Source organism: Scyliorhinus canicula, chromosome 11 (genome assembly GCF_902713615.1).
Source record: "Scyliorhinus canicula chromosome 11, sScyCan1.1, whole genome shotgun sequence".
In the NCBI taxonomy this organism is placed as follows: Eukaryota; Metazoa; Chordata; class Chondrichthyes; order Carcharhiniformes; family Scyliorhinidae; genus Scyliorhinus; species Scyliorhinus canicula.
In genome coordinates, this window is record NC_052156.1 from 98,433,360 (window position 1) to 98,577,538 (window position 144,179).

Genomic DNA, 144,179 nt, shown 5'->3' on the forward strand with positions numbered 1-144,179 from the left:
GGGGGCTAACACCCTTGCTTTAGCTTCCCTAATCGCACGCCGGAGAATCCTGCTCGGCTGGCGATCGGCAGCACCAGCCACGGCTGCAGACTGGCTCGCTGACCTCTCGGAATTTCTCCACCTGGAGAAAATTAAGTACACCACCCGAGGGTCAGAGGAAGGCTTCCTGGATACTTGGGGGCAGTTTGTCGGCCTGTTCCAAAACCTGTTTGAGGCCAACAACAAGGTGCAAGGTAAAAATTAAAAAACAAGACGGATGAGGAAACAAAGGACTGCGCAACCGGGGAGGGGGGTGGGGGGGAGCAAAACACAGCTGAAGACAAGGTGGGGGGGGGGGGGGGGGGGGGGGGGGGAGGGGACTATAGACCAATCCAGAGGGCGGCAAAATGTATATAAAGTCAATTAAATAAAAGACAGAACATACCTCTCTGTACGATAAAGTAAATTAATGCGGGTAAGAAGTTAGAAATAGGAAAGGAGTGGTCACATTGTTAGGAGTTTGCTGTAGGCCCCCAAATAGTAATCGAGATGTGGAGGAAGAAATTGCAAATCAGATTATGGATAGGTGTGGAGGTCTCAGGGTAGTTGTCATGGGTGACTTTCACTTTCCAAATATTGATTGGAACCTCTATAGGTCGAATAGTTCGGATGGGGCATTTTTTGTACAGTGTGTGCAGGAGGGTTTCCTGACACAATATGTGGATAGGCCGACGAGGTGGGGCCACATTGGATTTGGTACTGGGTAATGAACCGGGCCAAGTGTTAGATTTGTTTGTGGGAGAGCACTTTGGAGATAGTGACCATAATTCGGTGTCTTTCACTATTGCAATGGAGAGGGATAGGGCCATATGGCAGGGCAAGGTTTATAATTGGGGGAGGGGTAATTATGATGCGATTAGGCAAGAATTAGGGAGCATAAGATGGGAACAGAAACTGTCAGGGAAAGGCACAAATGAAAAATGGAGCTTGTTCAAGGAACAAATACTGCGTGTCCTTGATAGGTATGTCCCTGTCAGGCAGGGAGGAAATGAGCGTGTGAGGGAACCATGGTTCACAAAAGAGGTTGAATGTCTTGTCAAGAGGAAAAAGGAAGAGTATGTAAGGATGAGAAAACAAGGTTCAGTTGGGTCGCTTGAGGGTCACAAGGTAGCAAGCCTTCAACTCATCATCAATGAAGATGAACATCTTGCCAAGGTCATCCCCACACCCCCACTACTGGCCTTCAAACAACCGCGCAATCTCAAACAAACCATTGTTTGCAGCAAATTACCCAGCCTTCAGAACAGCGACCACGACACCACACAACCCTACCAGGGCAATCTCTGCAAGACATGCCAGATCATCGACTTGGATACCACCATTACACGTGGTAACACCACCCACCAGGTACGCGGCACATATTCGTGCGACTCGACCAATGTAGTCTACCTCTTACGCTGCAGGCAAGGATGTCCTGAAGCGTGGTATAGGAGAGGCGTTGAATGAATACTTTTCTTCAGTGTTCACCAAGGAGAGGGGTCATGTTTTTGAGGATGAGAGTGTGATACAGGCGGCTAGGCTGGAGGAGGTAGATGTTCTGAGGAAGGATGTATTAGCAATTTTGAAAAACCTGAGGGTCGAAACCAAGGATTCTTTGGGAGGCAGAGGGATTGCAGAGCCTTTGGCTTTGATCATTGGGTCCTCACTGTCCACGGGGATAGTGCCAGAGGACTGGAGAGTGGCAAATGTTGTTCCACTGTTCAAGAAAGGGAATAGGAATGACCCTGGTAATTATAGGCCAGTTAGTCTTACTTCGGTGGTCGGTAAGTTAATGGAAAAGGTCCTGAAGGATAGGATTTATGACCATTTGGAAAGATGCAGCTCAATCTGGGATAGTCAACACGGATTTGTGAAGGGTAAGTCTTGCCTCACAAATTTGATTGAATTCTTTGAGGAGGTAACTAAGTGTGTAGATGAAGGTAGAGCAGTTTATGTCGTATACATGAATTTTAGGAAGGCGTTTGATAAGGTTCCCCATGGTCGGCTCATGAAGAAAGTAAGGAGGTGTGGGATAGAGGGAAATTTTAGCCAATTGGATAAGTAACTGGCTATCACATAGAAGACAGAGGGTGGTGGTGTATGGAAAATTTTCAGGTTGGAGACCAGTTGCCAGCGGTGTACCACAGGGATCAGTGCTGGGTCCTCTGCTATTTGTGATTTTTATCAATGACTTGGAGGAGAGGGCTGAAGGGTGGGTCAGTAAATTTGCTGATGACACCAGATTGGTGGAGTAGTGGATGAGGGTGGAGGGCTGTTGTAGGCTGCCAAGGAGACATTGATGGGATGCAGACCTTGGCCGAAAAATGGCAGATGGAGTTTAACCCTGATAAGTTGCGAGGTGATTCATTTTGGTAGAAAAAATTTGAATGCGGATTACAGGGTCAATGGCAGGGTTCTGAGGAATGTGGAGGATCTGGGGTTCATGTCCACAGGTTGCCACTCAAGTGGATAGAGCCGTGAAGAAGGCTTATAGTGTGGTAACGTTTATTAACAGGGGGCTTGAGTTTGGAGAGCCGCAGGTTATGCTGCACCTATACATGACCATTGGTGAGACCAGATTTGGAATATTGTGTGCAGTTCTGGTCACCTCACTATAGGAAGGATGTGGAAGCATTGGAAAGGGTGCAAAGGAGATTTACCAGGATGCTGCCTGGTTTGCAGGATAGGTCTTATGAGGAAAGGTTGAGGAAGCTAGGGCTTTTCTCTTTGGAGCAGAGGAGGATGAGAGGCGACTTAGAACATAAGAACATAAGAACTAGGAGCAGGAGTAGGCCATCTGGCCCCTCGAGCCTGCTCCGCCATTCAATTAGATCATGGCTGATCTTTTGTGGACTCAGCTCCACTTTCCGGCCCGAACACCATAATCCTTAATCCCTTTATTCTTCAAAAAACTATTTATCTTTACCTTAAAAACATGTAATGATGGAGCCTCAACTGCTTCACTGGGCAAGGAATTCCATAGATTCACAACCCTTTGGGTGAAGAAGTTCCTCCTAAACTCAGTCCTAAATCTACTTCCCCTTATTTTGAGGCTATGTCCCCTAGTTCTGCTTGCACCCGCCAGTGGAAACAACCTGCCCGCATCTATCCTATCTATTCCCTTCACAATTTTAAATGTTTCTATAAGATCCCCCCTCATCCTTCTAAATTCCAACGAGTACAGTCCCAGTCTACTCAACCTCTCCTCATAATCCAACCCCTTCAGCTCTGGAATTAACCTAGTGAATCTCCTCTGCACACCCTCCAGAGCCAGTACGTCCTTTCTCAAGTAAGGAGACCAAAACTGAACACAATACTCCAGGTGTGGCCGCACTAACACCTTATACAATTGCAACATAACCTCCCTAGTCTTAAACTCCATCCCTCTAGCAATGAAGGACAAAATTCCATTTGCCTTCTTAATCACCTGTTGCACTTGTAAACCAACCTTCTGTGACTCATGCACTAGCACACCCAAGTCTCTCTTAATAGAGGTTTATAAGATGATGAGGGGGATAGATAGAGTGGACGTTCAGAGACTATTTCCTCAGGTGGATGTAGCTGTTACAAGGGGGCATAACTATAAGATTCAGGGTGGGAGATATAGGAGGGATATCCAAGGTAGGTTCTTTACTCAGAGAGTGGTTAGGGTGTGGAATGGACTGCCTGCTGTCAGAGTGGAGTCGGACACTTTAGGAACTTTCAAGCAGTTATTGGATAGGAACATTGGATTGGATTGGATGGAGGGGATGGAGAAGGATGATTATTGTGACCACTCCCAAGTAAAATGGGAGAAGAAAAAGTTTAGATAAAGGATCTGGATCGGCGCAGACTGGGAGGGCCGAAGGGTCTGTTCCTGTGCTGTAATTTTCTTTGTTCTTTGTTGAACATGGAGCCCACCAGAATGACAGGGAGTGTGATAGCTTGATCTTGGTTTCGGACAATGCTCGGCACAACATCGAGGGCCGAAGGGACTGTTCAGTGCTGTACTGCTCTATGTTTTAAAGAAAAATGCGATGTATATACACAATTGTTTATAAATGAGAAATGCCAATAAAAAGATTTTTTTTAAAGTGTGCGTTTGATTGGGGAGAAACTCATCAGGGCCCAAAAAAGTGACAGTGTGGTTAGATAGCCCTGGAGAACTTACCTTCGGAGCTGCCGGGAAACTCCCAGCAAATCCCGCCACAAATGACAATTAGAAACCTTTCCGTTCGATCGTGCTCTCTGTTTCTCTCTCTCTGCCAGACTGAACAAAGAAAAGTACAGGACAGAAACAGGCCCTTCGGCCCTCCAAGCCTGCGCCGACCATACTGCCCGTCTAAACTAAAATCTTCTACACTTCCGGGGTCCGCATCCCTCTATTCCCACCCTATACATGTATTTGTCAAGATGCCCCTTAAACGTCGCTATTGTCCCTGATTCCACCACGTCCTTCGGCAGCAAGTTCCAGACACCCACTACCCTCTGTGTAAAAAAAACTTACCTCATACATCTCTGAACCTTGCCCCTCGCACCTTAAACCTTTGCCCCCTTGTAATTGACCCCTCTACCCTGGGGAAAAGCCTCTGACCATCCACTCTGTCTATGCCCCTCATAATTTTGTAGATCTCTATCAGGTCGCCCCTCAACCTCCGTAGTTCCAGTGAGAACAAACCAAGTTTATTCTACCTCTCATAGCTAATGCCCTCCATACCAGGCAACATCCTGGTAAATTTCTTCTGCACCCTCTCTAAAGCCCTCTCTAAAGCCTCCACTATACTCCAAGTGTGGTCTAACTTAGTGTGGCAATAGGGAAGAACAGCTTCTTCCCTACTGCCATCAGACTTTTGAATGGGCCTATCTTTTCTCTACGCCTTGCTGTAACTGTAACATTATATTCTGCAGTCTCTCCATCCTTCCCTATGTACGGTAGGCATTGTTTGTACAGCATGCAAGAAACAATACTTTTCACTGTATACTAATAGATGTGACAATAATAAATCAAATCAAATCAAACTAAGGTACTTTACAGCTGCAACATGACTTGCCAATTTTTATACTCAATTCCCCGGCCAGTGAAGGCAAGCATGCCTTATGCCTTCTGTGTTGCCCCTTTCAGTGACCTGTGGACATGTACATCAAGATCTCTCTGACTGTCAATATTCTTGAGGGTTCTACCATTCACTGTATATTCCCGACCTGCATTAGACCTTCCAAAATGCATTACCTCACATTTGTCCTGATTAAACTCCATCTGCCATCTCGCTGCCCAAGTCTCCAAATGATCTAACTCCTGCCGTATCCTCTGACAGTCCTCATTGCTATCTGCAATTCCATCAACCTTTGTGTCGTCCGCAAACTTACTAATCAGACCAGTTACATTTTCCTCCAAATTATTTATATATACTACGAACAGCAAAGGTCCCAGCACTGATCCCTGTGGAACATCACCAGCCATTAGCCAATCAGAAAAGCACCTTTCCATTGCTACTCAATGCCTTCTATGACCTAGCCAGTTCTGTATCCATCTTGCCAGCTCACCTCTGATCCCGTGTGACTGGCTGCGTATTTCCAGCACTTGCTGTTTTTAGTTTGTATTTCCAACATCGGCATCTTGCTGTTGTTTGTCGAGTTTAATGATGATTGGACTGGGGATCATTGATTGGTGCGTTGATTATAGAGTGCTGATGTTCATTGTTCATTTACTGTCCTATCAACATTCAGATGAAGGAACGGACACTTGTGGCTCTTGTTTTTCTGTTTGTTTTTGAGATGTGGGTGACGTTGGCTAGAGCCATGGTTGTTCATCCCTTGGGATGTGCCACCTTGAACTACTGCTGCCTAGAAAGGGAACACTCGGTACAATTGAACCTTCAAATCTCTGAAAGTGGCATGAGATGCACATTAAAGGAATGAGGTGTAGTCTATTTCTGAGCCATCCATGGGCTCAGATGAGGAATAAGTTCTAGTCTGCACAAGGGCAGCACGGTAGCATTGTGGATAGCACAACTGCTTCACAGCTCCAGGGTCCCAGGTTCGATTCCGGCTTGGGTCACTGTCTGTGCGGAGTCTGCATATCCTCCCCGTGTGTGCGTGGGTTTCCTCCGGGTGCTCCGGTTTCCTCCCACAGTCCAAAGATGTGCAGGTTAGGTGGATTGGCCATGATAAATTGCCCTTAGTGTCCAAAATTGCCCTTAGTGTTGGGTGGGGTTACTGGGTTATGGGGATAGAGTGGAGGTGTTGACCTTGGGTAGGGTGCTCTTTCTAAGAGCCGGTGCAGACTCGATGGGCCGAATGAATGAAATGAAATGAAAATCGCTTATTGTCACGAGTAGGCTTCAATGAAGTTACTGTGAAAAGCCCCTAGTCGCCACATTCCGGCGCCTGTCCGGGGAGGCTGGTACGGGAATCGAACCGTGCTGCTGGCCTGCTTGGTCTGCTTTAAAAACCAGCGATTCTGCACTGTAAATTCTATTATAAAATTCTATGAAGTCCATGAAAGCGACCAGATTTTTATAAATATGCAACTGGGTCAGTAAAGTACTCCAGGAAAAGGAAGCTGCGATCCTTTGTCTATCCAAATCTAAACGTGACTCAAGTCTCACCATCAGAGCAATAAGCACTGCCTTGCTTGTCATTTACATCCAGACAGCAAGTTTAAACAAGTGACCAGTTAATGTGTTTTTAAGAGGGGTTGATTGAGGGTTAAATGCAATGCAGTGGCAAGGATGTTTGGAATTTCTGACTGGCATATTATGGGTATGATTGTATCATGCTTTGTGTTGATGGATTTGGAGGGCCAATTCAAGATAGATCTCAGAGTTGGGGGTTGTCCCAGCAAGTGACCAGACATTCAGGGATTAATAGGAGCTGAGGCAGAGGGTGAGAACCAAACTCATGCTCCTTCTCCCGGCTGGGAGATGGCGATTCAGGACGTCTCAAAGGCCAAAATCTTCAAGCCAGCCCTCGGTAACAGCTCCTCAGAATGGATTGGTTCAGATTGCGATCTGCCCAGTGAACATAACCAACCATATTCGAGATGCACATTTGCTTTTGGCTCACAAGAATTATACTAAATTCATTATCACTCCCAATTTGGTAAAACACAGCGAATGGTCACATGATGAACTGACATGATTTATTTTGCAAAGGAAACAGACATTGCCTTTCATTGATAACTAGTTTCATGCATTGAAATTGGTAGTGACAGTTCTGGTGTTATTAATTTTCCTTGGTCAATGATAACGTAGAGAATGAGTGTTTTCCCAGTGACACCCTGTACCGAAACAGCCAAAACTAAAGAGACCAGTCATTGTGAGCTCTGAATTATGATTAAAGCGTTGGCATAGTTTTATAATTTTACACAATATATTACATCTCACAAATGGCTGAGATACCAATAAATAAAAAACACACAAACATATATCACATTCAACAGAAATATTATCCAGTCAAGTTTCATAGGAATAATGAGGTATTGATGAGATTCTCTACATGCTGATTCCAGGCTGACAGTCAGTTTATGAAAATACAAATGAAGTGCCTTGTTCATTCTCTCATCAATTAAAATATTTTTACTCAGCTACCAGGAGTTTCACCCGTTTCAAACCTTATTACGGGAGATACAGTTACATGGTTTTCCAATCTATTGGGGTTTCAGCTCCTCTCAAGACAAGAGCTTTTGTTGCAATAAGATGTTTGTGCTAACCATATCCCAATAGCCAGCATTACCCAGGAATTGGTTTTAAAAGCATAATTCTGTCAGTTCAGTCTTGTCCAGATCTTGGGGTTCCCCCAGTTCGTTATGATTACTTACATTGACAAATCCATTTGGTTTTCACTTCCTGTTATTGATCTTGCAATGTCCTCCCTCCTCACTCGCAGAGTGCATTCTAAGTGCTGCTGCAGGGATTTTCTACTAACATTGAGCGACCAGTCCATTTCCTAGGTCAGATGGTTAACCCCTGCACTTAACTGTCACTCACACATTCTTCTCAGTCCAACTTAGTGCTTATTTCTAGAGCTTTCTTGTAGACCTGAGTGAAATTGTCCATGTCTGTGAGCAATGAGGAGCTGCTGTCCATAAGCTGTTGGTGGAAACACTTCATGTTGTGAATTTCTGGGCTATTCTTCAGATGCTCAAAGTCCTCGAGATGCTGCAGGTTTTCTGCAGACACACAACTGCGAATCAGCCTGTCCTCCGGTAAATAATGCAGGCGAAACAATTCTTTGGAAAGGAGTCTGCACTCGTTTCTTGTCATGGGTGTGTGGGCAAAACCTTCAGCCCCCATCATCTGCTCTGCTGATTCAGTATGCCCTGGTGATGAAGTGGTGAATTGACTGTTAACGTCACCACCAGGAAATCTGCCAGTGTGCTTCAGAATTCCTTTCCTTTGAAAAGCGATGGTGCCAGGGCTCAGCAATTCTGCAGCATGCTGAGTGGAGGAGTTGCTGCTCGTGGCACAGTCTCTGTGCAGGAGTTCAGAGGATTCACTGTGTTCTGGTGAGGAGTAATAGCCAGACTCTCTCTCTTGTGTTTTTTTCAGGATTCCCCTCTTTGGTGTCACCACTGAGTGTTCCGCAGCTTGTGTGGGCTGGGGAGACGCGTCAATCTTCCCACTGGCTCCAGCAGAGGGACCATCCCTGCTAACTTCATGATCCAACACTCCTGCCACAGCCCCTGTACTGTGAGAGCGATAATCATTGTTAATCTTCTTTAAAATTCCTCTGGGTCTTTTCAAAAAGTACTTGGCTGGAATGTTAGTGGACACTCCGTCATACAGACTGGATGGAATGTCATTCCCTTTCTTGGATTTCCTCACAGATGTCTGGACTGCTGGCATCCCCTCATGTTTACAATGCTTGACTGGGCATTTTACCTTCAAGGTGCCCTCTGACTTTAAACAGCGTGAGCGATGTTGCCAATCAATAAATCGAGCGAGGAGTGGCGAGTCGGAGCTTCCAGGTGAATTACAGTCACAAACACTTGCTGGGTAACCCCAGTTCACCCACCAGTGATTAGCAATGTCCTCGATTGTGGCTCGCCGTTCTGGATTCACCATCAACATCCACCTGATGAGGCCACGGGCATCTGTCATAGACAAGGAGCAGATAGTTATTTAGAACATTGCCCTACAGTCTCAGTGTTTACAGGGCTGCTCTTGGCTCTGTCAAATAGGTCACTGTGCTTGTCACTTCTGCATTCTGACATTCAGACAGTATTCGGTCACTCTGCGTTGTCAAAAATTCCTATTCTTTTGGGAATGAGCCAAGGGAGAATAGCCACAGGAAGCATTTAAAATATATAGCCATATTATACAATGGTTAAACAGACCTGGAGCGCAGGTGGCGGCTATGAAGGAGGAATGCTTGGACCCGATTAAGGAATCAATTGCGCGGCTGGAACATAGTCTGGATGCTCAAGACCGGGCGATCCAGAAAGTAGAGAAGGCGCTGACTGAGCAGGAGGAACATCAAACAGCAGTGGAGTTGGAGGTGGGGATGCTGAGAGACCAGCAGAAAAAGCTCCTGGAGAAGGTGGAGGACCGAGAGAATAGGTCTCGCCGGCAGAACTTGAGAATCGTTGGTCTCCCAGAGGGGTCCGAAGGAACGGACACTGGGGCATACATAGCGGGCATGTTCGAGAAGCTGCTGGGGGATGAGGCATTCTCCCGACCCTTGGAAGTGGACAGGGCTCACAGAGCGCTCGCAAGGAAGCCACGAGGGCAATGGTGGTGAGATTCCACAGGTACCTGGACAAGGAGCGTATTTTACGATGGGCCAGGCAGACATGGAGCTGTAAATGGGAGAATAACATCCTGCGTATCTGCCAGGATATGAGTGCGGAGGTGGCCAGGAGAAGAGCAGGGCTCAACCAAATAAAGTTGACCCTTTTCAAGAAAAAGGTTAAGTTTGGGCTGCTGTATCCAGCCCATCTTTGGGTCACGTATGAGGAGCAACATTTTTATTTTGAGTCGCCCGAGAAAGCGATGGACTTCGCTGGAAGTAAATTTGGATTGACGAGAGGGAATGAGTTTAGGTACCTGCAGATGCGGGACCTCCTACGCAGGCAGGTCTCAACCTTCCCGCTCCTACCACCAAGGAGGACACAGGACAGGGTAGTTTCCAGAGGGTGGGTGGGAGAAGGGAGGATTTCTGACATTTACCAGGAACTCATGGGGTCAGAGGAGACGCAGACGAGGAGTTGAAACGCAAGTCGGAAGAGGAGTTAGGAGGAGAGATAGAGGATGGTCTCTGGGCGGACGCGTTGAGTAGAGTCAACGCATCCACAACATGTGCCAGGCTCAGCCTGATACAGTTTAAGGTTGTTCACTGGGCCCACATGACAGTGGCCCGGATGAGCAGATTCTTTGGGGTGGAAGATAGGTGCGCAAGGTGTGCGGGAGGGCCAGCGAACTATGTCCATAAGGTCTGGGCATGCCCGAAGCTTTGGGACTTATGGCAGGGGTTTGCGGATATCATGTCCAAGATGTTAAAAACAAGGGTGGCACCGAGCCCAGAGGTGGCAATTTTCGGAGTGTCAGAGGATCCGGGAGTCCAGGAGGAGAGAGAGGCAGACTTTCTGGCCTTTGCTTCCCTGGTAGTCCGGAAACTGATGCTATTAGCTTGTAGGGACTCAAAGCCCCCCGAAGTCGTAGACCTGGGCTAACTGACATGGCTAGTTTTCTGTCTGGAGATAATCAAGTTCGCCCTGAGCGGGTCAATGTTAGGATTCGCCCGGAGGTAGCAGCCGTTCATCGACTTCTTTGGGGAAAATGAACCGTCAGCAGAAAGGGGGCAGGGGTAGGGGTTTAGTTTAGTTTAGTTTAGAGTAGGAGGTTAGTAAACGTGGGACCTGTAAGGGAGGAAGACAGCTTTTGCATTATGTTTATATATTCATGTACATTGCTTATTCTGTTGTTGTTATAAAACCATAAATACCTCAATAAAATGTTTATTAAAAAAAACAGACCTGGAGCATGGAAAGTAATACCATCTTGGAGATGCGGTAAGAAATATTAAAATTCAATCATGAGTTACGGGTGTCATTGGATGGGCCAGTATTTATTACCCATCCTTAATTGCCCTTGAACTGAGTGGTTTACCCAACTATTTCTGAGGCAGTTAAAAGTCAACCAGATTGCTGTGGATCTGGACCAGGTAAGGATGACAGACCAGGTAAGGATGACAGATTTCCTTCCCTCAAGGACATTAGTGAACCAGATTGGGTTTTTATGACAATCGACAATGGTCTCATGGTCATCATTAGGCTTTTAATTCTAGATTTATGTTTATTGAATTCAAATTTCACCATCTGCCAAGTGGGATTCGAACCTGGCTCCCCCAGAACATTACACATCTCTGAATTACTGGTCCAGTGTGCTGATCGTGGGGGTGTGGATCATTAGTTGAACAATTGTAGGGCGGCGGCTGCATTTGTGTTCTGATTGTACTGAGAGAGGTAAAAATGAACCTGGTTCCACCAGAGCCACTCTGCTCTCCAGAGGTTCCCCCACACAGGCTGAACATGATTTGTCCTCTTAAACTATATGTTTGTGTGCCCTTGTTAAAAAAACCAAAATAGCCTAGCCACTGAAATGAACAGGCAAACATCAAAAAATAAATTTGATGGGATGTTAATCTCAGTTCTGGGACAGGAAGGGCAGCACAGTGGCCCAGTGGTTAGCACTGCTGCCTCATGGCACTGAGGTCCCAAATTCGATCCATGCTCTAGGTCACTGTCGTGTGGAGTTTGCACATTCTCCCCGTGTTTGAGTGGGTTTTGCCCCCACAACCTAAAGATGTGCAGGGTAGGTGGATTGAACATGCTAAATTGCCCCTTAATTGGAAAAAATGAATTGGGTACTCTAAATTTTTTTTTTTTAAAAGCTCTGGGACAGGAGTTCCTCAGGGTAGTGTTCTAGGCCCAACCATCTTCAGCTGCTTCATCAATGACCTTCCAGCATAAAGGCAGAAAAGGGGATGTTCGCTGATGATTGCACAATGTTCAGCAGCATTCCCAACTCCTCAGATGCTAATGTAGTCCATATCCAAATGCGGCAAGGTCTGGACAACATTCAGATTTGGCCTGATAAGTGGAAGTAACATTCATGTCGCAGGTGCTGGGCAATGAAAATCTTCAACAAGATAGAATCTAACCTTCACCCCGAGGCAGCACGATCAAATCTCTCCTGAGAAATATGGAGCGTGATTCAACCAAAGCATTTCTATGGGCGCGACTCTCCGGAAAGATTTCTAAGTGTTGTAGTGAGTGGGAATTGCCGCGAGCTTCCCGGTGATCTGCCCAGTGAGACCAGCAACACTATTCAACATTAATTGGTCCACTTAACGAGGCCTCACAGGCTTCTTATTGCAAATGAAGATTTGCTAGCTGATTCTCCAGGACCACGCTTGTCAGCCCACTGTTAACAAGGTTGAGCAGCACTTAAGCTGCACTTGCTCAGCCAACCCCAAGATTCAGGGGCGCTGACCTGTGTAGTGATCTTTACATGGGTATGTACATAAGGGGTTAATGGGGAATTGAAAGATCACTAGGGTGCAGCACTTGCGGGTATAAAAGCCAGACGCAAGCGGCTCTCTGCCTCTCTTGGTGATTAGACTGTGACGAGAGCAGGAGCATAGATCTAGCTCAGGGCTAGACATAGCTACTGTATATAAACATTGTAACCTTTCTACTGGTATTGATCTTAAAGTAAGGACTCACGCAGCTGTTAAATTCTGTTACTCAATAAACCTTTCAAAACCTCTGGACAACTTTGAGCCTTCTTCATCAAGGTACTGAAAGCCTCTGCCGCAACTGGATTGAGTAACGCATGTTACCTACAGTTAGTGCTGCCAACCAAACTACAGTAAGCTAACAAAAGATGGTACCAGTCTGGCTTTAAACAAACAATACTAGCTAGATTAGGTTAGAGACAAGAAAGAAAAAAGAACAGAAACTAAAGTACCGACCGCTCGACTGTGGAAGACTTCGCAGCATTTAGATTCTCGACAACCAACCGACGCGATGGAACACGTGCAAGCTCCACGGCAGCTGAAAACTACCAGTAACTTAAATAGTAACGGGAAAATGTTTAAACAACAGTTCCAAATATACATGGCCGCTACTGTCTTAAACACAGCCTCCGACGAGAGAAAGATTGCTCTGCTACTAGCAAGGGCAGGCCGGCAAGCTGTAGACATTTACAACTCTTTCACTTACGTTGAAAATGAAGACAAAACTAAATTTCAAGGGATACTTGCAAAATTTGAAGAACACTGTAAAACACAGTCTAATGAAATCATGGAAAGATTTAACCTACGCAACAGGTTCCAAAAAAACGGCGAGACAATCTCCAATTTTGTCACAGAACTCCGATTAATAGCACAAAGCTGTAACTATGCTGATGTAACAGATTCCATCGTCAGAGATCAATTAATCTATGGACTCTCCGATGAACACTTAAGGCAATCACTAATGCAACAAAATGATCTAACTCTAAAAACCACCATAGCAAATGGCACAGCACAAAACAAAAGAAACAGCAGTACCTTGAATTTCTTCAGAAAAAAAACGGGGATAAATTCCTCCATGAGGCGGAAGAAATTAAAATAGTGTCCTTTCCTCGCAGGCATCGTCCTCCGGCTGTCAGTTCCAATTCAAATATGTACGCGCATGCACACGGTCAAGAGAAACGCGACCCTGCGAGATCCCGTTATGCACATGCGCAAGAAGCTGCTCATGCGCACCACACAAAATACCAAACTCAGCCAGAGAGCGATTCGCGCATGCGCAATCGCTTCCTACGCACGTGCTGCTGCTGTGGCAATGCCCACTTAAAAGTGAAATGTCCTGCACAAGGGAAAATATGTTTAAAGTGCTCCAAACTGAATCATTTTGCCTCTCAGTCTAAGTCAACAGCAGAATATCACTCTCCAACACAGAGACATGGAAATTTCAAGGTACGCACAGTGGATACAATGGAAAACCAAACACCAAAAGAAAATATTTCCGACCGCGAAGAGTTCCACTCCTGGGAGAACACATACCTCGTCGGAATAATAGATTCGGCAGAGGAACTTCAAGCGCCGACCACAAATCCTTAATACATTAATGCCATTGACTCCAACAGTGAATGGGACGCCACGGTGCAAGTGAACAACTTCCCAATTACGTTCAAGCTTGAGACGGGTGCGTCCGCAAACTTGATGACAAGCAAAGATCTTGCATCCATCCCAGGGACACACGAGATGGTAGCTGCTGCCTGCAAGTTAAAAGACTACAATGGCAACCAGATGCCACCCACAAGTAGTCAATAAGAGGGTCACGAAAGGACTACACTTCGAGATCATGGATGACAAAAAGACGTCGTGGTTAGGTGCTCAAGCCTGCAAGGACTTGCGGCGGTTCCAGAGAATATTCATGCAGACAAATGACTCATCACGACTAGACGATAACATCCAGCTGCTGCTCAGCAAGTATCCTGACATCTTTCATGGCATGGGTACGTTACCTTACAAATACAAAATCCTGCTCAAGGAAGATTCAAAACCTGTCATTCATCCACCTAGGAGGGTACCAGGCTCCCTTGCGGGACAGGCTATAATCAGAGTTCCTACACCTACAATCTCAAGGCATAATATCAAAGGTCACACAGTCGACTGACTGGGTCAGCTCGCTGGTATGTGTCAAGAATCATAGAATCAACAGTGTAGAAGGAGGCCATTCGGCCCATTGAGTCTGCACCGGCTCTTGGAAAGAGCACCCTACCCAAGGTCAACACCTCCACCCTATCCCCATAACCTAGCAACCCAGTAACCCCACCCAATACTAAGGGCAATTTTGGACACTAAGGGCAATTTATCATGGCCAATCCACCTAACCTGCACATCTTTGTGACTGTGGGAGTAAACCGGAGCACCCGGAGAAAACTCACGCACACACGGGGAGGATGTGCAGACTCCGCACAGAGAGTGACCCAAGCCGGAATCGAACCTGGGACCCTGGAGCTGTGAAGCGATTGTGCTATCCACAATGCTACTGTGCTGCACGGTAGTGTAGTCATCAGGTGACCTCAGAATCTGTTTAGATCCCAAAGATCTGAACAAAAACATTCGCAGGGAACACTACCCCATCCCCAAGCGGGAGGAGATAACATGTGAAATGGCAAACGCTCACATCTTCACCAAACTTGATGCTTCCCAAGGCTTCTGGCAGATGCAGCTCGACGATTCCAGCAGACTGTTGTGTATGTTCAACACGCTGTTTGGACGATACTGCTATAATTGCATGCATTTCGGGATCATCCCCACATCCAAAATCTTTCAGAGTCATGGAGCAGATGGGCATTGAAGGTGTCAGAGTATATGTCGATGGCATCATCATATGGTCAACGACAGAAGACCACATTGCTCGATTAAGACAAGTCTTCAAAATAATTCACCAATTTGGGTTGAAACTCAACCAATCCAAGTGCACTTTCACACGCTCATCTCTGACCTTCCTGGGTGACACGATATCAACGTAAGGGTTGAGGCCGGATAATGAAAAGATTGCAGCAATCCAGAACATGCAGCAACGAAGAGACAAGAAAGCTTTTCTCAGGTTTCCTGGATTCTTCAACTTCCTAGGCAAGTTCATACCGAACTTATCAACAAGGACATCAGCATTATGAAACGTGATAAGGAAGGACACAGAGTTTGACTGGACTCCACACCACCAAGAGTGGGTGGGTCTAAAGCACCAACTCTGACATTCTTCAACCCAACGAAACCCACAAAGATCTCCACCGACGCCATTGGAGCTGGAATTGGCGTGGTACTTCTCCAACAGGCTGACCAATCGGACTGGGTCCCAGTTGCATATGCGTCTATAGTGATGACCGCCACAGAGTGCAGGTATGCACAGATAGAGAAGGAGTGCCTGGGGCTGATCACAGGTATAACAAAATTTCACCACTATGTGTACGGCCTTCCCAAATTCCTTGTTGAGACTGATCATAGACCGCTGGTCAACATAATTGAAAAAAATCTCAATGATATGACGCCGTGCCTACAACGCACGATGATGAAGCCGAGGACTTCACACTGGTCTACACTCCTGGGAAGGACCTCATCATAGCTGACACGCTGTCCCGAGCCACTGATACTAACAGCGCAGCTCCTGTGCCCATTGATGATGTAGAAGCTCAAGCACAATGAAGCAGAGAGACGCTCCCAACATCTGACGAGAAGCTGCAGCAAATTCGTCTGGCGACACAAGAAGATGCGACCTTGCTCCAGGTCATGCACAACCTTCAGCATGGCTGGCCAAAAGAACGGTGCCCGCAGTTCCAAAACATCAAAACTGAACTGTCAGTAGTGGACAGATTAATACTGAGAAATTACAGAATCGTCATTCCATTAACGCTCAGGTCAGACATGCTCCGCAGGATTCACGGGGGACATCTCAGAATCGATAAATGCCAAAGATGAGCAAGGCAATCCATGTACTGGCCTGGGATAAATGAGGACATTACAAACATGATACTCACATGTGACACGTGTCAAAAACATCAACCAGCACAATGCAAGGAGCCACTCCAGCATCATGAGATGGCTACGTCACTGTGGAACGAAGTTGGCATAGACTTGTTTCACTCCATGGGTCGAAACTATGTTCTTATCATTGATTATTACTCCAACTTTCTGGAAGTAATGAAACTCCCAGATTTCACGTCCGCATCAGTTATCAAAGCCCGCAAGGAAACATTCTCGAGGCATGGTATTCCACAAATAGTCATGTATGATAATGGTCCGTCCTTTGTAAGCTTGGAGTGGACGGAAGAAATACAATTTTAAACACGTGACATTGAGTCCACACTTTCCCCAATCCAACGGCAAAGTAGAGAAAGGTGTACACATTATCAAACAACTCATAAGCAAGGCCACTGACTCGAATTCTGACATACACTTGGCTCTATTATCATACTGATCATCAACGTTGAGCTCAGGGCTATCACCAACTCAAATGCTCTTCAATCGAAATGTGAGAACAACGCTACTAGCGTTACACTTCAGCAATCCGGATCACTCACAAGTGCTTGACAAGATACAACACCAACGTCACAAATAAAAGCAGCACTATTGCCGGCATGCAAAATTACTGTAACCATTAGCGGTCAATGATGACATGGTTTGACTGCGACACCCAGGTGGAGGATCGGTGACCCACGTGAGGTGAGGAACCTGTCAAACGTGAGTTGTTATTGCCTTGCTGACTGACTGATCTATCCCTCCCATTGACCACATGTCCATTCTCCCGCAGGTCCTACAGCCGATGGCGCCGGCCCATCCCGGGCGGCCCCCTCTCCAGCCTCCCAGGAGACCACTCGGAGGAGAGCTCCGAGGATGCCACCTGTCATCCTGTCAAGGTACAGCTGTCATCTCCACCCTCCTCCAGCGAAGATACACACACCTCGATTGGAAATATTAGTGGTCAGGCTTCTGGGGCACAATCTGGTGAGCACCGCACAGCTACTGATGCACATCTGGTGGAGGCAGGAACCACCAGGTGGGACAGCAGTCAGTCTGCTGGATCCCACTGGGAGAGTGTGGTTTTACACATTAAAACAACCTTGTGCACAACCAGTATGATGACTCACTTTCTTCTGCAATACGGGCTGCCTCTGAACCCTTGGTCCGTCACTCCAGGCATCCCCCCCCCCCCCCTCCCGGCACACTGTGGCAGGTGATGGGTGTGAGCGAGCAGTCAGCAGACAGGCAGGGGTCAGACTGCGGTATAGATCGAGGAGCATCAGCGTTCAGCTCTCTGTGGATTATCATCAACCCCCTGCCCTCGACAGTGACCCGCAGACGGTGCCGGCACAGTCCCAGCACCCTGGAGTGATGTGACACATACCCTTGGGCGGATCGGAAATGGGAGTGGGAGGGTGACAGACCAGGCCACGTCCTAATAAATTGGGTCCGTATGAGAGCCTCCCTGGCCCTCCAGGCTTGCCGAACCCACGCTGCTGCCACCTGTCCTGCAGCATCAAGTTCCTCCCCAACCTCGTCCTCCAACCCCTGCTGGTCCGGCGCCTCCTCATTGTGGTGATTGTATATCAATGTAGATGCAATACAACTGAGCAAGCATGAGAGGGAACACAGGAGAGATATAAATACACACGAACAGGAAGTCAGGATACTTCACAGAAACGGGAGCTGGTAGCAAGACATAGACTAGCAGCACAGATGTAACATTAAATTAAGCACTGAAGAGAGAACGAACTCACAATAAAGCATCTACTTCAACTTTAAGACTACGAGCATTATTAAGACACAAGGAACAACACACTCATCATCCTCCTCCACCTCGGAGGTGGCTACGCGATCCAGGGTTTGGCATGGTGGTGCCATGAGCAGTTGCCTCCCCCTCCCCCTGCTCCTTCCCATGGCAGCCCACCCCTGCGGAGGGTTCCCCACCCGCAGTGAGCACTGGGGTGGCAAGCCCTGGGCCCCCGGCCTCTTTGCCTGTGAGCAAAGATGGTTACTCACTTCCTTGGCTCCCCTCAGAAGCCCTTCCGCCAGATTCACATTTTTAAAAAGGAGTACTAATCAGTGCCAGCGTGACCACTTACTAGGGAGGCCTATGAATGACAGGAGACCATTTGATATGGAGTGGCTCTCGTTAATTGTATGGAAATAGGGCTTAAGTAGTGATAATTGGCTTCTCGCCACGCTACAGCAGGATCCCAATTTCACTTACCAATTGCATCGCAAACTCTTTGGCAACTGGCACGGTTCTCGGTTTTGGCCTCTCCCGCTATTCACCGGCCTCGATTTGCGTGAGCGAGAGCGTAACGAAGCCGGAGAATCCGCGCCCCATGTCTGGTTTCAGCCACAGTGCCAAGAAACACCCCACTACTCAATGGCACGTGGCCCTTTTTCTTTGGTCTCGGTGAGGAACTCCCCAATGAGGCTGCCCTTTAGTAATTTCCTGCCCTGGTGAGCTCAGCTCGTCAGTGCAGGAAGACTCCTTGAGCTTGGGACACCATTTTTAAGGGCAACTATGATCTTTCGATCCTCCTCAGTGACCCCACCATGGCCTCTGGACCCCCAACATCACCTAAATTATCCCTTCCTGGGACCTCAAACCCCTCAATTGGTTTGGGAGACCCCAGCCCCCCGTACCCCACCCGAGGTGCCATTACCTCTGGTCCACATTTGTGAACCAGGACTAGACAGCTCCCTGGTGTAGCCATTGAATTCCGTGCCGAGGACAATCCAACAAATGCATATTAAATTAGCCGAATGGCACAGTGAGACGAGCTCCAGATCGGCAGGTCTCACGAGATTCCGTTGAATCTCGCGAGGCGTTGAATGTCCATGAAGCCACTGAATCGTGCCCATTGTTTTCCATTCCTAGCACTTCGAGACATAATGGGCGGGATTCTCCGGTGTCCGATGCTGAAATCCCGTTCAGTGATCCACCGGAAAATCTACATTGGTGCCGAAATCAGGGGCGGCGCTGATTTTCGATGCACCACCCCCTCCAAAAACGGCGTACGCCATATGGACAGTCTCAGAACGTCAGCTGAGGCCCTCCCCAATGCTCTGGGTTGCCGATGGCATGGGTCACACATGCTATTTTTTTTCGGGAACCCGGCATGCAGCTCTGGACTGAGTCCAGCACCGCCACAGTCGGGGGGAGCCGATCCGTGGGCAGGGGGGGGCTTTGGCAGGGCCTTGGGGCTACGATGAGGGGTGGTCTGGGGGTGGCGAGCCTGGTCAAAGGGCCTGTTTGGCAGGCCAGGTCAGAACACAGCTGACGCCATGTTGCACGGCGGGCCACTGCAGGCCAGCGCCGTGCACGGCCATGGACCTGGCAATTCTCTGGCCATATCCCCATGTTACTGGGACTCGGGTTACCGGGACCCGTGTTACCGGGACCCGTGTTACCGCGGCTTGGGGTACCGGGGCTCGGGTTACCGGGACCCGGGTTACCGGGGCTTGGTTTACCGGGGCTCGGGATACCGGGGCTCGGGATGCCGGGACACGGGTTACCGGGGCTCGGGGTGCCGGGGCTCGGGGTGCCGGGGCTCGGGTTGCCGGGGCTCGGGTTGCCGGGGCTCGGGTTGCCGGGGCTCGGGTTGCCGGGGCTCGGGTTGCCGGGGCTCGGGATGCCGGGGCTCGGGTCACCGGGACTCTGGTCACCGGGACTCTGGTCACCGGGACTCTGGTTACCGGGACTCTGGTTACCGGGACTCTGGTTACCGGGACTCTGGTTACCGGGACTCTGGTTACCGGGACTCTGGTTACCGGGACTCGGGTTACCGGGGCACGGGTTACCGGGGCTCAGGAGACGGGGTCTAGGGATACCGGGGCTTGGGTTATCGGGACTCTGGTCACCGGGACTCGGGTTACCGGGGCTCGGGGTACTGGGTCTCGGGGTAACGGGACTTGGGTTACCGGGGCTCAGGATACCGGGACACGGGTTACCGGGGCTCAAGATACCGGGACTGGGGTTACCGGGACTCGGGTTACCGGGACTCGGGTTACCGGGGCTCGGGTTACCGGGGCTCGGGTTACCGGGGCTCGGGTTACCGGGGCTCGGGTTACCGGGGCTCGGGTTACCGGGACTCGGGTTACCGGGACTCGGGTTACCGGGACTCGGGTTACCGGGACTCGGGTTACCGGGACTCGGAGTGCAGCCATCTGGGATGGCCACTTACGACAAGAAAAATGGTCGTTTGTAAAGCCTGAAGGGAAATGTGGGCAATGTAAGAATCAGGCAGGCTCAGAGCCTGAATGTATATTTGGAGCAAAGAATCCAGACAGCATCGAAACCCCCAACCGATTAGCATTTTGATGGCCCGTCTCCATAAGACAAAGGGTTGATACTCAGGGAACCGATACAATCCCAGACATTTCGGTGCCACTCCTTGTACTCAGGAAGCATAAACAACAGGGTCAATGACCGCTTAGGACACGCTCAGCCATCAGGGTACCCGCCCCTTTATTGGCTCAGATTGAATACAGTGATCGAGGACTGCCCAATTAATGGGGTCCAAACCGAAGGACCCCCCAAAAGAGTGCTAAACTCCCCAAGATAAAGAGAGAGACCACCATGTGTTCGGCCTCTCTTGGACCTGGCGCTCTGGCAACGTCCACCTCCAATTACAGCACCAGCAGAAGCAAGTTCAAGTTCAACGCCAACTACCAGACGGATGAGCCCAGCTGAGCAGCAGTTACTTCTCCAGACCCCATAGATCCAGATTCCAACAAAGGCTACTGTTCCTCTGACCGAAGCCGGGTCCCTGAAGTTAAGTACAGGTTGCCTTAGTTGTTAGGTGTAATGTAACTAGTAGTGTTTATGTTGCATGTTAATTGTGTGTGTAAATAAAGTATTATTGAACTTGGAACTAACTAACTGGTGTTTGGCTCTTTAATCGATACCCGGTTGAATCTTGTGGTGGTATCATTTGATACCTGGTGACTCTGAGCAATATAATATCGATATCTAAAGAAAGAAGGGCAACCTTATTTATTGCCATATTTATAGAAGGTAAAAAAAGGCAACAGGGGTACCGGGGCTCGGGTTACCGGAACCCGTGTTACCGGGACTCGGGTCACCGGGACTCGGGTCACCGGGGCTCTGGTTACCGGGGCTCGGGTTACCGGGGCTCGGGGTACCGGGGCTCGTGTTACCGGGGCTCGGGGTACCGGGGCTCGGGTCACCGGGACTCGGGTCACCGGGACTCGGGTCACCGGAACCCGTGTTACCGGGACTCGGGTTACTGGGGCTCAGGTTACCGGGACTCAGGTTTACGGGGCTCAGGATACGGGGACTCGGGTTACCGGGGCTTGAGGTACCGGGGCTCAGGTTACCGGGACTCGGGTTACCGGGACTCGGGGTACCGGGGCTCGGGGTACCGGGGGCTCAGGGTACCGGGGCCTCAGGGTACCGGGGCTCGGGTTACCGTGGCTCGGGTTACCGGGACTCGGGTTACCGGGACTCGGGTTACCGGGACTCGGGTTACCGGGACTCGGGTTACCGGGATTCGGGTTACCGGGACTCGGGTTACCGGGGCACCGGGGGCTCAGGATACCGGGGCTCGGGTTACCGGGACTCGGGTTACCGGGATTCGGGTTACCGGGACTCGGGTTACCGGTGTTTACACCTTTCAATCACTCTCGGAAAACCCATAGTCACCAATACCGCATCCTGATTATCCAATCACCACCTCAGGAACAGTACTAAATCTTTACATTTGCTGTCTGGATTTCTAAATGTTCACTAACTTTAACTCAAATTATGGATTCTAAATCATTCCACAATTGACATTAGAGCTAGCAATATAACTTTAAGAGCATCTTCTTACCAAGTCCCCCGTACCTGATGGTGGAGTGGGTTCACGGTAATCCCCACTGCTAATCTGCCGGACCAAGTTTCTGTGGTCACTCCCATCAAATGGCATTGTCCCATAAACCAGGGTGTAGAGTAGCACGCCAAGGGCCCAGCTGTCTACCTGTGAATGGAGGGAAGAGGGACACAAATCACATACATCTTGCAGCAATGTATAGCAGATAGTGACAGCTTCCACACATTCACAAACTATCTAGATTGCAAATCTCTCAGTATGGATGATTTGTCACCTGTAATTATGCACACATATGACCAGCAGAGCTCCTGGTTCGGTGTCAAGATTGTAATGGTGCTTTGGTGAGCTGGTATTGTTCAATTGATACGAACCTGTCTCCCACAAACATTGCAATGTGGTTCCCCTAGCATCACACAACCCGCGTCTGATGTCAGATTTGGTAGTTTTGCAATCTAGAACTTGGGGGACATAGCTCAGGCACATTTATTATAAAAACTGACAAAGGGAAATATTTCTTCCATAACTGCCCACAATAAAGGTGCTTTCTGAAATCAAATTGCAAGGATAACTCCGCAATGGAGCTGTGATTGTGACAACTCCAAATGGTGCTTCCCTGCTGAAAGTTCCAGGATTCCATTCACGCTGCTTGTTCAGTTTCTCACTCAGTCAGCAGAGAAGTAGAAATCCTCATTGCCTCGTCTACACAATCCATTTCTTCATCGTGTTGTTTGGAATGACTCACAGTAAACTATTAACTGTCCCATTCACATGGTCAGTGTTGTACTGACTAGACAGGTCTTCCAGAAATACTTCAAATTAACAATTCCAAAATTATTAAATGACCCTCAAATCAATGACTGAGAACTTTAAAAAGACCTGAAGCATCATCATATTGGACTCAACAGGTTAACCCTGTTTCTCCCAGATCGGCATTTTCCAGAATTGTCTGTTTTTATTTAAATTTTTAAAAAGTGACTGCTGGTAAATTAAAATGTCAAATGCTTCACCAGTGAATATCTATTCGGTCAGGATAGTCAAACATAAGGAGGGAAACGGTTGATTCCTTTGCCAGTCTCTAGCTCAACCCAGTAATTTACTGGTTAATTCTCCAGCCTCCGGCACTAACTTGGTAATTCACTAGTTAACTTACAACCTGTGACCAACCTGGTAATACACTGGTTAACTCTGCAGTACTAACCCGGTAATTCACTAGTTAACGCTGCAGCCTGTAGCACTAACCCAGTAATACACTGGTTAACTCACCATAGAATCATAAAATTTACAGTACAGAAGGAGGCTATTTGGCCATCGAGTCTGCACCGGCCCTTGGAAAGAGCACCCTACCTAAACCCATAACTCCACCCTATCCCAATAACCCAGTGTACCCACCTAACCTTTTGGATACTAAGGGCAATTTAGCATGGCCAATCCACCTAACCCACACATCTTTGAACTGTGGGAGGAAAATGGAGCACCCGGAGGAAACCCATGCAGACACGGGGAGAACGTGCGACTCCACACAGACAGTGACCCAAGCCAGGAATTGAATCCGGGTCCATGGCGCTCTGAAGCAACTGTGCTAACCACTGTGCTACCGTACCGCCCCAGTCTGCAGCACTGACCCAGTAATGCACTGGTTAACTCTCCAGCATGCGGCACTAACTCAGTGAAACACTGGTTAACTCACCAGTCTGCGACACTAACCCAGTGATACACTGATTTACTCTCCTCCTGTGGCACTAACCCAGTGATACACTGGTTAACTAACCAGTCTTTGGCACTAACCCAGCAATACACTGGTTAACTCTCCAGCCTGTGGCACTAACCCAGTGATACAATGGTTAACTCACTATTCTGCGACGCTAACCCAGTGATAACTGGTTAACTCTCCAGCCTGTGGCACTAACCCAGTGATACACTGGTTAACTAACCAGTCTTTGGCACTAACCCAGCAATACACTGGTTAACTCTCCAGCCTGTGGCACTAACCAAGTGATACAATGGTTAACTCACCATTCTGCGACGCTAACCCAGTGATAACTGGTTAACTCTCCAGCCTGTGGCACTAACCCAGTGATACACTGGTTAACTAACCAGTCTTTGGCACTAACCCAGCAATACACTGGTTAACTCTCCAGCCTGTGGCACTAACCAAGTGATACAATGGTTAACTCACCATTCTGCGACGCTAACCCAGTGATAACTGGTTAACTCTCCAGCCTGTGGCACTAACCCAGTCATACACTGGTTAACTCATCAGTCTGCGGCACTAACCTCTGGACCATGATAGGGACGGCCATTGACGATTTCTGGTGAAGCGTATAGAGGGCTTCCGCAGAATGTTTGCAAAAAAGTGTCCTTCTTGTACAGACTGGAGAGTCCAAAGTCTGCAATCTGTAAAGGAATTACATAACATCAACATTTTAATAATTGCAAATAATATGTCAAATCTCAGCTGTAATTTCACATTATGGAGACCCCCTCCATATCATCAAAGCCACCTGGTGGTATTACAACGGGCACTGGAATGGGGAGGGGGTGAGACAGAGAATGCTGGAGTGGGGGGAAGGGGGATAGAAGGTGTTGAATGGTTGTTGTAGGATATAATGGAGAGGTCATTACAAAGTCTCTTCACGAGGGGGTCGTACCTACAGTCAGAGTAGGTATTGAGGTCCAACAGTCGGAGAGCGTGATATTTAGGACCTATAGTCAGAGAGAGAGACACAGATAGCCGGCATTGAGGACCTACAGTCACACACGCAGCTGATACTGAAGACATACAACCACAGAGAGCTGATATAGAGGACCTACAGTCGGAAGGAGAGTGGGTATTGAGGACCTACAGTAAAAAAGAATAACGAACATTACAGCACAGGAACAGGCCCTTTGGGCCACCAAGCCTGTGCTGATCCAGATTCTTTATTTAGACCTACTACTTATTGTCCAAACAATCTGTATCCCTCCAATCCCTGCCTGCTCTTGGGTCTATCACGATACATCTTAAATGTTGCTAACGTGTCTGCATCCACCACCTCCATTGGCAACACATTCTAGGCACCCACCACCCTTTGTGTGAAAAACTTCTCCAGCACATCTCCCCCTAAACTTTCCACTCTCACCTTGAACCTGTGCTCCCTTGTAATTGAGTCTTCCACCCTGGGAAAAAGCTTCTGACTATTCACCCTGTCTATACCTCTCGTAATTTTGTATACCTCAATCAGGTCTCTTCCTCAGCGTCCGTCTTTCCAACAAAAACTATAAATTTATTCAACCCCTCCTCATAACTACAGTCAGAGATCCTACAGTCAGTGAGAGTGGGGATTGAGGACCTACAGTCAGTGAGAGAGGGGATTGAGGCCTACAGTCAGAGAGTGGGGATTGAGGCCTACAGTCAGTGAGAGAGGGGTTTGAGGCCTACAGTCAGTGAGAGTGGGGATTGAGGCCCTAGTCAGTGAGAGTGGGGATTGAGGACCTACCGTCAGTGAGAGTGGGGATTGAGGACCTACAGTCAGTGAGAGTGGGGATTGAGGACCTACAGTCAGTGAGAGAGGGGTTTGAGGCCTACAGTCAGTGAGAGTGGGGATTGAGGCCCTACAGTCAGTGAGAGTGGGGATTGAGGACCTACCATCAGTGAGAGTGGGGATTGAGGACCTACCGTCAGTGAGAGTGGGGATTGAGGCCCTACAGTCAGTGAGAGTGGGGATTGAGGACCTACAGTCAGTGAGAGAGGGGGTATTGAGGACCTACAGTCAGTGAGAGTGAGGATTGAGGCCCTACAGTCAGTGAGAGAGGGGGTATTGAGGACCTACAGTCAGTGAGAGTGGGTATTGAGGACCTACAGTCAGTGAGAGTGGGGATTGAGGCCTAAAGTCAGTGAGAGTGGGGATTGAGGACCTACAGTCAGTGAGAGTGGGGATTGAGGACCTACAGTCAGTGAGAGAGGGGGTATTGAGGACGTACAGTCAGTGAGATGGGGATTGAGGACCTACAGTCAGTGAGAGAGGGGATTGAGGACCTACAGTCAGTGAGAGAGGGGATTGAGGCCTACAGTCAGTGATGATGTGGAGATGCCGGCATTGGACTGGGGTGAGCACAGTAAGAAGTCTTACAACACCAGGTTAAAGTCCAACAGGTTTGTTTCAAACACGAGCTTTCGGAGCACGGCTCCTTCTTCAGGTGAAGAAGGAGCCGTGCTCCGAAAGCTCGTGTTTGAAACAAACCTGTTGGACTTTAACCTGGTGTTGTAAGACTTCTTACTGTACAGTCAGTGAGAGTGGGGATTGAGGACCTACAGTCAGTGAGAGAGGGGATTGAGGACCTACAGTCAGTGAGAGAGGGGATTGAGGCCTACAGTCAGTGAGAGTGGGGATTGAGGCCTACAGTCAGTGAGAGTGGGGATTGAGGCCTACAGTCAGTGAGAGTGGTGATTGAAGACCTACCGTCAGTGAGAGTGGTGATTGAGGACCTACAGTCAGTGAGAGGGGTTATTGAGGACCTACAGTCAGTGAGAGAGCGGATTGAGGACCTACAGTCAGTGAGAGTGGGTATTGAGGACCTACAGTCAGTGAGAGAGGGGATTGAGGCCTACAGTCAGTGAGAGTAGGGATTGAGGCCTACAGTCAGTGAGAGTGGGGATTGAGGACCTACAGTCAGTGAGAGAGGGGATTGAGGCCTACAGTCAGTGAGAGTGGGGATTGAGGCCTACAGTCAGTGAGAGTGGGGATTGAGGCCTACAGTCAGCGAGAGTGGGAATTGAGGCCTACAGTCAGTGAGACTGGGGATTGAGGACCTACAGTCAGTGAGAGAGGGGATTGAGGCCTACAGTAGTGAGAGTGGGGATTGAGGCCCTACAGTCAGTGAGAGTGGGGATTGAGGACCTACCGTCAGTGAGAGTGGGGATTCAGGACCTACAGTCAGTGAGAGTGGGTATTGAGGACCTACAGTCAGTGAGAGAGGGGATTGAGGCCTACAGTCAGTGAGAGTGGGGATTGAGGACCTACAGTCAGTGAGATGGGGATTGAGGACCTACAGTCAGTGAGAGAGCGGATTGAGGACCTACAGTCAGTGAGAGTGGGTATTGAGGACCTACAGTCAGTGAGAGAGGGGATTGAGGCCTACAGTCAGTGAGAGTAGGAATTGAGGCCTACAGCCAGTGAGAGTGGTGATTGAGGACCTACAGTCAGTGAGAGAGGGGATTGAGGCCTACAGTCAGTGAGAGTGGGGATTGAGGCCTACAGTCAGTGAGAGTGGGGATTGAGGCCTACAGTCAGTGAGAGTGGGGATTGAGGCCTACAGTCAGTGAGACTGGGGATTGAGGACCTACAGTCAGTGAGAGAGGGGATTGAGGCCTACAGTAGTGAGAGTGGGGATTGAGGCCCTACAGTCAGTGAGAGTGGGGATTGAGGACCTACCGTCAGTGAGAGTGGGGATTGAGGATGGGGATTGAGGACCTACAGTCAATGAGAGTGGGGATTGAGGACCTACAGTCAGTGAGAGAGGGGATTGAGGCCTACAGTCAGTGAGAGTGGGGATTGAGGCCTACAGTCAGTGAGAGTGGGGATTGAGGCCTACAGTCAGTGAGAGTGGGGATTGAGGCCTACAGTCAGTGAGACTGGGGATTGAGGCCTACAGTCAGTGAGAGTGGGGATTGAGGACCTACCGTCAGTGAGAGTGGGGATTGAGGACCTACAGTCAGTGAGAGTGGGGATTGAGGACCTACAGTCAGTGAGAGAGGGGTTTGAGGCCTACAGTCAGTGAGAGTGGGGATTGAGGCCCTACAGTCAGTGAGAGTGGGGATTGAGGACCTACCATCAGTGAGAGTGGGGATTGAGGACCTACCGTCAGTGAGAGTGGGGATTGAGGCCCTACAGTCAGTGAGAGTGGGGATTGAGGACCTACAGTCAGTGAGAGAGGGGGTATTGAGGACCTACAGTCAGTGAGAGTGAGGATTGAGGCCCTACAGTCAGTGAGAGAGGGGGTATTGAGGACCTACAGTCAGTGAGAGTGGGTATTGAGGACCTACAGTCAGTGAGAGTGGGGATTGAGGCCTAAAGTCAGTGAGAGTGGGGATTGAGGACCTACAGTCAGTGAGAGTGGGGATTGAGGACCTACAGTCAGTGAGAGAGGGGGTATTGAGGACGTACAGTCAGTGAGATGGGGATTGAGGACCTACAGTCAGTGAGAGAGGGGATTGAGGACCTACAGTCAGTGAGAGAGGGGATTGAGGCCTACAGTCAGTGATGATGTGGAGATGCCGGCATTGGACTGGGGTGAGCACAGTAAGAAGTCTTACAACACCAGGTTAAAGTCCAACAGGTTTGTTTCAAACACGAGCTTTCGGAGCACGGCTCCTTCTTCAGGTGAAGAAGGAGCCGTGCTCCGAAAGCTCGTGTTTGAAACAAACCTGTTGGACTTTAACCTGGTGTTGTAAGACTTCTTACTGTACAGTCAGTGAGAGTGGGGATTGAGGACCTACAGTCAGTGAGAGAGGGGATTGAGGACCTACAGTCAGTGAGAGAGGGGATTGAGGCCTACAGTCAGTGAGAGTGGGGATTGAGGCCTACAGTCAGTGAGAGTGGGGATTGAGGCCTACAGTCAGTGAGAGTGGTGATTGAAGACCTACCGTCAGTGAGAGTGGTGATTGAGGACCTACAGTCAGTGAGAGGGGTTATTGAGGACCTACAGTCAGTGAGAGAGCGGATTGAGGACCTACAGTCAGTGAGAGTGGGTATTGAGGACCTACAGTCAGTGAGAGAGGGGATTGAGGCCTACAGTCAGTGAGAGTAGGGATTGAGGCCTACAGTCAGTGAGAGTGGGGATTGAGGACCTACAGTCAGTGAGAGAGGGGATTGAGGCCTACAGTCAGTGAGAGTGGGGATTGAGGCCTACAGTCAGTGAGAGTGGGGATTGAGGCCTACAGTCAGCGAGAGTGGGAATTGAGGCCTACAGTCAGTGAGACTGGGGATTGAGGACCTACAGTCAGTGAGAGAGGGGATTGAGGCCTACAGTAGTGAGAGTGGGGATTGAGGCCCTACAGTCAGTGAGAGTGGGGATTGAGGACCTACCGTCAGTGAGAGTGGGGATTCAGGACCTACAGTCAGTGAGAGTGGGTATTGAGGACCTACAGTCAGTGAGAGAGGGGATTGAGGCCTACAGTCAGTGAGAGTGGGGATTGAGGACCTACAGTCAGTGAGATGGGGATTGAGGACCTACAGTCAGTGAGAGAGCGGATTGAGGACCTACAGTCAGTGAGAGTGGGTATTGAGGACCTACAGTCAGTGAGAGAGGGGATTGAGGCCTACAGTCAGTGAGAGTAGGAATTGAGGCCTACAGCCAGTGAGAGTGGTGATTGAGGACCTACAGTCAGTGAGAGAGGGGATTGAGGCCTACAGTCAGTGAGAGTGGGGATTGAGGCCTACAGTCAGTGAGAGTGGGGATTGAGGCCTACAGTCAGTGAGAGTGGGGATTGAGGCCTACAGTCAGTGAGACTGGGGATTGAGGACCTACAGTCAGTGAGAGAGGGGATTGAGGCCTACAGTAGTGAGAGTGGGGATTGAGGCCCTACAGTCAGTGAGAGTGGGGATTGAGGACCTACCGTCAGTGAGAGTGGGGATTGAGGATGGGGATTGAGGACCTACAGTCAATGAGAGTGGGGATTGAGGACCTACAGTCAGTGAGAGAGGGGATTGAGGCCTACAGTCAGTGAGAGTGGGGATTGAGGCCTACAGTCAGTGAGAGTGGGGATTGAGGCCTACAGTCAGTGAGAGTGGGGATTGAGGCCTACAGTCAGTGAGACTGGGGATTGAGGCCTACAGTCAGTGAGAGTGGGGATTGAGGCCTACAGTCAGTGAGACTGTGGATTGAGGACCTAACGTCAGTCAGAGTGGGGATTGAGGACCTACAGTCAGTGAGAGTGGGGATTGAGGACCTACAGTCAGTGAGAGAGGGGGTATTGAGGACCTACAGTCAGTGAGATGGGGATTGAGACCCTATAGTCAGTAAGAGTGGGGATTGAGGACCTACAGTCTGAGAGTGGGGATTGAGGCCTACAGTCAGTGAGAGTGAGGAATTGAGGCCCTACAGTCAGTGAGAGTGGGGATTGAGAACCTACAGTCAGTGAGAGAGGGGGTATTGAGGACCTACAGTCAGTGAGAGTGAGGATTGAGGCCCTACAGTCAGTGAGAGTGGGGATTGAGGACCTACAGTCAGTGAGAGTGGGGATTGAGGCCCTACAGTCAGTGAGAGTGGGGATTGAGGACCTACAGTCAGTGAGAGTGGGGATTGAGGCCTACAGTCAGTGAGACTGGGGATTGAGGACCTACCGTCAGTGAGAGTGGGGATTGGGGACCTACAGTCAGTGAGAGTGGGGATTGAGGACCTACAGTCAGTGAGAGTGGGGATTGAGGCCCTAGTCAGTGAGAGTGGGGATTGAGGACCTACCGTCAGTGAGAGTGGGGATTGAGGACCTACAGTCAGTGAGAGTGGGGATTGAGGACCTACAGTCAATGAGAGAGGGTGTATTGAGGACCTACAGTCAGTGAGATGGGGATTGAGACCCTATAGTCAGTGAGAGTGGGGATTGAGAACCTACAGTCTGAGAGTGGGGATTGAGGCCTACAGTCAGTGAGAGTGGGGATTGAGGCCCTACAGTCAGTGAGAGTAGGAATTGAGAACCTAGTCAGTGAGAGAGGGGGTATTGAGGACCTACAGTCAGTGAGAGTGGGTATTGATGACCTACAGTCAGTGAGAGAGGGGATTGAGGCCTACAGTCAGTGAGAGTGGGGATTGAGGACCTACAGTCAGTGAGAGAGGGGATTGAGGCCTACAGTCAGTGAGAGTGGGGATTGAAACCTACAGTCAGTGAGAGTGGGGATTGAGGACTTCCAGTCAGTGAGAGAGGGAGTATTGAGGACCTTCATGTACATAGATCCCTGAAAGTTGCCACCCAGGTTGATAGGGTTGTGAAGAAGGCCTATGGTGTGATGGCCGTTATTGGTAGAGGGATTGAGTTCTGGAGCCATGAGGTCATGTTGCAGTTGTACAAAACTCTAGTACGGCCGCATTTGGAGTATTGCGTACAGTTCTGGTCGCCTCATTATAGGAAGGACGTGGAAGCTTTGGAACGGGTGCAGAGGAGATTTACCAGGATGTTGCCTGGTATGGAGGGAAAATCTTATGAGGAAAGGCTGATGGACTTGAGGTTGTTTTCGTTAGAGAGAAGAAGGTTAAGAGGTGACCTAATAGAGGCATACAAAATGATCAGAGGGTTAGATAGGGTGGACAGCGAGAGCCTTCTCCCGCGGATGGAGGTGGCTAGCACGATGGGACATAGCCTTAAATTGAGGGGTAATAGATATAGGACAGAGGTCAGAGGTGGGTTTTTTACGCAAAGAGTGGTGAGGCCGTGGAATGCCCTACCTGCAACAGTAGTGAACTTGCCAACATTGAGGGCATTTAAAAGTTTATTGGATAAGCATATGGATGATAAGGGCATAGTGTAGGTTAGATGGCCTTTAGTTTTTTTCCATGTCGGTGCAACATCGAGGGCCGAAGGGCCTGTACTGTGCTGTATCGTTCTATGTTCTATGTTCAGTCAGTGAGAGTGGGGATTGAGTTCCTACAGTCAGAGAACATGTGGATATTGAGATCGTAGTCAAAGAAAGAGTAGGTATTGAAACCCTACAATCAAAGAGAGTGTGTTTTTTATTTGCCCTTGGGGGAAGTTAAGAGTCAACCAAATTGCTGACAGCTGATTTCCTTCCCTAATTGACATTCGTGAACCAGATGGGTTTTTACGACCAACAACAATGGACTTTTAATTCCAGATTTTTACTGAATTTAAAAATTGGTGGGATTTGAACCTTGATCCCCAGACCATTACTGGGTCTCTGGTTTACTAGTCCAGTGACAATACCACTATGCCACCGCCTCCCCGTTGAGATCCTAGAGAGATAGAGCAGGTTTTGGGGTTCTACAGTGAGAGAGAATGTGGGTATTGAGATCCTACAGTCAGAGAGATAGTGGGAATTGAGGACCTACAGTCAGAGAGACAGCAGGTATTGAGGACTAACATTCAGAGAGAGAATGGGACCTGTTATGTTTTGTAATTTGGAATAACACAAGCTGCCACTTGATGAGGTTTTGAGTAAAAGATGCTCCAGACTTTGAAGTGAGTTCAATGTGTTTTATTGAACTATTAGCACAGTTCTCAATGAGTTCGACTCTCTGCTAATCTAAATGTAGTAACTCAGTCTAACTGAACCAGCCTTGCTCTAAGCCACGTGCTGGGGTGTGATGCTGAGGATACACCCTGTCTCACTCTGTAGATGTTGGTCTGTGGAAAGAGGCGGGGTGTGAGTGCCTCATCCCTTTTATACTGAGATACCACCCCTGAGTGTCCTGACTGCTCATTGGACGTGTCCTATTCTATGTGTTCATTAGCTGCATGTTTGCATATCATGACAGGACCTACAGTGCTCAATGAAGTCAAGCTGCAACATAAAGGGACTTGGGGGGACTGGTACACGAAACACAGAAAGCTAGCACACTGGTGCAGCAGGTAATCAGGAAGGCTAATGGGATGTTGGCCGTTATTTCAAGGGGGTTGGAGTATAAGAGTAGGAAAGTCTTTCTGCAACTGTACAAGGTACCGATGAGACCACATCTGGAGTAATGAGAGCAGTTTTGGTCCCCTTATTTATGGAAAGATATTGGGCGGGATTCTCGATCCAGATTCTCGCCGGATCGCGCGGAGAATTGCACATCAGCTGAAAATTGCTGGGGGTCCAACGGAATGCCGTGCTTCAACACCTTGGTAGCGGTGTGAATGGTTTCCACGCCATGCACTGGCATGGCATGCAAGTTGTATAGTAACATCCATTAACATACCCAACCCTGTGTTCTCTGGCCTCCCACGATTCTCCACCTACACCAAGCGGAAGTGATGACGCCGTGGTTCACTTGTCAGCAAAATCGGGAAACAGGTGGTGTGGCGGATGAGGGAGAGAGAGGAGGTAAGCCAAGTTGCCAGGATTTGGTTCCAGTGACATTGGGCCATATGGGAGGGCCTGCACAGCTGCGGCTCCTGGACAGAGAATGGCACTGATATGTGGAACAAGTAACACACTGGACAGATCATTTCTTTCTTTTTAAAACATTTTGTTCCAATTAAGGGGCAATTTAGCGGGCCCAATCCACCTAGACTGCACATCATTGGGTTGTCGGGGTGAGACCCAACAGACACGGGGCAAATGTGCAAACTCCACATGCACAGTGACTGGGACCGGCATCGAATCTGGGTCCATGGTGCCATGAGGCAGCAGTACTAACCACTGCGCCACCTTGTTTCTGTTCAGGAACCTACGCAGGGTAATACAGTGTGTTTGTCGTTTTTTGTGAAAATGAACTGATATAGATTTGTATTGGTATCAATATGGAACGGGGAATTTTCCTTGTTGTTTAATGGTTAGTGTGATACGTGGAATGTTTTGTAGTTGATTTTCAAATCTTTATTACTGTTGACCCTTGAATAAACAAAGTATTCTCAACTCTCAAGTGCCTCCTTGAGGGCACACATGCCATGTCTCAGAAGATGATTAGTGCACTGTAGGTCAAACAAACATTGATGCCTGAACAGTGTGCCTGAACTCTAGGAGCATCAGCACCATAGAGACAGCTGCCAAAAATCAAACATTAAAGAGCAGGACTTCACCACTGTGGATCTTCTCGTGACCAAAGGCAAGTGTGGAGTGGAGGGCAGCTGAGCACAGCCTCCCTAATGTTCCCGGCTGGGGTCTAGGGCAGTGTTTTTCAAACTTTTTGCCCGGAACTCATTTTTACCAACCGCCCATCTTTTGGGCCCCTCATCAGCCGACCTTCACGATTCACGCCACCAAAACTTCCTGGCTCACCTTTAACGTAAAAGGTGAGCCTGCTTCGTCCCCACAATCCCCATATTCTGCTCCTGGGTCAGCGCATTGACGTCAGGCGGAAGCGTTCTACACCGCTGCGCTCGGGCATGCGTACTGCTGAAGGGGCACGTGACCCTCCTGACGCTTGCCCGCGACCCACCCACAAGTCACAAACCTAACTTTGAAAATTATTGGTCTAGGGGCACCTGATGTGACCGGGAGTGAGTGTGCAGAGCCAGCACAACTGGCTCGGTGGAAGCACTAACTGATCGTCGATCTCTCTCCTCCAATTCCGTACAGATATAACAATGCCTGCTGGTGTAGATCCCATCAATGCTGGGTCCTATGGAGTCTGCCCTCGCTGTGCCTATGGTAGCCAAGGCAGGTAGACACTACAGAAGGCAGCAACGGCAACACAGGCTGGAGGCGGCACCCATGTGCAGCGGGCAACCACACACCTTGAATGCCGGCTCACCTATCAGGCTGAGGGATCCAGAAGGGAGGCCAGCGATGGCCCAAGATGTCCTCGTAGACCTGGCACCCCGTGGAGGAGGAGAGCACCTGCTCCCAATGGCCTGAAGGTCACTGCAGCCCTGAGTTTTTATGCCACCAGGTCATTCCAGGGACCTGGGCCTACAACCCACGGGTGCATCTGAGAGGTTAGGGATGCTCTGTATGCCCGGGCATCAGATGATATCAACTTCCAGTTGGATCAGCCCCACCAAGATGCCCAGGCTGCAGGATTTGCTGCCATCGCCTGGATGCTCCAAGTCCAGGGGATGATCAATGGCATGCATGTTGCCCTGCAAGCACCAAAGCCACTGAGGTCATGGCTAATGACGCCAGTGCGGAGGCCAGAGACAGAGACGGCGGTTTGTTATGATGAGGCCCAGATTGCCACCCGTGCTGGCATTGAGCGGTGCATCGGACTGCTGAAAATCCGGTTCCGATACCTGAACGCTCTGGTGGAACCTTGCAGGACCACCCCCCCCCCCCCCCCCCCCCCACCCCCCCTGCTTTGTGGTGGTCTGCTGTGGCCTCCACAGTCTGGCACAGTAGACTCCCTATTGTCTGCACCATGGTATCGATGGCCTCAGCGATGCTCCACAGTGACTAGGCCACACTCTAAAGTGCCTCGGCAATGTCCACCTGTGTCTGGGACACGTCCTTTAGTTACTGGGACGTCGAGACCCTCAGCCATGGTTATCACAGACTGAGCCATGTCTTGGACACTATCACTCAAGACGTGGACGTCATGCTCCCGGTTTTCCACTGCGGTCACCACCCTAGCAGTGTTGGCCTGGGTGCCATGCATTGTCTGCACCATCTCCTGCACGTGAAGGCTTTGGGACTCCTCCATTCGGCCTTGCAGTCACTGGAGTGTCGCTGACGCCCCCTCCTGAATGTCATGTCTGTGTCCTATTACCTGCATTAGCTCTGGGAAAACCTTGTCCAGAGGCTCGGCATCTGGCTGGACCCGGCTGAGTCCAGCAGACCTCCGAGTGCTGTCCCCCTTGGATGTTACTGCCTCCACCTGATGTGCATCAGCAATTATGGGGTACTCATCTGATTGTGCCCCAGAAGCCTGTCCACTTATGTCACCCACCGAGGTGTGTGTCTCTTTGCTGGCAGAGGGTGGGGGTGTGTAGTAATCCATGGGAGGCAGGAGTTCCGTCACCACATCAATATTTATTTACAATAATGATATTACAGGAGCAGCTACAAACAGTGCTGCTAGCAGTCCAGTCAACTTAAGACTGGCTGACAAAGCCTACACAGGTGCTTATATGGGCCCCCTCAATGAGCTATCATTGGGGGAGCTCATACTCCAATTGGCCAACCAATAAAGCCAATTGGAGTTCATTACAGGGTGTTTGCTGTGACACCTCAATGGCGGAACGACCCATCAGGTGGAGATTCTGCGAGACAATGGACATGTGCTCAGTGAGAGGGAGTGAGAGGGAAGGGTCATTTTGTCTGACATAAAGTACTCACTTGTAACAGGCATCTTGGTGAAGGGGCAGTGGATCCTCACCTCTTTGGCGCAGGTCAACCTCGCTGCCAGTGACTGCTTTCTCCTCAGGGAACCCCGCGATTCCCTGGGTCCATTCCCATAGGGGGTCAGGACTCAAATTTCTGGAATTCTACCCCCCCCCCCAAATCTTGACCCTTTCCCATTTATTTCTGCGGGGACAAAGAGAGGGCATATCAGCCACATGCTAGATGGGTCGGGGTCGATAGCAGATGGCATGTGTGTGCACCACAACCAGAGGGGGGTGGGAATCTGGAACTCACTGCCTGACAGAGCGGTAGAGGCAGGGACCACATAACATTTAATAAGTATCAAGATGATTATGGTGATGTGCATGTACATAAGGGGTTAATGTGTAATCAGTAGCGGCGTTTTCAGAACCCCAAAATGTATCATGGAGTTCAACCTACCTCTCCCTTTAATGTATTGTTGCTTTTGAAGCACACGGCTTGGTCTCCAGGTGTGGTATTACACGTGGGTTTTTAAACACAAAACAATGTTTATTCCATTCAACTTAACCTTTTTAAATAAACATTGGATTCCTTAACACCCCTTACTTCAAAGATAACCCCGAAAATAATACAACACTAAATAATCCCTCAAAATGTTCCTTCAATCCTCCAAAAGACTTCACCTTTGACAACAGACATGAGGTTACATTCAATATACTTATAGTCTTTGGATTTTCAGACATCAACAGACCAGTTCTGTGTTTTCTTCTTGCAGCTTTTTGCAAAACACAAACACACCCAGCTTTCTCCTCAAATTGGCTTTCTCCTTTCAAACAGCTCACAGCAAACCAGCCAGGCACTTTTCAGCTGCTCTCTCTCAAACCTGAAACCTAAACACTGCAAAATGGCTGAACTAAAAAACCCAGCTCCTCCCACACTATGACATCACTTCAGTAATATGAGCTGCTACATTTCTTAAAGGTACATTGCTTAAACATCCATTTCTTAAAGGTACTCTCACACGACAATAGCACCAAATGATCACTGGAGGGCCACACCAACAGGGTTATAAAAGAAACTACATTAGGTATCTCTCTCCTTTTGGGTGTACTATGACCAGGGCAGTATCAGATTAGTTCAGATGGTTCATGGAGTTACGTATAGTTACTGTACTTAGATCTTGTTAACCTTATCACTGTGAAAGTAAATGTTAATGTATCAATGTTTAAGTAAAGAACCCACATTATTGTTATTGTTATAGTTTATAGTTACTCAATAAGCCTTTTGTTACCACTGGACAAGTTCGAGTCTTCTTCATCGAGATTCAGAAGACCTCATCAAGGATTGAGTGACACATGTTACACTCTGTAGTATATCAAGATAAAACAGGAGTGTAATAAAAGATGGTAGCAGGCGCGTTGGCTTTAAATTAACTAGTTAGATTAGGTAAGACAAAAAAGAGACGAAAATTCAGACCGATATTCGACTGTGGAAGACTTCGCAACAGATGGATCCTTGACGACTAAATGATTCGATGGACCACGTTTTTTTTAGAATTAGAATAGTACAGCACAGAACAGGCCCTTCGGCCCTCGATGTTGTGCCGAGCAATGATCACCCTACTCAAGCCCACGTATACATAGAACATAGAACAGTACAGCACAGAACAGGCCCTTCGGCCCTCGATGTTGTGCCGAGCAATGATCACCCTACTTAAACCCACGTAACCCGTATACCCGTAACCCAACAATCCCCCCATTAACCTTACACTACGGGCAATTTAGCATGGCCAATCCACCTAACCCGCACATCTTTGGACTGTGGGAGGAAACCGGAGCACCCGGAGGAAACCCACGCACACACACGGAGGACGTGCAGACTCCACACAGACAGTGACCCAGCCGGGAACCGAACCTGGGACCCTGGAGCTGTGAAGCATTGATGCTAACCACCATGCTACCGTGAGGCCCTTGAACCTATACCTATACCAGTAACCCAACAACCCCCATTAACCTTATTTTTTAGGACACTAAGGGCAATTTAGCCTGGCCAATCCACCTAACCCGCACATCTTTGGACTGTGGGAGGAAACCGGAGCACCCAGAGGAAACCCACGCACACATGGGGAGGATGTGCAGACTCCGCACAGACAGTGACCCAGCCGGGAATCGAACCTGGGACCCTGGAGCTGTGAAGCATTTATGCTAACCACCATGCTACCGTGCTGCCCTTTGATTGTTGAGTGCTTCTGTACAGACGAGGGGAGATCTGTCAGTCTTGCTGTAATCTTGCACCATGCTACCGTGCTGCCCAAGTATCAAGTATCAACGTTCAAGTATCAATGCAGCTGAAAACTGACGGTAACTTAAGTAATAACTTAAGATGGCAGCTAATGATTTAAACAGGCTCTCTGAAAAAAGGAAAATAGCACTACTTGGAATAGCAGGACATGAAGCTATCGAGATCTATAACTCCTTTAAATTCTTGGAAGGTGATGACAAAAGTAATTTAAAGTGATTATTGCAAAATTTGAAGAACACTGTAAAAATCAGTCACTCTCTGTGTGGAGTCTTTCATTGCTCTCTAGAACATAGAACAGTACAGCACAGAACAGGCCCTTCGGCCCTCGATGTTGTGCCGAGCAATGATCACCCTACTTAAACCCACGTAACCCGTATAGGGGAGGGAGGGGGGGAGGGAGGGGGGGAGGGAGGGGGGGAGGGAGGGGGAGGGGGAGGGGAGGGGAGGGGAGGGGGGGGAGGGGAGGGGAGGGGGGGAGGGGAGGGGGGGGAGGGGAGGGGAGGGGAGGGGAGGGGGGGAGGGGGGGGAGGGGGGGGAGGGGGGAAGGGGGGGGGAGGGGGGAAGGGGGGGAGGGGGAGGGGGGAGGGGGGAGGGGGGAGGGGGGAGGGGGGGAGGGGGGGGGGGGAGGGGGGGGGAGGGAGGGGGGGAGGGGAGGGGAGGGGGAGGGGAGGGGGAGGGGAGGGGGAGGGGAGGGGAGGGGGGAGGGGGGGAGGGGAGGGGGGGGGGAGGGGGGGGGGAGGGGGGGGGTTGTTGGGTTACAGGTATAGGGTGGATACGTGGGTTTGAGTAGGGTGATCATGGCTCGGCACAACATCGAGGGCCGAAGGGCCTGTTCTATGTTCTACTCTCGAGTCCAGTGAGGTCCTAACCCCAACTGCCCAGCACAGCCCTGACCCAACTACCCAGGACAGCCCTGACCCCAACTGTCCAGCACAGCCCTGACCCTAACTGCCCAGCACAGCCCTGACCCTAACTGCCCAGCACAGCCCTGACCCAACTACCCAGCACAGCCCTGACCCCAACTGTCCAGCACAGCCCTGACCCCAACTGCCCATCACAGCCCTGACCCCAACTGCCCATCACAGCCCTGACCCCAACTGCCCATCACAGCCCTGACCCCAACTGCCCATCACAGCCCTGACTCCAACTGCCCATCACAGTCCTGACCCCAACTACCCAGCACAGCCCAGACCCCAACTGCCCAGCACAGCCCTGAACCAACTGTCCAGCACAGCCCTGACCCCAACTGTCCAGCACAGCCCTGACCCCAACTGCCCGGCACAGCCCTGACCCCAACTACCCAGCACAGCCCTGAACCAACTGTCCAGCACAGCCCTGACCCCAACTGTCCAGCACAGCCCTGACCCCAACTGCCCGGCACAGCCCTGACCCCAACTGCCCAGCACAGCCCTGACCCCAACTGCCCAGCTCAGCCCTGACCCCAACTGCCCATCACAGTCCTGACCCCAACTGCCCGGCACAGCCCTGACCCAACTGCCCAGCACAGCCCTGACCCCAACTGCCCAGCACAGCCCTGTCCCCAACTATCCAGCACAGTCCTGACCCCAACTGCCCATCACAGCCCTGACCCCAACTGCCCAGCACAGCCCTGTCCCCAACTATCCAGCACAGTCCTGACCCCAACTGCCCAGCACAGCCCTGACCCCAACTGCCCAGCACAGCCCTGACCCCAACTGCCCAGCACAGCTCTGATCCAACTGCCCAGCAAAGCCCTGACCCTAACTGCCCAGCACAATCCTGACCCCAACTGCCCAGCGCAGCCCTGACCCCAACTGCCCAGCACAGCCCTGACCCCAACTGCCCAGCACAGCCCTGACCCAACTGTCCAGCACAGCCCTGACCCCAATTGTCCAGCACAGCCCTGACCCCAATTGTCCAGCACAGCCCTGACCCCAATTGTCCAGCACAGCCCTGACAGCAACTGTCCAGCACAGCCCTGACCCTAACTGCCCAGCACAGCCCTGACAGCAACTGTCCAGCACAGTCCTGACCCCAACTGTCCAGCACAGCCCTGACAGCAACTGTCCAGCACAGCCCTGACCCTAACTGCCCAGCACAGCCCTGACCCCAACTACCCAGCACAGCCCTGACCCCAACTACCCAGCACAGCCCTGACCCAACTACCCAGCACAGCCCTGACCCCAACTGTCCAGCACAGCCCTGACCCAGGTTGATGCTGCAATCAAACCAGCCTCAGTCTTCCCACAGATCTCAGATTTTATTTGTTCTAAAAGTGGTGACCCTGTGTCACTGGAGTGTCCCTTTAAGATTTTGTTTTGTCTTATCATTTGGCTTCAGTGATGTCATGTGTGGGTTGAGCTGGGCTGTGGCTCTGAGAGTTTTCACTTTCGCTTTGAGTTTGGACTGGTTTGAACTGCACAGGTTGAAAAAATGTGTCTCACTATCTTCATTTTAAAAGCTATTTCCAGACTGCTAGATAACTTAAAAGAGGTAATTGCGTTTTGGAAAGATTTCAAACCTGCTGTTTGAAAAGGGGAACAGAGTATCAATAATAAGTCTTATACCAGTAAGAATGCAGTGTGCTGGGCCACGTCTTTGAAAAAGGTTTTCTGGTTTTACTTAGATTTTGTTATTGAATTGGATCAGTTAAGGGGGAATTCATTTCGGGTTATACATAGATTACTGTAGCTGTCTGGGGTCTTTATGTTTGTAGTTGATAAAAATGCTTACTGTGTGTGTCTATACAAATGTTATCTAAATTTGTAGAATAAATAAAGCATGTTTTTTGATTAAAAGCGCCTAAGAACTCTGTCGAATAATAACTGAAAGGCAGTCTCTTGTGCTCATCCTAGCCAAATTCAATAAACAGTTAGAGGTCAGGTGAACACCATAATATACTTTGGAGTTTTCAAAACCCTGGCCCATAACACCTGAACGAATGAATGTTTCTTAATGCAACAATATATATTTCCTTCATTCTATATTATGAACTGAAGATTCTGGAGGTTAGAAGAGGAACGAAAATCAACAATTTGTAACATTATGTCCAACAATTCAGTAAATATAACTTACGTATATTAATAATATAAGCTGTATTCAAAGTCACTACAGAGAATAACAATGCCAGTGAAATAATCACAATTTTGCTGTTTATAGGGTGAATCATACCTTGATGTTATAATTTTCATCTAGCAAGATGTTTTCCAATTTTAGATCTCTGTGGATGACTCCATTCTGTAACACAAAGGTAGAAAGAGCAGTTGTCAATCCTCGTGTACCATTCACTGGCTCCTTCCACTCAGCAGCTCACTGTTCCCCATCCTTACTGTGCCCGGTGAGTTCCAGCCCCACATGCCCCGGAGTCCCAACACAGTTTAGTGCAGTGGATGTTGTGTTGATGGATTTTAGCAAGGTTTTTGACAAGGTTAGGGTTATGGTTAGGGTTAATCTCCCATATGGCAGATTGGTCAAAGAAGTGAAAGCTATGGGATACAGGGCAATCTGTCAAACTGGATAAAAAGCTGGCTCAAGAAGGGCTTCCGGCGGGGGAAGGGAGCTGTCGCGGGTGGAGGAGCTCCTGGGGGGAAACAAAGTTACATCCCGCTCCCTGCCAAGAACTTGCAGCCAAGCGCGCAAATTCACCCGTTTGGGCACCCCACAACAAGAACATAGAACATAGAACATTACAGCGCAGTACGGGCCCTTCGGCCCTCGATGTTGCGCCGACCTGTGAAACCATCTGAAGCCTATCTGACCTACACTATTCCATTTTCATCCATATGTCTATCCAGTGACCACTTAAATGCCCTTAAAGTTGGCGAGTCTACTACTGTTGCAGGCAGAGCGTTCCACACCCCTACTACTCTCTGAGTAAAGAAACTGCCTCTGACATCTGTCCTATATCTACCACCCCTCAATTTAAAGCTATGTCCCCTCATGTTGGTCATCATCATCTGAGGAAAAAGACTCTCACTGTCCACCCTATCTAACCCTCTGACTATCTTATATGTCTCTATTAAGTCACCTCTCAGCCTTCTCCTCTCTAACGAAAACAACCTCAAGTCCCTGCGCCTTTCCTCGTAAGACCTTCCCTCCATACCAGGCAACATCCTAGTAAATCTCCTCTGAACCCTTTCCAAAACTTCCACATCCTTCCTATAATGTGGTGACCAGAAATGCACGCAGTACTCCAGGAGCGGCCGCACCAGAGTTATGTACAGCTGCAGCATGATCTTGTGGCTCCAAAACTCAATCCCCCTACTGATAAAGGCTAGCACACCATATGCCTTCTTAACAGCCCTATTAACCTGGGTGGCAACTTTCAGGGATTTATGTACCTGGATGCCGAGATCTCTCTGTTCATCTACACTACCAAGAATCTTGCCATTAGCCCAGTACTCTGCATTCCTGTTACTCCTTCCAAAGTGAACCACCTCACACTTTCCCGCATTAAACTCCATCTGCCACCTCTCAGCCCAGCTCTGCAGTTTATCTATGTCCCTCTGTATCCCATAACATCCTTCAGCACTATCCACAACTCCACCGACCTTCGTGTCATCTGCAAATTTACTAACCCATCCTTCTACACCCTCTTCCAGGTCATTTATAAAAATGACAAACAGCAGTGGCCCCAAAACAGATCCTTGCGGTGCACCACTAGTAACTGAACTCCAGGATGAACATTTGCCATCAACCACCACCCTCTGTCTTCTTTCAGCTAGCCAATTACTGATCCAAACCGCTAAATCACCTTCAATCCCATACTTCCATATTTTCTGCAATAGCCTACCGTGGGAAACCTTACCAAACGCCTTACTGAAATCCATATACACCACATCAACAGCTTTACCCTGATCCACCTGTTTGGTCACCTTCTCAAAAAACTCAATAAGGTTTGTGAGGCATGACCTACCCTTCACAAAACCGTGTTGACTATCGCTAATCAACTTGTTCTTTTCAAGATGATTATAAAACCTATCTCGTATAACCTTTTCCAACATTTTACCCACAACCGAAGTAAGGCTCACAGGTCTATAATTACCAGTGGTGACGAAGAAAACCCGGGCTCCAAAGCGAATTAAGCCGGAGACCTGGGTGCTCGGGAGCAGAGTGATCCCCCCCCCCCCCCCCCCCACCCGGGGGCAGACGGGGAAGGCGCCGGGACCGGAGGGATTCCCGGCGGACGTCTACAAAACATTTGTGACAGCACCTGCGGGAGATGTTCACAGACACACTAGCTAGGGGCACATTGCTACCCACGCTAGCACAGGCCTCAATCAGGCTGATACCTAAGAAAGATAAAGACCCAATGGAATGTGGGTCATACAGATCCATCTCACTGCTGAACGCAGATGTCAAAATCCTCGCCAAAAGGCTGGAAGACTGCGTACCAAAGGTGGTCGCAGAGGACCAGACGGGCTTTGCCAAAGGTAGACAGCTTACCTCGAACATCAGGCGCCTGCTGAACGTGATAATGACCCCCTCCGGGGAGAGAGTACCAGAGGTTATCGTCTCCCTGGACGCAGAAAAGGCCTTCGACAGAGTCGAATGGAAATACCTCAGAGGTACTGGAGCATTTTGGGCTTGGAACAGGGTTCACATTCTGGTTAAAGCTCCTATACAACGCTCACATGGCAAGCGTACGGACCAACAACATCAACTCCCGATACTTCCAGCTGCACAGGGGCACCAGACAAGGATGCCCACTGTCCCTGCTGCTGTTCGCTCTAGCGATCGAGCCACTGGCAATTGCACTTGGAGCAGCAAAAGGTTGGAGGGGGATCCAAAGGGGCGGCAGAAAGCACAGAGTCTCACTCTATGCAGATAGATAGATAGATAGAGAAATACAGCACAGAACAGGCCCTTCGGCCCACGATGTTGTGCCGAACTTTTGTCCTAGGTTAATCATAGAATTTTGGACACTAGGGGCAATTTATCATGACCAATCAACCCAACCTGCACATCTTTGGACTTTGAATGACCTGCTCCTCTACATTTCGGACCCACGAAATCATCGCGCTCCTGAAAGAGTTTAGCGCCTTCTCTGGCTACAAACTCAACATGGGCAAAAGCGAGATATTCCCGGTACACCCACAAGTAGGGGTGGCAGCACTAACGGGACTGTCGTTCAAACAAGCCCAACACAAATTCTGCTACCTAGGGATCCAAATAGCCCACGACTGGAAAGGGATCCACAAATGGAACCTCACCCGTCTGACAGGGGAAGTAAAAAGGACCTGCAATGCTGGAACACACTCCCACTCTCCCTCGTGGGGAGAGTCCAGACGTTCAAAATGAACGTATTGCCCAGGTTCCTCTTCCTACTTAGATCCATTCCGATCTACATCCCCAAGGCCTTTTTCAAAGCACTAGACAAACTAATCGTGCTGTTAGTATGGGGGGGCGAGGGAAGAATGCTAGGATCCGAAAGAAGGTCCTACAAAAAACTAAATCCAGGGGTGGGGGGGGGGGGGGGGCTATCCCTCTCAAACCTACAATTCTACCACTGGTCAGTGACAGACGAGCAAATAAGGGGATGGATCAAGGAGCCAGAAGCCGAGTGGGTGCGCGAGGAAGAGGCCTTCTGCATGGGGACCTCCCTCCGGGCCATCACCATGGCAGCACTCCCATCCCCACCCAAAAAACACTCTAGCAGCCCAGTGGTGATAAACATAAGAACATGAGAACATAAGAACTAGGAGTAGGAGTAGGCCATTTGGCCCCTCGAGCCTGCTCCGCTATTCAATGAGATCATGGCTGATCTTCTGTGGACTCAGCTCCACTTTTCGGCCCGATTACCATAACCCTTAATCCCTTTATTCTTCAAAAAACTATCTATCTTTATCTTAAAAACATTCAATGAAGGAGCCTCAACTGCTTCACTGGGCAAGGAATTCCATTGCTTCACAACCCTTTGGGTGAAGAAGTTCCTCCTAAACTCAGTCCTAAATCTACTTCCCCTTATTTTGAGGCTATGTCCCTAGTTCTGCTTTCACCCGCCAGTGGAAACAACCTGCCCGCATCTATCCTATCTATTCTCTTCATAATTTTATATGTTTCTATAAGATCCCCCCTCATCCTTCTAAATTCGAACGAGTACAGTCCGAGTCTACTCAACCTCTCCTCATAATCCAACCCCTTCAGTTCTGGGATTAACCTAGTGAATCTCCTCTGCACACCCTCCAGTGCCAGTACGTCCTTTCTCAAGTAAGGAGACCAAAACTGAACACAATACTCCAGGTGTGGCCTTATTAATATGTTATTCTCTAAGTCTGAATAAAGATTCCACACTTCCAGTTAACACAAATACTTTATTCAATGGGTTTGTTCTGTTTCCAGAGCTTAACTAGATATAATACAGTCAAGAGTTATGACCAGTGAAGCTAAGGTAATCTGCCCATGCTGAGCTGTCTCTGTCTGCTGCTGCTCACTAGCCCTGTGCTTCTGAAAGAGGCGGCTGCTCCCTTGGGCTGGACCATCTCTGATGCTGCCTTCTAGTGATGCTGTGGCTGTTACGTCTGTCCCTGGTGTATGTGCCGATGTATGTACAGATATACAGATCACTACAACACCTTATACAATTGGAGCATAACCTCCCTAGTCTTCAACTCCATCCCTCTAGCAATTAAAACAAAACTCCATTTGCCTTCTTAATCACCTGTTGCACCTGTAAACCAATTTTTTGGGACTCATGCACGAGCACACCCGGGTCTCTCTGCACAGCAGCATGCTTTAATATTTTATCATTTAAATAATAATCCCGTTTGCTGTTGTTCCTACCAAAATGGATAACCTCACATTTGTCAACATTGTATTCCATCTGCCAGACACGAGACACTTAACCTGTCCAAATCCCTCTGCAGACTTCCGGTATCCTCTGCACATTTTTGCTTCACTACTCATCTTAGTGTCGTCTGCAAACTTGGACACATCAACTTTGGTCCCCAACTCCAAATCATCTATGTAAATTGTGAACAATTGTGGACCCAACACTGAACCCTGAGGGACATCACTAGCTACTGATTGGCAACCAGAGAAACACCCATTAATCCCACTCTTTGCTTTCTATTAATTAACCAGTCCTCTATCCATGCTTTACCCTAATTGCATCTTTATCTTATGCAGTAACCTTTCATGTGGCACCTTCTCAAAAGCTTTCTGGAAATCCAGATTTACCACATCCATTGGCTCCCCATTATCTACCGCACTGGTAATGTCCTCAAAAAATTCCACTAAATTAGTTACGATCTGCCCTTTATGAACCCATGCTGCGTCTGCCCAATGGGACAATTTCTATCCAGATGCCTTCCTATTTCTTCCTTGATTATAGATTCCAGCATCTTCCCTACTACCGAAGTTAAGCTAACTGGCCAATAATTACCCACTTTCTGCCTACCTCCTTTTTTAAACAGTGGTGTCACGTTTGCTAATTTCCAATCCGCCGGGACCACCCCAGAGTCTAGTGAATTTTGGTAAATTATCACTAGTGCAATTTCCCGAGACATCTCTTTTACCAGTCTGGGATGCATTCCATCAGGGCCAGGAGACTTGTCTACCTTTAGCCCCATTAGCTTGCCCATCACTACTTCCTTAGTGATAACAATCCTCTCCAGGTCCTCACCTGTCATTTCTATCAGACACTGGCATGTTATTTGTGTCTTCCACTGTGAAGACCGACCCAAAAAACCTGTTCAGTTCCTCAGCCATTTCCTCATCTCCCATTATTAAATCTCCCTTCTCATCCTCTAAAGGACCAATATTTACCTTAGCTACTCTTTTTTTGTTTTATATATTTGGAGAAACTTTTACTGTCTATTTTTATATTCTGAGCAAGTTTGCTCTCAGTTTAATCTATCATACTCTTCTTTATAGCTCTTTTGGCAGCTTTCTGTTGCCTCTTAAAGATTTCCCAGTCCTCTTGTCTCCCACTAATCTTTTCCACTTTGTATGTTTTTTCCTTCAATTTGATACTCTCCCTTATTTCCTCAGATATCCACGGTCGATTTTCCCTCTTTCTATCGTCCTTCCTTTTTGTTGGTATAAACCTTTGCTGAGCACTGTGAAAAATCGCTTGGAAGGTTCTCCACTGTTCCTCAACAGTTTCACCATAAAGTCTTTGCTCCCAGTCTACCTTAGCTAGCTCTTCTCTCATCCCATTGCAATTTCCTTTGTTTAAGCACAAAACACTAGTGTTTGATTTTACCTTCTCACCCTCCATCGTATTTTAAATTCCACCATATTGTGATCACTCCTTCCGAGAGGATCCCTAACTATGAGATCATTAATCAATCCTGTCTCATTACACAGGACCAGACCTAGGACTGCTTGTTCCCTCATAGGTTCAATTACATACTGTTCTAGGAAATTAATCCAGATACATTCTATAAACTCCTCCTCAAGGCTGCCTTGACCGACCTCGTTAAACCAATCAACATGTAGATTAAAATCCCCCATGATAACTGCTGTACCATTTCTACATGCATCCGTTATTTCTTTGTTTGTTGCCTGCCCCACCATAATGTTACTATTTGGTGGCCTATAGACTACTCCTATCAGTTACTTTTTCGCCTTACTATTCCTGATTTCCACCCAAATCGATTCAACCTTATCCTCCAGAGCACCGATGTCATCATTTACTATTGCTCGGATGTCATCCTTAAATAACAGAGCTACACCACCTCCTTTACCATCCACTCTGTCCTTCCGTATAGTTCGATACCCTTGGATATTTAACTCCCAGTCGTGACCATCCTTTAACCATGTTTCAATAATGGCCACTAAATCATAGTCATTCACGATGATTTGTGCCTTATTCCTTATTCCGAATACTACGAGCATTCAGGTAAAGTATACTTATAGAACATAGCAAATACAGCACAGAACAGGCCCTTTGGCCCACGATGTTGTGCCGAACTTTTGTCCTAGATTAAGAACAAATCAGTCTACAGCCCAGCATTCCACCGCAATCCATGTACCTTTCCAATAGCCACTTAATGTTTCCGATTCAACTACTTCCATGCCCCCACTACTCTCCGGGTAAAGAACCTACCTCTGGTTCGGCCACATTTGGAATACTGCGTGCAGTTCTGGTCGCCACATTATCAGAAGGATGTGGATGCTTTGGAGAGGGTGCAGAGGAGGTTCACCAGGATATTGCCTGGTATGGAGGGTGCTAGCTATGAAGAAAGGTTGAGTAGATTAGGATTGTTTTTGTTGGAAAGACGGATGTTGAGGGGGGACCTGATTGAGGTCTACAAAATTATGAGAGGTATGGACAGGATGGATAGCAACAAGCTTTTCCCAAGAGTGGGGGTGTCAGTTACAAGGGGTCACGATGTCAAGGTGAGAGGGGGAAAGTTTAAGGGAGATGTGCGTGGAAAGTTTTTTACGCAGAGGGTGGTGGGTGCCTGGAACGCTTTACCAGCGGAGGTGGTAGAGGCGGGCACGATAGCATCATTTAAGAGGCATATAGACAGGTATATGAATGGGCGGGAACAGAGGGAAGTAGGCCTTGGAAAATAGGAGACAGGTTTAGATAAAGGATCTGGATCGGCGCTATAACCCCACTATAACTTCCACCTTTCACCTTAAATTTATGTCCCCTTGTAATGGTTTGTTCCACTCGAGGAAAAAGTCTCTGACTGTCTTCTCTATCTATTCCCCTGATCATCTTATAAACCTCTATCAGGGTCACCCCTCATCCTTCTCCGTTCTAATGAGAAAAGGCCAAACACCCTCAACCTTTCCTCGAAAGACCTACTCTCCATTCCAGGCAACATCCTGGTAAATCTCCTTTACACCTTTACCAAAGCTCCCACATCCTTCCTAAAATGAGACGACCAGAACTGCAGACAGGACTCCAAATGTGGCCTTACATCATCTGCATCATCACCTCACAGCTCTTAAATTCAATCCCTCTGCTAATGAACGTTAGCACACCATAGGCCTTCTTCACAGCTCTATCCACTTGAGTGGCAACTTTCAAAGATCTATGAACATAGACCTCAAAATCACAAACAGCAGAGGACCCAGAACTGATTCCTGCGGTACGCCACTGGTAACTGGGCTCCAGGCTGAATATTTGCCATCCACTACCACTCTCTGACTTCTAGCGGTTAGCCAGTTCGTTATCCAACCGGCCAAATTCCCCACTATCCCATGCCTCCTTACTTTCTGCATAAGCCTACCATGGGAAATCTTATCAAATGCCTTACTAAAATCCATGTATGCTACATCCACTACTTCACCTTCATCCACGTTGGTCACCTCCTCAAAGAATTCAATAAGACTTGTGAGGCAAGACCTGCCCCTCACAAATCCGTGCTGACTATCCCTAATCAAGCAGTGTCTTTCCAGATGCTCAGAAATCCTATCCCTCAGTACCCTTTCCATTACTTTGCCGACCACCGAAGTAAGACTAACTGGCCTGTAATTCCCAGGGTTATCCCTATTCCCTTTTTTGAACAGGGGCACGACATTCACCACTGTCCAATCCCCTTGTAATTAGGGATGCACCTAATGAGTCAACCAAATTCAGTCCTTTTGAACTAATTTTTGGTCATGAGGTAAGAGGACCACTTAAATGATTAAGGAAAAATTGGTGAGTGACAAATCGGAACTTACATTATTGGATTACGTGTCAAATTTTAGGGAACAATTAAATAGAGCAGGTGAATTGGCTAGACAATATTTAAAAATTGCACAACACGTGATGAAACGAGTAGCGGACAAGAAATCCAAAGTTCGTAGCTTTGCCAGTGGAGATAAAGTTTTGTATTGTTACCAGTTGTAGGTGAACCTTTAAAAGCAAGGTTTTGTGGACCTTATCAGATTGAAAGGAAAGGAAAAGTGAGGTGAATTATGTGGTAAGAATGCCGGATAGAAAGAAAACTCACCGTGTGTGTCATGTGAATATGTTTAAAAGGTATTTTGAAAGGGAAGAGGAGGTTTTAATGATTCTAACTCAAAGTGACGAACCAACTTCAGATGAATTTGGATTTGACAAACCTCAAAATAAATTGGAAAATGAGGATGTTCTTAAAAATTGGGATAAATTGTTCACTTACCTTCCAGAGAAAAAACAGACTGACCTGAAAGAGTTATTGATATCACATGGGCAGGTTTGTGGAGATAAATTGGGAAATACTAAAATGGCTATACATGATGTAGATGTGGGAAATGCTGTTCCAATTAAACAACATCCATTTGTTGTTAAACAAGGGTTAAACTTAACCCTTTAAAATTAGCACAGGTTAACAAAGAGATTGAAAGTATGCTTAAAAATGGCATAATTGAAGTGGGTTGCAGCCAATGGAGCTCACCCATAGTGATGGTACCAAAACCAGATGGAATCAGCTTTTATTTCCAAACTGGATTTACTTAAAGGTTACGGGCAGGTAGCTTTATCTGAAAAAGCGAAGGAGATTTCAGCTTTTGTGACTCCAGGTGGTATATACCAATTCAGAGTTATGTAATTTTGCATGAAAAACACCCCAGCTACATTTCAACGGTTAACTAACAAAGTTGTTTCAGGATTACCCAATTGTGCGGTATACATTGACGATCTGGTAATTTTCAGTCAGACATGGAAGGAACATTTAAAGCATCTGATGGAGTTTTTCGCTCGACTTCAGGAGGCGGGCTTGGTGGTAAACCTCGCCAAAGGTGAATTTGGAAAAGCCCAAATCACTTTCCTGGGCCATATAATCGGACAGAGTCGAATGGTCCCACGGGACGTGAAAACAAAAGTTATTGGGGAGTTTCCGATACCCTCGACACAAAGGGAAATTATGCAATTTCTTGGCATGAGTGGATTCTACTGGGAATTTGTGCCACATTTTAGCAGTGCGGTTGCTCCACTGACGGACTTGCTAAAGAAGCGTAGCAAATTTAAGTGGGCAGCGGAGTGTCAACACGCATTTGACTGCCTGTAGGCTGTGTTAACCACTGCTCCTGTGTTAGCCGTCCCAAATTATACCAAACCATTCAAAGTGGCTGTTGATGCGAGTGATGTGGGCGTAGGCGCGGTGCTTCTACAAGACAATGATGAAGGGCTAGAGCGGCATGTTGGTTATTTTTCAAATAAATTGAATTCTCACCAGAAGAAGTGTTCAACGATTGAGAAGGAGACTTGAGTTTGATGCTGGCTTTGTAACATTTTCACATTGATGTGACCAGCAATCCGTCTGACACAATTATATATACTGATCATAATCCATTGATGTTTTTGGAGCAATTCCGGAATAACAGTGCAAGACTGTTTCAATGGAGTTTATTATCACAGCCATTTCATTTAAATATAATACATGTGGCAGGACGAGAAAACGTGATAGCCAATGCTTTGTCTCAAATGTGATGAAGAAAAGCAGGTTCGGTGGAGGAAGAAGAACTAAAATGGACTATGTTACTATAAATGTTTGCGTGTTTTGTTTTGTTAAAAAATAGTATATTAACTGTCAATATTTCTTAAAGGAAAGTGAAAAAAATAAAAAATGAAACCATCTTGAAGTTGATGATTTTTTATTTTTTTCTTGGGGGGAGGTGTCATGTAAGAGTACCTTTAAGAAATGGGTGTTTATCAAATAATTGTAGTGGATGTACCTTTAAGAAATTGGGTTTATCAAATAGCTGCAGTCATGTCAGAGTGTGGGTGGAGCTGGGCTGTCTGCTTTACTTTCGCTTTGGGCTGGCAGCTACAGGGTGTGTTTGGTTTCGTTCTGCAGATTGGGAGCTGCATCCAGAGAAACAAGGTGGTAATTCTAATCTCTCTCTGCATGAAAAGAGTGCCTTCAGATCATTTGCTAATTTAACAGTGATAACTGCTCTCAGTAGAGAATTTAAACCTGCTGTCTTTCTGTAAAAAGTGTCTTGTGTCTTATGGATGTTGCAAAGAAAGATTAAGGGTTACTTATAGAGTACTGTATTCTTTGGGGGGAGTATTTGAGTTGATAGTTGCAACGATGTTTACTGTATGTGTTTAAAATGATGATTTACCAAAATTCACGAGACTCTGGGGTGGTCCCGGTGGATTGGAAATTGGCAAACATGACACCACTGTTTAAAAAAGGAGGTAGGCAGAGAGCAGGAAATTATAGGCCAGTGAGCTTAACTTCGGTAGTAGGGAAGATGCTGGAATCTATCATCAAGGAAGAAATAGCGAGGCATCTGGATATTTGTCCCATTGGGCAGACACAACATGGGTTCATAAAGGGCAGGTCATGCCTAACTAATTTTGTGGAATTTTGTGAGGACATTACCAGTGCAGTAGATAACGGGGAGCCAAAATGTGGTATATCTGGATTTCCAGAAAGCCTTTGACAAGGTGCCACACAAAAGGTTGCTGCATAAGATAAAGATGCATGGTATTAAGGGTAAAGTAGTAGCATGGATAGAGGATTGGTTAATTAATAGAAAGCAAAGAGTGGGGATTAATGGATGTTTCATGTTGCAGTTGTACAAAACTCTAGTACGGCCGCATTTGGAGTATTGCGTACAGTTCTGGTCGCCTCATTATAGGAAGGATGTGGAAGCTTTGGAACGGGTGCAGAGGAGATTTACCAGGATGTTGCCTGGTATGAAGGGAAAATCTTATGAGGAAAGGCTGATGGACTTGAGGTTGTTTTCGTTAGAGAGAAGAAGGTTAAGAGGTGACTTAATAGAGGCATACAAAATGATCAGAGGGTTATATAGGGTGGACAGAGAGAGCCTTCTCCCGCGGATAGAGGTGGCTAGCACGAGGGGACATAGCCTTAAATTGAGGGGTAATAGATATAGGACAGAGGTCAGAGGTGGGTTTTTTACGCAAAGAGTGGTGAGGCCGTGGAATGCCCTACCTGCAACAGTAGTGAACTCGCCAACATTGAGGGCATTTAAAAATTTATTGGATAAGCATATGGATGATAAGGGCATAGTGTAGGTTAGATGGCCTTTAGTTTTTTTTTTCCATGTCGGTGCAACATCGAGGGCCGAAGGGCCTGTACTGCGCTGTATCGTTCTATGTTCTATGTTCTCTGGTTGGCAATCAGTAGCTAGTGGTGTCCCTCAGGGATCCGTGTTGGGCCCACAATTGTTCACAATTTACATAGATGATTTGGAGTTGGGGACCAAGGGCAATGTGTCGAGGTTTGCAGATGACACTAAGATGAGTGGTAAAGCGAAAAGTGCAGAGGATACTGGAAGTCTGCAGAGGGATTTGGATAGGTTAAGTGAATGGGCTAGGGTCTGGCAGATGGAATACAGTGTTGACAAATGTGAGGTTATCCATTTTGGTAGAAATAACAGCAAACGGGATTATTATTTAAACAATAAAATATTAAAGCATGCTGCTGTTCAGAGAGACTTGGGTGTGCTAGTGCATGAGTCACAGAAAGTTGGTTTACAGGTGCAACAGGTGATTAAGAAGGCAAATGGAATTTTGTCCTTCATTGCTAGAGGAATGGAGTTTAAGACTAGGGAGGTTATGCTACAATTGTATAAGGTGTTAGTGAGGCCACACCTGGAGTATTGTGTTCAGTTTTGGTCTCCTTACTTGAGAAAGGACGTACTGGCACTGGAGGGTGTGCAGAGGAGATTCAGTAGGTTAATCCCAGAGCTGAAGGGGTTGGATTACGAGTAGAGGTTGAGTAGACTGGGACTGTACTCGTTGGAATTTAGAAGGATGAGGGTGGTCTTATAGAAACATTTAAAATTATGAAGGGAATAGATAGGATAGATGGGGGCAGGTTGTTTCCACTGGCGGGTGAAAGCAGAACTAGGGGACATAGCTTCAAAATAAGGGGAAGTAGATTTAGGACTGAGTTTAGGAGGAACTTCTTCACCCAAAGGGTTGTGAATCTATAGAATTCCTTGCCCAGTGAAGCAGTTGAGGCTCCTTTATTACATGTTTTTAAGGTAAAGATAGATAGTTTTTTGAAGAATAAAGGGATTAAGGGTTATGGTGTTTGGGCCGGAAAGTTGAGCTGAGTCCACAAAAGATCAGCCATGATCTAATTGAATGGCGGAGCAGGCTCGAGGGGCCAGATGGCCTACTCCTGCTCCTAGTTCTTATGTTCTAAAAATGTTAACTGGATTCATAGAATAAACATTGTTTTTGTTTAAACATATTTTAGTTCTCTGTTGCACCACACCTGTAAAGTGGCCCCTTATGCTCCCCATCACCAAAATCTAATTAAACGTTGTGGGTCATGTGAACTTCATGATACACTTTGGGGTTCTCTAAACCCTGGTCCATAACAACATATATATAAAATTGAATATACAGCGGTGTGTTTTATATGTGAGTATTTTATTTGTATGTGAGTATATATAAATATATAGAACCATAGAGGAAGGTACAGCACAGAAAGAGGGCATTCAGCCCATTGTGTCTGTGCCGGCTGAATATAAACTAATCACCCATTCTAATCCCAATTTCCAGCACAATTTCGTAGCCTTGCAGGTTTCAGCACTTCAGTTGTGTTGTGTTTGGTCTTCTATACCTTACGAAGGAATCAACCAAACACCAAGACTTCTCCAAACCAGGATCTTTATTGAGTCTTGTGTGGTAAGGTGACAGAGCACCATATCATGGTTATTACCTCTGCTTATTACTTCTCTGGAACTGCCCCTAGCACCGACCATTCACTTGTATGTCTTACTATCCTCTGCAATCTTCTGATCATGGCCCTTATATGGGAGCCACTGGTCACATGGCCTTGGTCTTCAGGCCGCATGGTGTGCCTGCACCTCCACCTCCTAGTTGGAGGTTGCATACCATCCATCTATGATTTTGCCATAGGCATATCACCACAAGTTGTTAATCCAGGTACCTTTTAAATGAGTTCAGTGATTCTGCCTCAACCACCAATCCAGGCTACGAATTCCAGCTATCCACCACCCTCTGGGTGAAAAGGATCTTGATAATTTCACCCTGCAAATCCCTCTACGACCTTCAATCTGTGTCTCCTGGCAACTGCCCTCTCCTCTCGGGAAACAAGTCCTCCCGATCTATTCTATCTGGGCCCCTCATAATTATGTCCATCTCAATTAAATCACAGCTCAGCTTCAGTGTTTTACAATATATAATATATATTCAGTCAGCTCGCAATGTAGAACAAAGAACAAAGAAAATTACAGCAGAGGAACAGGCCCTTCGGCCCTCCCAGCCTGCGCCAATCCAGATCCTTTATCTAAACCTGTCTCCTATTTTTGTTATTGTAGCATTATTGTACAACATTGTTCAGTGATTTCTAGGATACTTTTAAAATCAGTAAAGAAATCAAGGGTTATGGGGATAAGGCAGGAAAGTGGAGCTGAGAATTATCATTTCAAATGATAATTTCATGATGTCACTGAATGGCAGAGCAGACTCAATGGGCTGAATGGCCTATTTCTGCTCCTAAGTCTTATGGTCTTACTATATATTTTCATAATATAAAGATACTTTTACATGTCATACATTCAAATGTCTTAAATCAAACAGTAGCGTATGATTTTCACATAGATTTTGTTTGAAGATTTAATTTCTGCACACCGTGATGGTTAAATCAGATCCAAGGATTGGTCCAACAAACATGCTCGTTTTTGAGAAACTATCTAGATTTCAAGGTTCAAGCACTACAGGAAATGTGGCAGATCCATCCCAGATGGAAAAGATATGTAGAAGAACAAACAATCCGGTAAATGTTCTCAAATCATGGCATTGCTTCCTCCAAACGGCAAAGAATACAGGCAGCAAAGGACATAAAGCAAACTCAAAAGATAGGCTAGTCCCAACAAAATCAGACAATTCATCCTTGTCCCCAATTTGGAACGTCACGTAAACTCTTCACTGACTCATGCACACAAGAAATGACATCTCCAGTAGTGAAGCAAAATCAATGTCAAAAACCTATAATTTCAATATCTGCTTGCAATTCCTGTCAGCAAGTGTCAACTTTCCCATCGTAATCAATATGTCGACATTTCTAATGCAAACTGCCAATAAGATTGTCACACTCCTGGTGGTGCACATGCACTGCATCATCTGCTGAGAATCTCTGACACTGTAACCAGCTCCACTGCTTTGGTTCCCTAATTATTAGTTAACTACAAATAATAATATAAAATCAAACTATTATATTGGAATAAGGACAGAATATGTGACTTTAAAATGAAGACTGCATTACTCGCTCTGATCCCCCCGGTGACCACACTTGGTTTTGGATTCCCCCTGTTTGTGTTACAGGAGATGATGATGGTTGTGTCTGCATGGGGAGATGTTCCCAGGGCGATGCCACTTCTGGGTTGAGCATCGTCTGTCGTGAGTGTAGATGCTGATTTGAGAGCGCCTCCCTTCCACAATTGGCACAGATGAATATCGTTAGCCAGAGGTTGACCAATGATTTTCTCCGACCAGCCGGCCTCTCTTTTACACCACCTGGGTCATTTCTGTGTTTTTTTTTGCTTTTCCCACACCGTTCCGGCACCCCATCAGCAGCAAGGTCTTAGAATCATAGAATCCCAACAGTGCAGAAGGAGGCCATTCGGCCCTTCGAGTCTGCACCCACGCTCTAAAAGAGCACGTCACCTATTCCTAAAACCCCCAGATAACTTTCCCCTGCATTGATGCCAATCCCAGTCAACTTGATGGATTAGAATTTAAATATATTAATGGGGCAGCACGGTGGTGCAGTGGTTAGTGCTGCTGCCTCACGGCGCCGAGGTCCCAGGTTCGATCCAGGCTCTGGGTGACTGTCCGTGTGTAGTTTGCACATTCTCCCCGTGGTTGCGTGGGTTTCACCCCCCACAACCCAAAGATGTGCAGGGTAGGTGAATTGGCCACACTAAATTGCCACATAATTGGAAAAAATGAATTGGGTACACTAAATTTATATAAAAAAAGAAAATATCATATTAACAATACTGTCTTGTAATTGCAAATTCCAACAATTTGATATTCCCTGATCCCCTTTTAATGATCTTTATTGTCACAAGTAGGCTTACATTGACACTGCAATGATGTTACTGTGAAAGCCCCTAGTCGCCACATTCTGGCGCCTGTGCGGGTACACAGAGAATTCAGAATGTCAAATTTACCAAACAGCATGTCTTTCAGGACTTGTGGGAGGAAACCAGAGCACCCAGAGGAAACCCACACTGACAATGGGAGAACATGCAGACTCCGCACAGACAGTGACCAAAGCCGGGAATCGAACCTGGGACCCTGGGGCTGTGAAGCAACAGTGCTAACCACGTTGCTACTGTGCCGTCCCTCGTACACTGTCGACGGTCTCGTCTTCATTTGCTTTCTCATGTGGGGAGTTCAAGGTTCAAAGCAGTCAGCAATATGTCTGAACTATTTGTTCAACAGGAAATATGTTGTGGTCACTTTGACATTGGGATGTTAGTGTAAAACAGATGATATTGATTCAGTCGACTGTTATTCTATGGATTATTCTTTCATTGATTTAATGATAACTGGAGGAGACGTCTACGAGATATTGAATCATTATCACGGTTTTAGATGAATGTCCAAAGTCCAGAGTGCTGATTAACCCTTTCCAGGAATACATGTTGCTCTTTGTAGGAACCTGGTCAAAAACAAACACGCAACCTAAACACTTTTCTAAACTGCTTTCTTATCCCCATCCCAAACATCAATCACTTTGAGGTGTATCTAACTTCCCTCTGTCACTCTCCAGGCAATCTCCAAAGGGTTCATAGAACCATTACAGTGGATAAGACCATTCGGCCCGTCAAATCCATGCCAGCTCTCTGAAGGAGCAATTGCCTCGCCCAGCTTTCCCCTATAACCATATGCATTCTTAATTTTCAGATGATAATCCAATTCCCTCTTCAAAGCCTTAATTGAACCTGCCCCCACCACACTCTCAGGCAGCACATTCCTGATCCCAACCACTTCCGGCGTGAAAAATGTTTCTCCTGACCAATTTGAGTTTTGGTGACCAGGTGTGTGGATGAGTGAAATGCAAGTGACGTAGTCTACTTGGACTTTTGATAAGGCTCACATGGGAGACATAGCGAAGGTCCAGGGAAATGTTTGCAAATTGGATCCATAATTGGCTGAGTGGCAGGAAGAAGGGGGTGGTGATCGAGGAGTGCTTTACTGACTGGAAGCCTTTGTCCAGTGGAGTCCCACAGGGATCGGTGTTGGGACCCTTGCTGTTTGTGGTTTATATAAACGATTTAGATATGAATGTAGGAGTTGATCAGTAAGTTTGTGGATGATACAAAAATTGGTTGTGTGGTAAATAGTGAGTTTAGCCTGAGATTACAAGAGGATGTAGAAAGGCTGGTCAGATGCACAAAATTAATGGCAAATTGAATTCAATCCAGATAGGTGTAAGGTGATGCACTTAGAAAGGACAAACAAGGCAAGGGAATACATGATGAACGGCAGGACCCTGGGAAACACCGAGGATCAGAGGGATCTTGGTGTGCATGTACACCAATTCTTTAAGGTAAACAAGCAGGTGATATCGTGATTCAGAAGGTTGATGGTATACTTGTCTTTATTAGCCGAGGCATAGAGTTTAAGAGCAGGGAGGCGATGCTGGAACTGTATAAAATGTTGGTTAGGCCACAGCTAGAGCACTATGTGCAGTTCTGGAATACACATTATGGGAAGGATGTGATAGCACTGGAAAGGGTGCAGTGGAGATTTACCAGGCTGTTGATGATAGTTATGAAGAGAGATTAGATAGACTTGAATTGTTTTCCTTGGAGCAGAGGAGACTGAGGGGTGATGTGTTGGGTGCTCTGGATCCGTGGAACACATACAGGCCACCAACACTTAAAATAGTACAACACTATTTTATTAAACTACAAACTGTTGAACATACTCTTACTGTGGGTTAACACGATGTTAGATTAAACTAAAGACCTGTGCCTATCCTAACCAGTCTAATCACTCAGCACATGGTGAGGATCTGTGCTGTAAGCTGTAAGCTCTGTCCTTCTGAAAGGCTGCATCCCGAGTGAGCGGGAAAACTGATGCCCTCTGTCTTTATAGTGAGTGTGCTCGAACTGGTGATTGGCTGCGGTGTTGTGTGTGCTGATTGGTCCTAGTGTATGTCCATCAGTGTGTGTGTCTGCACCACGATATACTGGTGTATATTATGACATCCCTCCTTTTTAAAAAATAATGTATGTTTGTAGCAATAAATAATGTGTGGTGATAATGTTCCGAACTACGTGTGGGGTGCGAAGACATATTTACAGGACTATGTAAATGAAAACTAAGCTATTTACAAGGGAAGGTACCTGGTGCAGAGAAACAGTAAGCAACAAGAGGAACGAGAACAATATTATATACAAACCAGGAAAACGATCAAACAAAGCAACAAAACAATTCAGAGAGTCCATACATTTGTAAAGTTCATACGTTTAGTCTCTGAGGTGGGCGACGAATTCTGGTTGACCGTAAGGGTGGCACACAACTCATCATCCAGATCGATGCTGTGTATTGGTAGAGGCTTGATTCCGTGCTTCGGGGACACCCTGTGTTTTGTTATGATGCCGACTTGAAAAGGCACCTTCGGGTCTTCGGTGTCAAACTCAGGTGACAGGTCTGAATCAGGCTCGGTGACTGTGGGTTGAATGGCCTGGACATCCCTGCGAGGCTGGCTGGAGCGACGAAAGCTGGCAGGTTGAGTTGATCTGCATAAGGCAGCATAGTGGCCACGTTTGCCACATTGCAGGCATCGTCGGGATTTGGCAGGACACTGCCACTTTAAATGGGCGGAGCCACAGTTGCCGCACGCTGTTGCGTCAGTGCGTTCGTTGCGCCACCGCGCATGCGCGGTGCAATCATGCATGGTGCACGCCTGCGCAGTACGTTCGTCGACATCGTCTTCCCCTCGTTCGGTGTGCCCAAGCGCGCGAGTCCGCGAAAAGTGCATGAAATGGCCGCCCTCATCCAGGCTGAGGCCCTGGAGTTGTTTGATTGCTTGGACCCGTTCTGCCTCGTGGGGAGCTTGCCGCGCCATTTCAGCCGCTTGGATGTGGGAATATTGACTAGTGGCGTGTTCATGGAGCACGCAGGTCTCAACCCTGTGATAGTAATGAATCGCAGCTATGATCAGTTGTAGCTACGATATCTTACCTTGTGACAGTAGCGAATCGCAGCTACGATCTCTCCCGTGACACTAGCGAATCTCTGCTACAATCTCACCGTGACACTAGTGAATCGCATCTCTTACTTTGTGACATTGGAGAATTGTAGATACGATCTCTTGTCTTGTGGCAATAGCGAATCGCAGCTACGATCTCTTACCTTGTGACAGTAGTGAATTGCAGCTATGATCTCTTACCCTGTGACAGTATCAAATTGCAGCTACAATCTCTTACCTTATGACAGTAGTGAATTGCAGCTACGATCTGCCTGAAGAACATTCTGGTCTCCCTCTCGCTTAACTTGCGCCTCTCGCTGATGTAATCGTATAACTCGCCTTTGTTTGCGCACTCCATAACTATCACCATGTTATCCTTGTTCTCGAAAACTGCTGAGACAAACAGAACAATGTTTACTGGGACCAATGACACTGGTCCACTGTGGACAAAACAGATTATTTTTTAAAAAGGTATAAAGTCAGTTTCAGTACTGAATCTAACTTGAAAGGTCTGATACAAGGAGGGTGGGATAAGTTAGCATAAACATGTGTTGGTTAGGTTAAGGTTACAGATAAGATTATCGTTGGGGCCATAGAACCAAAGAATTGTACAGGCACAGGAGGCCATTCAGTCCATCACATTTTGCCAGCCAACAAGCAGCATACAGCCTATTCCTATTTTCCAGCTCTGGGTCCACAGGCCTGTGGGTTAGAACACTTCAAGAGCATATCCAAGTACTTTTTAAATGTGATGAGGGTTTCACCTTTTCAGGCAATGAGTTCCAGACCCCCATCCAACCTCTGGGTTTCAAAAAAATCCCTGCAAACCTCCTCCCTCTTCCTCTGGTCATGGATTCTTCAATCAAAGGAATTCGGCCCTTCCGGTCTACTTTATCCCTTCTGGTGTAGTAGGTAGTGTCCCTCCCTCTGAGGCAGAAGCTCTGGGTTCGAGTCCCACTCCAGGACTTGTAAATCCTTCCATGCACTCCAGTGGCTGGCGGTAAGAGTGAGAGAGATTCCTGCCTCACATGATGTGGAGTGGTGTCCTTCAATCTATAAGCCCCTGGCGACAATCTAGCAACCTGTTCCAGAAATTACTAGCTGTGGAAACAGATGAAAGTCTGCGCCTTAGTGCAAACACTAGGGGCGGGATTCTCTGGCTCCCCCGCTGGGACGGAGAATCACCCGGGTTTGGCGTGAATCCCGCCCCCACCGTCCTCCTAATTCTCCGGCCCCCCAAAAATCGGCCCGGCGTGAGTCGCGCCGCCCGCCTCGGAGAATGGTGGGGTCCGGCGCGAATCAATGGCCGCTGGGGCTGCCCGAATTCTCCGGCCCGCCTGTCTTTAGCCAGTCCCGCCGGTGTAAATTGGAGTAGGTCCCTTACCGGCGGGACCTGGCGGTGCGGGCGGTATCCGGGGTTCTTGGGGGGGGGGGGGGGGGGGGGGGAATCTTCCCCGGGAGGTTCCCCCACAGTGGCCTGGCCCGCGATTGGGGCCCACTGATCCGCGGGCGGGCCTGTCCATGGGGGCACTCTATCCTTCCGCACCGGAGGCTGTACCGGTCCGCCATCCCCAGTGTGGCGGGGATGACGCCAGCACACGCTGGAGCTCCTGCACATGTGGCAACTCGCGCCGACCGGCGGAGGTCCTTTGGTGCCGGTTGCCGTTGCGCCAAGCCCCTTCTCCGCTGGCCGGCGGGGCGCACACCACTCCACGGCGGGCCTAGCCCCTGAAGGTGCGGAGGATTCCGCATCTTTGGAGTGGCCCGACGCCGGAGTGGTTCACGTCACCCCATCCCGCCGGGACCCACCGCTCCGCTGGGTAGGGGAGAATCCCGCCCTAGGTGTGGGAAGAGAATTAGAATTGGGATTCTACTCTATCTACATGCTCATTGTTTTATCCACTTCAACTAATTCTCCTCTCAACTTCCTCTATTCCAAAGAAAACAACCCCAGCCCGTCCAATCTTTTCCCATAACTAAAGTTGTCCACTCCTGGGAACATCCTGATAAATTTCTCTAGTACAGTCATATCATTCCTACAGCATGGTCAGCAGAACTGCAGGCTGTATTCCAGCGGTGGCCTAGCCAGGGCTTCATATATTTCTAGCAGAACCTCTCTGCTCTTATACAGGGCTTTGATGAACCCACACTTGGAGTATTGTGTGCAGTTTTGATCTCCTTTTCTGAGGAAGGATGTTCTTGCTCTCGTGGGAATGCAGCGGAGGTTCACCAGACTGATTCCCGGGATGGCGGGACTGTCATATGAGGAGAGATTGACTAGGTTGGGATTGTTCTCGCTGGGGGCAGCACGGTGGCGCAGTGGCTAGCACTGCTGCATCATGGCACCGAGGTCCCAGGTTTGATCCCAGCCCTGAGTCACTGTCCGTGTGGAGTTTGCACATTCTCCCTGTGTTTGCGTGGGTTTCACCCCCACAATCCAAAGATGTTAGATGGATTTGCCACGCTAAATTGCTACTTAATTGGAAAAAATTAATTGGGTACTCTAAATTTACATTAAAAAATGGATTGTTCTCACTGGAGTTCAGATGAATGAGGGGGGATCTCATAGAGATTATAAAATTCTAACAGGACTGGACAGGGTAGATGCAGGGAAGATGTTACCAATGATGGGTGTGTCCAGAGCCAGGACTCGCAGTCTGAGGATTCAGGTAAACCATTACGGACAGAGTGAAGGAGACATTTCTTCACACAAAGAGTGGTGAGCCTGTGGAATTCATTACCACATGAAGTAGTTAAATCATTGAATATATTCAAGAGGCGGCTGGATATAACACTTGGGGAGAATGGGATCAAAGGCTATGGGGAGAAAGCAGGATTAGGCTAGTGAGTTGGATGATCAGCCATGATCATGATGAATGGCGGAACAGGCTCGAAGGGCCAAAAGGCCTTCTCCTGCTCCTATCTTCTATGTATGTTCCATTCCTGGACTAATAAAGGCAAGTATGCCACATACACCTATCTCACTATGCTATCTACCTGTCCTGCCATCTTCAGGGATCAGTGGACCTACAATCCAATCTCCCTCTGTTCCTCTACATTTTTCAACATCCTACCATTTATTTTATTTTTTAAGGGACTATTTAGCGTGCCCAATTCTCCTATCCTGCACATCTTTAGGTTGTGGGTGAGACCCACACAGACACAGAGAGAATATGCAAACTCCACACGGACAATGACCCCGGGTTGGGATCGAACCCGGGTCCTCGGCGTTGTGAGGCAACAGTACGAACCATCGTGGCACTCATTTATTTTGTTATTAGCCTTCCCCAAATGTATTAACCCACACTTCTCCAGATGATATTCCATTAGCCATATATATGCACCCCCACAACCAGTCCATTGATATCTTCCTGGAGTCGATAGCATTCTTCTTTAATTTGTGATAACACAATTATGGTATCATCTGCAAATTTCTTAATCACCATGCGGAGCCCACCTGGCTACGGGGGGGCGAAAATCACCCTTTGTGATGAGGAAACATTATGATGATCAGAATCCTCACCCCCCCCCCTCCATTCCCCAAACCCATTCACTGTGGATCGAGAGCTAGTCTGAAGCTTCCTGGGAAGAAGGCAGCAGAATATGTATTGGAGCCAGACCTGTTCTCGATCATCAAAAGCAGTGGCCCAAAAGGTACAACACTTCCCTTCCCATCTTGCGCCAAATCCCACTGTTCCCAGCGCAGTCTTGCACCTTGTCCTGCCTTGTAACAGCTCCCCAATCCTGTCTGACTTCCCCATCCACACCTGTCCCAGAACAACTCCTGACTAATGTGCACCACCATTTGTTCTGCGTTCCCACTCATCTGAACCCATGTTGATTTCCCCCCTCAATCCAGCCTATATCCCTTGCTGCTCTCCAAATGCACCCTGGGGAGTACAGCAGGGTAAGGTCCACACGTGGCTCAATTGCGCTCAATTGCATGGGGACTGGAGGAGGAAGATTGAAATAAGCATCAGTTAGGGAGAGAGACAGACATTTCAGCTCTCCCAATTCTAGCACAAGCCAGCAGATAAGGAATTTATCGGGTCAACAGGGCTGTTGTCATTTCCAGTGTCTAAATAATGCCATGTGACCAGTCCGGTTCTATTCCTTTTAGATTTTGTAGCTGTTTGATACAACTGGGTGGCTAACTCGGCCATTTATAGAATTTACAGTGCAGAAGGAGGCCATTCGGCCCATCGAATGCACCGGCTCTTGGAAAGAGCACCCTACCCAAGGTCAACACCTCCACTCTATCCCCATAACCCAGTAACCCCACCCAACACTAAGGACAATTTTGGACACTAAGGGCAATTTAGCACGGCCAATCCACCTAACCTGCACATCTTTGGACTGTGGGAGGAAACCGGAGCACCCGGAGGCAACCCACGCACACACGGGGAGGATGTGCAGACTCCGCACAGACAGTGACCCAAGCCGGAATCGAACCTGGGACCCTGGAGCTGTGAAGCCATTGTGCTATCCACAATGCTACCGTGCTGCCCCGAGTCAACTACATTGCTGTGGGCTTGGAGTCCTATGTAGGTCAGACAAGGGTGGCAGATTTCCTTCTCTAAAGGACATTAGCGAAGCAGGTGAGTTTGAAAAAGGGGTGGCACAGTGGAACAGTAGTTAGCACTGCTGTCTCATAGTGCCAGGGACCCAGGTTCAATTCCGGCCTTGGGTTACTGATTGTGTGTAGTTTGCACGTTCTCCCTGTATCTGTGTGGGTTTCCTCCAGGCACTCCAGTTTACTCCCACAGACTAAAGATGTGTAGGTTTGTTGGATTGGATATGGTAAAATTGCCCCTTTAGTGTCCAAAAGATGTGTGGGTAGGGTGGGGGAGTGGGCCTAGGTAGAGTGCTCTTTCAAAGGGTTAGTGCAAACCCAATAAGCCGAATGGTCTCCTGCATTGTAGGGATTCTATGATTCTATATGGTGGCACAGTGGTTAGCACTGCTGCCTCACATTCAGTTCTCGGGTGACTGTGTGGAGTTTGCACATTCTTCCCGTGTCCATGTGAGTTTCATCCGGGTGCTCCAGTTTCCACACACAGTCCAAAGATGTGCAAGTTATGTGGATTGTCCATGCTAAATTGCCCCTAGGTGGGGTTAAGGGGATAGGGTGGAGGATTGGGCCTAGGTGAGGTACTTGCTCAGAGAGTCAGTGCAGATTCGATGGGCTGAATGGCCTCCTCCTGCACTGTAGGGAATCCATGATTCTATGAAAATGGTTCCAAGGTTACCATTAGTGAGACAACCTCTTAGTTCCAGGTGGCGGAGTCATCGCAGTCGTAAATATGTAATGGTGCAGATTGGAAAATGCCAATTAGCCAATTGAGGAACAGCTCCATGGGGTGAATTTTGATTCAGCTATAACTGATGGGGTTGGTGGAGGGGAAAGAGAGCGGGGAGCAGGAAGGGTGTTAGAAATTTAACACTGTGCCAGTTAACCCCAATCTTTTGCATACATTACCTGTTGACATTTTTACAGTAGCAGATTGCGAGGTGAGTCTGTGTCACATTCTTGAAAGGAGGGTTACCTCATTATAGTATTTGACTCCAACTCCCAGAGTGTATTTGGATTTAAGTTCACTGCTGGCTGGGATTCATTGGGTTCGGCCACTGACATGGAGATGGAGGATTTTACATTCCAGCAATGCTCGTGTTTTTGGAGAAATCGTGCACCTTGCTCCAGCCCCCCAAATAATTATGTTGCTGTGATTGGCCAAACCCTCCAAAATGCATGATCCAAAGCTTTCTGCGCCCAATCACTCCCCATGCCCTACATCAATCCAATTTCCCTTACCGCTCCCTCTATCACAATCAATCTGTCCCACTCCTTTAATTGTCCCACATTCTCTCCCACACCCCTCTTGGTTGCCATTCCAATCAGCCTTCACTCCCACCCCTGAGCCCTCGATCTTTCCTAGTTTCTGAGGGAACCATCCCCAAGGGGTTTGTAAGGTTCCCCAACAGCCAGGCCCCCCACTTCCTTTCCATAATCATCATACCCTGGTTTCCCTAATGAAGGCAAACCAATTCTAGTGAAACTGCATCAACTGTTTAGATAAAGCAGCAATTTGTAGAAAGACACAAACCTTCATAGATGCTGATGATATGAGGATGATTTAGAGATGACAGGATCTCAATCTCTCGTCTGATATGTACCATGTCCTGCTCATTCTTAATTCGATCTTTCCGAATTGATTTTATTGCAACCTGTGAAACAAAAAAACAGCAGATTAATATAAAGTACCACTGGATGTGAAAGCAATAAATTACTATCACTAAGTGACCACTCCATGATGGTTCTTTTCAACTTCTACCGGAATACAGAAGGGGATCATTGGACCTAACGCTAACAAAGATCAAAGTGAAAGGATCAGATTTGATTTTTTTAAAAAACATTTTTATTCTCCTTTTTCACATTTTCTTCAAAATTTACATCCCACCAACAAACAGTAAACGGTAACTAATACAATGTCAATCCCCTTATTAACAACAATGATCCCATCCTCCCACCAACCCCCAAACAACGGCCCGCCTGACAATATAAGTATCAAATAAAAAGAAACCTCCCAAGAAAAAAAAAGAAAAAACAAAAAGGAATCAGGAATCGCCCATGGTCACCATTAACATATATAGTCCACCCCCCCCTACAATATTTAAAGCAATGCAATCCCCAAAAGTGTACTGTGAATGACACCCATGACTTGTAGACCCCGCCCCCACACAGATTCCTCCCCTCCACTTCCTCTTGTAAACTCCTCCCCCCAGCATCAATTCCTTCCCCCAACTTTTCACCCCAGCTAGACTCACCGAAACCTGTTCTGCCAGGCTCCGATGGTCGCACCCCTCCCCCGACCTCACTCCCGTTCACTGGCCAGCTTAAACCAGCCAGCGTGGAGGCCCCCGCCCGGGTCTCCTTTAACCCTGCCCAGTCCCAAGGAAACAATGAAATCCCCTTTAACACACAACCCCGCATACACACCCAGGTCCCAAAGAACCATCATTGCAAATGAAAGTCCCAACTCTTCCCTTGTCCAAATATACACTGTGGTAAACACCACTAGTGATATATTGTATGTATTACGGCACTGCCCGTGTATTACAAGTACTACGGTAAATCCCTGCCTGCTGGCTCCTCCCAGCAAGCGGCATATAAAATTGTAAGCTCTCCTGTGCTGCTCCCATTCTGGTTCCAGCTGCAGGAGGCACAACATCTTGTGTAATTAACCCTCGATTGTTTCACCATTCTCGTCTCGTGGTAATTGACGGTATATCAATTTATTGCACAAGATTTTAAAAGATGGACTTCTGAATCAAGCCTGATATCCTGCAGCTAAGCCCTCACGCAGGCAATGCCACATCCGCCTTCGACCACTGGCTAGCCTGCTTTGAAGGCTACCTCAGAGCAGCCACTGAAGAACTCTCAGACCCACAGAAGCTCCAAGTCCTCTACTCACGGGTGAGCCCTGAAATGTTTCCCCTCATCCAGAATGCCCCAACCTATGCAGAAGCGATGACGCTACTGAAAGGACATTACATTAAGTCGGTGAATCAAGTGTATGCCAGGCACCTCTTGGCCACCAGATGGCAACTCCCGGGGAGACTGGACGATTTATTACGGGTCCTACAGATTCTCGGTAGGAACTGTGACTGCCAGGCAGTTTCGGCAGTCCAACACACCGAACTATTAATCAGAGACGCTTATGTCACGGGCACGAAGTCTACGTACGTTCGCCAGCGACTGTTGGAAGGGGGTGCGCTCGATCTTGCAGAGACTAGACAGCTTGCTAACTCACTAGAAGTGGCCTCCTGTAATCTGGAAACCTATACCCTCGACCGCGCGGCACCCTCGTGAGCATCGTGGGCCCCACCAGCTGCCGACTCGAGCTCAGCGCAAGCCTGCGCCGCGCGGCAGCCAGCCAACTCCGGGGGTCCCAAGTGTTATTTTTGCAGCCAGAATAAATACCCCAGGCAGTGCTGCCCGGCGCGGAGCGCGACATGCAAGGGGTGCGGGAAGAAAGGCCACCGGTCGGTCGCCGCTGTTTCCAGGCTTGGCATTGCTACACCCCCCACGTGTGATCCAGGGGTGCCGCCATCTTCTCCACCACAGGCCACGTGAAGCCCGTGGGCGCCGCCATCTTTGATGCCGCCCGCCATGTGTGCCCCATGGGCACCGCCATCTTCAGCGCCATTTTGGACCCGCCTCAGGGCCCCTGCTCGTCTGGCCGTCCGCTGTTCGCTGATACCTCCGCCACCACTGATCAGACCAGGACCTCCCAACATCATCCGCAGCTCGCCTCCATCACCCTGGATCAGTCTCGGACCCACAACCTCGCGACAGCTACAACGATAGTGAAGATCAACGGGCACGAGGCGATCTGCCTCTTTGACTCCGGGAGCGCCCTGCTACGGTAAGGCGCTGCTCCCTCTCGGTACACCCCGTCACCCAGAAAATCTTCCTGGCCTCCAGATCCCATTCTGTGGAAATCGGGGGGTACTGTGTCGCGACCCTCACCATTCAGGGAGTAGAGTTCAGCAACTTCAGGCTCTACATCCTCCCCCACCTCTGCGCCACCCTGTTACTAGGCCTTGATTTCCAATGCCACCTCCAAGCCTTACTTTGAAATTTGGTGGACCCCTGACCCCCCCCCCCCCCCCCCCCCCCCCTCACCGTCTGCGGCCTCATGACCCTTAAGGTCGACCCACCTTCACTGTTTGCAAACCTCACCCAGACTGCAAGCCAGTCGCCACTAGGAGCAGACGGTACAGTGCGCAGGACAGGATCTTTAGCCGGTCGGAGGTCCAACGGCTTCTATGGGAGGGGATCATTGAGGCCAGCAACAGCCCCTGGAGAGCTCAAGTGGTGGTAGTGAAGACTGGGGAGAAGCACAGGATGGTCATTGACTACAGCCAGACCATCAACCGGTACACGCAGCTCGACGCATACCCGCATATCTGACATGGTCATCAGATTGCGCAGTATCGAGTCTTCTCCGAGTAGACTTGAAGTCCCGCCTACCACGAGCTCCCCATCCGCCCGGAGGACCGCCAATACACTGCGTTCGAAGCAGATGGCCACCTCTATCATGTCCTCAGAGTTTCCTTCGGCGTCACCAATGGGGTCTCGGTCTTCCAACGAGAGATGGACCGAATGATTGACCAGTACGGGCTGCGGGCCACCTTCCCGTACTTGGATAACATCACCACGATCAGCAGGATCACGGCGCAAACCTCCAAAAATTCCTCCATACCGCCAAACTCCTTAACCTCACCTACAATAAGGAGAAATGCATGTTCCGCACCAACCGCTAAGCCACCCTTGGCTACGTAGTGGAAAATGGAGTCCTGGGGCCCGACCCCGACCGTATGCGCCCCCTCCTCGAACTCCCTTTCCCCAACTGCCCCAAGGCCCTGGAATGATGCCTGGGGCTTTTCGCGTATTACGTCCAGTGGGTCCCGCATTATGTGGACAAGGCCCACTTATTAAGTCCACAGTTTTTCCCCTGACGGCTGAGGCCCGCCAGGCCGTCAACCACATCAAGGCTGACATCGCCAAGGCCGCGATGCATGCTGTTGGTGAGACCCTCCCCTTTCAGGTGGAGAGCGATGCATCAGATGTAGCTCTGGCCGCCACCCTCAACCAGGCGGGCAGACCCGTGACTTTCTTTTCCCGCACCCTCCATACCTCCGACATTCGGCACTCCTCTGTCGAAAAGAAGGTCCAAGCCATTCTGGAAGCTGTGCGACATTGGAGGCATTACCTGGCCGGCAGGAGATTCACTCTCCTCACTGACCATCAGTCAGTTCCTTCATGTTTGATAATACCCAGAGCAAGATCAAAAATGACAAGATCTTGAGGTGGAGGATCGTGCTCTCCACCTATAACTATGAGATCTTGTATCGCCCAGAGAAGCTCAATGAGCCTCCAGATGCCCTATCCCGCGGTACATGTGCCAGCGCACAAGTGGACCGACTCCGGGCTCTCCACAATGACCTCTGCCACCTGGTGGTCACCCGGTTCTTCCACTTTGTCAAGGCCCGCAACCTGCCCTACTCTACTGACGAGGTCAGGACCGTAACCAGAGACTGCCAAGTCTGCGCAGAGTGCAAGCCGCACTTCTACCGGCCAGATAGAGCGCGCCTGGTGAAGGCCTCTCGCCCCTTTGAGCGTCTCAGCATGGACTTCAAAGAGCCCCTCCCCTCCACCGGCCGCAACATGTACTTCCTCAACGTAATTGACGAGTACCCCCTGTTCCCCTTCGCCATCCCTTGCCCCAACATGACTTCTGCCACAGTAATTAAAGCCCTGCACAGCATCTTCACTCTGTTCAGTTTCCCCACCTACATCCACAGCGATCGGGGATCCTCTTTCATGAGTGATGAGCTGCGTCAGTTCCTGCTCAGCAAGGGCATCACCTCGAGCAGGACGACCAGCTACAACCCCTGGTGAAATGGGCAGATGGAGAGGGAGAACGGGACGGTCTGGAAGGCCGTCCTGCTGGCCCTTCAGTCTAAATATCTCCCGGTCACCCGCTGGCAGGAGGTTCTCCCCGACGCTCTCCATTCCTCTGCACAGCCATGAATGAGACCCCTCACGAACATGTGTTTGCCTTCCCTTGGAAGTCCACCTCCGGGGTCTCGCTCCCAACATGGCTGACAGTTCCTGGACCCGTCCTCCTCCAGAAGCATGTGCTGAGCCATAAATTGGACCCCTTGGTTAAGAAAGTCCACCTCCTCCATGCAAACCTGCAGTACGCCTACGTGACACACCACGTTGGGCGCCAGGACACAGTTTCCCTCCGGGACCTGGCACCCGCTGGGTCCCCACCCACGACCTCCGACCTGACACTGCTTCTCCCCCACCCGGTTGCCGCATTCACCCCTGCGCTGAGGAATTGAACAAACGAATGTGATATAAAATAGGATTATTAGTTAGAATAATGTAGATGTGAGCCAGTCTGATAGTAGTCAGTTCACAAACAAAGAACAAAGGGATTCAGAAAGCATGGCCAGGAAGGGGGGAGGGAACCTCGTGGAGGATGGGGAAAAGGATGCTGGGTAACAAGAGGCCCAGGGTTGAGGAACGCGAGGTGAGCCAATCAGGATATGTGGCCAGGTCAGGAGGTGTATAGGATGACCTACGGGAATCTTGTATGTGAAACCTGATGCCATTTGAATGATATTTGCAGAGATTTCTTTGTCTCCGATTTCAATCGGTTCTGGGGCTTCAGAAGACCGCCTGTGTGTTCTGAATCTCTGGGGAGCGAGTCAGCCTTGCAAGTTGGTTAAAAATAAATAATACTATACCTACAAATCCATCTCGAGTTTTATTGAGGCCAGACTGACGGGTAAAGAACTCAATATTGTTAGCGCCACCCACCCTCCCTCCAACGAACCTCACCGCAGCTCCCACCCCAGCAGGATCCGTCCTCCCACTGGATCCACTCAGGGGTGACGAAGACGAGGACAACACGCTCCCGGAGTCGCAGGTGACCACGTCGGCGCCCACATCACCACCAGGACTGAGGTGAGCGCAGCAGAGTGTCAAAGCCCCCGTCAGACTTAATCTGTAATGTTTTCGTCACCCCCGCCGGACTTTTTTTTGAACAGGGGGTGAATGTGGTAAACACCACTAGTGATATATTGTACTTATTACGGCACTGCCTGTGTATTAAAGGTACTACGATAAATCCCTGCCTGCTGGCTCCTCCTAACAGGGGGTGTATAAAAGTGCGTTCTCTCCTGCGCTGCCCCCATTCTGGTTCCAGCTGCAGGAGGCACAACATCTTGTGCAATGAATCCTCGATTGTTTCACCATTCTCGTCTCGTGGTAATTGACGGTACATCATATACCGTCGACTCCTTTAGTACATACACCAACACGCAGTGAAAAAATAAAGTTACAAGAGGCTACATCAGTACAAGATCACCTCTCAGCACGTCTGCATGTCCTCCCCGTGTGTGCGTGGGTTTCCTCCGGGTGCTCCGGTTTCCTCCCACAGTCCAAAGATGTGCGGGTTAGGTGGATTGGCCATGCTAAATTGCCCGTAGTGTCCTAAAAAGTAAGGTTAAAGGGGGGGGGTGTTTGTTGGGTTACGGGTATAGGGTGGATATGTGGGTTTGAGTAGGGTGATCATGGCTCGGCACGACATCGAGGGCCGAAGGGCCTGTTCTGTGCTGTACTGTTCTATGTTCAGTCCCATTTCTCAATTCTGCCACCGTCCTTCTGCCTTCGCAAACCCATTCGCCGCTTCTGCCGTCCCAAAATAAAAGTCCTTGGATTTGTAGGTCACCTTCAGCTTAGCTGGATACACTATGCCGCACTGCATCTTGTTGTTATACAGTGCCTTCTTCACCCGGCCAAAGTCCGCCCGCCTCCTCGCCAACTCCACCGTAAAGTCCTGGTATATATACGTATATACCGCATATATGCGTATACCAGCTCCAGCCCACTGCACCACCCGCTTCTGCTTTGCCCAGCACAGGACATTCTCCTTCACACTGTACCTACAGAAACAAACAGTTACTACTCTTGGCAGCTCACTTGCCTTTGGTATAGGCCTCCATGACCTATGAGCCCGATCCAGTTCGGATCGAGAGGGATCGTCCCCCTCCCCCAATAGCTCCGCCAACATCGTGGCAAAATATTCCGTCGGCCTCGGGCCTTCCACCACTTCGGGCAGCCCCACAATTCTCAGATTCTGTCGCCTGGATCTGTTTTCCAGGTCTTCCATTTTGGCTCAAAGACCCTTGTTGGTCTCTATCACCCTCCGCAGCTCCTTCCCCATCGAGGTGAGTTGATCACTGTGCTGCGATAATGCCACTGCTTTCAGTGGCACCTTGCTTCTCACCTCCGCCGCTGCGCTCGATAACGCCACCCTCACCGGGGCAATCGCCTGCTCCACCAGCACTTTCAATACCGCCCCCATCTCCTTCTTCATTAGTTCCCTGTGCTTTGTGAACTGTTTTTCAAGTTCGAGCAGATTTTAAATGTGCTCCGTTACTTTCAGCAATACAGATTTCCAGGCAATTTCAGGGAAGGTGATTCCTGCAACCTTTCAAGGAAGGACTACCCGTTTGGAGGATGTTAATGCGTTATCACTGAACCTGAAACATACTGACTGACCTTCCGCCGGTCTGTCTCCTCGAGAGATCCCAGATAGCGGTTAAGCCAGTTCGCACCACACACTGTAGAAGTGCAGTCACTGTCCAAAACTGCACAATTGAAGGAATCAACCATTAATATGCTCATTACTGGATTAAAACTCTCGGTGACCAGTACAATGCCATCATGGCAGGCATTATTTTCAGTCTCAGATAAATCCGTGTGATGGGTTACATCAAAAATACAGGGCGTGATTCTCCATCCAGCTCCATCTCCGGAATCGCGAAACGTGGTCGGGTGGAGAATCGCACGTCAACCGAAAATCGATGCCAGCACTGGGTGCCCACGGAATGCCATGCTCCGGCGCCTCAACAGCAGCATGAATGCGTTCTGGCATGGGCATGTGAATTGTACAGTAACAGCCATTAGCATATCATTATAGATAGAATTTACAGTGCAGGAGGAGGCCATTCGGCCCATCGAGTCTGCACCGGCTCTTGGAAAGAGCACCCTACCCAAGGTCAGCACCTCCACCCTATCCCCATAACCCAGTAACCACACCCAACACTAAGGGCAATTTTGGACACAAAGGGCAATTATCATGGCCAATCCACCGATCCTGCACATCTTTGGACTGTGGGAGGAAACCGGAGCACCCGGAGGAAACCCATGCACGCAAGGGCAGACTCCGCACAGACAGTGACCCAAGCCGGGAATCAAACCTGGGACTCTGGAGCTGTGAAGCAACAGTGCTATCCACTTGTGCTACCGTGCTGCCCTAAAGAGGCCTGACCCGGAATTATCTGGTCTCCCGTGATGCTCCGTCTCCACCAGGAGGAGATGATGCCAGCGTACTTCACTTGTGGCATTTAAAATCGGGTCTGAGAAAAGGTAAGCCGCAGGAAACCGGAAGTCGGCCGTGGTAGACCTGGGAAGGTTTGTATTACCCAATAAATTTGAATGGTGAGGAAATCCAAGACACTACACGTGTAGTGTCTCCCACCCTCTCTCCTCCTCTAACCTAAAAAAAAGACTCAGTGCTGTGAGCAGGTAAGCTATTTACTTTCTTTTTACTGGGAGACTAAGTGGAGGTGATGGCAGCTAGGGCAGTGGAATGTTCCTCCTGTAGAATATTCGAGGTAAGGGAGACCACCGGTGTCCTTGCTGACTTCACCTGCAGGAAGTGCAGCCATCTCCAGCTCCTCACAGACCGTGTTAGGGAACTGGAGCTGGAGCTGGATGGACTGAGGATCATTCGGGAAGCTGAGGGGGTGACAGATAGAAGCTACAGGGACATAGTTACAGCTGAGAACTGTCATAATATACACCAGTATATCATGGTGCAGACACACACACCAATGGACATACACTAGGACCAATCAACATGCACAAACACCGCAGCCAATCATCAGTTAGAACACACGCACTATAAAGGCAGAGGGCATCACTTTTCCTGCTCATTCTGGATGCAGCCTCTCAGAAGCACAATAGCTTATCAAGTACAGTACAGACTCTCACCACGTGCTGAGAGATTCAACTGGTTCGGACAAGCACAGGTCTCTAGTTAATCTAGCATCGTGTAAACCCACAATTATGGTATGTCTAGCATTTTATAAGACTTAATAAAATAGTGTTGAACCATCTTCAGTGTTGGTGGCATATGTCTACTTCACGAATCCACAGTGCCCAACACTTCATGGTACCAGTAGTTGAGGGATGTTAGAACTTCTGAGACCTACCTTCCAGCGATCAGCCTTCCACCAGTCTTCAGCCATCCTGCAACATGGACAGCGTTCGCCAGTCGCCGCCCCTCCGCATTACCGGCAACCTGGCCTCCAACTGGAAGATATTCAAACAGCGCTTCCAGCTATACCTTGAGGCCATGGACCTGGAAGCTGCCTCGGACACACGGAAGATTTCTCTCTTCCTCTCCACAGCCGGGGACCATGCCCTCGACATCTTTAACTCGCTCACCTTCGCTGACAGGGAAGATAAATCAAAGTTCAAGATGGTCCTCCTAAAGTTTGACAGTCACTGCGAGGTCGAAGTGTGCGAGAGCTTCGAGCGCTACATCTTTCAGCAGCGCTTACAGGGTAAGGACGAACCTTTCCAGTCCTTTATCACCACCTCCGTGTCCTTGTGCAGTCCTGCAACTACGGGTCCACGTCCGACTCCATGATACGTGACCAGATAGTCTTTGGTGTACAGGTCGACTCAGCCAGCTAGTCTCCGTCGATCCAGCCAGCCTCGCAGGGATGTCCGGGCCATTCAGCCCACAATCAACGAGCCTGTCCCAGACCTGTCCCCCGACATTGACAGCGATGACCTACAAGCCATTTTTCATGTCGGCATCATAACAAAGCACAGGATGTCTCCAAAGTGCAGCACCAAGCCCATTCCGATACACAGCATTGATCCGGATGATGAGTGGTGTGCCACCCTTACGGTCAACCGGTCCCCAGTAAGGTTCCGCCTGGACACTGGTGCCTCCGCCAATCTCATTGCGTGGTCTGACCTTCGCAGCCTTCGTGTCCAGCCTGCCATCCTGCCATCTACATGCCAACTGCTTGATTACAACTGTAATGCCATTGCTGCCAGTGGCTCCTGCCAACTCGAGTTGACGCATCGCGCGCACACATCTATGCTACCCTTCGAGATCATTGCCTCCTCAAAAGCCTCCTTGCTTGGTGTGCAGGCATGTAAGCTGCTGAACTTGGTGCAGAGGGTTCACGCTCTCTCTCCCATCGACATGCCTGCCTCTCCTGACACCGACTTCAGGGCGCAAGTCGACTACATCATCCAACAGTACCACAATGTCTTCAAGGGCATGGGCACGCTCCCATATACATACAAGATTCTACTCAAGCCAAACACCATGCCTGTGGTGCAAGCACCTCATAGAGTCCCAGCGCCCCTTAAGGACCGCCTCAAGCAACAGCTCCAAGACCTCCAGGACCAAGGGGTTATCTCCAGGGTCACGGAATCGACCGACTGGGTGAGTTCCATGGTCTGTGTGAAGAAACTGTCCGGTGAGCTAAGGATTTGCATAGATCCTAAGGATCTTAATCGAAATATCATGAGGGAGCACTACCCGATTCCCAAGCGTGACGAACTCACGTGTGAAATGGCCCACGCCAAACTCTTCACAAAACTTGACATCTCAAAAGGCTTCTGGCAAATCCAGCTGGATGAATCTAGCAGAAATGCACATTCAATACGCCCTTTGGCAGATACTGCTACAACTGCATGCCATTTGGGATGATCTCAGCATCCAAGGTATTTCACAGAATAATGGAACAGATGATGGAGGGAATCGAAGGCGTCCGTTTCTATGTCGATGACATAATAATCTGGTCCACCACCCTGCAGGAGCACATCAGTCACCTCAAGCGTGTCTTCAAACGCATACACGAGCATGGCCTCCACCTCAATAGAGCCAAATGCTCTTTCGGGCAGTCAGACATCAAATTCCTGGGTGACCACATTTCCCATTTGGGTGCGCGACCGGATGAGGACAAAATTGCTGCTATCACATCCATGAAAACGCCTGAGGACAAGAAAGCGGTCCTCTGGTTTTTGGGAATGGTAAATTTCCTAGGAAAGTTCATTCCCAACCTCGCCTCGCATACCACGGCTCTCAGGAACCTGGCCTGGAAGACAACGGACTTCCAGTGGCTCCCTGCCCACGAGCTCGAGTGGAGGGAACTGAAGGCCAAGCCATCCACGGCCCCAGTTCTGGCTTTTTTTGATCCGGCAAAGGAAACAAAAATCTCTACGGACGCCAGTCAGTCTGGCATTGGAGCTGTGCTTCTGCAGCGTGATCAGGCCTCGTCATGGGCCCCTGTTGCGTATGCGTCACGGGCAATGACCCCCACGGAACAGCACTACGCATAAATAGAGGAGTGCCTCGGCCTTCTGACTGGTGTTGTGAAGTTCCACGACTATGTGTATGGACTTCCCCAGTTTACTGTCGAGACCGACCATCGTCCGCTCGTCAACATAATACAAAAGGACTTGAATGAAATGACGCCTCACCTCCAGCGCATCCTGCTCAAGCTCCGGAGGTATGATTTCTGACTCGTTTATACCCCTGTCAAGGACCTCATCGTTGCGGACGCCCACTCCAGCTCAGTCACCACTCCATGTGACCCTGAGGGGTTCCTTTGGCAGGTCGACGCCCAGGTTGAGTTCGCAGCCTCCCATTTACCTGCATCAGATGCACGCCTGGTACAAATTCTCCGCGAATCAGCAGCTGACCCCCTACTACAACGTGTCATGCGCCTCATGACGGACGGGTGGCTCAAGGGCCAATGCCCGCAGTTTTACAACGTTTGAGATGATCTAGCAGTCGTTGATGGGGTTCTCCTGAAGCTAGACCGCATCGTGATCCCACACAGCATGCGCCAGCTGGTCCTGGAACAGCTGCACGAGGGCCATCTAGGTGTTGAAAAATGTCGCCGAAGGGCCAGGGAAGCTGTATATTGGTCGGGAATCAATGACGACATTGCCAATGCGGTACTCAACTGCCCCACCTGTCAGCGTTTTCAGCCGGCCCAACCACAGGAGATTCTGATGTCCCATGAGTTGGTCACATCGCGGTGACTGGGGTAGCTCCCGCAGAACTCCTAATGGGCCGGAGACTTCGCACCCGCCTTAGCATGGTTTTCCCGGACATTGGCGCAAAAGTATGCCGCCGCAAGAACGGCACGGACATGGTTTTTCTCGGCATCGGCCGATTCGGCAGTTTACGCCCCGTGACCCAGTGTTCGTTCGTAATTATGCTGGTGGTGCCCAGTGGGTCCCTGGTGTAATCTTTCGCCAAACGGGCCCTATCTCTTACCAGGTGCAAGCCCAGGGTCGTCTCCAGCGCAAACATGTAGACCATGTTCGGTCCAGAAGACTATCACTTCCATAGATTCCCCGCCCCAGGAGCTCATTTCTGCAGCCACAGAGACCAGACACAATGGAAAGTATTCCTCACAATCTTCCTCTGGTGCCTCACTCAAAGCCTGCGCAGGTCGCGACAGAACCGCCTGGAGATAAAGACGCCGAGATGACGGAGGCAGCAGGCTCTGACTCCGAGATGGAGACACAAGACACCTCCGAGGGGGAATCCTCGGGCCCACGGGTCGTGGATGGACAACCGTTGCGCCGTTCATCACGGAAGCGCCGGTCTCCATCTCGTTACACGCTGCTCGATCCAGCGCCTCGTGCAAATGGGGTCCGGCCTGCGGCAAAACGAGTCCGACACCCTCCTTCGCCAGGGTCTTCGGTGGATTCCTTGAACTTTGGGGGGGGGATGTTATAACCTGCCTGCTTACTATTGGCGGGGACTAATGACAATCCCACAATCCTGTGGGAGTATGAGCTTCCCCAATGAGGGGGCGGAGAAATCATTAGCAGACTCCCTGCATAAATAAAGCTGGCCAGTTTGGAACCAGCAGAGAGAGAGGAGTTAGCTGCAGGGGAAGTTGTTGCTGTTGTATAGTATATATATATATGTTATTGTAAATAAATGTTATTTCTTTGTATCCTGAAGACTCGTGCTGGATTCTTCATGGCCCTCACAAAAGTAATGAACCAAGGCAAGTGATAGATTTGTTAGTGGGGGAGCATTTTGGAGATAGTGACCACAATTCTGTGACTTTCACTTTAGTAATGAAGAGGGATAGGTGCATGCAACAGGGCAAGGTTTACAATTGGGGGAAGGGTACATACAATGCTGTCAGACAAGAACTGAAGTGCATAAGTTGGGAACATAGGCTGTCAGGGAAGGACACAATTGGTCAATGGTCGAATGAGAGAACCATGGTTGACAAGAGAGGTTGAATGTCTTGTCAAGAGGAAGGAGACTTATGTAATGCTGGAGAAAACTTAGGGGCAGCACGGTAGCATGGTGGTTAGCAGAAATGCTTCACAGCTCCAGGGTCCCAGGTTCGATTCCCGGCTGGGTCACTGTCTGTGTGGAGTCTGCACGTCCTCCCCGTGTGTGCGTGGGTTTCCTCCGGGTGCTCCGGTTTCCTCCCACAGTCCAAAGATGTGCGGGTTAGGTGGATTGGCCATGCTAAATTGCCCGTAGTGTCCTAATAGTAAGGTTAAGGGGGTGAGTTGTTGGGTTACGGGTATAGGGTGGATATGTGGGTTTGAGTAGGCTGATCATTGCTCGGCACAACATCGAGGGCCGAAGGGCCTGTTCTGTGCTGTACTGTTCTATGTTCTATGAAACAAGGTTCAGACAGGGCGCTGGAGGGATACAAGATAGCCAGGAGGGAACTGAAGAAAGGGATCAGGAGAGCTAAGAGAGGGCATGAAAAATCTTTGGCAGGTAGGATCAAGGACCAAGGCCTTTTACTATATGTGAGAAATATGAGAATGACCCGATCAAAGACAGTAGCGGGAGATTGTGTATTGCGTCTGAAGAGATAGGAGAGGTCTTGAAAGAGTACTTTTCTTCCCCCAGGAGAGATGCACCACGGCCATCCTAGCCCACAGGAATATTGGCTACCACCACGACCTGCATGGCCTGACGGGATATATCCAAGGATTCTATGGGAACCAAGAGATGAAATTGCAGAGCCGTTGGCAATGATCTTTTCGTCCTCACTTTCAACAGGGGTGGCACCAGGGGATTGGAGAGTGGCGAATTTAGCGCCCCTGTTCAAAAAGTATGAATGGGGATAACCCTGGGAATTACAGGCCAGTTAGTCTTCCTTCAGTGGTAGGCAAAGTAATGGAAAGGGTACTGAGGGATAAGATTTCTGAACATCTGGAAAGGCACTGCTTGATTAGGAATCGTCAGCACGGATTTGTGAGGGGTAGGTCTTGCCTCACAAGTCTTATTGAATTCTTTGAGGAGGTGACCAAGCACGTGGATGAAGGTAAAGCAGTGGATGTAGTGTACATGGATTTTAGTAAGGCATTTGATAAAGTTCCCCATGGAAGGCTTATGCAGAAAGTAAGGAGGCATGGGATAGTGGGGAATTTGACCAGTTGGATAACGATCTTATCGATAGAAGCTTATCGATAGAAGTCAGAGAGTGGTGGTGCATGGAAAATATTCAGCCTGGAGCCCAGTTACCAGTGGCAGGGATCAGTTCTGGGTCCTCTGCTGTTTGATTTTCATTAATGACTTGGATGAGGGAGTTGAAGGGTGGGTCAATACATTTTCAGATAATACGAAGATTGGTGGAATTGTGGATAGTGAGGAGGGCTGTTGTCAGCTGCAAAGAGACATAGATAGGATGCAGAGCTGGGCTGAGAAGTGGCAGATGGAGTTTAACCCTGAAAAGTGTGAGGTTGTACATTTTGGAAGGACAAATATGAATGTGGAATACAGGGTTAACGGTAGGGTTCTTGGCAATGTGGAGGAGCAGAGAGATCTTGGGGTCTATGTTCAAAGATCTTTGAAAGTTGCCACTCAAGTGGATAGAGCTGTGAAGAAGGTCTATGGTGTGCTAGCGTTCATTCGCATAGGGATTGAATTTAAGAGCCGTGAGGTGATGATGCAGCTGTACAAAGCCTTGGTAAGGCCACATTTGGAGTATTGTATGCAGTTCTGGTCGCCGCAGTTTTGGAAGGATTAGAAGCTTTGGAAAAGGTGCAAAGGAGATTTAGCAGGATATTGCTTAGAATGGAGAGTAGGTCTTATGAGGAAAGGGTGAGGGTGCTACGCCTTTTCTCATTAGAATGGAGAAGGATGAGGGGAGACTTGATAGAGGCTTATAAGATGATCAGAGGAATAGATAGAGTAGACAGTCAGAGACTTTTTCTCCGGGTTGAACAAACCATTACAAGGGGACATAAATTTAAGGTAAATGGTGGAAGATATAGGGGGGATGTCAGAGGTAGGTTCTTTACCCAGAGAGTAGTGGGGGCATGGAATGCACTGCCTGTGGAAGTAGTTGAGTCGGAAACATTAGGGACCTTCAAGTGGCTATTGGATAGGTACATGGATTACGGTAGAATAATGGGGTGCAGATTAATTTGTTCTTAATCGAGGACAAAAGTTCGGCACAACATCGTGGGCCGAAGGGCTGTGCTGTATTTTCTATGTTCTTTGTTCTATGTCCCCAAAGGCGCAACCGTGGGCTGCCAGCTGTGCTGCAGGGGGCATCTGCCAGGGCCAGGGGAACTTCAGGTGGTGACTAGGTGATGGGCTGTGGGTTTGGGGTGTCCTCCCTGGACCGGGGTGGCTGGACATGAGCCACCATTACTGCCCACTGTGTCCCACAAATATGCAGAACATCACTGGCCGCATGGACGCCCCCCAGGACAGATGCCACACCTGTGGCACCACCGGCCATCCTACCCCGCAGGATCATTGGTTACCACCAAGACCTGCATGGCCACTGCGCCCTTGCTCCCACCCACCCTGTCCCAGGGCAAGATGGCACAACCAGTGCACCGCACGCAGGACCTATGGCACAACAGAGCCACCACCGAACCCCCTCGAACGAGGCGTCAGGCCGCATCTCCAATTGTTTCATTTGTAATTGGATTTTAGCTAATTCTAATGCTTGTTGCCATGACCCAGGATTTTAAACATATCTTTCAAATTTAAATGTTAAGCAACCAATCCGTCATCTCCACATTACTAACTTTAGCGGTACCTCCATTTTTAATTCACCTGCCAATTTGACTAGTTTGTCTTTTCAAAACCCTTTTAAATAAACCAAAAACAAGTTGCCCACCTGAAAAAAAATCTCAGCAGCTCCCAGAGCCATCCTGTTATATTGCTACAACGTGGGGCGGGATTCTCTGACCCCCCCGCCGGGATGGAGAATCGCCGGGGGGTGGCATGACTCCTGCCCCGCCACCCCGACACCGGCAGAGGGGGTGGGAATCGCATTGCGCCGGTCGGGGGCCGTGGCCCCCCCGGCGATCCTCCTCTCCGCGATGGGCCGAGTGGCCATCCGTTTTCGGCCAGTCCTACTGGCGTAAATCAAACAAGGTCCTTATCGGCAGGACCTGGCTCTGTAGGCAGCCTGCAGACTCCTCAGGGTGGTCCGGGGGGATCTGGCCCCAGGGGGTGCCCCCACGGTGGCCTGACCCGCAATTGGGGCTCACCGATCCACGGGCGGTCCTGTGCCGTGGAAGCACTCTTTCCCTCCACGCCGGCCACTGTAACCGTCCGCCGTGGCCAGTGCGGAGAAGAACCCCCCTGTGCATGCGCTGGGAATCATGCCAGCATATGCTGCCGGTCCCGCGTATGCGCCAACTCACACCAGCCGGAGGCCCTTTGGCGCCCGTCGGCACAGCGCCTATCCCGCCAGCGCCGGCCTAGCCCCTGAAGGTGCCGAGGATTCTGCACCTTCCGGGGGCCCGATGCCGGAGTCGTTCACACCACTCCTCCGCACCTGTATGGCCCACCCGAGAATCCTGGCCCTGGTGTCTCTTTCTGATATATACCGTAACCCAAAATTCACTGTCTACTGTTCCAAAGATCCCGGGCCCGAGCCCCCAAATTATGTAACCACCCAGTGGTCTGGAGCGCAGTCAAATCCAGCCCTCCTTTACCCGGAGTCACAACACAATTGAAATCACAGAGTAATACAGCACAGAAGAGGCCCTTCAGCCCATCGAGTCTGCACTGACGCATGGAAAACACCTGACCTGCCTAAATAATCGCATTGCCAGCACTTGGCCATAGCCTTAAATGTTATGATGTGCCAAGTACTCAATTAACCAAAAATCTTAGAAAAATACCCCAAGTGTGGCCCTTGGCTTCCCAATAATTATAGTTGCCAGGTTTGTAAATTTAAACAGAACTACTATTTATTTATAACAGGAACTGGAATGGAATCTGCAGCAAATATAACTGGTTACCTATTACAGTATCTAATCCCTAATCCCCTACTTAAACTTTCTCCCACCCTCTATACATACACACAGAAGACAGACAAACACAGATGGGAGGAGAGGGGTGAACATTTTCTTTTTATAAATTTAGAATACCCAATTATTTTTTTCCAATTAAGGGGCAATTTAGCATGGCCAATCCAACTACCCTGCACATCTTTGGGTTGTGGGGGCGAAACCCACGCAAACACGGGGACAATGTGCAAACTCCACATGGACAGTGACCCAGAGCCAGGATTGAACCTGGGGAACTCGGCACCATGAGGCAGCAGTGCTAACCCACTGCGTCGGTGGGTGAACATAACAAGTGAAAGGGAAAAGAGACTTTGTTTCAGATGGTTGTCTTTAAGCAGACCTTCCTTCAAAGTGATCTTTCAGATCCAGGTCTCTATTTGCAGCCGACAATGGTTTTCACTGTAGATTCATTCACTGAAGATTCATTCACTCAGGTTCTCTGAAGGGTCAGAAGTTCATCAACTCACAGCATCTCTGGAGAAAACACGAGGAGAGAGAGCAGGTCCGTTTCCGTGTGTGTCCAAGACCCTTACATTATACAAAACCACCTCAATGAATTATACAAAAAAACCCTCACCGAAGTGTGCAAACCCCCTAACTGATATACACAACCCTCCTCACTGAAATTAACCAACTCCCTACGGAAATATACAAACCCCCCTCACTGAAATATACAAACCCCCTCAATGAAATATACAAACCCCTCTCAATGAAATATACAACCCCCCTCACTGAAATATACAAACCCCCCTCACTGAAATATACAACACCACTCACTGAAATAGGCAAACTCCCCTCACGGAAATATACAAACCCCTCTCACTGAAATATACAAACCCCCCTCACTGAAATATACAACCCCCCTCACTGAAATATACAACCCCCCTCACTGAAATATACAAACCCCCCTCACTGAAATATACAAACCCCCCTCACTGAAATATACAACCACCCCTCACTGAAATAAATAACCCCCTCACTGAAATATACAAACCTACCCTCACTGAAATAAATAACCCCCTCACTAAAATATACAATGTTCAGCATGTCGAATAATGATTTCTCATCAATTCAATACTTTAAGTGTAGTAACTGTTGTAATCTGGCAAATGTGGCAACCATTCTGTGCACATCAAGCTCCCACACAAACCTCATCATCACCTTTCCATCTACATGGGATGATGGACAGGCAGCCATGTCAGAGAAACAGCAACTGAATAAATAACCAGGAAATCTGCTAACCTTTGAAAACCCTCCCCAAACCTTTTCATCTCTCTCTCCATTTTATGATGCTTCTTGAAATTCTGTCTTTAGCGTCGCTCACTGTCCGGATGTCTGGGTCAAATTGTATTTGTTAACGCTGTTGATCGGCCTTCGGATGTTTTTCTACATTAAAGGTCCTATATAAATGCAGGTGTTTGTTGGTTGATGGATAAATATCGGCTCGGACTCCCTGCACTTCAACATGTGTTGTGGGATTCATTGCATCCAACCAAGTGGGAAACTGGGGTCTGAAAGGGGAAATACAAAGAGCTGGATTGAACAAATCACTTCTAACAGAGCAGGAACTTTCAATCTAGCTTGGAAGATTACAATTAATGTTACAGATGGAATGAAGTCCTCACACGGACACCCGACTCAATTGTCACAATGCTTGTAAATTGTTTCTATATTTGATTGAGGATTTGCCAGCTAAATGCTGCCTTGTGGTGTTTGTTGGGTTTAATCCAATGAGTATACACGTCTGCACTGACTGGGTTGGATTATCTATGTTATCAGTGAGAGGCAGCATCACAGACTGAAATTGTTCCTATTCAAAGCACATCCGCTGCCCCTTCACCATGGCAACACTGCTGCCCAGGAGACAATGGTGCGTTACAAAGTAATCAGATGACAAGAAAACATCCAATTCAATGGGATCAGCACCAGTATCGGTAACTGTTTCAATCACTGGCACCACTGCAGTGTCAGTGACGATAGGAGCACAGATTCAGCAGTGTCCAATACGTTGGGCAGATAAAGGCCACACTGTTCAAGAACCAGTCATGGACACTCGGTGTAATATGATCTTGTTTGCTGAGCAGCATGCAGTTGCTCTTCGTAAGGATACTTTGTGTCTCTTTGACCCTGCCCCCTGCACTGGGATCCACCTGAAAATACGATTTAAATCACAAACTTCAAATGATTCTGACTTCTGACAACAATAGTTACCAAGTTATAAAGTTGATGTGGTGTATATGGATTTCAGTAAAGCGTTCGATAAGGTTCCCCACGGTAGGCTATTGCAGAAAATACGGAGGCATGGGACTCAGGGTGATTTAGCAGTTTGAATCAGAAATTGGCTAGCTGGAAGAAGACAGGGTGGTGGTTGATGGGAAATGTTCAGCCTGGAGTTCAGTTACCAGTGGTGTACCACAAGGATCTGTTTTGGGGCCACTGCTGTTTGTTATTTTTATAAATGACCTGGAGGAGGGCGTAGAAGGATGGGTGAGTAAATTTGTGGATGACACTAAAGTCGGTGGAGTTGTGGACAGTGCGGAAGGATGTTGCAGGTTACAGAGGGACATAGATAAGCTGCAGAGCTGGGCTGAGAGGTGGCAAATGGAGTTTAATGCAGAAAAGTGTGAGCTGATTCATTTTGGAAGGAGTAACAGGAATACAGAGTACTGGGCTAATGGTAAGATTCTTGGTAGTGTGGATGAGCAGAGAGATCTTGGTGTCCATGTACATAGGTCCCTGAAAGTTGCCACCCAGGTTGATAGGGATATTAAGAAGGCGTACGGTGTGTTAGCTTTTATCGGTAGAGGGATTGAGTTTCGGAGCCATGAGGTCATGCTGCAGCTGTACAAAATTCTGGTGCGGCTGGATTTGGAGTCTTGCGTGCAATTCTGGCCGCCTCATAATAGGAAGGATGTGGAAGCATTGGAAAGGGTGCAGAGGAGATTTACCAGGATGTTGCCTGGATTGGATGGAAGATCTTATGAGGGAAGGCTGAGGGACTTGAGGCTGCTTTCGTTAGAGAGAAGAAGGTTAAGAGGTGACTTATTTGAGGCATACAAGATGATCAGAGGATCAAATAGGGTGGACAGTGAAAGCCTTTTTCCTTGGATGGTGATGGCTAGCATGAGGGGACATAGCTTTAAATTGAGGGGAGATAGATATAGGACAGATGTCAGAGGTAGGTTCTTTACTCAGAGAGTAGTAAGGGCGAGTAATGCCCTGTCTGCAACAGTACATAGAACATAGAACGATACAGCACAGTACAGGCCCTTCGGCCCTCGATGTTGCACCGACATGGAAAAAAACTAAAGGCCATCTAACCTACACTATGCCCTTATCATCCATATGCTTATCCAATAAATTTTTAAATGCCCTCAATGTTGGCGAGTTCACTACTGTTGCAGGTAGTGGACTCGCCAACACTAAACGCATTCTGTGGGTTGTTTTAATTAGATCCACGATAGGGGTTTTAAATTTATTTTAAAATCTATGCATGCGCTTCCCATTGTGAGTCTACGGGGGTCTGACCTCTCCCCCGCCCCCCGTAGACTCACAATGGGAAGCGCATGCATAGATTTTTAAATAAGTTTAAAACCCCCATCGTGGATATCCGCGGCTCGGATGCAACGCGGGTGGCTGTCTTGGACCCCAACACCCACGTTATAAAGGGGGACTACTGTATTAGAATCTTTAGTATCACACCAGGAGATACTCAATTACCACACAATAATGACATCACCTTACCAAGCCGAAATCTAATTAACTCCACAGGGAATCCTTCTTAATGCAAACAAAACTCCATTAGCTCAAGCTTTTTACGATGCTGCAATTGCACCCCTGGCTTGAAAAATATACTTGCCTTTCAAACTAGGATTTATTTTGAAACATGATTGCAGCAGTCACACAAACGCTAATTCAGACTTTTAACTTTAGGAGATGACAGTAACTTGCTCTGTTTAATGTAACAAATACAGATACCTATAATACAATACATCTGAAATTCCTCCATTCATCACACTTTCTTCCTGCCGCTGGTCGTGGGGATTTCCCTTACCATGACAACCCAGACCACATTCCGGAGCCTCACCACGACATCCCGGACCCTTACCATGACATCCCGGACCCTTACCATGACAACCCAGACCACATCCCAGACCCTCACCACGACATCCGGACCCTTACCATGACAACCCAGACCACATTCCAGACCCTCACCACGACATCCCGGACCCTTACCATGACAACCCAGACCACATTCCGGAGCCTCACCACGACATCCTGTTGTGACACCAGGGTTACAGACAGATTATTTTAAACAAGTACCCGCTGCCACCATTCAAACTTGGTCTCAAAGTATTGACTGTTGACAAAAGACACTGGTGGAAATCTCACTGGAGTCGAGATCGCCAATCTGTGGGGTAGGAGATGACAGTAACTTGCTCTGTTTAATGTAACAAATACAGAAAAAGTTCTTCAGTTCTGCAGAATATTTTATTGTGATAGATCCTCTTTCGCTGACATTCATTGACATTCATTGACAATGTAACACTCATACAAACATAAGAATTATAAGCCTGGTGAGGCCACTCAGCCCCTCGAGCCTGCTCCACCATTCACCTAGATCATGGCTGATCAGAGCCACAGCCCCACATTCCCTGCCGACTCCCAATAATAACCTTTCAACCCCCTATTAATCGGGAATCTATCTAGCACTGCCTTAAAATATTCAAAGACTAATTTGTTTAATCTAGTCAAGAAGGCATACTGCATCATGCTTGCCTTCATCAGCCGGGCACTGAGTATAAAAATTGGCAAGTCATGCTGCAGCTGTATGGAACAGTTATGCCGCACTTGGAATATTGTGTTCAATTCTGGTTGCCACATTACTAGAAGGATGTAGAGGCTTTGAAGAGGGTACAGAAGAGGTTTACCAGAATGTTGTCTGGTTTGGAGGGCATTAGCTATGAGCAGATGTTGGATAAACCCGGTTTGTTCTCACTGGAACGACAGAGATTGAGGGGCGACTTGATAGAGGTCGACAAAATTATGAAGGGCATAGACCAGGGGTGGGCAAACTACGGCCCGCGGGCCGCATGCGGCCCGCCAAAGGTCTTTATGCGGCCCACCAAGTCATTAAAAAAAAAAGAATTTTTTTTTTTTTTTTTTAAAAGAAATTTAAAAATAAATTTTTTTTTTTTTAATTTTTAAGGTTAATGGGGGGGCTGTTGGGTTACTTACTGGTATAGGGTGGATATGTTGACTTGAGTAGGGTGATCATTGCTCGGCACAACGTCGAGGGCCGAAGGGCCTGTTCTGTGCTGTACTGTTCTATGTTCTATATGAGGCGCCCAGAATCATAACCGGGTGAAGTAATTATTTTACTTAATATACTATGCGGCCCTTTAAAATTGTGAATTTCTGAATGTGGCCCTTGCACGGAAAAGTTTGCCCACCCCTGGCATAGACAGAGTGGATAGTCAGAAGCTTTTTCTCAGGGTGGAAGAGTCAATTATTAGGGGACATAGGTTTTAAGGTGCAAGGGGCAAAGTTTAGCGCAGATGTGCAAGGAAAGTTTTTTTACACAGAGGGCAGTGTGTGCCTGGAAGTTACTGCCAGAGATGGTGGTGAAAGCAGATGACATTTAAGTGATGCCTTTAAAAATACATGAATAGGATTGGAATAGAGGGACATGGACCTCGGAAGCATTAAAGATTTTAGGTTAGTCAGCATAGTCAGCGCGGTCTTGGAGGGGTTTTTGGGAGTTATAGTGGAGCAGTGCCCAATGGTGGCAATCTTTGGAGTGTCGGGCTTGCCGGGGTTGCAGAAGGGAAAGAAGGCTGATGTCTTGGCCTTCGCCTCTCTAATAGCCCAGAGACACCTAAGGTTTCAGCGTGCATGGGTGATTTGTTGGAATTCCGGCATTTGGGAAAGATAAAGTATGCCATAAGGGGATGGGAGGAAGGTCTTACTCGAGGTGGTTGGTGTTCATTGCCTTCTTTAAGGAGCTGGTTGTCATCAGCAATTAGGAGGGGGGGGGGTGTATAGGAGGGGTGGGGCATTCTGGGTAAATCTTGGTTAGTTGGGCTGGGTTGTGGGGATATTTTTATTTAAATTGTATAAATTTGTTTGACCATTGTGTATGTGTTAATTGAAAATCCTCTGCCTAAAAATATTTTTTTTAAATTAAGACTCTCTCCACAGATGCTGCCAGACCTGCTGAGTAGTCCCAGCATTTTTGTTTTTTATTTCATATTCCCAGAATTCGCAGTGTTCTGCTTTTCTATGAATATTAAAACCTGTCCTTAGAGTACTAAAGATGTGGGGCGGAATTCTCCGTTCCCGCGCGGCATCGGGAAGGCCGTCGTGAACTCGGCCGAGTTTCACGACGGCCTCGGAGGCCACTCCGCGCACCCTATTCACTCCCCCCAGGGGGCTAGGAGCGGTGTTCCGTAAATCTCGGCCGCTGGGCCTTGACGCTTGCGTCAAGGCGGCGCGCTGCGAATGACGCGACGGCGGCGCCCAAATGCCATCTTCCCCTTCGCTGCCCCGCAAGATGTGGCGGCTTGATCTTGCGGGGCGGGGGAGGGGAAAGAGTGCGTCCCTTGGAGACGCCGGCCCGACGATCGGTGGGCACTGATCGCAAGTCAGTCCCCTCCCGAGCACGGCCGTTGTGCTCACTCCCCTCTCCGCCCCCCACAAGCCACAAACGAAGCTTTGGCGCCATGTTCACGACGGCAGCGACCAGGTGTGGTTGCCGCCGGTGTGAACAGGTCGGGAACGTCAGGCTGCTCGGCCCATCCGGGCCGGAGAATCAGCGTGAAAAACGACGAGCGCCGATTCTCTGAGCAGGGGGTGGGAGAATCGCGGGGGGGTGCCAGGGTGGCGTGTCGTGAGTCTCCCGGCCCTCCCGCGATTCTCCCACCCGGCGTGGGGAGCGGAGAATCGGGCCCGTGATGTGGATTTTCTGGTGTTGGACTGGGGTGAGCACAGTAAGAAGTCTCACAACACCAGGTTATAGTCCAACAGGTTTGTTTGGAATCATTAGCTTTCAGAACACAGCTCCTTCATCACATGATGAAGAAGCTGGGCTCCGAAAGTTAGTGATTCAAAACAAACCTGTTAGACTTTAACCTGGTGTTGTAAGACTTCTTACTATTAAACATATGTTTCATTTATTATCTCAAAATATATTAGAAAGAGAGTAAATGTTTCCAGGATTAAAGTGTTGAAGTTGTTTATTTCTAATTCAGTAGGGGGAATGATGGGCCCGTAGTTCCCTTTGACCTGATTAGTTCAGAGAAATTAGTTTTGTTATTTCTTTAGATGGAATGTGATAAGGGAAGGGCGAGTAGGAAAGATTTCACTAATGATGGACAATCTCCCAGAGTGGTAGAGGTCAGTATAAATGGGTTACAGATAAAAAGCAGGTTAAGGGACCAAGCACAATTGCCCTTTCAAAAGGCCAGCACAGGAATTATAAGTAAAATAATTCTGTACTGCAAGATTTTATGAATATTTCAGAGTAAAGCAGGATGTGATTATGACAGGATACGGTCTCAATCTGCCTCACTATCATCAAGTTTCTGTGAACTATACAGCTACTAATTATCCAATCACCTCATCGGTGTACAAAATATTAACCTCATTAAAGGTTGTAGAGTGATGCAGCAAAATGCTGAAAGCCATTAAACTGAGATTCTGCAGTACAGACAGAACTGAGATTCAGCACCAAATATCAGAAGACAACTCCTTAAAAAGAGATGGATGTGTTGTGGCAGCAAAGTACTTTGAGTCATGGCTGGCATTAAACTGACCCATCAACCTACTCTCGATCATCAATAAAGTGATCGAAGGGGCCATTAACAGTGCCATCAAGCGACACTTGCTTAATAATGACCTGCTCACAGATGCTCAGTTTGGGTTCCATCAGGGTCACGCAGCTCCTGACTTCATTACAGCCTTGGTTAAAACATGGACAAAAGAGTTGAATTCAAAAGGTGAAGTGACAGTGACTGCCCTTGACATCAAGGCAGCATTTGAGCAAGTATGGCATCAAGATGTTCTAGAAAACTGAAGTCAATGGGATTCGGGAAAATCTCTGCTGGTTGGAGTCATATCTGGCACAAAGGAAGATGGTTGTGGTGGTTGGAGGTCAATCATCTCAGCTCCAGGACATCACTGCAGGAGTTCATCAGAATCTCTAACTGAATCTTGAAAATATACAATGTTTTGGCTTCAATTATTTCCTGTGATAACAAATTCCACAGGCTTGCCACTCTCTGGGTGAAAAATTTCTCCTCATCTCAGTCCTAAATGGTCCACCCCATATCCTCAGCCTGTGAACCCAGGTTCTGGACACCCCCAATATCAGGAACATCATATTTCATCTACCCTGTCTAGTTCAGTTAGAATCCTTTAGGTTTCTAGGGTGGCCCGGTGGCGCAGTAGTTAGCACTGCTGCCACACGGCGCTGAGGACCCAGGTTCGATCCCGGTCCCGGGTCACTGTCCGTGTGGAGTTTGCACATTCTCCCTGTATCTGCATGGGTCTCATCCCCACAACTCAAAGAAGTGCAGGTTAGGTGGATTGGCCATGATAAATTGCCCCTTAATTGGAAAAAAATCATTGGGTACTCTAAATTTATTAGGTTTCTATGAGATCCCCCCTCATTCTTCTGAATTCCAATGAATACAATCCTAACCGATAACCGATTTGCACATTCTGTGTGCAGATTAAAGTTACCCATAATTACAGATGTTCTTTTATCGCGTGCATCTCTAATTTCCCGTTTAATGCCATTCCCAACATCACCACTGCACATTGGGGTCTACATACAAAGCCCTTTAATGTTTTTTGCCCCATGGTATTTCTCAACTCTACCCATACAGATTTTATTTGTCTGTCTTTCCTAAATACTGAATACCCCCAGATAGAACATAGAACATAGAACATAGAACAGTACAGCACAGAGCAGGCCCTTCGACCCTCGATGTTGTGCCGAGCAATGATCACCCTACTTAAACCCACGTAACCCGTATACCCGTAACCCAACAATCCCCCCATTAACCTTACACTACGGGCAATTTATCATGGCCACTCCACCTAACCCGCACATCTTTGGACTGTGGGAGGAAACCGGAGCACCCGGAGGAAACCCACGCACACACGGGGAGGACGTGCAGACCCCACACAGACAGTGACCCAGCCGGGAATCGAACCTGGGACCCTGGAGCTGTGAAGCATTGATGCTAACCACCATGCTACCGTGAGGCCCCATGTTCAGTTTCCCATCCCTGGTCACCTTGCAGCCATGTCTCTGTAATCCCGACTATATCATACTCATTTATGTCTATTTGCGCGATTACTTCAACCGTTTTATTGCGAATGTTCCGCGCGTTAAGGCAAAAAGCCTTTAAACTTGTCTTTTTAACATAACTTCTGCTCCCAATATTTTTCACTGCGGCCTGTTTGAATCAGATCCTTGGTTTTTCTGCCTATCAATTTCCTTATTCCCCTTGGTCTTTTGTTTTTGTCCTTGTTTCCTCCTCCTTTGACTCCTTGCATAGGTTCACATCCCCCTGCCTTTTTAGTTTAAACCCTCCCCAGTCACTCTAGCAAATAATCCCGCTCGGACATCAATCCTGGTCCTGCCCAGGTATAGCCCACCTAGTTTGTACAGGTCCCACCTCCCCCGAACATGGTCCCAAATGCCCCTGGAATCCGAAACCCTCCCCTTCACACCATCTCTTCAGCCACATATTCATCCGCTATATCCTGCTATTAATGCAAAATGGTGCCGGAGCTTGGCGACTCTCTGCGAACTCTCCCCCACAGATCCTCTTCCTACATACCTTTGACAAGGTACAGAAGGTGAAGTCACAAGGGATCAGAGGTGAGCTGGCAATATGGATATAGAACTGGCTAGGTCACAGAAGAGGGTAGTAGTGGAAGGGTGCTTTTCTGAATGAGGGCTGTGACTAGTGGTGTTCTGCAGGGATCAGTGTGGGGGCCTTTGCTGTTTGTAGTATATGTAAATGATTTGGAGGAAAATATAATTGGTCTGATTAATAGGTTTGTGGACGACACAAAGGTTGGTGGAATTGAAGATAGAGATGAGGACTGTCAGAGGATACAGCAGGATATAGATTGGTTAGAGACTTAGGTGGAGAGATGGTCGATGGATGTGAGATAATGCATTTTGGAATGTCGAATTCAGGAGTGAAATATACAGTAAATGGCAGAACACTTAAAAGTATTGACAGGCAGAAGGATCTGGGTGTACAGGTCCACAGGTCACTGAAAGTGACAATACAGGTAGAGAAGGTAGTCAAGAAGGCATGCGGCATGCTTGCCTTCATCGGCCGGAGCATGAAGTATAAAATTGGCAAGTCATGCTGCAGCTGTATAGAACCTTAGTTAGCCACACGTGAATATAGTGTTCAATTCTGATTGCCACACTACCAGAAGGATGTGGAGGCTTTGGAGAGGGTACAGAAGAGGTTTACCAGGGTGTTGCCTAGTATGGAGGGCAATAGCTGTGAGGACAGGTTGGAGTAACTTGGTTTGTCCTCACTGGAATGACGAAGGTTGAGGAGAGGCCTGATGAAAGTCAACACAATTATCAGGGGCATGGACAGAGTGGATAGTTAGAAGCTTTTTCTCAGGGTAGAAGAGTCAATTACTAGGGAACTTACAATTTACAATTTAAATTACAATTTCAGGTACGAGGGGCAATGTTTAGAGGAGATGTGCGAGAGAAGCTTTTTACACAGAGGGTAGTGGGTGCCTGGAACTCGCTGCCGGAGGAGGTGGTGGAAGTAGGTACGATAGTGACGTTTGAGAGACGTCTTGACAAATACATGAATAAGATAGGAATAAAGCTATATGGACCCAGGAGGTGGAGAAGGTTAGATGGGCAGCATGGTTGGCACATGCTTGGTGGGTCAAAAAGTCTGTTTCTGTGCTGTACTTCTCTTTGTTCTACACCTTTAATAAATGTTCTAACCTTTTCATATATTCTGTATGCTTCACCTAATGTCCATGTATTTACATTGTGTATTTATCGTCAGTGCTATGTTTTTCATATATGGAGTGATCTGCCTGGACTGTACACAGAACAATATTTTTCACTGTACCTCGGTACACGTGACAAGAAATCTAAATCTACTCTGATATCCTGCTCTTTCTACTCTGACTAGCACGTGGCACTAACATAGAACATACAGTGCAGAAGGAGGCCATTCGGCCCATCGAGTCTGCACCAACCCACTTAAGCCCTCACATCCACCCTATCCCCATAACCCAATAACCCCTCCTAACCTTTTTTGGACACTAAGGGCAATTTATCATGTCCAATCCACCTAACCTGCACATCTTTGGACTGTTGGAGGAAACCGGAGCACCCGGAGGAAACCTGCACAGACACGGGGAGAACGTGCAGACTCTGCACAGACAGTGGCTCAGTGGGAATCAAATCTGGGACCCTGGCGCTGTGAAGCCACAGGGCTAATGTTGACTGTTTCGATGCCAACAGCGTTGCCAATACTGTTGCTAATATTAATGATGTTGGTGAACCACAAGCCTTCCCTTGCATCAATCAAATGACCACACAACCAGTTTTTTAATTCAAAAGATAGCTTATTTCCATACATAAGGGTGACCTCGACAGGCAAACACAATATCTACTACGGGTTAAACTACACCTATCAGCTACAATAACCTATACTTAACTTCAGGGCGACCGGTACTGTGCAACTGGATAAGGCCTTTATCTGGATTTCACTTGGCTGGTTTGAAGGAAGTGGCTCTGTCTCTGCTTAGGTTCATCCGTCAGGTAGCTATCGTTGGTCTTGAACTTGGCTGGCTGTTCCTGCTGCAATTGGGTTGACACAGGCTGGATCCAAAAGAGACAGAACACATGGCTGGGCTCTCTTTTATCCCCCTGGAATTTCGCGCTCTTTGGGGTGGTCCTTAACCTTGCACCCAATAGTTCGACAGGGCTCTGATCAGTGTCGTCAATTTCGGCCAATAAAGGAGCGGGTGCCTTGGTAGCTGGGTGGATCCTTGGTGGTCATTGACCTTGGCAGTTGTGCTTTCTGAGTAAAGGGAGTGGCGTCGATCAGTCTGTGACTGTACCGGTTGCTTGACTGGAGTTTCATTGTCCTCGGAAAATGGGCCATTGAAATGCAAACGAGCGGGGGTTTCAATCAGGCCTGGTTACCTGTGTTTCAGATCCACATAGGTTCTGTATCTGTCTGAGTCCTGGGGCCATAATTCCCATGGCCCTTTGCAGGTGGCCATCTTAGATGGCTACACCAGCCACTTGTGCTACCGTGCTGTCCTGGTAGTAATCTTGAGACCATTACCTTTGAGGTCCAACCATCTATAAGATGCACTTCAGGAACTCACCAAGGCTCGTTCGGCAACACCTTCCAAACCCACAACCATTACCATCTAGAAGGACAAGGGCAGCAGATAACTGGGAACCCCACCACCTGGAAGCTCCCCTTCAAGTCACTCACCATCCTGACTTGGAAATATATCGGCAGTTCCTTCACTGTCACTGGGTCAAAACCCTGGAACTCCCTCCCTCACAACACTGTGGTATACTTACACCACATGGACTGCAGCTGTTCAAGAAGGCAGCTCACCACCACCTTCTCGACGGCAATTAGGAATGGCAATGAATACTGGTCAAACCAGCGATGCCCATAAGTAAAAATATTCCCATCACCCCATTCGAGGGAACATCCCAAGCCCATAAATTTGGTTCCCAGCCTATTCCCTGTGATAGATTTCTAAAGGGGAAATCAGGTTTAACTAACATGTTTTTTGAGGAGGTAACAGAGAGGGTCAATGATGGTAATACTGTTGATGTGGTTTGCATGGATTTTCAGAAGACATTCAACACAGTACCACACAACAGACATGTGAGAAAAGTGATAGTTCATGGAATAAAAGTGACAGTAACAATATGGATACAAAATTGGCTGAATAATAGGAAGCAGAGAATATGGTCAATGGATATTTTTCAGGCTGGAGAAAGGTTCAGAGTTTGTAGCGGTGTTTCCCAGAGGGCGGTATTGGGACCCTTGCTTTTCCTGATACATATTAATTGTCTAGATCTTGGTGTGCATGGGGCAGTTTTGAAGTTTGCGGATGACAAAAAACTTGGACGTATTGTAAACTGGAAAGAGAACAATGTGGGACGTCAAAGGGAGATAGACAAGTTGATGGAGTGGACAGATATGTGGCAGATGAAGTTCAATGTGGAGAAGTGTGAGGTGATGCATTAAGTGGAACAACATGGGGAGACAATACATAATAAGGGGTAAAATTCTTAAAGGGGGTGCAGGAGCAGAGGAACCTGGGTGTATATGTGCCTAGATTGAAAGTGGCAGGACAGGTGGGGAACATTGAATAAAACAGCTGGAATATTGTTTACAGTTCTGGACGCCACAGTATAGGAAGGATGTGACCACATTGGAGAGAGTGCAGAAGAGGTTTACAAGAATGGTTCCAGGGATGAGAAACTTCAGTTATGAGGATAGATGGGATAGGTTGGGACTGTTCTTGGAGAGAAGAAATTAAAAAAAATTTTTTTTAGAGTACCCATTTATTTTTTTTCCAATTAAGGGGCAATTTGGCGTGGCCAATCCACCTACCCTGCACATCTTTGGGTTGTGGGGGTGAGACTCACGCTGACACTGGGAGAATGTGCAAATTCCTCACGGACAGTGACCCCGGGCCAGAATCGAACCCGGGTCCTCAGCACCGTGAGGCAGCAGTGCTAACCACTGCGCCACCTTGCCATCCTAAAAGCGATGTAAGATAAAAGAAGATTTGATAGAGGTGTTCAAAATCATGAGGGGGCTGCAGAGTAGATCGGGAGAAACATCCCACTCACAAAAGAATCAAAAACAAGAGGGCACAAATTTAAAGTGATATGCAAAAGAAACAAATGTGATAGAACATAGAACATAGAACAGTACAGCACAGAACAGGCCCTTCGGCCCTCGATGTTGTGCCGAACAATGATCACCCTACTTAAACCCACGTAACCCGTATACCCATAACCCAACAATCCCCCCATTAACCTGACACTACGGGCAATTTAGCATGGCCAATCCACCTAACCCGCACATCTTTTGGACTGTGGGAGGAAACCGGAGCACCCGGAGGAAACCCACGCACACACGGGGAGGACGTGCAGACTCCACACAGACAGTGACCCAGCCGGGAATCGAACCTGGGACCCTGGAGCTGTGAAGCATTGATGCTAACCACCATGCTACCGTGAGAAAATCTGGGTCTGGAATGCATGGCCTGGAAGTGTGGTGGAGGCAGGTTCAATGCAGACATCGAAGAGCGCATTAGATGATTATTTGAATAAAAACAATGTGCAGAGGTTCAGGGAAAAGGCTGGGGAAGGGCACTTTTGGCGAGTCGGTATAGACATTATGGGCCAAATGGCCTCCTTCTGCACCATAACAATTTTGTGATATCCCCAGTATCTCTGATCAGTTTCTCAGTTCTCTGATATTCCCAGATCTCTTGGTGGGTTTCCTGGTCACTATGATATTCCCAGTCTCTCAATTCCTGCGATATTCCTCGACTTTATGATGTACCCGTTTCCCAGACTCTGTGCTATCCCCAATGCCCTGGTCTCTGATAATCCTAGTTTTTCCCAATCCTTATGAGATCCCCCGTCTCTCCCAGTCTCTGTTTCCAGTCACCAGGTCCCTATTATATTCCCAATCTCGCCAATAGTCCCTGCCTCTCCCGATCTATGTGATAGCCCCAGTCTCCTGTTCCATGTGATAGTCCTTGTTTCTCCTGATCCTTATGATATTGCAAGTTTCCTGTGTCCTGAGTATTCCCAGTTTCTCCCAATCCCAGCGATATTGAAGTCTCCCAGTTCCTATGATATAAATGATATTCCCAGTTCTAATGATATTCCCAGTCTCCCGATCCCTGTTATATTCCCAGTTTCTCTGCCTCTGGGATATTCCCATCCCTCACAGTTCCTGTGATAGTCCCAGCCTGCTGGTCCACGTGATATTCCCAGTCCCTGTGATATTTTCAGTTCCTGAGATACTCCAGTTTCCCGGTCACTGATATGCCCAGCCCCCCAGTCCCTGTGATTTTCCCAGTTTCTTGTACCCGTGATATTCCTAGTCTTCTGGTTACTGTGATATTCCCAGTTTTCAGGTCTCTGGAATATTCCCAGTTTCTGTGATATTCCCAGTTTCATGATTTCTGGGAGCAGAATTAGGCCACTCGGCCCATCGGGTCTGCTCTGCCATTCAGTCATGGTTGATATTTTTGTCATTGTAGTAACCCACGGGAGGCAGGAGTTCCGTCACCACACCAATATTTATTTACAATAACGATATTACAGGAGCAGCTACAAACAGTGCTGCTAGCAGTCCAGTCAATTTAAGACTGGCTCACAAAGCCTACACAGGTGATTATATGGGCCCCCTCAATGAGCTATCATTGAGGGAGCTCATACTCCAATTGGCCAACCAATAAAGCCAATTGGAGTTCATTACACCCCCCCCCCCCCCCCCCCCAAGGTCCGAGGAATTCCTGCCAGCTGGCATTCCTCTGAGCTTCTTCCTGCTCCTCATGTCTGGGTCTGTCACCTGTGTCATCCGCCGGGTCGTTCTCAGACGTGGGCGGGGTGTACCTGATAGGTGCCCGTCTTTTCCTTGACGACTTCCTTGGAAGTTGTTCTTCCTCCTCCTTGGGGAGAGGTGTCGCGGCGGCCTCGTCGAGCGTGTCCATCTCCGACTCTGACGACTGGATGACGGGGTCTGGAGAAATTGCTCGGGGCTGGGCTATCCCAGCTTGAGGCAGTCCTGCTTCCCCTGCCTCCAGGTGTGGTTCCGCTGCCCTTATTTGGTCTAGGTGTTTCTTCAGCACCTTGCCTCCTATTGAAACCTCATAGGATATGGGCCCTGTTTAGGACTCTACCGTGCCTTTAACCCATGTTGGTCCATTCCCATAATTCTTGACCCAAACCGGTGCCCCCACCTGGAAATATCTCTGCTGCCGACTATTATCATGCCCCCTGCGTTGGGCCTCCTGTTGTTTCTCCACTTTCCCGTTAAATTTGGGAAAAGGAGACTCAGCCTCGTTCGCAGCTGCCTTCCCATTAAGAGTTCAGCTGGCGGTATGCCCGTTGTGGAATGCGGGGTGGTCCTGTAATCAAACAGCCAGTGGGAGAGCTTTGTGTCCATTGACGTTGCCAGCTGCTTCTTGAGTCCCGCTTTAAGTGTCTGGACCGCTCTCTCTGCCAGGCCGTTGGTCGCTGGATGGTAGGGGGCCGTTTTGATGTGACAGACTCAGTTTTCCTTCAGGAATTTTCCAAATTCCCCACTTGTGAATGCCGTTCCGTTATCCGACACCAATACCTCCGGAAGTCCATGTGTTGCAAACGAGGCCCTGAGCTTTTCAATTGTCGATGCTGTGCTTGCCGTGTTTACCCGGTGGACGGCCAACCATTTGGAGTGGGCGTCCACTATCACCAAAAACATTGAGTCCATGAAAGGGTCGGCGTGGTTAATATGCAGGCGGGTCCACGATCTGCCTGGCCATTCCCACGGGTGCAATTGGCACCGCTGATGGCACTCTTTGCCCCTGTTGGCACTCCTGGCACCGATGTACCAAGGCTGCTTTGTCTGTGTCCAAACCTGGCCACCAAACGTAGCTTCGAGCTAGCATCTTCATTTTAGACACCCCTGGGTGTCCGTGATGTAACTCAGTTAAGAGTGCCTGACGGTCCTGAGCTGGGACGATTACCCGGGCTCCCCATAATAGGATACCGTCTTCTTCGGTTATTTGGTCCCTTCTGCTCCAGTATGGGTGCATCTGGAGCTCCACTGGTCTTTCCAGTTCCCCTGTTAGCAGTAAATGCTTCAGCTTGGCTAAAACTGGGTCTTTTTGCGTCCACAACCGAATATGTTGTGCGTCTACTGGTAGGGTGTCCAAAAAATTTAGAGTCATTACTGTCTCCTCTACTTTTGGTATTTGCGGCGGAGTGTCCGGGAGGAGAAGTCTGCATTTGCTACTCGCGTTCCCGGTCTGTGCTCCAGAACGTATCTAAACGCCGCCAGTAGCAACGCCCAGCGTTGGATTCTAGCTGATGCAATCGGGGGTATTGACTTGTCTTCTTTTAATAACTCTAATAACGGCTTATGGTCCGTCACTATGGTGAATTTCCGCCCGTACAGATACTGGTGACATTTTTTTTACTGCGAATATCACCGCCACTCCTTCCTTCTCGATTTGGGCGTACTTCTTCTCAGCCATCGCCAAGGTCCTCGAAGCATAGGCTATTGGCCGTTCTTCCCCATTCCTTCCTCTATGGGCTAAGACGGCTCCTACCCCATAGGGGGATGCATCACAAGTGACCACCAACTCCTTCCTTGGGTCATAATGCTCTAGGACATTTTCGGATGACAGCTGTTCCTTAATGTCCCTAAATGCTCGGTTTTAGCGGGTGGACCATTTCCATTCTTGCCCCTTTTTTAGTAGCTGGTGGAGGGGTTCTAGGATGGACGCCCTATTTCAATAAATTTTCCATAATAGAAATGATCGTAACTCCTGGACCGTGGTGGGAGCTGGGGCTTCTTTTATTGCCCTTACTCGGTCTTCTAATGGGTGTAAGCCTGACTCGTCTACTTTATATCCCAGGTACGTCACTTGTGGGGCCAGAAAAACACATTTTTCCCTTTTTAGCCGTACGCCTGGCTTTGCGAAACGCCTGAGCACTTCCTCCAGGTTCCTTAAGTGTTCCCTGTTTGTCCTACCCGTGATTAAGACATCGTCCAAATAAATCGCCACCTGCGGTAGTCCCTGCAGAATATTTTCCATCGTACGCTGGAATATAGCGCAGGCCGATGACACTCCGAAAGGTAGCCTAGTATAACGAAAAAGGCCCTTCAGGGTGTTGATCGTAGCGAACTTCTGGGAGCCCTTGTCCAGTTTTAACTGCAGGTAGACGTGGCTCATGTCCAGTTTCGTGAACAAAAGCCCACCTGCCAATTTGGCATATAAGTCGTCTATTTTCAGGATTGGGTATTTGTCCAGCAGTGCGTATTTGTTTACTGTCTGTTTGAAATCTCCACAGAGACGTATCGAGCCGTCTGGCTTCAAAATTGGTACCACCGGCGCTGCCCATTCCGAGAACTGCACTGGTCTGATAATGCCGTCGCGCCGTAACCTTTCTATTTCGTCATCTACTTTCTTCCTTAATGCAAAAGGTACCGGCCTGGCCTTACAAAATTTCGGAAGGGCTTCTGGGTCCACGTGCAAAGTTGCTTTGGCGCCTATGATTTCCCCCAAACCTTCCTGGAAGACCTCCGGGTATTTTTGGAGTACTCCACTCAACTGCCCGCTTCCACTCTGGAAAATTTTCATCCAATCTAATTTTAGGTCTTTCAGCCAGTTCCGTCCAATTAAGCTCGGTCCGGAGCCCTCTACTATAGTCAACGGTAATCTGAGCAATTGTTTCTCATATTCCACGGGTACATGAGTCGTGCATAGATCTTCCAGGGGTTCCCCCGTGTAGGTTTTAAGTTTCGTCAATGTTTTTGTTAGGGTTAGCGGCTGGAGTCTATCTTTGATTTTTCTAAAGGCTGCCACTCCCATTACTGATACGGCCGCACCCGTGTCTATTTCCATTATTGTCGGCCGCCCGTTCACCCGTGGGGTAATCCTAATGGGTTCTGCTTTCTTCGTTGCAATATTATATAATTGTTCCTCTTCGGAGGAGGATGAGGCGTCTAGGTTGTGTACTTCCTTGCGTCCCCACCTGCTATTCCTCTTTTGCCACCTCCTTCTAGGGTTTCTGTCATTGTTACCCCACTCTGTCTGGTGCCAGAAACGGTCCTTCTCTGTTGGGGGAGCCTCAGCCGGTACTTCTCTCTGTCTCCAGTTAGTCCTGGCAGACTTGGGGGCAGTTCTGGGGTTTTCCTTTTTCCCTCTATTCCTCAGGTTTTTCCTGAGAGCGGCTATCTGGTAGCACGACCCATTGTGGTATTCCCTCTCACAGGTATCTACCTCCATTGGCGTGCCCTGTAGTTCCTGCGCCCCACTTGCTGCCTTTTCTAGGGACAGTGCGAGCTGTAATGCCTGCCTGAAGTCTAGCTCTGTTTCCGCCAACAGGCGTTTCTGTATTGTGAGGTTGTTTATACCACACACTAACCGGTCCCGAAGCATTTCATTTAGCGTTGGGCCGAACTCACATTTTTCTGCCAGCCTTCTCAGGCGGGTCAAGAAATTCGTGACTGACTCCCTGTCTTCCCGCTTCGCTGTGTAGAATCTGTACCTACGCAAAATGAGGGGTGGTTTTGGATCGTAGTGCTCTTTCACCAATTCCGTTACTTCTTGGAAAGCTTTTGTGTCCGGCGCATCGGGATAAGTCAGACTACGTATAATGGCAAAAGCTGAAGGTCCGCACGCCGACAGCAGGATAAGCCGTCTCCTTTCCTCCGTCAGTATATCATTTGCCCGGAAGAAGTAACACATTCTCTCCACATACTGGGATCCAGTCCTCAATAGCCGGGTCGAATGCCTCTAGCCTTCCAAAAAACGGCATTTTTAAAATGGCAAGGCTTACCCTCCGAGTGCGGCAGCTGGTCTCCGCAAAATTCTTAGTTTACCTCGTCGCCACTGTAGTAATCCACTGGAGGCAGGAGTTCCGTCACCACACCAATATTTATTTACAATAACGATATTAAAGGAGCAGCTACAAACAGTGCTGCTAGCAGTCCAGACAACTTAAGACTGGCTCACAAAGCCTACACAGGTGATTATATGGGCCCCCTCAATGAGCTATCATTGAGGGAGCTCATACTCCAATTGGCCAACCAATAAAGCCAATTGAAGTTCATTACAGTCATCCCCATTTTCCTGACTTCTCCCCATAACCCCTGATCCCCTTATTGATCAAGAACTTATCTATTTCTGTCTTAAAGACACTCAATGGTTTGGCTTCCACAGTCTTCTGCGGAAAAGAGTCCCACAGGTGGGTGGCACGGTAGTACAGTGGTTAGCACAATTGCTTCACAGCTCCAGGGTCCCAGGTTTGATTCCCGGCTTGGGTCACTGTCTGTGCGGAGTCTGCACATTTCCCCCATGTCTGCGTGGGTTTCCTCCGGTTTCCTCCCACGGTCCAAAGATGTGCAGGTTAGATGGATTGGCCACGCTAAAATTGCCCTCAGTGTCCAAAATGGTTAGACTGGGTTATGGAGATGAAATAAAATGAAAATCGCTTATTGTCACGAGTAGGCTTCAATGAAGTTACTGTGAAAAGCTCCTAGTCGCCACATTCTGGCACCTGTCCGGGGAGGCTGGTACGATAGGGTGGAGGTGTTGGATGCTCTTTCCAAGGGTCGGCGCAGACTCGATGGGCTGAACGGCCTCCTTTTGCACTGTAAATTCTATGTCTATGTCCAGATTCACCATCCTCTGGCTGAAGAAATTCCTCATCTCTGTTTAAAGGGATCTAAAGGGATCGTCCCTTTAGCCTGAGGTTGTGTTCTCTGCTTCTAGTTTTTCCTACAATTGGAAACATCCTCTTCACGTCCACTCTATCCAGGCCTTGCAGTATCCTGTAAGTTTCAATAAGATCCCCCCTCATCCTCCTAAACTCCAACGAGTACAGACCCAGAGTCCTCAACCGTTCCTCATACGACAGGCTGTTCATTCCAGGGATCATTCTGGTGAACCTCCTCTGGGCCCTTTCCAAGGCCAGCACATCGTTCCTTAGATACGGGGCCCAAAACTGCTCACAATATTCCAGATGGGGTCTGACCAGAACCTTATACAGCCTCAGAAGTACATCCCTGATTTTGTATTCTAGCCCTCTTGACATGAATGCTAACATTGCATTTGCCTACTTAACTGCTGACTGAACCTGCACGTTAACCTTAAGAGAATCGTGAACAAGGACTCCCAAGTCCCTTTGCTTCTGATTTCCTAAGCATTTCCCCATTTAGAAAATAGTCTATGCCTCCATTCCTCCTTCCAAAGTGCATAATCTCACACTTTGCAAAGTGCATAATCTGCCACTTCATTGCCCACTCTCCTAGCTTGTCCAAGTCCTTCTGCAGCCCCCTGCTTCCGCAGTAATACCTGTCCCAGTCCCTGTATTATTCCCAATTTCTTGATCACTGATATACCCAGCTTCTTGATCCATGTGATATTTTCAGTCTCCCATACCTGTGATATTGCCAGTCTCCTGGTCCCTGTGATATTCCCAGTTTCTGTGATATGCCCAGCATCTCAGTCTCTGAGATATTTCCAAATTCCTGGTCCCTGCGATATTCCCAATCTCTTGGCTATCCCCAGTTCCTGTGGTATTCAGTCTCCCAGTCCCTGTGATATACCCAGTTTATGATCCTTGTAATATTCCCAGTTTTCTGATCATAGATCATAGAATTTACAGTGCAGAAGGAGGCCATTTGGCCCATCGAGTCTCCACCGGCTCTTTTGAAAGAGCACCCTACCCAAGCTCACACCTCCACCCTATCCCCATAACCTAGTAACCCCACCCAACACTAAAGGCAATTTTGGACACTAAGGGCAATTTAGCATGGCCAATCCACCTACCTTGCACATCTTTGGACTGTGGGAGGAAACCGGAGCACCCGGAGGAAACCCATGCACACACGGGGAGAACGTGCAGACAGTGACCCAAGCCGGGAATCGAACCTGAGACCCTGGAGCTGTGAGGCAATTGTGCTAACCACTATGCTACCGTGCTGCCCTGATCTGTGGTATTCCCAGTTTCCAAGTCCTGGTTATATTCCCAGTCCCTGTGATATTCCCAGTTAACCCATCCCAGCAATATTCCCAGTGTCTGCGATATTGGCAGTCTCCCAGTCCCAGTGATATTCCCAGTTTCTGTGATATTCCCAGTATCTCAGTCTCTGAGATATTTCCAAATTCTTGGTCCCTGCGATATTCCCAATCTCTTGGCTATCCCCAGTTCCTGTGGTATTCAGTCTCCCAGTCCCTGTGATATTACCAGCTTCATCTCTGGGATATTCCCAGTCTCTGTGATATTCCTGGTTCCAGTCATATTCCCAGTCCCTGTGAGATTCCCAGTGTTGAGGTCCTTACCGTTCTGCCCGTTAGTCGCTCTGTGGCCGCCTTCACCCGGCCGTAAGTGCCTTTCCCCAGAGTCTCCCTCAGTTGGTACCGATGTTTCAGGTTGTGTTGATGCTGATGTCTCCGCACCGCCGGGGCCGGGAGGGGGGCCGGGGCCGGGAGGGGGGCCGGGTCCGGGAGGGGGAGCGGAACCTCCATTGCCGCAGCCTGGAGCTCAGCCTCCCTCAGCCGGGGCTCAACACCGCGGTGGGCGGAGGCTCGCCGCTGGAAGGGGCGGAGACTCCGTCTCAAACCCCTTGGGACAAGGAGGGCGATAAATGAGGGAAGGAAGAGAGGTTGAGGAAAGATTGAGATGCCAGTGAGGGGGGGAGGGCAGGCACCAGTGAGAGGGGAGGGGAGGGGAGGGGAGGGCATCCAGTGAGAGAGAGGGGGGGAGGGGGAGGGCATCCAGTGAGAGAGAGGGGGGGGGAGGGCATCCAGTGAGAGAGAGGGGGGGGGAGGGCATCCAGTGAGAGAGAGGGGGGGGGGAGGGCATCCAGTGAGAGAGAGGGGGGGGGAGGGCATCCAGTGAGAGAGAGGGGGGGGGGAGGGCATCCAGTGAGAGAGAGGGGGGGGGGGCATCCAGTGAGAGAGAGAGAGGAGGGGGGGGGGGGAGGGCATCCAGTGAGAGAGAGGGGGGGGAGGGCATCCAGTGAGAGAGAGGGGGGGGGGGGGGGAGGGCATCCAGTGAGAGAGAGGGGGGGGGGGCATCCAGTGAGAGAGGGGGGGGGGGGGGAGGGCATCCAGTGAGAGAGAGGGGGGGGGAGGGCATCCAGTGAGAGAGAGGGGGGGGGGGCAGGGCATCCAGTGAGAGAGGGGGGGGGGGAGGGCATCCAGTGAGAGAGGGGGGAGGGCATCCAGTGTGGGGGGGGGAGGGCATCCAGTGAGAGGGGGAGGGCATCCAGAGAGAGGGGGGCATCCAGTGAGAGTGGGGGCATCCAGTGAGAGGGGGGAGGGCATCCAGTGAGAGGGGGGAGGGCATCCAGTGAGAGGGGGGGCATCCAGTGAGAGGGGGGGGAGGGCATCCAGTGGGGGGGGAGGGCATCCAGTGAGAGGGGGAGGGCATCCAGTGAGAGGGGGGGGAGAGCATCCAGTGAGAGGGGGGGAGGGCATCCAGTGAGAGGGGGGAGGGCATCCAGTGAGGGGGGGAGGGCATCAAGTGAGAGGGGGGGGAGGGATCCAGTGAGAGGGGGTAGGGCATCCAGTGAGAGGGGGGGGAGGGCATCCAGTGAGAGGGGGGGAGGGCATCCAGTGAGAGGGGGGGAGGGCATCCAGAGAGAGGGGGGCATCCAGTGAGAGTGGGGGCATCCAGTGAGAGGGGGGAGGGCATCCAGTGAGAGGGGGGAGGGCATCCAGTGAGAGGGGGGGCATCCAGTGAGAGGGGGGGAGGGCATCCAGTGGGGGGGGGAGGGCATCCAGTGAGAGGGGGGGAGGGCATCCAGTGAGAGGGGGGGGAGAGCATCCAGTGAGAGGGGGGGAGGGCATCCAGTGAGAGGGGGGAGGGCATCCAGTGAGAGGGGGGGAGGGCATCCAGTGAGAGGGGGGGAGGGCATCCAGTGAGAGGGGGGGGAGGGCATCCAGTGAGAGGGGGGGGAATCCAGTGAGAGGGGGGGGTGGCATCCAGTGAGAGGGGGGGAGGGCATCCAGTGAGAGGGGGGGAGGGCATCCAGTGAGGGGGGGGGAGGGCATCCAGTGAGAAGGGGGGAGGGCATCCAGTGAGAAGGGGGGAGGGCATCCAGTGAGAGGGGGGGAGGCCATCCAGTGAGAGGGGGGGAGGGCATCCAGTGAGAGGGAGAGGGGGGGGCATCCAGTGAGAGGGGGGAGGGCATCCAGTGAGAGGGGGGGAGGGCATCCAGTGAGGGGGGGAGGGCATCCAGTGAGAGGGGGTGGAGGGCATCCAGTGAGAGGGGGGAGGGCATCCAGTGAGAGGGGGTGAGGGCATCCAGTGAGGGGGGGGAGGGCATCCAGTGAGAGGGGGAGGGCATCCAGTGAGAGGGGGAGGGCATCCAGTGAGAGGGGGGAGGGCATCCAGTGAGAGGGGGGGAGGGCATCCAGTGAGAGGAGGGGGAGGGCATCCAGTGAGAGGGGGGGGGGAGGGAATCCAGTGAGAGGGGGGATGGCATCCAGTGAGAGGGGGGGAGGGCATCCAGTGAGAGGGGGGAGGGCATCCAGTGAGGGGGCGGGCATCCAGTGAGAGGGGGGGGAGGGCATCCAGTGAGAAGGGGGGAGGGCATCCAGTGAGAAGGGGGGAGGGCATCCAGTGAGAGGGGGGGAGGGCATCCAGTGAGAGGGGGGGAGGCCATCCAGTGACAGGGGGGGAGGGCATCCAGTGAGAGGGAGAGGGGGGCATCCAGTGACAGGGGGGGAGGGCATCCAGTGAGAGGGGGGAGGGCATCCAGTGAGAGGGGGGAAGGGCATCCAGTGAGAGGGGGGTCCAGTGAGAGGGGGGATCCTGTGGGGGGATCCAGTGAGAGGGGGATCCAGTGAGAAGGAGGATCCAGTGAGAGGAGGGGGATCCAGTGAGAAGGGAGATCCAGTGAGAGGGGGATCCAGTGAGAGGGTGATCCAGTGAGAGGGGGGGTCCAGTGAGAGGGGGGATCCAGTGAGAGGGGGATCCAGTGAGGGGGTCCAGTGAGAGGGGGGGGGGGGGTCCAGTGAGAGGGGGGTGTCCAGTGAGAGGGGGGATTCAGTGAGGGGGTGGGGGATCCAGTGAGAGGGGAGATCCAGTGAGAAGGGGGGATCCAGTGAGGGGGATCCAGTAAAATGCAAAAATATGTCCAAGTTTGCAGATGACACTAAGATGAGTGGTAAAGCGAAAAGTGCAGAGTATACTGGAAGTCTGCAGAGGGATTTGGATAGGTTAAGTGAATGGGCTCGGGTCTGGCAGATTGAATACAATGTTGACAAATGTGAGGTTATCCATTTTGGTAAGAATAACAGCAAACGGGATTATTATTTAAACAATAAAATATTAAAGCATGCCGCTGTTCAGAGAGACTTGGGTGTGCTAGTGCATGAGTCACAGAAGGTTGGTTTACAAGTGCAACAGGTGATTAAGAAGGCAAATGGAATTTTGTCCTTCATTGCTAGAGGGATGGAGTTTAAGACTAGGGAGGTTATGTTGCAATTGTATAAGGTGTTAGTGCGGCCACACCTGGAGTATTGTGTTCAGTTTTGGTCTCCGTACTTGAGAAAGGACGTACTGGCGCTGGAGGGTGTGCAGAGGAGATTCACTAGGTTAATCCCAGAGCTGAAGGGGCTGGGTTATGAGGAGAGGTTGAGTAGACTGGGACTGTACTCGTTGGAATTTAGAAGGATGAGGGGGGATCTTATAGAAACATTTAAAATTATGAAGGGAATAGATAGGATAGATGCGGGCAGGTTGTTTCCACTGGCGGGTGACAGCAGAACTAGGGGACATAGCCTCAAAATAAGGGGAAGTAGATTTAGGACTGAGTTTAGGAGGAACTTCTTCACCCAAAGGGTTGTGAATCTATGGAATTCCTTGCCCAGTGAAGCAGTTGAGGCTCCTTCATTACATGTTTTTAAGGTAAAGATAGATAGTTTTTTGAAGAATAAAGGGATTAAGGGTTATGGTGTTCGGGCCGGAAAGTGGAGCTGAGTCCACAAAAGATCAGCCATGATCTAATTGAATGGCGGAGCAGGCTCGAGGGGCCAGATGGCCTACTCCTGCTCCTAGTTCTTATGTTCTTATGTAAGGGGGGATCCAGTTACAGGGGGATCCAGTGAGAGGGGGTGATACAGTGAGAGGGGGGATCCAGTGAGGGGGATCCAGTGAGAGGGGGGATCCAGTGAGAGGGGGTCCAGTGAGAGGGGGTATCCAGTGGGAGGGGAGGGGGGGGGGATCCAGTGAGAGGGGGATCCAGTGAGGGGAGGATCCAGGGAGGGGGACCAGCGAGGGGGGGATCCAGTGAGGGGGATCCAGTGAGGGGGAAGGATCCAGCGTGGGGGAAGGATCCAGTGAGGGGGGAGGATCCAGTGGGGGGATCCAATGGGGGGGGAGAGAATCCAGTGAGGGGGAGGGAAGATCCAGTGAGGGGGGGGGGGGTGCCAGTGAGGGAGGAGGGAAGATTCAGTGAGGGGGAGGGAGGATCCAGTGAGGGGGGAGGGTCCAGTGAGGGGGGAGAGGGTCCAGTGAGGAGGGAGGGAGGATCCAGTGAGGGGGGGAGGATCCAGTGAGGGGGGATCCAGTGAGGGGGGAGTATCCAGTGAGGGGGGATCCAGTGAGGGGGATGATCCAGTGAGGGGGGGGGAGAGGGTCCAGTGAGGGGGGAGGGAGGATCCAGTGAGGGGGGAGGATCCAGTGAGGGGGGATCCAGTGAGGTGGGGGAGGATCCAGTGAGGTGGGGAAGGATCCAGTGAGGGGGAGGATCCAGTGAGGGGGGAGGATGCCAGTGAGGGGGGGGGGGGTGGAGGATGCCAGTGAGGGGGGGGGGGGAGAGGATGCCAGTGAAGGGGGTAGGATGCCAGTGAGGGGGGGGGGGTGGGGGATGCCAGTGAGGGGGGGGGGTGGAGGATGCCAGTGAGGGGGGGTGGAGGATGCCAGTGGGTGAAGGATGCCAGTGAGGGGGGGGGAGGATGCCAGTGAAGGGGGGGGGGGAGAATGCCAGTGAGGGGGGGGTGGAGGATTCCAGTGAGGAGGGGGTGGAGGATGCCAGTGGGTGGGGGGGTAAAGGATGCCAGTGAGGGGGGGGGGGGGGAGAGGATGCCAGTGGGGGGGGGGTGGAGGATATCAGTGAGGGGGGGTGGAGGATGCTAGTGAGGGTGGGGGGGTGGTGGATCCAGTGAGGGGGGAGAGAGGATGCCAGTGAGGGGGGGGGGAGGATGCCAGTGAGGGGGGGAGGGTGGAGAGAGGATGCCAGTGAGGGTGTGGGGAGGATGCCAGTGAGGGGGGGGGGGGAGGATATGCCAGTGAGGGGTTGGTTGGAGGTTGCCAGTGAGGGGAGAGAAGAGGAAATGCCAGTGGGGGGGGGGGTCGAGAATGCCAGTGGGGGGGGGAGGGGGGAGAGGATGCCAGTGGGGGGGGGGGGTGGAGGATGCCAGTGAGGGGGGGTTAAGGATGCCAGTGAAGGGGGGGGTTAAGGATGCCAGTGAGGGGGGGTGGAGGATGCCAGTGGGGGGGGGGGGGTTAAGGATGCCAGTGAGGGGGGGGGGATCCAGTGAGAGGAGAGGGGGATCCAGTGAGAGGGGGATCCAGTGGGGGAGGATCCAGTGTGGGGGAGGATCCAGTGAGGGGAAGGATCCAGTGAGGGGGGATCCAGTGGGGGGGGGGGAGGACCCAGTGAGGGGGGGATAGGATCCAGTGAGGGGGGTGGAGGATGCCAGTGAGGGGAGAGGGAGGATCCAGTGAAAGGGGAGGGAGGATCCAGTGAGGGGGGGGGAGAGGATCCAGTGAGGGGGGATCCAGTGAGGGGGGGGGAGGATCCAGTGAGGGGGGGAGGATGCCCAGTGAGGGGGGGGGGGGGTGGAGGATGCCAGTGAAGGGGGGCAGAGGATGCCAGTGAAGGGGGGGGAGGAGAGGATGGCAGTGAGGGGGAGGGGGTGGAGGATGCCAGTGAGGGGGGGGGTGGTGGAGGATATGCCAGTGAGTGGGGGGGGGGGGTGGAGGATGCCATTGAGTGGGGGAGAGGATGTCAGTGAGGGCTGGGGGGTGGAGGATTCCAGTGGGGGGGGGGCGGAGAGGATGCCAGTGGGGGGGGGGGTAGAGGATGCCAGTGAGGGGGGGGGGAGAAGATGCCAGTGGGGGGGGGGGGGGGGCGGAGAGGATGCCAGTGAGGGGGGGGGAGGAGGATGCCAGTTGGGGTGGGGAGGATGCCAGTGAGGGGGGGGGGTTTGGAGGATGCCAGTGAGGGGGGGGGGGGTGGAGGATGCCATTGAGGGGGGGGGAGAGGATGCCAGTGGGGGGGGGGTAGAGGATGCCAGTGAGGGGGGGGGAGAGAATATGCCAGTGAGGGGGGGGGAGAGGATGCCAGTAGGGGGGGGGGGGAGGAGGATGCCAGTGAGGGGGGGAGAGAAGATGCCAGTGAGGGGGGAGTATCCAGTGAGGGGGGGATCCAGTGAGGGGGGGAGGATACAGTGAGGGGGGGCGAGGGTCCAGTGAGGGGGGAGGGAGGATCCAGTGAGGGGGGGAGGATCCAGTGAGGGGGGATCCAGTGAGGTGGGGGAGGATCCAGTGAGGTGGGGGAGGATCCAGTGAGGGGGGAGGATCCAGTGAGGGGGGAGGATGCCAGTGAGGGGGGGGGGGGTGGAGGATGCCAGTGAGGGGGGGGGAGGATGCCAGTGAAGGGGGTAGGATGCCAGTGAGGGGGGGGGGGGGGTGGAGGATGCCAGTGAGGGGGGGTGGAGGATGCCAGTGAGGGAGGGGGGAGGATGCCAGTGGGTGAAGGATGCCAGTGAGGGGGGGAGGATGCAAGTGAAGGGGGGGGAGGATGCCAGTGAGGGGGGGGTGGAGGATGCCAGTGAGGAGGTGGTGGAGGATGCCAGTGGGTGGGGGGGTAAAGGATGCCAGTGAGGGGGGGGGGGACAGGATGCCAGTGGGGGGGGGGGGGGTGGAGGATGTCAGTGAGGGGGGGTGGAGGATGCTAGTGAGGGTGGGGGGGTGGAGGATCCAGTGAGGGGGGAGGGAGGATGCCAGTGGGGGGGGGGGAGGATGCCAGTGAGGGGGGGGGGGGGAGGGTGGAGAGAGGATGCCAGTGAGGGTGTGGGGAGGATGCCAGTGAGGGGGGGGGGGGAGGATATGCCAGTGAGGGGTGGGTTGGAGGTTGCCAGTGAGGGGAGAGAAGAGGAAATGCCAGTGAGGGGGGGGGGGGGAGAGATGATGCCAGTGTGGGGGGGGGGGCGGAGAGGATCCAGTGAGGGGGGGGAGAGGATCCAGTGAGGGGGGGAGGATGCCAGTGAGGGGGGGGGGGGGGGAGGATGCCAGGGAAGGGGGGCAGAGGATGCCAGTGAAGGGGGGGGGGGGGGAAGGAGAGGATGGCAGTGGGGGGAGGGGGGTTTAAGGATGCCAGTGGGGGGGGGGGGTGGAGGATGCCAGTGAGGGGGGGGGGTTAAGGATGCCAGTGAAGGGGGGGTGGAGGATGCCAGTGAGGGGGGGGGGGGTTAAGGATGCCAGTGAGGGGGGGGGGATCCAGTGAGAGGGGAGGGGGATCCAGTGAGAGGGGGGATCCAGTGGGGGAGGATCCAGTGAGGGGGAGGATCCAGTGAGGGGAAGGATCCAGTGAGGGGGGGATCCAGTGGGGGGGGGGGGGGAGGACCCAGGGAGGGGGGGAGAGGATCCAGTGAGGGGGGGAGGATGCCAGTGAGGGGAGAGGGAGGATCCAGTGAAAGGGGAGGGAGGATCCAGTGAGGGGGGGGGGGAGAGGATCCAGTGAGGGGGGATCCAGTGAGGGGGGGGAGGATCCAGTGAGGGGGGGAGGATGCCAGTGAGGGGGGGGGGGGGGTGGAGGATGCCAGTGAAGGGGGGCAGAGGATGCCAGTGAAGGGGGGGAGGAGAGGATGGCAGTGAGGGGGAGGGGGTGGAGGATGCCAGTGATGGGGGGGGGGGTGGAGGATTCCAGTGGGGGGGGTCGGAGAGGATGCCAGTGGGGGGGGGGGTAGAGGATGCCAGTGAGGGGGGGGGGAGAGAAGATGCCAGTGTGGGGGGGGGGGCGGAGAGGATGCCAGTGAGGGGGGGGGGAGGAGGATGCCAGTTGGGGTGGGGAGGATGCCAGTGAGGGGGGGGGGGTGGAGGATGCCAGTGAGGGGGGGGGGGGGTGGAGGATGCCATTGAGGGGGGGGGGGAGGATGCCAGTGGGGGGGGGGGGTAGAGGATGCCAGTGAGGGGGGGGGGAGGAGATGCCAGTGAGGGGGGGGGGAGAGGATGCCAGTAGGGGGGGGGGGGAGGAGGATGCCAGTTGGGGGGGGGGGGTGGATGCCAGTGAGGGGGGGGAGAGAAGATGCCAGTGAGGGGGGAGTATCCAGTGAGGGGGGATCCAGTGAGGGGGGAGAGGGCCCAGTGAGGGGGAGGGATGATCCAGTGAGGGGGGAGGATCCAGTGAGGGGGGAATCCAGTGAGGGGGGGAGGATCCAGTGAGGTGGGGGAGGATCCAGTGAGGGGGGAGGATCCAGTGAGGGGGGAGGATGCCAGTGAGGGGGGGGGGGGGTGGAGGATGCCAGTGAGGGGGGGGGGAGGTTGCCAGTGAAGGGGGTAGGATGCCAGTGAGGGGGGGGGTGGAGGATGCCAGTGAGGGGGGGTGGAGGATGCCAGTGAGGGAGGGTGGAGGATGCCAGTGGGTGAAGGATGCCAGTGAGGGGGGGAGGATGCAAGTGAAGGGGGGGGAGGATGCCAGTGAGGGGGGGGGTGGAGGATGCCAGTGAGGAGGGGGTGGAGGATGCCAGTGGGTGGGGGGGGGTAAAGGATGCCAGTGAGGGGGGGGGAGAGAGGATGCCAGTGGGGGGTGGGGGGTGGAGGATATCAGTGAGGGGGGGTGTGGAGGATGCTAGTGAGGGTGGGGGGGGTGGAGGATCCAGTGAGGGGGGAGAGAGGATGCCAGTGAGGGGGGGGGGGGGGAGGATGCCAGTGAGGGGGGGGGGAGAGAGGATATGCCAGTGAGGGGTGGGTTGGAGGTTGCCAGTGAGGGGAGAGAAGAGGAAATGCCAGTGAGGGGGGGGGGGGGGGGTAAGGATGCCAGTGAAGGGGGGGGGGGGGGTTAAGGATGCCAGTGAGGGGGGGGGTGGAGGATGCCAGTGAGGGGGGGGGGGGGGTTAAGGATGCCAGTGAGGGGGGGGGGGATCCAGTGAGAGGTGAGGGGGATCCAGTGAGAGGGGGGATCCAGTGGGGGAGGATCCAGTGAGGGGGAGGATCCAGTGATGGGAAGGATCCAGTGAGGGGGGATCCAGTGGGGGGGGGGGAGGACCCAGTGAGGGGGGGGGGAGAGGATCCAGTGAGGGGGGGGGGGAGGATGCCAGTGGGGGGAGAGGGAGGATCCAGTGAAGGGGGAGGGAGGATCCAGTGAGGGGGGGGGGAGAGGATCCAGTGAGGGGGGATCCAGTGAGGGGGGGAGGATCCAGTGAGGGGGGGGGGGAGGATGCCAGTGAGGGGGGTGGAGGATGCCAGTGAAGGGGGGCAGAGGATGCCAGTGAAGGGGGGGGGGGGGAGGAGAGGATGGCAGTGAGGGGGAGGGGGGGGAGGATGCCAGTGGGGGGGGGGGGTGGAGGATATGCCAGTGAGTGGGGGGGGGGGGTGGAGGATGCCATTGAGGGGGGAGAGGATGTCAGTGAGGGGGGGGGTGGAGGATTCCAGTGGGGGGGGGGGGGGAGAGGATGCCAGTGGGGGGGGGGGTGGGTAGAGGATGCCAGGGAGGGGGGGGGGAGAGAAGATGCCAGTGACGGGGGGGGGGGGAGGGAGAGGATGCCAGTGACGGGGGGGGAGGTGGGGGGGAGAGGATGCCAGTGAGGGGGGGGGAGGAGGATGCCAGTTGGGGGGGGGGGGAGGATGCCAGTGAGGGGGGGGTGGAGGATGCCAGTGAGGGGGGGGGGGTGGAGGATGCCATTGAGGGGGGGGGGAGGATGCCAGTGAGGGGGGGGGAGAGAAGATGCCAGTGAGGGGGGGGGGGGAGAGGATTCCAGTAGGGGGGGGGGAGGAGGATGCCAGTTGGGGGGGGGGGGGAGGATGCCAGTGAGGGGGGGGGGGAGAGAAGATGCCAGTGAGGGGGGGGGGGGAGAGGATGCCAGTGAGGGGGGGAGGAGGATGCCAGTTATGGGGGGGGAGGATGCCAGTGAGTGGGGGGGGGGGTGGAGGATGCCAGTGAGAGGGGGGGGAGGGTGGAGGATGCCAGTGAGGGGGGGGGGGGGTGGAGGATGCCATTGGGGGGGGGGAGGATGTCAGTGAGGGGGGGGGTGGAGGATGCCAGTGAGGGGGGGGAGAGGATGCCAGTGGGGGGGGGGGGGGGGGGGTTAGAGGATGCCAGTGAGGGGGGGGGAGAGATGATTCCAGTGAGGGGGGGGGAGGAGGATGCCAGTTGGGGGGGGGGGGGTGGAGGATGCCAGTGAGGAGGAGGGGGTGGAGGATGCCAGTGAGGGGGGGGGGGAGGAGGATGCCAGTTGGGGGGGGGGGGGTGGAGGATGCCAGTGAGGAGGAGGGGGTGGAGGATGCCAGTGAGGGGGGTGGGGAGGAGGATGCCAGTTGGGGGGGTGGGGAGGAGGAGGATGCCAGTGAGGAGGAGGGGGTGGAGGATGCCAGTGAGGAGGAGGGGGAGAGATGATTCCAGTGAGGGGGGGAGAGAGGATGCCAGTGAGGGGGGGGAGGAGGATGCCAGTTGGGGGGGGGGGGGGGGGGTGGAGGATGCCAGTTGGGGGGGGGGGGTGGAGGATGCCAGTGAGGAGGAGGGGGTGGAGGATGCCAGTGAGGGGGGTGGGGAGGAGGAGGATGCCAGTGAGGAGGAGGGGGTAGGGGTAGGGGGGTAAGGATGCCAGTGAAGCCGGTTATAGGCCGGTTAGCCTGACTTCAGTCATTGGTAAGATTTTAGTGTCCATTGGTGTCCATTATTAAAGATGAGATCGTGAAGTACTTGGAAGTGCATCAAATAGGACAGAGTCAGCACGGCTTCATCAAAGAGAGGTTGTGTCTGACAAATCTGTTTTGACTTCTTTGAGGAAGTAACAAGCAAGTTAGACAAAGTAGAACCAGAGGACGTGATTTATTTAGATTTCCAGAAGGCCTTTGACAAGGCGCCGCATAGGAGATTGTTAAATCTGCTACTGTTCGTTGGTGGTGGAGGGTTTGAATGTTTGTGGATGAAAGATGAAAATTGCTTTTGTCACGAGTAGGCTTCAATGAAGTTACTGTGAAAAGCCGCTAGTCACCACATTCAGGCGCCTGTTCGGGGAGGCTGTTACGGGTGTTACCGTGTTGCTGGCCTGCCTAGGTCTGCTTTCAAAGCCAGCGATTTTGCCCAGTGTGCTAAACAGGGGGAGCAATCAATTGGGCTGCTTTGTCCTGGATGGTGTGTGGCTTTTTTACATAGAACGATACAGCGCAGTACAGGCCCTTCGGCCCTCAATGTTGCACCGACATGGAAACAACTAAAGGCCATCTAACCTACACTATGCCCTTATCATCCATATGCTTATCCAATAAACTTTTAAATGCCCTCAATGTTGGCGAGTTCACTACTGTTGCAGGTAGGGCATTCCACGGCCTTACCACTCTTTGCGTAAAAAACCCACCTCTGACTTCTGTCCTATATCTATTACCCCTCAATTTAAGGCTATGTCCCCTCGTGATAGCCACCTCCATCCGCGGGAGAAGGCTCTCGCTGTCCACCCTATCTAACCCTCTGATCATTTTGTATGCCTCTATTAGGTCACCTCTTAACCTTCTCTCTAACGAAAACAACCTCAAGTCCATCAGCCTTTCCTCATAAGATTTTCCCTCCATACCAGGCAACATCCTGGTAAATCTCCTCTGCACCCGTTCCAAAGCTTCCATGTCCTTCCTATAATGAGGCGACCAGAACTGTACGCAATACTCCAAATGTGGCCGTACTAGAGTTTTGTACAACTGCAATATGACCTCATGGCTCCGGAACTCAATCCCTCTACCAATAAAGGCCATCACACCATAGGCCTTCTTCACAACCCTATCAACCTGGGTGGCAACTTTCAGGGATCTATGTACATGGACACCGAGATCCCTCTGCTCATCCACACTACCAAGAATTTTACCATTAGCCAAATATTCCTTATTCCTGTTATTCTTTCCAAAGTGAATCACCTCACACTTCTCCACATTAAACTCCATTTGCCACCTCTCAGCCCAGCTCTGCAGCTTATCTATGTCCCTCTGTAACCTGCAACATCCTTCCGCACTGTCTACAACTCCACCGACTTTAGTGTCGTCTGCAAATTTACTTACCCATCCTTCTGCGCCCTCCTCTAGGTCATTTATAAAAATGACAAACAGCAACGGCCCCAGAACAGATCCTTGTGGTACGCCACTCATAACTGAACTCCATTCTGAACATTTCCCATCAACCACCACTCTCTGTCTTCTTTCAACTAGCCAATTTCTGATCCACATCTCTAAATAACCCTCAATCCCCAGCCTCCGTATTTTCTGCAATAGCCGACCGTGGGGAACCTTATCAAACGCTTTACTGAAATCCATATACACCACATCAACTGCTTTACCCTCGTCCACCTGTTCAGTCACCTTCTCAAAGAACTCGATAAGGTTTGTGAGGCATGACCTACCCTTCACAAAACCATGCTGACTATCCCTAATCATATTATTCCTATCTAGATGATTATAAATCGTATCTTTTATAATCCTCTCCAAGACTTTACCCACCACAGATGTTAGGCTCACCGGCCTATAGTTACCGGGGTTATCTCTACTCCCCTTCTTGAACAAAGGGACCACATTTGCTATCCTCCAGTCCTCTGGCACTATTCCTGTAGCCAATGATGACCTAAAAATCAAAGCCAAAGGCTCAGCAATCTCTTCCCTGGCTTCCCAGAGAATCCTAGGATAAATCCCATCAGGCCCCGGGGACTTATCTATTTTCACCTTGTCCAGAATTGCCAACACTTCTTCCCTACGCACCTCAATGCCATCTATTCTAATAGCCTGGGTCTCAGCATTCTCCTCCACTATATTATCTTTTTCCTGAGTGAATACTGACGAAAAGTATTCATTTAGTATCTCGCTTATCTCCTCAGCCTCCACACACAACTTCCCACCACTGTCCTTGACTGGCCCTACTCTTACCCTAGTCATTCTTTTATTCCTGACATACCTATAGAAAGCTTTTGGGTTTTCCTTGATCCTACCTGCCAAAGACTTCTCATGTCCCCTCCTTGCTCATCTTAGCTCTCTCTTTAGATCCTTCCTTGCTTCCCTGTAACTATCAAGCGCCCCAACTGAGACTTCACGCCTCATCTTCACATAGGCCTCCTAGGCTTCTTGAATGTTGTTGGAGTTTCACTCATCCAGACAAGTGGAGAGTATTCCATTACACTCCTGACTTGTAGATGGTGGACAGGCTTTGGGGGTCAGGAGGTGAGTTACTTGCCGTAGGATTCCTAGTCTTTGACCAGCCCTCGTAGCCACAGTATTCATATGAATGATCCAGTTCAGTTCTAATCAATGGTAACCCCCAGGATGTTGATTGTGGGGGATTCAGCGATTGTAATGCCATTGAATGTCAAAGGGCGCTGGTCAGATCCTTTCTTGTAGGAGATGGTCATTGCCTGGCACTTGTCAGCCCAAGTCTGGATATTGTCTAGGTCTTGCCCTTGGACATGGACTGCTTCAGTGTCTGAGGAGTCGCGAATGGTACTGAACATTGTGCAAGCATCTGCAAACATCCCACTTCTGACCTTCTGATGGAAGGGAGGTCATTGATGAAGCAGCTGAAGATGGTTGGGCCTCGGACACTACCCTGAGGAACTCCTGCAGTGATGGACTAGAGCTGGGATAATTGACCTCCAACCACCACAACCACCTTCCTTTGTGTCAGGTATGATTCCAACCAACAGAGAGTTTCCCCCCTGTTTCCCATTGACTCCAGTTTAGCTAGGGCTCCTTGATGCCATACTTGGTCAAATGCTGCTTTGATGTCAAGGGCAGTCACTCTCACCTCATCTCTGGCATTCAGCTCTTTTGCCCATGTTTGAATCAAGGCTGTAATGAGTTTCGGAGCTGAGTGACCCTGGCGGAGCCCAAACTGAGTGTTCGTGAGCAGGTTATTGCTGAGTAAGTGCTGCTTGATAGCACTGTTGATGACTCCTTCCATCACTTTGCTCATGATGGAGAGTAGACTGATAGGGCGATAATTGACTAGGCTGGATTTGTCCTGTTTCTTGTGTACAGGACACACCTGGCCAATTTTCCACATTGCTGGGTATTTACCAGTGTTGTAGCTGTATTGAAACAGCTTGGATAGGGGTGCGGCCAGTTCTGGAGCATAAGCCAGGATAAGGGCATTTAAGGGCATTTAAGTGGTCACTGGATAGACATATGGATGAAAATGGAATAGTGTAGGTCAGATAGGCTTCAGATGGTTTCACAGGTCGGCGCAACATCAAGGGCCGAAGGGCCCGTACTGCGCTGTAATGTTCTATGTTCTATTGTCAGGGCCCATAACATTTCAGTATCCAGTGCCTTCAGCCATTTTTTGACATCACGTGGAGTGAATCGTATTGGCTGAAACTGACATCTGTGATGCTGGGGACCTCTGGAGGAGACTGGGGTGGATCATCCGCTTGGCACTTCTCCTGAAAATTGGTACGAATGCCTCAGCCTTATCTTTTGCACATATGTGCTGGGCCCCTCCATTAGTGAGGATGGGGATTTGTGGAGCCTCCTCCTCCAATGAGTTGTTAAATTGTCCACCACTATCTTCGGCTGGATGGGGCAGGACTATGGAGCTTTGGAGCATAGATCTGATGCATTAGTTGTGGAATCTCTTAACTCTGTCTATTACTTGCTGCTTATGCTGTTTGGCACACAAGTAGTCCTGTGTTGTAGTTTCACCAAGTTGACACCTCATTTTTCGGTATGCCTGATGTTGCTCCTGGCATGCTCTCCTGCACTCTTCATTGAACCAGGATTGATCCCCTGGTTTGGTGGTAATGGTAGAGTGGGGATATGCCAGTTGAAGTTGCAAATTGTGATTGAATACAATTCTGCTGTTGCTGATGGCCCACAGAGCCTCATGGATGCACTTGATTTGCGGAATCTATTCGAAGTCTATCTCATTTAGCACAGTGGTAGTGACACACAACGCGATGGAGGGCATCCTCAATGTGAAGACGGGACTTTATCTCCATGAGGACTGGGTGGTGGTCACTTAGAACATAGAACATACAGTGCAGAAGGAGGCCGTTCGGCCCATCAAACCTGCACCGACCCACTTAAGCTCTCACTTCCACCCTATCCCCGTAACCCAATAACTCCTCCCTAACATTTTTGGTCACTAAGGGCAATTTATCATGGCCAATCCACCTAACACGCACGTCTTTGGACTGTGGGAGGAAACCGGGGCACCCGGAGGAAACCCACGCACACACGGGGAGGACGTGCAGACTCCACACAGACAGTGACCCAGCCGGGAATCGAACCTGGGACCCTGGCGCTGTGAAGCCACAGTGCTAGCCACTTGTGCTACTGCGCTGCCCATACTCTACCGATACCGTCATGGACACATACATCTGCAGCAGGCAGGTTGATGAACATAGAACATAGAACAGTACAGCACAGAACAGGCCCTTCGGCCCTCTATGTTGTGCCGAGCAATGATCACCCTACTCAAACCCACGTATCCACCCTATACCCGTAACCCAACAACTCACCCCCTTAACCTTACTATTAGGACACTACGGGCAATTTAGCATGGCCAATCCACCTAACCCGCACATCTTTGGACTGTGGGAGGAAACCGGAGCACCCGGAGGAAACCCACGCACACACGGGGAGGACGTGCAGACTCAACACAGACAGTGACCCAGCCGGGAATCGAACCTGGGACCCTGGAGCTGTGAAGCATTTATGCTAACCACCATGCTACCGTGCTGCCCCATGAGGATGAGATTAAGTATGTTTTTGCTCCTTGTTGGTTCCCTCACTACCTGCTGCAGTCCCAGTCTAGCAGCTGTGTCCGCAGATCATTATCCTGGGTTACTAGTCCAGCGGCAACACCACTACACCATTGCCTCCCTTATGGGGATGGGAGAGAACCTGATGGGAATCTCAAAGTTTAGCTGTAAACATGCTGAAGCTCCTATTGGCTGCAGTGCTGGACATATCTCTACAAACTGTGGACTGCCAGGGCCACTCATTGAGGGGGGAGTAGGTGTGAAGTTTTGCAAGGGGTTTTGTGGCTGTAGGTGAAATTCAGAATGATGCAAGGTGCTGCTGTTCTTTTTTTCAGGTTTGTTCATGTGGTGTCATGACAACGGTAAGGAATAGTGGTGAAGCCAGTCGGCCAGGAGCTAAACTCCGACTGTTCGGCTTGGATGACGAGATCTCTGTTTAAAAGACCAAACCGAGGCCGCTCGAGCCCCCCAGACTCCTCTATCCCCGCCCCCCCAGGCCCCTCGAGCCCCCCAGACTCCTCTCTCCCCGCCCCCCTCCCAGGCCCCTCGAGACCCCAGACTCCTCTCTCCCCTCCCCCCCCCCAGGCCCCTCGAGCCCCCAGACTCCTCTCTTTCCACCCCCCCAACTCCCAGACCCCTCAAGCACCTCAGGCCCCTCGGATCCCCCAGGCCCTGGTGTTTGGAACTGCACCCCTCTCTTCCAGGCCCTGATCAGAGATAGCAGAGTGGTGCTCCGACCGTACCTCTGGGCTGGAGGAGGTTGTACAGATAAGGCGCTGCGATGCCATGGAGGGATTTGAACACAAAAATTTTAAATTCAAGATGTTGGTGGATTGAAGCCAACTCCCTCCAATGAAGTTTTGGCTGAAGGTTTTTATGGCCCTTTTCTCTCTAATTCAAAGGTTCTACACATCTTTCCCCTTCTCTTACTCTGTTATAATCTGCCTGGATCCTATGGACTGGGTACCATGGTTACCCCATGTTGCCTTTTAGGTCCAATCAATTGGTTACCCCATGTTACTTGGGGAATATGAGCTCCCCTAATGACAGCGGGGTGGGGGAGAGAGGGGGGAATCATTGGCAGTGCAGCTGTATAAATAGAGTTGGCCCGTGTGGTACCAGCAGAGAGGGACCAGTAGTGAGCTACTGGCCCTGTGTACATATTGTTGTTAATAAAGTTACTTTCTGTTTTACTCTACAAACTCGTGCTGGATTCTTCATGGCCCTCACAAAATACTCGTTACCATTGTCAGACTTCTCCAACATTCAAGAACTTTATTACACAGAGAAGTGCCACTTGGACTGGTTCCTAGATGTACCAACACCAACAGAGCTGATACATTTAAACAGTGACATCAAACAGAATGTAGTGTAGGGATTAAACAATCATAGAATTTACAGTGCAGAAGGCGGCCATTCGGCCCATCAAATCTGCACTGGCCCTTGGAAAGAGTACCCTACCTAAGCCCACATCTCCACCCTATCTCTGTAGTCCAGGAACCCCACCTAATGGAGGAGGGTGGGAAGGTGTATCTCGAGATGGGAGGCAGCTTGCTGAGTGTATAAACAACAGCAGAGACTGGGCCCAATGGTCTGTTTCTGAAGTGTACGGTTTATGGAAAGGAATTACGATGTTACAGAGTATGATCAGCCTCTACTGGTGAGGAAACATTGGTGCAGGTATTTCCTTCAATTAAACACTGGAAAGATCAAAGCCAATCTGGACAGGATTTTCCTGGCTGCAACGTGGGCTTCAGTTAAAATCAAATCATTGTTTCCACCGATATGAATGACAAGACCTGAAGCTGTCGACAATTTCTTAACGTGACTCAAAAATGCAACCAGAGAATGTAAATTTAAGGTCACAAATGAAAGGCTGATAATTAGCTACATTGGAGCTTTGTGCCTGAATAGAATTAACTGGAAGGGATATTATTAGTTAAGGAGTCAGTTACTGCAGTAAGGAGAGATGATATCTTGGAGGGGCATCAAATGAAGCTTTGTGGGTAGAGCTTGGGAATTAAAAAGGGACAGCCACATTGCTAAGTGTTTATTATGGACCCCCAGATGGTCAGTGGGAAATTGAGGAGCAATTATGTGCGCAATTCGCAGATGTGTATAAAAATAATAATAGGGTAATTATATTTGGTGATTTCAACTTTCCCAACATTAACTGGGATAGTCACTGTGTTAAGGACTTAGACAGAGTGGAGTTCTTAAAATGTATACAGGGCAACATTTTAACTGAATATGTAGAGTATCATAATATGCACCCATGCACACCATGAGGTAAAAGCAGGAAGTGACAGATACCCAGGTGAGCCAATGAACATACAGAACAGAACACAACCAATCACCAGACAGATAAAACACACAAGGCACTCTGCCTCTTTCCACTGGTGACAGCTGTAGTGACAGTTAGGGTGTACAAATCATTCAACACCTCCTACACGTGGATCAGAGCTAGCCTGGTCTAGATAGTTAGAGTTAGTTTACTTAGAGTAGGAGAGAGTCAACCCACAGGCAGCTGTGTGCTTCGTTACTGAAGCTCAATAAATCTTATTGAACCAATGCCTACTTTTGGTGTATGCTTTATCGTTTATCTGCATCGTGTTGCAGTCCGTGTTACCCCAGGGTGAACAACACATCATGATACCAGGGTTGGCTACTGCTTCTAAGTAATTTACCTTTGAAAATTCACTGTCAACCAGCAACTGCCTTCCAGCGGCATGAAAAAGATCCAGAGACCTCCACAGCTTTAGATCTCCGGAAATCTTGGTGCCAACTGGCGGGTCTTCAAGCAGAAATTCAGTCGATACATTGATGCCTCAGGACTCGAAAGTGCGTCCGATGCCCGAAACATCGAGCTGCTACTATGGACTGTGGGGACCAGGCCATCCAAAGCTTCAATTCGCTCGCTTTTGCCGACGATGGGGAGAAGACCAAGTTCCAGACCGTGTTAGCCAAATTCGACAGTCACTGTGAGGTTGAGACGAACGAAAGCTTTGAGCGTTATGTCTTCCAGCAGCGCCTTCAGGGTAAGGATGAGCCTTTCCAGTCTTTTCTCACTCATCTTCGCATTCTAGCACAATCCTGTAACGGTGACACCGCTGATTCCCTCATCAAGGATCAGATCGTGTTTGGCATCCACTCCGACACCCTGCGGGAGCAGCTCCTAAAAATAAAAAATATGACCCTGCCAGTGCAAAGTCCATGAACAGGCGAAAAGTTGCTACTTCCACCTGAAGTCGGCAGAACAGGACCAACTTGCCTCCCACGAGGCTGAGAGTGTACAGGCTATGCCCGAATGCGGTGCCTGAGCATCGATGAAGGCGGCCGTTTTGCGCGCTTTTCCAGGGGTCCACGCATGCGCACCATGGTCAGGAGAACGAAGCGGCCGAAGACTAACCTGCGCAGGTGCGACGACGCACGGAGCGTCACAACATCGACGTGATGATGTGCCCCAACTGCGGCACCGCCCATTTAAAGCGGCAATGCCCTGCAAGAGGCAGGCGATGACCCAACTGCAAGAAGCCTTGCCATTATGCGGCTTTGTGCAGGTCTGCACCTCCGATAGGGGGCCAGCGATCCCAGTTCCAGCGCAGACGCGTTCGAAGTGTGCAGCAAGGGCTGCTGAATTTGGAACCTGATCCCGTCACGGATCCAGAGGACGACTGCCCGGAGTCCCCATATCGAGTGGACATCATCACCATGCATGACAAGGCCTCCTCGCATTCAGCAACACACACACCAATCCTCAATGTGGATTCTGCGGACTCAGCTTCGGACTTTAACCTTGCTCTTCTGGCATACAGGGCAACCCCTCTGTCCAGGGGTATGTCTTTGGCACAGCTTCTTATGAATTGTGACCTGTGGACGACTGTTCCGGCCATTCATTTACCTGACCTGGATCACCTTCCAGTGCTGCAAAAGATGCAGCAAATCAGAACCCGGCAAAAGCTGACATCTGATGCTCATGCTACTGATCTGCCCGTGCTCTCTCCGAAGGACGCTGTTCGCATCAAGTTACCTGGTGGAGGTTGGTTAGCTCCAGCTGTTGTTGTTCGACAGCCTGCTCACAGGTCATTTGTGGTTCGCATGGCTGATGGATCCATTATCAGGCGCAACAGAAGGGCACTACGCAAACTTGCCTGGCCACCACCGGATCTCACGTTCCCAGATATCGTTCTGCCTCATCCGACACCTCGCTCCATGAGGCCACTAGTCTGGCTGCGTGCCAGCCTGTCAAGACACCATCATCCCCACCTCCACCTCTCAGGCGGTCCTCAAGAATCCAACGACAGACCCAATGACTGGACTTACAAATAGTTCCTTTGTATATATACTGTTGTGTTTCTGCATGCTAGACACCTTACACACCTAGATACCTTACCCCAACATTGAATGGGATTCGTGTAGTGTTGGAGGCATAGATGGAGCAGAGTTTGTAAGGAGCATCCAGGAGAGTTTTTTGGAGCAGTATGTAAATAGTCCAACTCGGGAATGGGCCATACTGGACCTGGTATTGGGGAATGATCCCGGCCAGGTGGTTGATGTTTCAGTCGGTGATTACTTTGGGAATAGCGATCACAATTCCGTAAGTTTTAGAATACTCATGGACAAGGACAAGAGTGGTCCGAAAGGAAGAGTACTAAATTGGGGAAAGGCAGAGTATAACAAAATTCGTCAGGAGCTAGGGAATGTGGATTGGGAGCAGCTGTTTAAGGGTAAATCCACATTTGAAATGTGGGAGTCTTTTAAGGAAAGGTTGATTAGAGTGCAGGACAGACATGTTCCTGTGAAAATGAAAGATAGAAATGGCAAGATTAGGGAACCATGGATGACGGGTGAAATTGTGAGATTAGCTAAAATGAAAAAGGAAGCATACATAGGATCGAGGCAACTCAAAACTGATGAAGCTTTGGAGGAATATCGGGAAAGTAGGACGAATCTCAAACGCGCAATAAAGAGGGCTAAAAGGGGTCATGAAATAGCTTTGGCTAACAGGGTTAAGGAAAATCCCAAAGCCTTTTATTCGTATGTAAGGAGCAAGGGGGTAACTAGAGAAAGGATTGGCCCAATCAAAGACAAAAGAGAGGATTTATGCGTGGATTCAGAGGAAATGGGTGAGATTCTTAATGAGTACTTTGCATCGATATTCACAAAGGAGAGGGACAAGACGGATGTTGAGGCTAGGGATGGATGTTTAAATACTCTAGGTCAAGTTGTCATACGGAAGGGGGATGTTTTGGGTATTCTAAAAGGCATTAAGGTGGACAAGTCCCCAGGACCGGATGGGATCTATCCCAGGTTACTGAGGGAAGCGAGGGTCGAAAAAGCTGGGGCTTTAACAGATATCTTTGCAGCATCCTTGAGCACGGGTGAGGTTCCGGAGGACTGGAGAATTGCTAATGTTGTCCCTTTGTTTAAGAAGGGTAGCAGGGATAATCCAGGGAATTATAGACCTGTGAGCTTGATGTCAGTGGTAGGCAAACTTGGAGAAGATACTGTGGGATAGGATCTATTCACATCTGGAAGAAAATAGACTTATCAGTGATAGGCAGCATGGTTTTGTGCAGGGAAGGTCATGTCTTACAAACCTAATAGAATTCTTTGAGGAAGTGACAAAGCTAATCGATGAGGGAAGGGCTGTAGATGTCAGACACATGGACTTTAGTGAGGCGTTTGATAAGGTTTGCCATGGCAGGTTGATGGAAAAAGTGAAGTCGTATGGGGTTCAGGGTGTACTAGCTAGATGGATAAAGAACTGGCTGGGCAACAGGAGACAGAGAGTAGTGGTGGAAGGGAGTGTCTCAAAATGGAGAAGGGTGACTAGTGGTGTTCCACAGGGATCCGTGCTCGGACCACTGTTGTTTGTGATCTACATAAATGACCTGGAGGAAGGTATAGGTGGTCTGATTACCAAGTTTGCAGATGATACTAAGATTGGTGGAGTTGCAGATAGCGAGGAGGACTGTCAGAGAATACAACAAAATATTGATAGATTGGAGAGTTGGGCAGAGAAATGGCAGATGGAGTTCAATCCAGGCAAATGCGAGGTGATGCATTTTGGAAGATCAAATTCAAGAGCGGACTATATGGTCAATAGAAGGGTCTTGGGGAATATTGATGTACAGAGAGATCTGGGAGTTCAGGTCCATTGTACCCTGAAGGTGGCAACGCAGGTGGACAGAGTGGTCAAGAAGGCATACAGCACGATTGCCTTCATCGGAAGGGGTATTGAGTACAAGAGTTGGCAGGTCATGTTACAGTTGTATAGGACTTTGGTTGGGCCACATTTGGAATACTGCGTGCAGTTCTGGTCACCACATTACCAGAAGGATGTGGATGCTTTTGCGAGGGTGCAGAGGAGGATGTTGCCTGGTATGGAGGGTGCTAGCTATGAAGAAAGGTTGAGTAGATTAGGATTGTTTTCGTTAGAAAGACAGAGGTTGAGGGGGGACCTGATTGAGGTCTACAAAATTATGAGAGGTATGGACAGGGTGGATAGCAACAAGTTTTTCCCAAGAGTGGGGATGCCAGTTACAAGGGGTCACGATTTCAAGGTGAGAGACGGAAAGTTTAAGGGAGATGTGCGTGGAAAGTTTTTTACGCAGAGGGTGGTGGGTGCCTGGAACGCTTTACCAGCGGAGGTGGTAGAGGCGGGCACGATAGCATCATTTAAGATGCATCTGGACAGGTATATGAACGGGCGGGAACAGAGGGAAGTAGACCTTGGAAAATAGGAGACAGGTTTAGATAAAGGATCTGGATCGGCGCAGGCTGGGAGGGCCGAAGGGCCTGTTCCTGTGCTGTAATTTTCTTTGTTCTTTGTTATTTGTACATGTATGCATTCACTCACCAATTGCTGTAAATAGTTACTTCTGTAAATATGTTGTATATGCTATAAGCAACCGACAAATGTTTTTTAAAAAGGGAGATGTCATAATATGCACCTATACACACCATGAGGTAAAAGCAGACAGTGACAGACACCCAGGTGAGTCAATCAACATATAGAACAGAACACAACCAATCACCAGGCAGAACACCAGAGGGGGGCTTCCAACTATAAAACAAATGAGGCATCAGCACTCTGCCTCTTTCCACTGGTGACAACTGTAGTGACAGTCAGGGTGTACATATCATTCAACACCTCCTACATGGGGATCAGAGTTAGCCTGGTCTAGATATTTAGAGTTAGTTTACTTAGAGTAGGAGAGAGTCAGCCCACAGGCAGCTGTGTGCTTCGTTACTGAAGTTCAATAAATCTTATTGAACCAATGCCTAAGTTTGGTGTATGCTTTATTGTTTATCTGCATCGTGTTGCAGTCCGTGTTACCCCAGGGTGAATAACACAACATAGAGGATACAACAAGAGACGGTGCAGTGCTGGACCTAGTTCTGGGGAATGTAGCCAGACAGGTGGTTGATGTGATGGTGGGAGAGAATTTTGATGATAGCGACCACAACATGGTACAATTTAAGTTTGTTATGGACAAAGAAATGGACAAGTTGCAAGAAAAGGTAGACTGAATAGAGTTACCTGTGGAGAAATCTACAGAAGAGCAGCGGGGGTGTTCAAAAAGGAAATGAGGAGGGTACATGGCCAACATGTTCCCTCTACAAAGATACATAGATAATAGGAGCAGGAGGAGGCCTTTTGGTCCTTTCAGCCTGCTCCGCCATTTATCACGATCATGGCTGACCATCCAACTCAATAGCCTAATCCTGCTTTCTCCCCATAACTTTTGATCCCATTCTCCCCAAGTGCTATGTCCAGCTGCCTCTTGAATATATTCAATGTTTTAGCATCAACTACTTCCTGTGGTAATGAATTCCACAGGCTCACCACTCTTTGTGTGAAGAAATGTCTCCTCACCTCTGTCTGAAATAGTTTACCCTGAATCCTCACACTGTAACCCCTGGTGCTGGACACACCCATCATTAGTAACATCTTCCCTGCATCTACTCTGTCTAGTCCTGTGCAAATTTATGAGTCTCTATGAGATTCTCCCTCATTCTTCTGAACTCCAGCGAGAACAATCCTAACCTAGTCAATCTCTTCTCATATGACAGTCCCGCCATCCCTGGAATCAGTCTGGTAAACTTTCGCTGCACTCCCTCAAGAGCAAGAACATCCTTCCTCAGAAAAGGAGACCAAAACTGCACACAATATTCTAGGTGTGGTCTCACCTGTTTTGTTACCTGTGTGATAGGTAACATGTGCTGCTCAAACCTTGGTTAGTGATGAGGTCTTCTGAATCTCGATGAAGAAGACTCAAACTCATCCAGTAGTAACAAAAGGTTTATTGAGTAACTATAACAATAATTGCATGAGTTAGAACATAGAACAGTACAGCACAGAACAGGCCCTTCGGCCCTCGATGTTGTGCCGAGCAATGATCACCCTACTCAAACCCACGTATCCACCCTATACCCGTAACCCAACAACCCCCCCCCCCTTAACCTTACTTTTAGGACACTACGGGCAATTTAGCATGGCCAATCCACCTAACCTGCACATCTTTGGACTGTGGGAGGAAACTGGAGCACCCGGAGGAAACCCACGCACACACGGGGAGGACGTGCAGACTCCGCACAGACAGTGACCCAGCCGGGAATCGAACCTGGGACCCTGGAGCTGTGAAGCATTTATGCTAACCACCATGCTACCCTGCTGCCTCAGTTATTTACTTTAACTTTGATATTAGTGATAAGGTTAACAAGATCTAACTACGGTAACTATATGTAACTCCACTAGCCATCTGAACTAATCTGCTATTGCCCTGGTCACAGTGTACCCAAGAGAGAGAGAGGCCCAATGTGGTTGCCTTTTATACCCCTGTTGGTCCGGCCCTCTAGTGATCATGTAGTGCTACTGATTACACATTAACCCCTTGTGTTCATGCACATATAGAGATCACTACACCCCCCTTTTTTTCATGCTACATATTTTCTGTATGTTGTAAAGAAAATTGAACAAACATAATGGATTCAGTTTGTATTACATAAAATCAATGAGTTAGTCTGTCAAATGTTATACATTTAGCTTCTTATTTTTTTTCGCTTGCGTGAAATAGGTAGACAAATAATATTATGTACAAGTTGTGATGATCTTGATGATTATACAAAGCCAATTAATATTTATGAGTCCAATCTTAATAAAAAAACTTTGTGAGTCCATACTTTATAAGTTTGTTCAGTCGAGTTGCTTTCTTCTTCTGTTGTTGAAGTGGTGATGTTGATGTTGATATTTCTTTGTGAACGTCATCAGTGTTCCTTTGTTTAAGTAACCAAGAAGTCATCAATGAGGTATTTGAATGGTCCAATCACTTTGTTCTCTGATTCATGCTTTTTTTTCTATGCTTGTGGTAGCGATTCTGTGTTACATCTTTGTTGTCTGACCTGGACTTTTTCCTGTGCTTGTGGTACTCGTTCTGTATGTCATCTTTCTTGAAAGCTGGTTTGTTTGTTTGTTGTGGAGCAAATGTGAATTTGTGAGATTTGTTGCCATGCCATGGCATGTTTGTATACTTGCCATTGTTTTGCAGTGTGCTGTGGCATTGTCCTTCATGTGCAGAGTTGTACCATGTTGTACAGGTCGTTGTTTCATTGTTGTCATTTCTGTCTTGGTCATTTATGCTGTTGTTCTTGTTTTTCTTGTCGTGCTTGTTGTTTCTGTTATGCTTCTTGTTGTTTTTGTTGTTGCTGGTGTTGTTCTTGTTTCTGCTGTGCTTCTTGCGGTTTTTGTTGTTCTTGTTGCGCTCAATGAGTGTTCCGTTTGGATGATTTGAATCATTGTCACAGTTATTGATGTCAGTGTCTGTTGTGGTATCTGTTACATTGAACGTTTCTTCTTGAGATTTGTGAGAATGATCTCACAATTGAGGTTAGTGACAACAGTCATTTGTGGTGGATTTGATCCCTCCTCTTTGCTTCCTTGGTATTTCTCTTTGAGAGTCATTTCTGGTTCACTTGAATCATCTGTGATCTCTTTGTGCTCCTCTTCTGCAGTCGAAATCTTCAAGATTTCTATTGACGTGGTCTCTCTGGACTCTTGGTGCTCCTCACCTGGAGTCAAATTTTCAGGGTTTCTATTGACGTGGTCTCTCTGGATTCTTGGCGTTCCTCTTCTGGAGTCAAAATCTTCACAATTTCATTTGACGAGGTCTCTCTGGACTCATGAGTAGCCCTCCTCTGATTGTTGAGTGCTTCTGTGCAGACGAGCTGAGATCTGTCAGTCTCGCTATGACCCTGCACAACCTGTATGGGAATTGTGATTTCTTTGTTGCTTGTCTCACATACAGTAGGTAGATATTCAGTGTCTTCTTGTTGGTTAAATAAGCTGGATAGACTTTCATAGTCTTCTTCTGATGGCCCAAATAAGCTGGGTAGACTGTCTTCTTGTTGGTTAAATTAGCTGGATTCTGGTGGCTCAAATAAGCTGGGTAGACTGTCATAGTCTTAGAACAGTACAGCACAGAACAGGCCCTTCAGCCCTCGATGTTGTGCCGAGCAATGATCACCCTGCTCAAACCCATGTATCCACCCTATACCCGTAACCCAACAACCACCCCCCGAACCTTACTTTTTAGGACACTACGGGCAATTTAGCATGGCCAATCCACCTAACCCGCACATCTTTGGACTGGGAGGAAACCGGAGCACCCGGAGGAAACCCACGCACACACGGGGAGGACGTGCAGACTCCGCACAGACAGTGACCCAGCCGGGAATCGAACCTGGGACCCTGGAGCTGTGAAGCATTTATGCTAACCACCATGCTACCGTGCTGCCCTGTTGTTGGAGTTTAATGCATAAATGGAGTTTAATGTAGAAAAGTGTGAGGTGATTCATTTTGGTAGGAGTAACAGGAATACAGAGTATTGGGCTAATGGTAAGATTCTTGGTAGTGTGGATGAGCAGAGAGATCTTGGTGTCCATGTACATAGGTCCCTGAAAGTTGCCACCCAAGTTGATAGGGATGTTAAGAAGGCGTACGGTGTGTTACCTTTTCTTGGTAGAGGGATTGAGTTTCGGAGCCATGAGGTCATGTTGCAGCTGTACAAAATTCTGGTACGGCCGCATTTGGAGTCTTGCGTGCAATTCTGGCCGCCTCATTATAGGAAGGATGTGGAAGCATTGGAAAGGGTGCAGAGGAGATTTACCAGGATGTTGCCTGGTATGGAGGGAAGATCTTATGAGGAAAAGCTGAGGGACTTAAGGCTGTTTTCGTTAGAGAGAAGAAGGTTAAGAGGTGACTTAATTGAGGCATACAAGATGATCAGAGGATTAAATAGGGTGGACTGTGAGAGCCTTTTTCCTCGGATGGTGACATAGCTTTAAATTGAGGGGACATAGCTTTAAATTGAGGGGAGATAGCTATAGGACAGATGTCAGAGGTAGGTTCTTTACTCAGAGAGTAGTAAGGGCGTGGAATGCCCTGCCTGCAACAGTAGGGGACTCGCCAACATTAAGGGCATTTAAATAGTCATTGGATAAACATATGGATGATAAGGGAATAGTGTAGATGGGCTTTAGAGTGGTTTCACAGATCGGCACAACATCGAGGGCCGAAGGGCCTGTACTACGCTGTAATGTTCTATGTTCTATGTTCATGCATGGCGTTCTCTATGGAGTGTTTGCTTGCTTCCATTTTTGAGTCTGTCATCGTCCACTGTCTGTGGAGGCTTGCGTCGCTCTCTCTTTGGAGTCTTTCATCGCTCGCTCTGTGGAGTCTGTCATCGCTCTCTCTGTGGAGTCCGTAATCGCTCTCTCTGTGGAGTCTGTCATCGCTCTCTTTGTGGAGTCTTGCAGTGTTATCTCTGTGGAGTCGATCTGCGCTCTCTCAACGGAGTCTTTCTGTGCTCTCTGTGTGGCGTCGTCTTTTTTCTTGGGCATTACTGTCATCCAATGTATCAACGATCTGCCATGGCATCATGGGATTGCATTCATCTACCATGAGAAGAGTCGTGTTGAGCTTTTCAACTGTATTGCTGATGCTGAGATCAGCATATCTGAATAACTCAGCCATGTCTGAGTAGTATTGTGCGTATTGTTCGATAGACAAATCATCTATTTTTGTTTCGGAGTTGTTATCTCTGTCTTCATGTTCAATGAACAAATCACCTTCTTTGATTTCGGAGTTGTCATTGTTCTCTTCACTTTGGGTGGTGCAGACTGCTTGTTCCAGGGTGTTGTGAAAGTCATTTTCAACTGCTGATATACATTCAGGCATTATTCTGTCTTTTGAGGTAAGAAAATTGGGTTTTGCTCATTTTCGTGCATTTCCCTTTTAAGTGGGCGTGGTCCGGGTCCTCTGACATCATGACGCTCGTGGCGTCATGTGTAGGAATCGAATGCGCATGCGTAACTCAAGTTTCCTTTACTGTGCGCTCTTTTTGCAAGTGCGCATGCGTGGCTTCTCATGCATGCGCGCAAGTGTAGTTTGCCATTTTCCTTCTTTCTGAGAAGCCCGCATCTGCGTACTGACTGGAACGCTCTCGCTCAAGATGGCTGGCAATCAAAAAGTGCTGTTGCATGGATGAGATCCTTCCTCTGCCTCGTGGTGAGTATTCGCACTATTTTTACCGATTTTGTTTTCTAGATAATGAAAATGAAATGAATGAAAATCGCTTATTGTCACGAGTAGGCTTCAATGAAGTTACTGTGAAAAGCCCCTAGTCGCCACATTCCGGCGCCTGTCCGGGGAGGCTGGTACGGGAATTGAACCGTGCTGCTGGCCTGCTTTATAAGCCAGCGATTTAGCCTTGTGAGCTAAACCAGCCCCTGTGTTTGTAGAGACTCAAAGTATTGATTTTGTTTTTTTCATAAGCAAGGCATTTTTGTATAGCGATTTCTAGTTATATACTTATCTTATGATAGTTCTTCCCTCAAATTTTTATCAGATAGTCCAGAAATTAATTGATTCATTATAACAGTGTCTCTGAAATCAGCATGATCACAGCTTTATGGTATTAACTTGAGATTTGTAATAAAATCAGTGATGGGCCCTCCGTTTCTCTGGTATGTATGACAAGAGTTAAATCTTTCCAGCATCTCACCAGACTGACTCTTACAGTGTTCATCAAATTTTTTGAGTATTACTTCTATTTTGGTGTTGTCTTCACCTTCTCAGTAATTAAAGTAATTATAGATTTCTCTAGCTTCATGCCTTCCTATTGAGAGTAGTAGTGCTATTTTTGTTGCGTCAGAGACCATGCTTAAATCATTCGCTGCGATAAATATTTGGAATATCTGTTCAAATATTTCCAGTCATACCTTAAATTACCGGTTGTTTCCAGCTACCCTAGAGGTCCAATGAGTCCATAGTTAGTCGTTGAGGATCCATTTGCTGCAAAGTCTTCCACAGTTGAATGTCCAGTCTGAATTTTCTTCTCTTTTTGTCTAATCTAATCTAACTAGTTCTGTTAAAGCCACTCGTCTGGTATCATGTTTTGTTACCTGTGTGGTAGGAAACATGTGTTGCACAAACCTTGGTTAGTGATGAGGTCTTCTGAATCTCAATGAAGAAGACTCAAACTCGTCCAGTAGTAACAAAAGGTTTATTGAGTAACTATAACAATAATTGCATGAGTTCTTTATTTTAGCTTTGATACTAGTGATAAGGTTAACAAGATCTAACTACAGTAACTATACGTAACTCCACTAGCCACCTGAACTAGTCTGCTCTTGCCCTGGTCACAGTGCACCCAAGAGAGAGAGAGAGACCCAATGTGATTGCATTTTATACCCCTGTTGGTCCGGCCCTCTAGTGATCATGTGGTGCTACTGATTACACATTAACCCCTTGTGTATATGCACATATAGAGATCACTGCATCACCAAGGCCTTGTATAATTGCAGCAACACATCCCTGCTTCTATACTCGAAACCTCTTGCAATGAAGGCCAACATAACATTAGCCTTCTTTACCGCCTGCTGCACCTGCATGCTCCCCTTCAGTGACTGGTGCACATGGACACCCAGGTCCCGCTGCACACTCCCCTCTCCCAATTTACAACTATTCAGGTAGTAATCTGCCTTCCTGTTTTTGCTTCCAAACTGAATAACCTCACACTTATCCAAATTATACTGCATCTGCCATTGATTTGCCCACTTGCCCAACCTGTCCGGATCATGTTGTAGGATCCTAGCATCCTCGTCACAGTTAACCCTCCCACCCAACTTGGTAACATCTGCAAACTTCGATATGTTACATTTTATTCGCTCATCCATTTCGTTAATATATATTGTGAATAGCTGGGGTCCCAGCACCGATCACTGTGGCACCCCACTAGTTACTACTTGCTTGGATAATAGAACAAGAACAAAGAACAAAGAAAATTACAGCACAGGAACAGGCCCTTCGGCCCTCCCAACCTGCGCCTATCCAGATCCTTTATCTAAACCTGTCTCCTATTTTCCAAGGTCTACTTCCCGCTGTTCCCCGCCCGTTCATATATCTGTCTAGATGCATCTTAAATGATGCTATCGTGCCCGCCTCTACCATCTCCGCTGGCAAAGCATTCCAGGCACCCACCACCCTCTGCGTAAAAAACTTTCCACGCACATCTCCCTTAAACTTTCCCCCTCTCACCTTGAAATCGTGACCCCTTCTAATTGACGCCCCCAATCTTGGAAAAAGCTTGTTGCTATCCACCCTGTCCATACCTCTCATAATTTTGTAGACCTCAATCAGGTCCCCCCTCAACCTCCGTCTTTCCAACGAAAACAATCCTAATCTATTCAACCTTTCTTCATAGCCAGCACCCTCCATACCAGGCAACATCCTGGTGTACCTCCTCTGCACCCTCTCTAAAGCATCCACATCCTTATGGTAATGTGGCGACCAGAACTGCACGCAGTATTCCAAATGTGGCCTAACCAAAGTCCTATACAACTGTAACATGACCTGCCTACTCTTGTACTCAATACCCCGTCCGATGAATTTGTTCTTAATTTGGGATAAAAGTTCGGCACAAGATCATGGGCTGAAGGGCATTTCTGTGCTGTATTTTTCTATGTTCTATTAGTATACAGTGAAAAGTGTTGTTTCTTGCATACTGTACAGACAACGTACACCGTACATAGGGAAGGAAGGAGTTACTGCAGAATATAATGTTACAGTCATAACTGGAATGTAGAGAAAAGATCAACTTAATACAAGGTAGGTCCATTCAAAAGTCTGATGGCAGTAGGGAAGAAGCTGTTCCTGAGTCAGTTGGGACGTGACCTCAAACTTTTGTATCTTTTTCCTGACGGAAAAGGGTGGAAGAGAGTATGTCCGGGGTGCGTGGGGTCCTTAATTGTGCTGGTTGCCTTTCCGAGGCAGCGGGAATTATAGATAGAGTCAATGGATGGGAGGCTGGTTTGCGTGATGGACTGGGCTACATTCACGACCTTTTGTAGTTTCCTGCGGCCTTGAGCAGAGCAGGAACCATACCCTATAGAGTGATAGAGATAAGCCAGGGAATTACTGACCAGTGAGTCACATACTGGCACACACAGTGGCAACGAAACTTGGAGGAAATTCTGAAGGAGAGAATCTACCTCCACTTGGTGAGGCAAGGTTTGATCGGGAATAACCCTAACCCGAACCCTAATTTTTTTTTTAAGTAACAAATTTGATTGAATTTTTTGAGCATGTGACCATGGGCGGGATTCTCTGACCCCTCCGCTGGGTTGGAGAATCCCCGGGGAGCGGCACGAATCCCGCCCCACCACCCCGATGCCGGCTGCTGTATTCTCCAGCGCCAGTTTTTGGGCGGGGGCTGGGTTCAAGCCACGCCAGTTGGGGGTCGTCGCTAATTCTCCGGGCCCCGGATGGGCCGAGCGGCCATCGATTTTTGGCCAGTCCCGCCGGCTTGGATTAGACATGGTCCCACACGGCGGGACCTGGCAGGTAAGTCGGCGGGTTTGGTCCTTGGGAGCGCGGTGGGAGGGGGCCCCAACCGATCTACGGGCGGGCCTGTGCCGTGGGGGCACTTCCTCCTTCCGCGCTGGCCTCTGTAGGGCTCCGCCATGGCCGGCGCAGAGAAGACACCTCCCTGCCGATGCACCAGAATACGCCAGCTGCAGGTGTGCAGATGAGGGTAGTGCAGTTGATGTGGTTACATGGATTTCAGCAAAGTCTTTGACAAGGTCCCACATCAGAGACTTACAAAGGAGGCAATGCACATGGGATACAGAGCAACTTGATAAGGTGGATTCAGAATTAGATAAGCTGTAGGAGGTAGAGGGTGATGACAGAGTGCGGCTTTAGTGACTGGAAGCCAATGTCCAGTGGCGTATCACAGGGATCTGTGCTGGTTCCTTTATTGTTTGTCATTTTATATAAATGACATATATGTAAGTTTACAGATGACACAATGATTGGCCGGGTGGTTAACAGTGAGGTTGAATGCCTTGGGTTATAGGAAGATATAGACAGGTTGGTCAAATGGCGGATAAGTGGGTGATGGAATTTAACCCTTTAAAGTATGAGGTGACACACTGTCTTGTCAAGAGGAAAAAGGAAGAGTATGTAAGGATGAGAAAACAAGGTTCAGTTGGGTTGCTGGAGGATTACAAGGTAGCAAGGAATGAGCTAAAAAAAAGGGCTCAGGAGAGCTAGGAGGCGCATGAGAAGCCCATGGTGGGTCGGATCAGGAAAACCCCAAGGCTTTTTACTCTTATGTGAGAAATAAAAGAATGACCAGGGTGAGGGTAGGGCTGGTCAAGGGCAGTAGTGGGAAATTGTGCATGGAGTCAGAAGAAATAGGAGATGCGCTGAATGAATACTTTTCTTCAGTGTTCACTAAGAAGAGGGGCCATGTTTTTGAGGATGAGAGTGTGATAAAGGCGGATAGGCTGGAGGAGGTAGATGTTCTGAGGAAGGATGAATTAGCAACACTGAAAAACCTGAGGGTCGACAAGTCCCCTGGGCCAGATGGGATCTATCCAAGGATTCTTTGGGAGGCAAGGGATGAGATTGCAGAGCCTTTGGCTTTGATCTTTGGGTCCTCACTGTCCACGGGGATAGTGCCAGAGGACTGGAGAGTGGCGAATGTTGTTCCTCTGTTCCAGAAAGGGAATAGGAATGACCCTGTTAATTATAGGCCGGTTAGTCTTACTTCGGTGGTCGGTAAGTTAATGGAAAAGGTCCTGAAGGATAGGATTTATGACCATTTGGGAAGATGCAGCTTAATCCGGGATAGTCAACACGGATTTGTGAAGGGTAAGTCTTGCCTCACAAATTTGATTGAATTCTTTGAGGAGGTAACTAAGTGTGTAGATGAAGATAGAGCAGTTGATGTCGTATACATGGATTTTAGGAGGGCGTTTGATAAGGTTCTCCATGGTCGGCTCATGATGAACGTAAGGAGGTGTGGGATAAAGGGAAATTTGGCCAATTGGATAAGTAACTGGCTATCACATAGAAGACAGAGGGTGGCGGTGGATGGAAAATTTTCAGACTGGAGACCAGTTACCAGCGGTGTACCACAGGGATCAGTGCTGGGTCCTCTGCTATTTGTGATTTTTTCAATGACTTGGAGAGGGGGCTGAAGGGTGGATCAGTAAATTTGCTGATGACACCAAGATTGGTGGAGTAGTGGATGAGGTGGATGGCTGTTGTAGGCTGCAAAGAGACATTGATAGGATGCAGAGCTGGGCCAAAAAATGGCAGATGGAGTTTTACCCTGATAAGTGCAAGGTGATTCATTTTGGTAGAAACAATTTGAATGCGGATTACAGGGTCAACGGCAGGGTTCTGAGGAATGTGGAGGAACAGAGAGATCTTGGGGTTCATGTTCACAGATCTCTGAAGGTTGCCACTGAAGTGGATAGAGCCGTGAAAAAGGCTTATAGTGTGTTAGCGTTTATTAACAGGGGTGAGTTTAACGGTTATGCTGCAACTATATATGCCCGTGGGAGACCGCATTTGGAGTATTGTGTGCAGTTCTGGCCACCTCACTATAGGAAGGATGTGGAAGCATTGGAAAGGGTGCAAAGGAGATTTACCAGGATACTGCCTGGTTTGGAGGATAGGTCTTATGAGGAAAGGTTGAGGGAGCTAGGGCTTTTCTCTTTGGAGCGGAGGAGGATGAGAGGTGACTTAATAGAGGTTTAAAAGATGATGAGGGGGATAGATAGAGTGGACGTTCAGAGACTATTTCCTCGGGTGGATGTAGCTGTTACAAGGGGGCATAACTATAAGATTCAGGGTGGTAGATATAGGAGGGATGTCAGAGGTAGGTTCTTTACTCAGAGTGGTTGGGTTGTGGAACGCAATCCCAGCTATGGTAGTGGAGTCGGACACTTTCGGAACTTTCAAGCGGTTATTGGATGGGCATATGGAGTGCACTAGAATGATTGGGAGTAGGTTGATTTAATCTTCGTTTCAGACTAGTTCGGCACAACATCATGGGCCAAAGGGCCTGTACTGTGCTGTACAGTTCTATGTTCTATGTGATGTAGATGTGCGAAAGGCTGTTCTGATCAAACAACATCCACATAGACTTAACCCTTTAAAATTGGCACAGGTTAACAAAGAGATTGAGAGTATGCTTAAAATTGGCATAATTGAAGTGGGTTGCAGCCAATGGAGCTCACCCATAGTGATTGTACCAAAACCAGACAGTACACAACGTTTGTATGCGATCTATAGAAAGGTTAATGCAGTTACAAGAACGGACTTTTATCCTATCCCACGTTTGGAGGATTGACTTGAGAAAGTGGGACAATCAGCTTTTATTTCTAAACTGGATTTACTTAAAGGTTACGTTACTGGCAGGTACCTTTATCCGAAAGGGCGAAGGAGATTTCAGATTTTATGACTCCAGATGGTACATACCAATTCAAATTTATGCCATTTGGCATGAAAAACGGCCGAGCCACATTTCAACGGTTAACTAACAAAGTAGTTTCAGGATTACCCAATTGTGCGGTATACATCGACCATCTGGTAATTTTCAGCCAGACATGGACAGAACATTTAAAACATCTGATGGTGTTATTCGATCGACTTCAGGAGGCCGGTTTGATGATAAACCTAGCTAAAAGTCAATTTGGAAAAGTCCAAGTCACTTTCCTTGGCCATACAATCGGACAGGGTCGAATGGTCACACGGAATGTGAAACCAACAGTTATTGAGGAGTTTCCGATACCCTCAAGACGAAGGGAAATAATGCGATTTCTTGGCATGAGGGGATTTGATCGAACATTTGTGCAAAAGGTTTTGTAGAGTGATTGCTCCACTGATGGACTTGCTCAAGAAGCGTAACAAATTCCAGTGGACAGCGGACTTTCAACAAGCATTTGACTGCCTGAAAGCTGTGATAACCAATACTCCTGTGTTGGAGAATTGCAAGGGACTATGTGATAAGATTGAACTAAAGTATCTGACTTTAAAGAGAAATGCCGAGGCATAGAGAAATGGGCGGATCTTGTTCAAAGAGGCTGTCAATTGAGAAGGATTTCAGTTGGAGGAAGAAAAAAAAAGGGACTATATTATTATACCTGTTTGCGTGTTATTTTTTTTAAACGAAAGGTATATTTACTGTGTGCATTTCTTAAAGGATAGTGAAAAGGTGAAAAATGAAACCATCTTGGAAGTTGATGGGTTTTTTTTCTTGGGGGGAGGTGTCATGAGAATGTCACTTTAAGAAATGTTTGGCTGCTCATATTACTGCAGTGATGTCAGAGTGTGGATGGAGCTGGGCTGTCTGTCAGCTTTTTACTTTCATTTTCGGCTGTTTGCTGCAGGTTTTTTAGTTTTGTTTTCAGTGTTGGAGCTGAGGCCAGGCAGAGCAGGTGTACTGTTGATCTCTCTGCCATGAAAAAACTATCTCTTGTTCATTTGGTGAATTCAGAATTATAAATGTTTTCAGTAGTGAATGTAAACCTGATGTGCTTCTGTTAAAAGGTGTTTCTTCTGTCTTCTGGATGTTGTTTGGGAAATTATTAAGCATTACTTAGTGTAGGAGAAGGGAGCGTCTCTGACATTTACAAGGAACTTATGGGGTCAGAGGAGACGCAGACCAAGGAGCTGAAGCGCAAGTGGGAGGAGGAGCTGGGAGGAGAGATAGAGGATGGTCTATGGGCGGATGCGTTGAGTAGAGTCAATACGTCCGCAACATGTGCCAGGCTCAGCCTGATACAATTCGAGGTCGTTCACCGGGCTCACATGACAGTGGCCTGGATGAGCAGATTCTTTGGGTGGAAGTCAGGTGTGCAAAATGTGAGTGAGAACCAGTGAACCATGTCCACATGTTCTGGACATGTCCGAAGCTTAGGGGATTTTGGCAGGGCTTTGCAGATGTCATGTCCAGTTGTTAAAAACAAGGGTGGCACTGAGTCCAGCGGTGGCGATTTTTGGGGTGTCGGAAGACCCGGGAATCCAGGAGGAGAAAGAGGCAGACGTTCTGGCCTTTGCTTCCCTGATAGCCCGGAGACGGATACTATTAGCTTGGAGGGACTCAAAGCCCTCGAAGTCGGAGACCTGGCTATTGGACATGACTAGCTTTCTCTGTTTGGAGAAAATCATGTTTGCCGTAAGAGGATCACAGTTAGGGTTCGCCCGGAGGTGGCAACCATTCGTTGACTACTTCGCGGAAAATTAATCGTCAGCAGAAAAGGGGGTTGTGGGGGGGTTAGTTTAGCTGAGAGTAGGGGGTTAATAAAGGTGGACCTGTAAGGAAGGGAGATGGCTTTTTCACTATGCTTATAGTTTCATGTACATTGTTTATTTTGTTGTTGCTATTATACCTCAATAAAATGTTTATTTTAAAAAATATATACTGCATGCTTCATTGGTCGGGGCATTGAGTATAAAAATTGGCAAGTCATGGTCATTGGTCCCCACATTACAGGAAGGAAGTTATTGCTCTGGAAAGAGTTCAGAGGTTTACAAGAATGTTGTCAGGGATAGAAAAGTGTAACTACAAGGAAAGATTGGATAGGTTGGGGTTATTTTTCTTGGAACAAAGAAGGCTAAGAGGTGTCTTAATTGAGGAGTACATAATTACGAGGGGAAGTGATCGTGAATAGGATAAAATTGTTTTCCTTGGTGGAGAATTCAAGATAAGTGGCGAAAGGTGTTGAGAACTTTTTATGCAGCGGGCAGTGGGAGTCTTGAATTCGCTGCCCGAGTTGATGGTGGAGGCAGAGACCCTAAACCCGTTTAAAAAGTACCTGGATCTTCACCTTAAGTGCTCTGAGCTACAGGGCTATGGACTGGGTGGAGGAAGGTGGGAGTAGAGAGGGCATCTTGGTGGCCTCAGGCTGGCATGCACAAGATGGGCCAAATGATCTCCTTCTCTGCTGTAACTTGTCTATGATTCTATGCTGTTGCTGCAGAACCTTGGTTAGGCCACATTCTGGGTATTGCATGCAATTCTGGTCACCACACTACCAAAAGGATGTGGGTGCTTTGGACACAATTGAAATGTGGAACTTGTTCAAGGAACAGATACTACTAGGGGCCTCACGGTAGCATGGTGGTTAGCATCAATGCTTCACAGCTCCAGGGTCCCAGGTTCGATTCCCGGCTGGGTCACTGTCTGTGTGGAGTCTGCACGTCCTCCCTGTGTGTGCGTGGGTTTCCTCCGGGTGCTCTGGTTTCCTCCCACAGTCCAAAGATGTGCGGGTTAGGTGGATTGGCCATGCTAAATTGCCCGTAGTGTAAGGTTAATGGGGGGATTGTTGGGTTACAGGTATACGGGTTACGTGGGTTTAAAGTAGGGTGATCATTGTTCGGCACAACATTGAGGGCCGAAGGGCCTGTTCAGTGCTGTACTGTTCTATGTTCTATGTGTCCTTGATATGTATGTCCCTGTCAGGCAGGGAAGAGATGGTCGAGTGAGGGAACCAAGGTTGACAAGAGAGGTTGAATGTCTTGTTAAAAGGAAGAAGGATACTTATGTAAGGCTGAGGAAACAAGGTTCAGACAGGGCGCTGGAGGGATACAAGATAGCCTGGAGGGAACTGAAGAAAGGGATTAGGAGAGTTTAGAGAGGGCATGAAAAATCTTTGGTGGGTAGGATCAAGGAAAACCCCAAGGCCTTTTACACATATGTGCGAAATATGAGAATGACTAGTGCGAGGGTAGATCGAGGGCGCAAGGAAACTAGCGGGAAATTTTGTATTGAGCCTGAAGTGATAGGTGAGGTCTTGAACGAGTACTTTTCTTCAGTATTTACGAATGAGAGGGGCCATATTGTTGGAGAGGACAGTGTGAAACAGACTGGTAAGCTCGAGGCGATACTTGTTAGGAAGTAAGATGTGTTGGGCATTTTTAAAAACTTGAGGATGGACAAGTCCCCCGGGCCTGACGGGATATATCCAAGGACTCTATGGGAAGCAAGAGATGAAATTGCAGAGCCGTTGGCAATGATCTTTTCGTCCTCACTATCAACAGGGGTGGTACCAGGGGATTGGAGAGTTGTGAATATCGTGCCCCTGTTCAAAAAAGGGAATAGGGATAACCCTTGGAATTACAGGCCAGTTAGTCTTACTTCGGAGATAGGCAAAGTAATGGAAAGGGTACTGAGGGATAGGATTTCTGAGCATCTGGAAAGACACTGCTTGATTAGGGATAGTCAGCACGGATTTGTGAGGGGTAGTTCTTGCCTCACAAGTCTTATTGAATTCTTTGAGGAGGTGACCAAGCATGTGGATGAAGGTAAATAGATTTTAGTAAGGCATTTGATAAGGTTCCCCATGGTAGGCTTATGCAGAAAATAAGGAGGCATGGGATAGCGAGAAATTTGGCCAGCTGGATAAATTTATTTGGATAAATCAAGTGGATAGAGCTGTGAAG

At 49.3% G+C, this 144,179-nt stretch overlaps 1 protein-coding gene across 1 annotated transcript; it reads right to left on the reverse strand.

Annotated features, from left to right (window-relative positions):
- Positions 1-7,119: 7,119 nt before the first annotated feature.
- nuak1b (NUAK family, SNF1-like kinase, 1b) lies at positions 7,120-106,038 on the reverse strand. Its single transcript, XM_038810882.1, has 8 exons — positions 105,912-106,038; positions 105,752-105,881; positions 66,729-66,849; positions 60,863-61,014; positions 41,705-41,770; positions 24,636-24,755; positions 22,376-22,508; positions 7,120-9,091 (listed from the first exon to the last, which is right to left on the reverse strand). The coding sequence occupies exons 1-8, from the start codon at positions 105,935-105,937 to the stop codon at positions 7,995-7,997; spliced, it is 1,845 nt and encodes a 614-aa protein (XP_038666810.1). The 5' UTR covers positions 105,938-106,038; the 3' UTR covers positions 7,120-7,994.
- Between the last annotated feature and the right edge of the window lie 38,141 nt (positions 106,039-144,179).

What these genes read in the sequence shown, in the direction of transcription:
- nuak1b (XM_038810882.1), bottom strand. Translation starts at nt 105,937, where the DNA reads ATGGAGGTTCCGCTCCCCCTCCCGGA. An exon ending in GTCCCTATCATGGTCCAGAG is followed by an intron (nt 22,509 to 24,635) that starts GTTAGTGCCGCA and finishes CTCCATTCACAG; the next exon opens with GTAGACAGCTGGGCCCTTGG. An exon ending in TGAACCCACTCCACCATCAG is followed by an intron (nt 9,092 to 22,375) that starts GTACGGGGGACT and finishes TGTCTATGACAG; the next exon opens with ATGCCCGTGGCCTCATCAGG.